The sequence below is a fragment of the Cinclus cinclus genome, chromosome 12 (genome assembly GCF_963662255.1).
Source record: "Cinclus cinclus chromosome 12, bCinCin1.1, whole genome shotgun sequence".
Classification (NCBI taxonomy): domain Eukaryota; kingdom Metazoa; phylum Chordata; class Aves; order Passeriformes; family Cinclidae; genus Cinclus; species Cinclus cinclus.
In genome coordinates this window covers 6,674,242-6,818,420 of record NC_085057.1, presented here as the reverse complement: position 1 = coordinate 6,818,420, position 144,179 = coordinate 6,674,242, and the positions used below count along the sequence as shown (strand labels likewise).

Here is a 144,179-nt window from a genome sequence, read left to right as displayed (position 1 = left end):
GAGGCAGCAGTGATTCCAGGACAGGAGACCCTCTATGATCTTGCAGTGGGAGGGACAGGCAGAGGAAATCCAAGCTGTCCTGTCTGTGACACAGTATTTTCCAAATGCTATGACTGCTCTTTGGGTACACCTACCTGCTAGGGTTCCTTCCAGCACTGAAGTTGCAAGGCATACAGGCTGTAAATGCTCCAAATGCAGTTGCATCAAAAGCTCACAGAACTCACTTATAGCCTTTCTTTGGGAGGAGGATAAAAGCCCCTCAAGGCAGGCCAGCAGGGTAAACAGCTGCTGCTGGAGGCTCTGCCATGAAACCACGTGTCATCAGTATGGCAGCAGCTTAGTGAGACACTCATTCCTCAGCAGCTGTGAAGAAAGGAACTGTAACCCCTGCAGTACCTGATCAGCTCTGACTGCAGTAGTCCTTTCCACAGCTCCCACCATCACTGACATCTGCAAACCTAACTCAGATAATAATTACAAATGTAATGCTTTGCTCAAGTGCTGACTTCCCTTTCAACAGTTTGCAAAAAAGATAGTTTAAATAGAGAGGCTACTTCTGTTACAATTGTTCCCAAAGTTTCAGTCCCACAGTTTCTGTTGTTATATTATTGCTTCACCCCAATCACTTACATCCTTATTCCTTCTCCCTTAAACTGTAATCCCTTCATTGCGAGACTCTGTCCTCTCTGAACAGTGTGCACTCTCCACTAAAATTTTTGGCCACTTTACTATTATGCAACTGTTTTCACCTCTGATTCTAATATGGAAGTCTTAAAACAGCAAGCATAAAATGGCCATGAATTCTCTGTGTTCACAGGTTGTGAGCCTGCTTTGCTGTTCAATATGGAACACTGGATATACAGGAAAGGAAAGGAACAAAGTATTTTACAAGAGATCACCAACAGTATCATACATTTAATAAATGAACTGGGTTCCATACACCAGAACAGAACAGTGTGTACATAATGAAGTGGAAAGTAAAAACACTACCTTTTTTGCTAGTTATTTTTTTCCCTACAGTACACCAAGTTATGCAATATATTTATAGGTTAATTCCAAAATGTTTTACACATCTAAATGTTGCATTCCCTTGCATTAAAAAAAAATTACATATTAATTACTCGGGAAAGTTTCTGAATTCTGTTTAGCAGCAAATCTCCTTTCTTGATGGTTTCTTGGTACTGCCAATTCTTGCTATCAGGCCTAGGAATCACGGGGGGAAAAAAGGGGGTTAGAACTAAGAATATTATTTATAACAAAACATTAAACATTTCTGTAGTAATTGCCATCAAACTACACAAAATTCAAAAACAACCTCTAGGAATTCTTACATACCTGTTAGTTTCTACAATCTCATTTACTTTGTCTATTTTGCAGTGCAATCGTCCAGCTGCAATAAATCTGGAAAGCTCCCTAAATAAAGGAAAAAAGTTGGTTAAATCCTGTTTCACCAGGGACTTTCAGACCTAAGAACACTGAACTGCTGTTACACCACACTGCATTTCTGAAGCAACAGCCTATGGATCTTCATAAGGCATCTTACACATCCTCATCTTATTAAGGCTTGGACATTGCACCCAAAAATATGTATTTTAATGACCTGAACATAAAACCTCTTAGCTCTTTCTTGTCAGGCCAAAGTGTTGTACTTGGGTTAGTGAAACTTATCACTGAACTCTGTAACAACTACTCTTCAAATCCAAAAGCATATCCAAAGGTAATGCAGTGTGGCTATTTGGAATTTATCCTGAGGTAAACATCTTCATGCCAGTCAATTAATTAGGAAAGTATCTCAACAATATAAATTTTTTAAAATACTTTTTAAAATTTCATTATTCTTGTTTCATTAAATTAATGGTGATCTACAGCACTGATGGCACAAGAAAATATTCCTAACTCAACTGTATGATAAGTTGCAACTCATAATAAATTACTTGAAAGCATAAGAATTAGTATGACTTTAAAAAAATTTACTCTTGAATGAAATGGCATTTGGTTTCTCTTGAAGTACTTATTAATTTCTGAATATTTCAAGCAGTTTCATATTTCTGTAAGTTTTCTGTGTTAGAAATCTGAAACAAGAATAACTCTTGTGAAGACATTTGAAATAATGTACTTCCTGTACACAGAGAAAATGTCAGTTTCTTACTTCATTCACCATTTACATTTTACATTTTTTTCATTCACCATTCACAGTTCTTACTGATCTAAATCTGTTGGTTTTATTCTAGAAAAGAATTTCAAATTGGGACTGCAGGGTATGTTAGAGTTAAGTGACAAACATCAGATCCCATCCACGTAACAGAAACCAAGCAAAATGAAAGAGGGAGACTGGCAGAGTACAAAAAATGTGCAGATCCTCAAAGTGGGAACAGCTCAGTTTTTGCATAGCAGTGAACTAAGCTATCTCAAATCTAAAGCTTCACAGCACATGGAGATCGATAAATACAGCAATATAAAGAACAAAGTAATTAATAAACACCAGCTTCTCACACTCTTCCACAGAAACATTAACTTGGCATATTTAGAACACAAGTGAACAAAGACAATTACTCATAACGAGATTACCATCAATATTTAAAAGGTATAAAAGGAGATCTCTCTGAACTGAAAAAGCCAAAGAACTTACTGATCTATGAATTCTACACTGACTCCAAAGGCTTCTGCCATGTACCCTAACGTCAAGGACCGGTAGGACTCGAGGAGCTGGCTGTAGGCGTGGATTCTCATTTCCCGTACGTAGTATCGGTAGTGAGGTGCAAACAGCCAGTCTTTCTTCATCTCTTGCTCTACAATAGCTGCCAAGAAAGAAAAAAAAAAAAAAGAGCAAAATAAAAGTCAGTAATTTCTACGAAATGTCAAGTACCAGTTACAAAAATAAAAGACATGGCGCCAGTTAATAAGTAATAGGCGTGACCATAGCTACATTTTATTCTTGCACTCCTCAAGATTTGAAAGAGAGTCTGCACCAAAGAGAAGTAAATTTATGTAATCTGTATCAGTTCTGGAACCAGGAGCAGTAAGAACATGCAAACAATATTGTGGCAGAGCTAATGGGAGCCTGTAATCAACACAGCATCTTTCTTTCAGTGGGGGAGGGACCACCTCGCTGAAAGCAAGAGCTGCAGGCGCAGCCTGGAGCTGGGCAGCAAGCACAACTTGGTATGTAACTTCTTCAAGAAACATTGTTACCCATACCTGTATAAGGACACGGCATTCATTTGCTGCTACTAGCTCTTAAATTAGTTGCATGGATTTCCAGTAACTGAAGTGATTGTTTTTCCCTGACAGGTTCTTGCTTTGGGATGAGGCTGGCAATAGGAAGATACTGCCCTTTAACTCAGTCTCATCAGGCCTAGTCTTCCACAAAAACAAGGGTTCTTCCTTGCTTTTTCTAAATATCTTATTTTCTCATATTCTAAATCTCACAGAAGAAAAACAAGCAGTCCAAGAACTGGCAAGAATGAGGGTTTTCTGAAAACTCTTCTTTGGTATCACCCTTTGACACAGAAAGCTTTCAAATCTTTCCTGATCTGGCTCTTCATGTAAGATGGTGTTTCATAGCCATTTTCAAAGTGCTTTTTCACCTAATCGGATGTGACCTTTCACAAGGCTCATTGGATGAGAAGTTTGTCTTTCTTTGTTTGAAAAATCAAAGCAGAAAATTTTAGGTCACTGTTAAAAAAATCTCTATAGTTTGCTTTTTCTGCACATAGCTCTAGTTCTAGACTGTAGCTACTTCACAAAAGTAGTGCATGATCTGAAACAAATACCTGGAACACCTGGAACAGTGTTGTGGGACACAACCCAGCCTTACCTAGCGACTGGAAAAAGGCTGCATAACGACATTCGTAAAGAGAGAAGAGATACTGCCGTACAGCTGGCAAGCTGTGCAAGGCTTCCAGGATCTCTGCTCCTTTAATCACCTGAAAGCAAACACACATCTTTAACCACCATCCCTTTCAGCCTCCAGATGAACAGGTTAAGGAAAGACTCTGTCAGTCTGCACCAGTGTTTCCACGTGCTCTCCTTACCTTCTCTCTCAGGTCAGGCCTGTCCAGGGCAATCATGCTGACATAGACAGTGTATGTTACAAAGGTTTTGTAATCCATCAGTTCATAGGATGTAAATGTGGAAACTGTATCAAGGAAGAGCTCTGCTGCTTGTTTAAAGTCTCGAATGGCTACACAGTAAAGGCCCTGGTACACCTTGAGACGGTTTCTTCTGTCCCAGTCTCCTCCTTCTTCTATTAGACTTAAAATAGAAAAAAGAATATTTACTTATGTAAATGTGTCATGTAATAAGTTATCTGAAAGAAGTACAAATCAACTGATACCATGAGATTAGAGAAAGAATAACTTGGTTTATGTACACCTGTTGGTGTAGGAAAGTGGCTTCCTTGAGACAGGAGAGGCCAGAGGCTTTTACACAGCACAAGTTTCAGCTGAACGGAAAAGTTTACAGCCTCTTCAGCTATGACAACAGTCCCTCTGCATGTGCAGGTAAATATTACTGTCAGCCTGGACTGTGGCAACAGATTTCCACTGCCTTTGCTGCTAAAATCAAAGCTGTCCAACCAGCAGCATAGAAAAAAAGATACAAGTTGCCACTTTTTAAGAATCAGCACAAAACTGGCATGGCTGTAAAAAGGGCAGGGATGACACAAAACTGCTGAGAAGGCAACACAAGGAACAAGGGAAGTAGGAACCTCCTCTGCCTAGGCATCTCATGGCAGCAACAGAGAGACTGAACCACAGCTTTCTTTCTACAGGAACTGCTGAGGTTCAAAACACTGGGAGCACAGAGACACTGTAGCTACCAACGGGAACATGGGAAGGACAGTGGCACCAAAACACACCATGCTGCTCTTGCTTCTAGAGGAAAATCTCCCTCTTTACAGAGTCAGAGTCACTGGGAGCAGCTGGACTTAGCTGGCAGAGGCACAGTCCAGTCATACACAAAGTAGGAGTGGGAGCTGGGCTACAAATACAAATTGAGCCAGCAGCTAGAAAACAGCTACCACAAAATCTTAATCTTTCTCTTCCCCCCATAAAAAAATCCAGGAGTTGGAAGTGCTCTAAAATAAAGTAACATCCACCATCACTCTGATTCTCATTCACAAGCAGTCCCAGTCATTTCTGGACAAAAAGGTATTTATCTTCTATTTCTTTTGTTCCAGCTTGTTTCAAAAGTGCTTTAGTGCACTCAGACACCCCAAGCAGTACCTTTTTGCCTTTTCAATGTTCCGTGTGATGAGGTCATTGTCCATATAAAACAAGCCAATCCTTAGCAGATAGAACACGATATCCAGGCGATGTCCCAGGGCCACAGTTTTGTCATAAGTCTTACGGAATGCAGTCAGAGCTCCCTCCTGGCAAAACAGTATTTGCTACTGTAAGAATGTTAAAAGCACCCAGAACATTCACAAAATACCTGTTGTAAGAACGTGTGTTGTGTCCCACTGGTAGTTGTGATTTTCACATTATGCATTCTGAATAATCTTATCTAAATTTAAATCAAGCTAGAAAAGCTGTTCCTCAGTTATTTTTCAAAGCTAAAGACTATGAAAATTTACTCTGTAACTTGAAATTCAGCTGCACAATCTAAATAGTTTGGAAAGGTCTAAAGGTGCAAGGAAAGTGAATAATGGTATCTGTAAACTTTTCCCCTTGTCAAGAAAAAAAGCTGTTTTCTTTCAAGGACTGTTTTTTTCTAGATAATTTATAATTCACTAAGACCCTCCCCTATCTGCCACCCATGTGTGAGCTGTGCCAGAGAGAAAATGTTCTGCAAGTCCCCCAGCGCTCACCGGGACCTGCCCAGCTAACAGGGCTCCCATGCAGTGTTTTCTACGAATCCATAAATCCTCTGCTGTCACCAACCTTGTCCCCAATCCTGCACAGGTACTCAGCCTTGGCCATCATCGCATCCCGGATTTCGCTCTCCCCCAAGATCTTTTCCGCATCCTCTAATTCGTTGTCAAGACGTTTCAGTTCCTCCTCATTGGCTTTCTTCATTTTGTTCAGCAGATCTGTGTCCATCTGCCACTCAAGAGACTTGCACAGGGCTTCATAGTATGGAGCCATGTCTGAAAGAGAAGCAGGAAGGGTTCTGCTGCTCATTGCTGCAACGAGAGTGTTTGTTCCTAAAAGGACAACATGAGTGTCAACACCAGAGATGTCCCTTCTATGACCAGATACCTGCTGCATCCAGACACAGCACAGCCACTGTTTCTGCAGGCCTTGCCCCTCATGCTTCCTTTTTCATCACTGCTCCCATTCGCACTTTCCCTACCTTGCACTGGGTGGCCTCACCTCGAGTTCTGGGGGCACTTTTGGGCACCACAATACCAGAAGGTTATTAAGCTGCTAGAGGGCATCCCAAGGAGGGACATGAAGATAATGAAGGGTCTGGAGAGGATGTATAAGGAGCAGCTGAGCTCACATGATGTATTCAGCCTAGAACAGAGAACACTGAGGGGAGACCTCAAAGCTGTCTAAAATTTCCTCATGAGACAAAGTTGAAGGTCAGGTGCTGATCTCTGCTCCCTGAAAACCAGTGACAGGACCTGAGTAAACAGCACGGAGCAGTGTCAGCGGAGGTTTTGGTTGGATATCAGAAGACTCTTCTTCTGAAGGGTGGTCAGGCACTGAACAGGCTCCCCAGGACAGAACTCATGGAGCACTCGGACAGCGCTCTCAGGCACAGTGGTACTGTTGGAGTGCCCTGTCTTGGACTTTGATGAGCCTTATGGGTCCCTTCCAGCTCAGGCTGTTCTGTGATCCTCTTTATCCCACTGTGAGCACAGTAGCCCGTGGTGCCCAGCTCACAGCTCTTACAGCCCCAGCACGATATAAGTGTGCTCGGAGCTGGGGACAGGGCACGGCACAGGTACGTCCGACCCTCGCCCTGCCCCGCTGCTCTCGGGCTGTCCATGCCCAGGGGAGTCAGTCCCGGGGGCAGAGCGATGCCGAACTGCGGGGGGACGTGTACACAAGCCCCTGCCCGGGGATCGACGACCACAGGAAGTCACACGGCAGCTCCACAGACAGGCGGTCGGAGCGGGGCCGGCGAACAGACAGACAGACTCCCACACACACACACAGAGCCTCCCCCAGGCCCCACTCACTGTGCAGCCGCACCGCCGCCATCAGCTCGTCGCGCGCGGCGGGGTCGGGCGCGCGGGGCCGCAGGCTGAGCAGGAAGCGGAGCTGGGCGATGCGGAGGTCGGGGTTCTTGGGCAGCCCCTCTTCCTCCAGGTTCTCCAGCGGCATGGCAGCGGCGGGACGGGGGCCGCGGGGCCGGGGCTCGGCGGGACGGGCGGCTCGGGGCAGCGGGAGGGCGGCGCGGCGAAGTGACTCAGCCGCGACGGGCGGAAGTGGCCGCGCGTTTCCGCCGCGCGGCGCCCCCTGGCGGAGCGGAGGACCCCGGCGGGCGGCGCGGGCGCGGGGCGGCCCCTGGCGGTGGCGGGGGCGGGCCTGGCCACAGGAGATACAAACACAGAAACGGCAAAAACATCACCGTCACGGCCGCGGGCTGCCCGGGGGAAGTGGCCGCCCCATCCCTGGAAGTGTCCAGGATGGAAGGGGCTCCTGATCGAGTGGATGGTGTTCCTTCCCATGGCAGGGGGTTGGAACTAGGTGATGTTCAGGATCCCCTTCCAACCAAAAGCATTTGATGATTCTGTGATCCCAGAGCGCATGGTACAGGGGTGTGTTCAGACAGTTCTGCAATATTTCAACTGAGTGATTTCTAGTTTCTGCGCAGCCTCTCCGGACAATCTGTTCCTGTGCACAGGAAAGTTTTTCCTCATCTTCAGGTGGAATTTCCTGTTCATCACTTTGTGCCCATTGTTACTTGCCCTATTGCTTGGCACCACCGGGCAGAGCCTGGCTTCTCTGCTTGGCACACACCCACAGACATTGATGAGGTCCCCTCTCAGTTGTCTCTTCTCAAGGCTGAGCAAGGGCTTGTCTGGTGTTTGAGCATAGGGGAAGGACACAGACCTGAAGGGATCTCAGGAAAGAGTGGGTTTGTAGCCTTTGTAGTTTCAGAAAGGGGCTTGAATGTGTTACACCAGAGCTTGTGACTCAAAATAAGTAGAAGGCAAATAAAGGGGGCTCTAAACAGCTCTGGTTGCAGTTGTATTTCATCCAGGATGGTGGGGAAGTCATACCTGACTCTGGCCTGTGTTCATCTACTTCTCATTTTGCTTTTCTTGCTTATTAAATATATTTGATTTTGCCTTTCCTGAGCTCACACAGCAAACTGCCCGTGCTAGAGTGTGCTCCCTCCCTTGGGAATGTCAAGTGGAGAGGGTGGCAGAAGGGCTGGGTGGTCCCCACGTGTCACCCCACCCCACTGGCCCTGGTCCTGCCCCATTCTCCCTCCTTACCACAGATTGTCTGTGCCATTTGTTACAGATGGGACATTGCCTGTGCCTGCATAGCCCTGTGGGTGGAGTCCCTGAGGTTCATCCCCAGCTGATACCTGAAGTCAAACCCTTTTTTTATCTTTACGACTCTCTATCAGCCACTGTATTCTCATGGAAGTTGGCAGTAAGATAAAAGCATAATTGGTGCTTTTGGAGTGGAACACAGCCAGGTGGTTCAGCAGGCACAGGGTGCTTGGCTTCTGTGAAGGGCATTTTTGGGTGCCCAGGGCTGTACTGTGGGATGCAGGATCCCACCCAGACTCCTGGAGCACCCTTGCTGAATAGCTGAGCTCCTCCAGACACATTTGGGTGCCATTTGTTAGAATTGGGGTTTAAGTACAACGCTTTTGGCTGGTGCCTCTATTTTGGAGTTGTGCTTTGGATCTGGGTGATGGGAGAAACAGTTCCCTCAACTGTTTTGGCGCTGTGTATTCCCAAGATTGGCTTCTGTATATTGGGCATGAATTATTTAGGAGATCGCTGGAAGAAACAGTTGCCTGCTGTTTTTTTGATAAGTGTTAGTATTTTTTACGCTGATTCTGACTTCCCCCCCACCTCTTCATTTATCGGCTTGTAGTTATAGTATTTTAGAATGAAATAAAGAAGAAACTGTGTTTTAAGTTGGGCAGTTCCTTTGTTTCTTTAAGAGCAGACATTTTTTCCTTTGTCTTCTGTTTCTCTTTTTGAGCCACAATCACTTTTGTATCGATTGCGCAAGGAGCAATGGCTTTGATGCTTTGTGGGGAACAGCACGCAGATCTTTTGCAGCAGTATTTATGTTATTTGCCTGTTGGCCTTTGCATTTGCTCAGAGGCCTATTAATTAGTTTTATTTATGGCAGACACCTTTAGGTGTCTTGCATGTTCTGGGCTTTTTTTTTTTTTTGCATCTTCTCCCCAGCTCTATTCCTTAGGCAGCATGCTCTGGAGCTAAGGAATGCTGTTTATTCTTTGCATGCCTTGTTTGGGAAGAAAAGAATGGTTGGGGTTTTTTCTGCTAAGTAAGGCTGATGTTCCAAGTGCTCAGGCATTGCACACATGGGTGAATGTTGCTTGTGTGAGTGGCTGAGCTGGGATTAGCTCACAAAAATTGAAGATGAAAAAAATTGAACCAGCTCCAACATACAGTTATTGCAGACAGTCCCTCCAGCAACGGGTGGAAGGTGAAAAGTATGTGCAGCTCCCTTGTAAGCAGATAACCTGGCTGTCACCATAGCTCTTTTCCTAATCCCTAATAAAGATTGGTTTGCAGCCACAGCTGGAGGTCTGCCCTGTTCCAAAATTCACATCATTTGTAACCGTTATAGTCCTGGCCATTCTCACTGTCCACAGAAACACCCACGCCCTGTCAGCCTTGCTGGGTTTGGTATCCTCAGCTCATTGTGGCAGTAAAAGCCACAAATTCATTATGTACTGTGGGAGAAAAATGTCTTCGTTCTCCCATTTCTGGATTTGCCACTTTTTAATTGGCTAAAAAAGAAGCTGCTAGGTGTGAGAAGAGAAAGTGAACTGAGTTTTCATTTTTCTGGATTTAGATATTACTGAAATGTTGTATTTTGGTTTGTAACCATATGAAACTCTAGTTAATTATCCCACACAGCATTTATTGCCTGTAAATATTTGCCCATATTTTCATAGTTATGTTTATTTCACCAGTAACAGGGAGAAAAGGAGCTGGGTACACACATGTGACATTCACTGTTAAATATTTAAAAAAAAAAGCAGGGAGAATAATTATATTTCAAATAGTTATATGATGAAATAAGGCCTTGTGGTGACCATAATTTAATCTGGTCCTACAGCATTCAAAATGATCCAAATATGTTTTTTTCCCCAAAAAGAGATCTCAAATAAGTGTTTCTTTCCTTGCAAGATGCAGCAGGGCAGTGAGGAGCCCTGTGATGGCCCCTAGTATCTCTTTCTTGAATGACAGTATGGATGTGCTGCAGGTCCAGACCCTGCACTGCCCTGGTGATGCTCACACACATCAAAAGGCTTGTTTACTTCTTGCAGTTTCCTGGATTGGACACGTCTTGTGTGGTCAGTGATCATGAGCATCCCAAGTAATGCCACCCTTCTTGTTACCATTTTTGTAGCTGTGGGAGGCCACAAACAGGGCTGGAAGTGCAACTACAAATTTCCAGATCTACTCCTTCCCCAGTAGCAGCTGTTAGTTACTAAATGCTGCACAGAGCAAGGTGGCTTTCTATGTGTCTGTGTGATGTTGCTCCTGCTTGTGTCCCGGCTCTTGGAGCCGTGCCCAGGCCACCCCGATGTCCAACAGGACAATCAGATGCAGCGTGTCTGGCTGGGGCTGAGCTGCCACAAGGTGCCAGTGTTTCAGAGCGGTAACTGCACGGTGTCTCTGCCTTCTGAGTGCTTTGCTGGGCTGGTTTCCCCCCTCCGACTACCAAGTGAAGCTCTGCTACCGCTGAATGTTGACTGAAATCTTTGGGAACTGGCAGCCTTCTGCAGGGGCACAGACCACCCAAAACCTGCTGTGTCCCCTAGCCAGCCATTGCCCGGTTTGCAGACCCCTGTGTCCAGCCAGACACCACTTTGCTGCTGGCAAAAATGTATAATGTGAAAAAATGCAAATGTGCAGGGATGTATAACATACCTGTTATGGCAGTGTCAGGAGCCAAGTGTTTTGCTTTCCAGTGTCATCAAGGGAGCCAAGGACTCTGTCTGTCACCGATCCCTCTGCTTGTCCAGCTCTGCTGAGTGCAGGGGCTTGTCTCTCCCACCCCACAAAGAGAGAAGCTCCAGTCACTCAGGGCATGTGGCATGTTCCAGCAGCAGGTCACAGCGTGCTCCCCTTTCCTCTCCAAGGAGGTCCTGCAGCCCTACCTGGCTCTCCTGGGCTTCAGAGACAGGGACCACACTGGCACTGTGAGCATCTTCTGCCAGCAGATCAGGATCTGCAGCAGGAGCCAAGACTGGACCCAAGTGCTGCTGAGTGACTTTAATTCCCATTGCAGAAGGCAGGCAGGGCCCTGGAAGCTGTTGGACCTGTCCATGCTGTAACAAAAAGCTCTTTGTGCGCAGACACCATGCTGTGAGCTGCAGGCTCACCTCAGCAATACCAATTATGCTTTCATACCTTGCTGTCATCTTCAGGCATCTTCAAGGCCAGTGCATTTGTTTCATTTGCAGGGCTGGTTTAACTGAACTGGGGAAAAGATGGCACTTGAAACACATCTGGCTTCATTCTTCACCCTTCAGTAGTGGAAGTGTTGACAGCAATACTCACAGTGTCACTGTATAGGCATACAAGTGTTAGGCGTTGATTTCTTCTGAATAAGATCCTAGAAGTTGCCTGTTTTCCTAGGTAATTATTGTTGGCATAGGTATGGCTGTTGTCTCAGGAAGTCTGGCTCTCAGAAGCTACAGTCTGTGTCAGCAAGGAGTGAAAAGCTCAGGATCGAGCCCCTGCTAGTGCAGCTCCACGGGCTGGCTGGTGTTAAACAAGCCCTGCCACCAGTATACAAACAGCTAGAAAATGCCCTTGGATTGGGATTTCTGCATCTCTTGACCTCCCTGATATTCTTTTGTCATTCTTTCCGTGTTACTAATTGCATCTGATCAGCCAAATATTTGTTTCACAGCAATCTGGGTCTTTTATTCCCTTGCATATTTTCAAATCAATAAATCCTTGTTTTGAAGGACAACATTTTACATAGTGCCCAAATTAAGTCTTTTGCAGCATTAGCATCAGGGTGTTCCAACAAACAGACATGTTGGGGCAGTTTATTACCCTGGGAAGAGAGGGCTCCTGCATCATTACTTAGAGATCTGAAAAGCTATTAATGTGTAATGGCCATGAGAAATCAAACTGACAGGTAGGGGCAGTGGAGGAGCCTCTTCCTTTTCTCCACACCTCTGGCAGCCCTTAGTGCAGGGAAGTGTGATGGCACAGTTCTGCTGGATATATTTAACACTATTGCCTAAGGAAAACTCAGGGAAGAAACTGTTTCTGAACAGGTGAGAACCCAGTGGATTTGGTACCATGAAGATATGCTGCAAGTGACAGCTCCTGGGTGAAATGGCTAAGTGGGAGAGAGCGCTGCTGGCACAGGGAAGTGAAATCCTGCTCAGTGTCTGTCTCATCATCAAACCAAGAGACACTGAAATGACATTTATGGAGATGCGTAAATATACACACACACAAGTGTTTTATGCTTGAGCCATTTGTTACAGATCCTGTATTCCAGCTTGCCTGTTACAATGCAGAAAGGAGTGTCCATGGGAGATGGTAGCCTGTGAGTCTGAAATCAAAATGAGGTCTGTTTGTTGCGTCTTGTCTCCTAAGTATCATTTAGTTTCAGAAAACAGATACTCTAGGCCAACCCACTGACGTATTTGTTTCATACACAGCACCAGCGCCCAGTGTTCCCCATGATAAGTGGTGTCAATACTATCACAGGCTGGTGCTGGATCTGGCCTGCATAGAGCACAAATATGGGTACCTCCTCACACCTCCAGACTGATGTGACAGTTTTAGGGGGTACCATGTGCAGGGTAAGGTGTGCTGCTGTTTAAGGTATCCTATTGCATGTAGAAATCCACAAATCTGCATTAATTTGGCAGCTCCAGCTAAGTGGCAGTGTCTGCCTTTGTTTCTTAGGTAATTTGTGCTGTACACTTTCACCCCATGATTGCTTTTATTGTATATGGATCCTTCTGTTGGGCACTTCTCTGTTGACTATGATTACTACCACATCAACTGAAAACACTCCTGTACTGTATAATTAACTTTATCTGCTTTGCTACAATGCCTCTCGCTGGTAATTACACACACTTCAGCTCTTTCACTACATTTCTAAGACTTTAAGAAGTGCTGGTTACTCTTGCCTAGCCTCTGTCCAAACTGGAGGGGTTTCGCATGCCTAAAATTATATTTTTTTACTTGCAGCAACTCTGGCACAATCTGGATATTGATTGTAGTACATACAATGTGATCTTTAAATAAATAATGTGTTCAGAATACATTAGGGCTTATATGTGCTGGTGGCAAAAAAAGCTTATTTAAATCCTCAGGTTGTTGGCAGGTTGATGTGATAGTTATCAGTTTACTGAGATAATTTGAAATGAAGAGCAGGGAATTTGAAATCTTTCAGTCTCTTGGGAAGCTACTCCATTTTCTTCCTCCTTAGCTCAGCCCTATCAGCCTTCTCTGTGGTTCCAGAGTGACTTTTGTCCTTTGATGATTTTTTTAAGCCTCTTTTTCTCAAGCAATAGTCTCATGCAATTACACCCTTTGCCATCAGCCTGTGTTTCTGTGCTCTAATGCCTTTGAACATCTTGGTCAGCTTGAACCAAATCTGATAGATGTCATGACCTCTTAGTAATGTTCAATTCCTTAAAGTTTCATGAGATCAGGGAGGGCAGATCCAAACTGGGAGGATTAGCCATTCTGCTAACCCACACCATCCTGCCCTGCAGTGAGTGGATTCCTGTGCCTTTTGCTCAGCTGATGTTTAGGGAATGTGGCCAGCAGTGAAGATTGCTGTAGGACCATTGTAGGGTGCATGGAGGGATGGGAAATATATAGGAGGAGCAGAGGAAAGAAGAGCTGCAAGTCTTGCCATATAGGTATGGGGCAGAGTAGGGAGAAAGTGTGTGAGATCCATGGAAAAGCAGCCTTCATCCCTGACTGCTCACATAACAGCAGCTGCCACTGTAATTGCAAGTATTGATGTATTTTCCACAGCTTCTTTTCAAACACACAGCACAGGGTTTTTTTTGTTTGTTTTTTTTTTTGGGGGGGTGGGTTTCACTCTTTATAACACAAGTGATTTTCACATCATGCAAGGAAAGGCACTTGGCTGAGAAGTGTTGTGTAAATTCTGCTGAGATCTCACAGTAAACCAACACACATTTATTAATTAAGGCAAAGGATGTTTGACACAAACAATAGTGTGATGACTTAATATTGTGTTGTCTTCTAAAATAAACCCAGTGTTGAAATGACCACAGTCTGAACATCCTGGTAAGTTCACAAGACAGGGCATTTCTCTAAAATATGTGGGAATTTAGCTCTGGCTGTTTCTGAAGACTGTTGGAGTACCTGGAGAACACCTGCAAAATGCCCATTGGCTTGGACACCAATTTAACTGAGGAAGGTGCTCTTGTTGCCTACTCCTGAGTGTGCTTTGAGTCCCAGAGTGAGTGGGATTTAAGGGTAGACACAGTCCTGTGCCCTTGTGCCCAGGTACTGATCTCCCTAAATGTTTTGCTTTTACTAATGGGCAAGTTGCTAGTCTGAGAAATTTCAGTTTTGGTGAAAATAGCTGGATTGCTATTTTAGGGGTTTTATGTTGGTTTTAATAAGTGAGCAGAAAATTCAGACCATCTGGAATTGGAGACTATCTCAGTGCAGTGCTAGAGGATCCTTCTCAGCTGATGGAAAAAGCTCTGCCATTCCACAGAGTGACTTTGGGAAGCAGAGAACTCAGGCGCCTTGAAGGATAAATACCTCCAGTATATTTCTTTCTTTTATTTGCAGGACTAAATCTGCTTTCACAGAGTAGGAATATCCTTCGCTGGTTAGAGGTGAAGAAAACTGTCCAGATGATTTACTTCACGTCTCAAGATCAAACCTTCAAAGGTCAGAGAGAAAGGCCTTAAGCGAGGAAAGTGTGATTTAGCCCTCTATAAATGCTACTGTTATTAGTGGCATTACGTCAATGTAGGTGACTTCTGGTTGCATATTTAATCTTCCTGAGCTGCAACTTGACATTACTGAGTAAAAAATCCCATGTAATTATTTCGTTTTGGTATTTTCCTATGTTGTAACCTCTCAGAAGTAAAGAAACCTGTGCTTCGTGGTATTTCATAAATACCTGTTTCGTACCCTGTAAAGCCCTGACTGGCTGCAGCATCCAGCCTCTGCTGCTGTGGCTGTTTTCCTCCTGCCTCTATGGCACACTGCTCTGCAGCTGGGGCTGTGTTGAACTCTATCCTCCTGTAGCTGGTTAGAATTGTTTCTTAGCTAGGATTACTTTAGTCTCCATTTCCATTTTCCTTTCACATCTCCCTTGACCTTCCCTTCCTCATCTTTTGCTCTCTGGAACTTTGTTTTTTCCTGGTTCCTTGCACTTGGGAGTAGCAATCACTTCTGGTGAATGAAATAGTTCTTCTGCTGTTGCCTCCTTTTGGGGTGTCATTTGAGTTACTGATCATTATATTTTACATGGTGTGGATATGACCTTGTATGATATGTCTTGGTTTGAAAGACAGGTGTCTGCGAAGGAAAGCAGAAGCCTCCCTTGGAATGGAAAATATGGCCCCCTTCCATCTGAATTATTATAATTTTGACATTAAGGGGCTTTTAGGCAAAGATACGGGAAAAGGAATGACAGCTCTTTACTAGTACGTAGATGTGTAACGAGGCAAACAAACAGCAGCAGCAGCAGCAGCTCCGAACAGCAGCACAGACCCAGCCGCAGGCGCTGTCCCCTTGGTGCAGTTCCTGGCACAGCCACCAGGGGCGCTGCTGGCTTCCGGCCGGGCAGGGTGCGATGATTCCTCCGTTCCTGTGGGGGCGCTGTGATGAAAAAAAAATGTGCGGCAGCAGGGTCCTTGGCACGGCGGCTGGAAAGGCAGAGGCAAGCACACCCCACAGCGTGGCAAACAAGAGGTAACTGGAAACTCCACAGCCTTAGCTGAAGCCACAAGGGTCAGGTGGTCATGGGGTGCTGGGTTACAGTGTAGTGAAAAAGCCCAAGGCAGTGGCAGAAAGTACCAGGGCTGGGCAGCAGCAGCAGCTGGGCTTCTTCATACAGCTGGGGAGATGCGCCCTCTGGGAAGGGGAGGTGGTTGAGGTCCCAGGTTTTTCTCCTAAGGCACCTGAATAGCTGGTGAGAGTCCTCTCCAGTCAGATCAGGTGTTAATAAGGTCCCAGTGCCACATCTGCTCACTCCTATGAGCAAAGGCTCACCCAGAGTAAGGAAGAAGCAGTACAGGACTGGGCTCTGGCAGTGGCAGTGAATTCTCCCCACATAAATAACAGCTCGACCATCCTCTGATGCTCACAGTGAGAGAGAGCTTGGAGCTGCACCCAGCTCCTTCCCCCAGACCAAAATCTTGCAGTATCTCTGCCCTTCCCAAGATAATGCCCCTCAGCTATAGTGCAGTCAGCTGCACTCCTCCCCCTCCCTCTTGTCTACATCTTTTGTCTTTTTTACCTACTGTTATCTGTTAGCAACACATGGGACAAAATTCCATGAGACAGAAACAATAGGAAAAATCCTAACCCCCAACACCAACCTCTGAAATCCCCCCACAACTCACCTGCTGCAATGCCAGAACACCTCTGGTACTCACCTTGAACTCGTCTTGCCTACTGAGACCTACTGCTTGGCACTTACTAGGGTATATATACAATTTGCTGTCGCAGGATTATTCCTGGTTAATTCACTGTTTATTCCAGCATGACACAAGAACTGGGGTGGGATTATCCTGTCCCCAGCCAGCAGCTGTGCTGCCGAGGGATGTAACATATATTCTGCTGCTTCTCGCATCTTCCAGCTAACACTTTTCTCTGTTACAACACAATTAATTCCTTTCCAAGTGGATAAGCTACCCTTTAACGTTTTCCTTGTGTGGCCTGCATGACAGTACCTCCACATCTCACCTGCTTTCCTCTATGTTCACGCTGAATCCTGCCCTGTCATACCCAGCAACATTACATGGAGGTTGTGCCAACTGCTCCACTTTCTGGACTGGCATCCCTGCTCCTTCCCCTGTGCTTGCAGCTCCTTGTACCAGCAATTTTGGCTGGAATAATATCCTTGGATGCGCCACCATCCATCTGGCACAGGGAGGTGTTCCTTGGAGCAAGGCACTTTGTGAAATGCAGTTTGCTGCGTTTTTTGAGCAGAGATGAAGGTGTCTGGTTTGTGGCTATCTCTGCTTGCTGGGAATTGCTGATTGCCCCCCTGTCGGCTGGAGGCTCTCTGGCACAAATCCATTCTGCTGTCGGGTGCTGGATCTCACCCTCTCTGTCTGTTTTCTGGTCACAGCCATTCTTGGGCCGATGCCATTAGACACTGGTCCAACTCATCAGACAACTTGCTTTCCTGCTCAAGGCCTTGGACTTCAGTCAAGTTAACCTCTGAGCAACCCTCTCATCCATCTTCAGCTGGATGCAGGAAGGATTTCATTTGTGTTGCTTTCGCTTTTCAGTATTTTTTTTTTCCGGTGGTGTGCATGTATTGTGTATACACCTATATAAGTATGCACACTCTATATAAAATATGTGTTAAAAATATGCACTCCGTGCTCTGTGTAATCACAGACACATGCATAAGTTTATCTGTCTGTCTATACATCTGTACATATGTGTATTGTAAATCTTGTAGGAGTCATATTTGCACTCATTTTTCTCTCAGAGATCTTTTTCCTCCTGGCATCTTCCCTGAGCCACAGTTTTGTGGTTTGCCCCAATTTTCCCTTTAAAATCCATTTTCCAAGAACATCTAAAATTACTAAGCTGTTTATTCAGTTGCGTTTTAATGTCTAGAACCTTTGCAAAGAAATATTCCAGAGCAGCTATTTTCAGCTACCTTTTTCATACCTACCTGTGGTTTGTGCTACTTTACTTGTAGTTTCCATGACAATTATCCCCAGAGTTAGAGGCAGCCTTGCCCTCAGTTGCTGTTTTGCAAAGCAGCCATTGCCCTTACCCATCTGAGAATCTGAGTACAGAAGTTCATGTTTAATACAAGTTTTTATTTTCATAGCTTCTCTATATCCCACTAGCACTACTTGATTTCTGCAGGTTGCTGTAATATATATTGCATCCTGCCTATTGGCATGGGAATGGTCTGGAGGGCAGAGACATTCCATCCTGAAAAGGAGAAGCATAATCTGGCCGGTGCAAGAGGACACGTTGTCTACAGAAGGACTCACACAAAGGATTAGCTTCACCTGATGCAAGGTAACCCACTGCCCAACAGGAATTCCTCACAGTGCAGTGGAGCCAGGTTTAGCTCCTGGAGGATGGAAGAGGAGGGTGGGCACAGCAGGTTTGGGCCATGTGTGGTGCTGGTTTGTGCAGAACCTGAGCCCTGGCTGGCTCCTGCTCCCCATCCTCCAACACCAGCTCCCCACTGGGCACAGCCTCTGTTTGTCCACATCCTCCCTCCTGGGAACAGGATGCCACTTTCTTCCTGCGCAGTTGTTCAAACATGAAAATAATATATTTTTAATATTTTGAACTGTATACTGTTCAATATATATTTCAATATCTTTTAATGTTATTATCATCTTGGTGTTTTCCTCTCACTCATTCCCGTTTTCCTGTTTTCTCCATCCCACCTCTAGTGACTCACAGCAATTTTTGAAGTGCCCAGCAGCAATCCTTTGATACGTTATTCTTATACATTTCCTTATCATCCTTATCTATCCAGTCTGGTACATGTAACTGAGTTTTCTGTATGTTCTACTCTCAATCCTTGCTGTACCTCCTCACCCTTTCTGTGCATCTTTTTTTTTTCTTTAGTTGACTGTTTCCTTCCAATTTTCCGTGTGCTGCCTCCTTTCATTCTTACCTACTTGCATCCTTTCCACCCACCACCCCCAGTTTCCTCTCCTGAATCCACTTATGTGTAATCTAAAACATACTGCTTGAAAGTGGAAGCCCAGAGAAATATTTGCTCTGGCTCTCACTAGCACCTCTCAATGCCAGTGAGCTCTGGGACAGTGGATTCTCAGCACTGCAGTAAAATGAGCTTTTCCTGTAAGTTTAAAATTTGATTCTTTCTCACAAGCTACAGTCAAAGTGATTGTCAGCTCAAAAAGTGCCTTTCAACTAAATTCAAAGGAATGCATTCAGAGCAAATTTTTGAATATCCACACGATAAAAATAATTACAATTATCAGCTTGTTACTGAAACAGAAAACCTCCAGAATGCCACAATATTTGAAGTCATATTTTCAGGAGGAAACACAGATCAGAGAAAAAAACTTCAAAGTCTAAACTGATTATCTTCTTAAAGAGTCTTAATTGTTCGTAAGATAAATGGGAATTAAGAACTAGGGGGAAGAGAGCTCTTGCAGAGAGAGTGTGATCTGCCACAGCACATGAGCTGAGTGACTCAGTACTGAATAGCCTCAAATTACCAAACTGCCCACCCAAATGGCACCACCGACCAATGGACTGACTTGGCTTGTAGTGTGGCAAGGGAAGATTGAGAGTTCCCATTTGAGGTGGCTATGGGATAATGAATGCGTCTGCTGGTTACTGAGAGCAGCTCTTCAAAGTTCCTGAAATGTTTGTTCATCCTTGTATTTGCTGTTACTCATCTCATCCTTAGTCAGATGAAAAGCAGGGTTTTGCAGTCACGTGGGCTGAATTGCTGGGTGAGTTCCTTGGCCTGTTCCACTGGCTGCTGGAGGTGATCTGCATGGATGCACTTTGTCAGTCTGATCTTTGCACTGTGTATTGCTCACTGTGTGATCCAGCTCAGCTACAGCAGGGTTTGAGGCACTATTCTTTGTCTGATGTGCCTCACCAGAGGCACCCCCTTGTGGGTACCTTTGGCAGTAAGAGGTTAACCTCCCTTTCCTGAGGATCACTCATGTTTGATGTTCTCCTGTCCCCATGCTCTGCTGTGTATCCAGCCCCAGCTTCTTGGTACAACCGTGGTAAGAGTTCCATTTCCTAAATGCCCTATGCTCAGGGCTGTAGCCAGCAGCACAGCAGCTGGTTGTGCCAGGATGCCCAGCTGGACTCTTCCATGGGCTGGGAGTGGCTGGTTGCCTGTTTTGACAGTGTCTACCCACACCTCCTCCCAGCCCAGCCTGGATCATTGGGTGGGCTATGGGGAAGTACAAGGGGTGGCAGAAGAAATTAGAGGAAGAAAGGCAGTGGAAGACCAACCTGTACATTCACTAGCCCACACCAAAACATTAGCCACAAGTGGGGCTGGGACCCCTAAAAAAAGGGCCAGGGTGAGTAATGGGGAGACAAGGAAGAGAAGGGAAAGGTAGCCAGGCCGGTGAGATAGGCCTGGAAATTTCATCTGGAACTGAAGCTCCCAGACTGTATCTTTCCCTGTGTGGTTGGACGTGCTGCAGTTCCACAGGGATGTGGATTCTGGGGGCAGTCATGGCTTGCTTCTTCTCAAGCTGTGGTGTTTATGGCCTGCTGTGGTTTTGGCACACAGTTCCTGTTTCAGCTTCTCCCCAGATGCATGATTTGGGTGTGAAGGTTCCCTGTGGCACAGGGGTCTGCCCTCAGAGTCTGAGGGCTGTGTGGGCATAGTCACTGGTGACTTTTCCAGAATCTCTTTCCAATGAAGATGGAACCAAGGTGTGTTTGCCCTGCAGACCCTTCTGTTGGTACAAGGCAGCTAATATTTTATTCTAAGTTGGACTAATGATGAAAATGTGCTGGACACTGGAAAGAGATGTCTTGAGCACACAAAGCAGCTTACAAGCCTGAGAAGCAAGGAGGGAATTTTTCATTTGGCAGAATAACACGCATAGTAAGCACTCTTGTTTTTAATAAGTTCACAAAGCTTTCTTGAAAGCTAGGGATTTTTTTTCCATCCTGAACACATGAGGTATTTTCATTTCATAATGAATGTATGTTACGTCCAACTTCCAGAAAGCCTTTCACATGAAAAAAAAATAGCAAAGAATATTTCAGATGCTGAAGCAAACAGGGTGGAAGTAATCACGGAGCAAAATGCTGGAATATTTGCTCTGTGCTCAGAGATTGTGTGGCATCTTGTATTGCCTGAAACAGCACCAGATAATAATCATAAGTGCAAATCTTTCAGACTGGGGCAACAGGGAGAGGAGCCAATCTCTGTGTCTCCATAGAGCTGGAAGAAATTTCAGATATTTCTGTTTGTCTGCAGAACAGCTGGGGACTTCTCAGACATGAATCTAATTAAGCATATTCCTTGCTACAAACACTTCAAGTCCTATTTCTGAGATCCAAATGTCTTTCCGAAATGAAGCCTTAGGAATATTGCTTTCATGCAGCCTGCTTTTTCTAATTTGGTCCGGGCAAAATTAAATTACATTTATAAGCTCAGAGGAAAATTTACTGCAGTCAATAATATTGATTGATATTTGGGTATCAGTGTAATGCCATGCATTAGTGATAGCTGAATTTAATCCACGTGCCACGAGGGCTGCCAGCAGCAATGTGGGTATTGGATTGGTCAGGTGGGTGACATTTGACATGCCCGGTCCCCTCCATCCATCCTCTGCACCGTTTGGTACTGGTGCCTGTCCCTGCCTCCTGCCCTGCCCTGAGTACACAGATGATCAGGGTAGGACCAAAACACAAATAATGATTTTTTTTTTCTCTGCTAGCCACATCCCAAGGTTTAAAATAGAGCATGCATTTTCTCGGTAGAGAGAAGGACTTCCCACAGCAAAGGGCTTAACTGGAGCCGTTTCGTTCTGCTGGGATGTGAAGTGGTACAAGCCCAGCTGCCTGAGCACAGTGTGAGCAGTCAGAGCTCCAGCCTGCAGCACACCCCTGCTCCCTCTGGCACTAGACATACTGAGATCCTTCAGCTGTTTTCATGGCACAAAGCCCTCATGGCACAAACTGTCCTGCATGGCTCTGAGAACTGGCTGCTCATCTGGTAACCATACCCAGAACACAGGGCAGCTGTGCCCAAAGCAGCCCTGGCACCCCCTCACTGAGACCCACCCCAACCCTGGGAGCCCCAGCCCTACCACAGCTCTGCAAACAATTAACTTCCAGTCTGCAGCCGCTTTGTTTTAAACTCTGGGTTTCAAACCAATCCAGAACAGAAAGAACATCCCTGCTTGCTTTCTTTTGCTTGTTTTGTGGCACAAGATTGATACTGACTTCCCTGCTGCTTGTGGAAGCCCTCTCTGGAATTCTTGCAGATTTGAATTCCTGCTGATATTGCAGGGAATACACTAATCTGAGCAAAAATCCCAGTATTGATGCATTCATTACAGTTTTAATCTTTTTCCTGCTGTCTTTATTACACTCTTAATCCAGTTGAAGCCAAACATGAGCCTTGCAGGAAGCTGGTCCTATAGGGGCTTCAGGTCCTGCTCTCTGATGCAGGTCACAACCGTGGCAAGGCTCATTGGCAAAGCCATGTTCCCATCCCCTCAGAGCATCTCATGCAACTGGAAAAAACAGATAAGCTTTCAGTCACATTAGCTTGGGTCTCTTATATGCAAAGTTATTTGTCTGTGCTCCTCAGAGAGTTTGATTTGTGTTCATTTGCATGTACCAAGTATAGTGAAACTCAGTGAATTCTCCTGACATGTTTTCACTCCTGCAAGAAACATGATGGGAAGATATGATCATCTCCCTCCCTAGTGGCATCAGTAAGTATCACACATATCAGATTAAACCCTTGACATTTTTCCAACGGTGTGAAATTTGCTTGAAGACGCTGGAAAATGAGTTATAGATGTGAAAGCAAGGCTTGGAATATGAATGCAAACATGTTAACCCTAAAATCAGTGTAATTTGCTTTCCCTGAAATCCTGGTATGTGGAGCTGGAGGGGCTGGCAGGGAGAGCTCCCACCACAGAGCCTGGGGGTGAGTAAGATGTGGGCCATGAGACAGAAATGGCTTTTGGCTCCTGAATAGTGATGGATAGCTAAATCCTGCCCAGTGATCCTCAGGGATGCACCCCAGCACTGAAGGGGGACATCACTTGGGGGATATTGGGTGGTGCCAGGTATCCTGCCCTAATACTGGGGTGCAAAATCCTGTTTCAGTGTGGCCCTTGGGGAGAGCTGCCCAGCAGCTTTGCTTGAAAAAAAAATACACTTTTTACTTAGCTAAAAAGATAAAATCCCTCAGGGGTTGCTGCAGTATGATCATCCACCTGTGAAAGATTTCAGGAAAGATGCAGGCTGGGGATTTGAGGGGCAGTTGTGGGCAGGACTGAGCCTTTGATATAGAATTTAAGTCAGGACTTTTTATGTCTTACAATGAGACTGATTTTAGTGTTTTTTCTGCAAAAATTCTCCAGCAGATTCTCAGAGACTTCTCTCCCTGACATGCTGAAGCTGAAAGGCACACTAGGGTAACAGTATTGGATTTTCCATGCTTGCATTTGGGATCTGTCGTGTTCTGATGGTGAAACCTCATCATGGTAGAGTAACCCTTTCTAAGCATGGCACATCCCACTCAGTCCCTGTCTTGGGGATGGTTTATTATCCCATACCATTTTTGGGTTTTTGATCTGTTTTGTTTTTGTTCTGTTTGTGCCTGGGGTGGCTGATGTCCCTGCCCCAGTCCCCATCCTGCCTGGCTCCGGGGCTGTTGGGATAAATGGGAGCCGAGCTGCGGTTTCTGGAGGAAGCAGCACTTCCTTTGAGTGCGTTCTGTTCCACTGGACACGCACGGCCGGTACCTCTGACCAGAGATCCTGCTGTGGGTTTGGCTGATTTTTTTTTATCCTTTTTTTCTGTTGTTTTGTTTTGTTTTTTACTTTGGTACTGTGATTGAGCTTGACAGCTGGGCTTCTTTTGCTGCTGTAGGGAGCCCAGAGCCAGTGCATGCCCTATACCTGGGAACATCCTTGTTTTCCCACTGGGAGCTGCCCTCACCCTCCACACAGCCTGGACCCAGGGATCAGCCAGCACCGGTGGGAAACCCCAAGGAGTCTCTCCCTCTGCCACGTCTGGGAGCTGGGCTGCTGCTGCCCATTCCCCGCCGTGCCTCTACTGCTGCTCCGAGTCTCTTTGCTACGCTGGAGCTGTTTCACCCTCTGCCTGCTGGGAGGCCCTGCAGTCTGGGTACAGCTCTAGAGTTTCTACTGCCTCTTGCTTGCTGCTCTGGGGGAACCTGCCCTGCTGATCTGGCTTGGTGCTTCAAAGGTTTCTTGCTAGAGCCCCTTTGGTTATCCAGAGGGGCACCAGGCTGGGCTGCCCTGCGGTTGTAAAGGCAGCCCCTGCTCCATCCCTCTCTGCCCGCCCGCCATCACCGTGTGGGGAAAGGCGGCCGAGCCCGCGCCACAGCGCCCCCTGCAGGAACGGAGGAATCATCGCACCCTGCCCGGCCGGGAGCCAGCAGCGCCCCTGGTGGCTGTGCCCGGAACTGCACCAAGGGGACAGCGCCTGCGGCCCGGAGAGACTGGGGCTGGGTTCGTGGAGGATGGGTAAGGTTCCACAATCTCAATAGCTACCATTTATTCAATTTTTTGTTGTTAATGAACTGTTGGATTTTTTCACTTTCACCACCTGTTCTCTCATTTATCTCTATTCTTTCTCAATCCATTTCTCTCATTGGAAGAAGAAAAGGGTGTTATTGAAGTCCTTTACTCCTTAGAGTAAATGCTTATTCCAGGGCATTTTCTCCTGAAAATTTATCTCGAAACTGAGACAGTCCCCTTCAGCCTCCTCCGTGGATATGCGCAGGGCAGCAGTGAGCAGCAGCAGCAGAAAAAACTGAGAGATACAAGAAATACCGTGCATTTTAAGAAACAGAGTAATTGTAATCCAGAGGAATTGTTGAGGCAATTACACTGTTCAAAGTGGCTTCAATGCCTCTTATTAATTTCTTCTGCATTATCCTCTTGCTCCCTTGGAGATGACCAAGACATAAGTTGATTGCAACTGCTGCTTGTGAGAGTGTGGTGGTTCCTTGGGAGCCATTAGGGATACAGCATCTGCTGGAGTTGCCATGGAGATGCCAAGACTGATTGTAAGCCAGGTGAAGTGCTCCTGCTGCTGCTGGCTCATCCCTCCTGGGGGACATGGCCACACAGCCTGACAATGGGGTGGGAGGAACAGCAGCCTCAGCCTGGGCTATTGTGCTGCAGGCAGGGATCAAAGCCAGGTCCTGGTGGCTGGAGCAGGACCCATGACCAGAGTGCTGAAGCTGTTGGGAGCAATATAGACAAGTCTAACATCTACATTTGCAAAAGGAGATTTGCCACAGGAGGGGTTTGCTACACAGATCTCTGTCCCAAATATCCCGGGTGCAGCCTTTTGCAGGTTCTCTCTGGTTGGTGTCACTGACCTGGCCAGGAGTTGCTCCAATGGAGCTGTGGCTATCACTGGGTGTTTATACCCAGAGAAGGAGGAGGAGAAGGAGGAAGTAACTCCTTCTGGGGTTGTGTTGTAGAAGTGAGAAATCTGGTCTTTCAAAATCTGGCAAGCATAGTGTGACTTGAAGTACAGTCTGAGCATAAATTAGCTGTGTACACATTTGTCTGTGGCACAGGGAAGGTGGCTCTTTGGCAGCAGGTGACTTGGCTTGCTTTTATGCAACAGATATCCTATTTTCACTTAATAAACAGATAAAAGGGTGATGCAGTTGACATCAGGCTCATCTCTTCTGAGATCTGGCATTTGGGAACATGGTTTCAATGCCTGGATTTGCCCAGAAGCATGTGTCATTTCACAGGCAGAAAGGTCCTTCACTGTTAATAAATTTTGACTGAGATTTACTTGTAAGATAAGCAGGTGCCCTCTCTGCCCCAGCTTTTTGCTGCAGCAACTCCCTGAATTTGTGGTTTACCCAAAAAATCAGACTTCTTGCATGCACTGATGCCCTCTCCATTATGGGTCCAATTTCAGGAGAGCCCATCAGACCACTAGGGCACTGACTGGGATGTACCTGCTCTATGGATGCAATTGCTTTGTATACATCCCACTTTTTATATATCTATCTATATATATATACCTATATATATGTATCTGTAGCTATATCTATCTATATATCTGTGTGTATAAATATATATATCTCATACTTAATAGATATCCTACTCTGACACTATGATCACCTCCTTTGAAAGTTAAAACAGTTCTTACATATTTCAGTTATCAGAGTGAAGGTCAAGAATCCTTTTCTTTCTGTCTTCTTTTCAGAATGGTAATGGAAAAAAAAATATTACCTGATATTAAAACAGGGTCAAAAAGCTGCAGATAAATGGGACAGAGCATCAAGTGAAGTGACAGGAGACCTAATTATGGGATTGAAGCTATGGCATGAAATAGGTAAAAATCTCACAGGAATTTGTATGCCTCTTTTTTTTTCCTTTTTTTTTTGTTCCAAAGAACTTTAAATTCTCTTCTCTTTTCTCACCTGAGCCATTTAGAAATCAGTGTATTTTTAGCTCAAAGTTGGAGACAAGGACCAAATGGCCTTGGCATTAAATGTTTCAGTTGTTGTCCAAAAACAGTTGGAAAGGTATTCGCATATCCCTCCTGGTATTCAGGACTGGGTGACTGACCTTGGAAATGTGAGGGAAGTCAAGGAAAGCCATTGGACTTTTTCCCTACCATTTTAAATTGGAGTTTTTAATCACCACCACCACGACACATCCAGTTGTACTTTGTACCATCTACTCACTTCATGTGCTTAATTTAGAAAGGCAAAATTCTTTGGCGCCAAAACATTATACCATGATTGCAGCAGTCAGTTCAGCCTCGCAGTGTGTGGGTGGGATGGGACATGTGGACCTCTAGTAGGAGGTGTTCCATGGCAGGGGAAGTGGAATTGGATGTTCTTGGAGGTCCTTCACAGCCCAAACCATTCTAAGTTTCTGTGTTTGCAGAGTCATGTTAGCATGCCCAGTAACTGTTCACATTCCTGCCCAACTGCTTGCCCATACAGAAGTTCAAACTTGCTGGTACAAATGGTATTGGGCAGGATAGATGGGTCAGCCAGCCACAAACCTCTGAAATTCAGACTTCTGAAATATAGACACACAGTCTGAGGGAGGAAATTAGCAATCATGTTGAGTTGATAGAATTTCCCCCATCCCTTGTGCTATGCTGTGATAAGAATAAGAAGTGTGGGCTCTGCAGGTGGGCAGAGGCCTGGGAAGATGCTGGTGGCCAATCCATTTGCACAGTCCTGTGCTGGGAAAGTGATGGTAATGCATCAGTGAGAGGGAAATATTACTTTGTGGGTATGTAGTGTCCTCCCACTGCTCCTGAGGCTCCTCATTTCCCAAGGTGTTATGAATAAATAACACAGTATAAAAATACAGGCAAGGTGTTTATCGGAGCTGTTAGATAGAAGCACATCTGAAGCTGATTTGGACTGGCTGTTTTGTCTATAGGTTAATGTAGTGGCTTTTGGGAACATCACTTCTCTGGAAACCTGTACATGCTGGTGGGGAGAGGGTATCACACTGGTCCCCATGCTTATCTTTAGGAAAGAGTACTGGGAAATCTTTCTTTACGTTGGTGAAATGATTACTGCCTTATTCAGAGCTTGAGGGATATATCCATGCTGTTAATATAACATTTCTTCACAGTTCCTCATATAAATGATGGAGGCTGTGATGTCTGTGTGTGTATGTGCAGGAGAGAGAGAGAGCTTTGTGCCTCTGTAAATGAAAATCCATCTGTTTTTTCTGAGGTGGATGCTCAGTGCTGGGCAGAGTCTGCTTGCTCTGGTGGTCACAGTGAGCAGTGGTCAATTGAAGGTGTAAAGCTGCAGGTACCAGGAGGGAGAAACTTTCTGTACCTGTTTGAGGACAGAGATGTGGCTCCTCTGGCAACCTCCCAGATCCTAAAGCTGCCCAAAGAGCAGCTAAGGGTACCTTGGAGATGCCTTGTTTCTGCAGCAGAGCTTGTTGCTGGTTCTGTGAGGAGAGAATCCAGGTAGGAAGAAACCAGGGCCATGCTGGGGTGCTCACACTGCTGTTCCAGTCCACAGGACAGGACCCTGGACAGCCTCCTCCCACCGGCTTGTGGAGAAACACTGGCCCCAGGATAGACCCTCAAACCAGTTTCTTTATTCCCAGCAAACCTGGGGATTTGAACTCCACTTCGATGCCAACAGGCAGGGAACCTGCTGATGGTGCTGGAGGAGATCCAAAGCTGTACCAGCACATCCCAGTCCTCCCAGCCTTTATCCAGGTGTGGGGCCGGAGGTGCCTTTTTTTTTTTTTTTTTGGTGGCTGCACTGAAGTCTTTCAGGCTTTAGCAACTTCCTCAATGACAAATGAGTAAGTGGGTGGGGATTTATTGGGAGATGGAACGTTTTCTGCCAAGAGCAGAGTGACAGCCCCTCCCAGAGACCCAGAGGAACACTGTGAGCTCTCCATCTAGCAGGTTGTTAAAAAATAATTTCCATGAGAAAGCAGAAATCCTGCTCTTAGAAACACTGTTTTCCACTTCCAGCCAACCCTTGTCACATGGAGGATGCTCTGATTGTCTTGCCTAAATATAGGTCCAGGGAAAGGGAAAAGTGTTCCTGTAGGTACCAGCCCTTTTTTATTTTTATGATGAACAAAAACTCAGATTTCTAGGGTCCACATGTGCAGGGTCAATGCCACATTTTCCTCTCTGGATAGAGGATTTACCTCCTGGACAGGACCCTATTCCCAAGCACTTGGTGCCTACAGCATCTCTGGAAGTGTTTGACCTTGGAACCCCACTTGCTGCCTTCAAGTCTTGGCATAAGCTCCTACTCAATTTCTATTATTTTTGCCCATTCTTTAGCTTGTTTCATTCCTCATCCCAGTTTTCTCCTGTACGTGTGATTCAATCCAATACTCCTCCCTGCCCGATTATGGAGATCTGGAATATTGCATTGAACTCTGATTTCAAATCTGTCCCCTGTGAAAAAAACCTGCATTATGTGTGGAAATAAAATCAAAATTTAAATGTCATTGAAAGGAAAAATGAGGTTTGAGCAATTTTCATTGCAATCTTAATGTCTTAAGCCCATCTCAATATTCTAGCAATAATTTTGGGTTGTTTTGACCTGAAAGAATCAAAGTCTTTCTTTTCTGACAAGGCTGACAGATGCTTTGACTGATGATAGCAAAAATCAGGTCTTGTAGTCTAAGAAATGTTACAACATGATTTGCATACAAACAGGGACTGAGACAAGCTCTTGAAAATCTCTTGCACTTGAAAATCCTGACATTGGAGATGAATAAAAGGAATTTTATTCCCTGAGCCCAGCGGATGCTCAGCAATAATGACATTGTCATAAACACTGGTTTGAAACTCCAAATTATGAAAGTGAAACTGGGAGATTTTTGCCTTTCCCCCTGTAGACAGGCTCTCCCCACCCGTTCCCAGCTGTTAACAATCCAGGAGCATTAAAGGCAGGGATCTCTGGGGCTGCAGTGAAGCCCCGTGGGGAGCCAGACTTGTTTGCTCTGTGCATCCCAAATCAACTTCTCCTTTTTGTATCTTTTGCCATAAACAATTATGTTCATAAATATGCAAAGATTTGCTTCCTCTGAGCAAAACCCTCTACCTGTCACAACTGGGCCAGGTGGTGAAGCCAGGCACACTTATTCCCAGCACTGTGAATTCCAAGAGGAACTGCTAGAAGACCAAATGTTGGGAGAGGAGGCAGCTCTAGTGAGCCTGCCCAGGGGGCTGCCCACTGCCTTGTGGTGTGCCCAGTGAGGAGAAAGCTTCTCCCCTTCCCCTTGTACTTTCTCTTCTCATTTGCCTTTCTGTTTTTCCCTTTCCTATTTATATTCCCCTTTTCCCCTTTTCCTTTCCGTTTTTCCTTTTCTTTCAGGCTGGCAGACCCCACTAGTGCTGAGCCATCCCCACTGTAGGTTTGGGCCACACCAGCACTTTTGGAGGGTCTCATTGAGGATGCCCACACTAAAACGCTGTTGTGCTGAGGCTTGGCCTTTTTGGCATATAAAAAAATTTCCACTTCACCCACATGTTGCCCAAGGACGAAATTTTAATTTAACTCCTTAGTGGTGGGTGAGCAGAGGGGAGTAGAGCTGCAGGGGGGCCACAGGGCAGCACTGCATCTGCTGGACCAAAATCTTGAACATTTTCATCTAAGCCATGAGGATTTTGCCGTGACTCTCCCTGGCTCCCCGTTCCTCCCCTGTGGCCACATGAACAGTAAACAGTGTGAGATGCAAGTGTTTCGCTCAACATTTTAAAACTGTTTGCTACCAGAGTCCATGAATTTAGTAAAACTTCCTAAATATTCACAAACTGCTCAGCAGGCACATGATGAAAGATGGAGAGGATTGAGGGAGTAGGATTTACTATTTTGAAGAGTCATCACATAAATTATTCAGCAGCCCTAATGTGCCCAGCTGTGTTTACTGTCCTGGGCCAGGAGCTCCAGAGGATGCTGCTCCCAACAATGAGCAATTTTGCTGCTTTGGCTTTTGATGGGGTGTCAAGGTCAGACCTAAGCCAGGCAGATGGGGCAGGAGGATGGGGGGGTGCTCATTGGAAGCATCTGACAGGAAAAATCTCCATTGGGCCAATGCATGAATGGCCTTTCCAACAGGCACTCTGAACATTGTGAACGAGCTGTGATAATTAAGGAATTGCAGCAGCTCCAGATGTTTTGCGTATGTTTCAGTCTCCATTTACTTGTTTTCTGTGCTGAGTTACTTGGGATACTGAAAAATGTAAATAATGAATAGTGATGAGCAGCAAGAATTAATCCCTGCCCTGCCTCCCTCTTCCAATAAAGCTAATTAATCCAAGTACCAAAATAAAAACTGCTTGAGTCTGCTCCAGCATCAGCCATGAAAGAGCTCTCATGAGCAAATAATTGACAATTAAGGCCCAACTTACATAAAAAAAGAACAAAAACCCCAAGTTGTATAGAACTAAAGCCCTGTAGCAGCAAGGATCTAAGGGAGGAAACAACTCTGATAGAAATTGCTGGTATGCAGTGCCAACAAAGCTGGCTCAAACCCTGAGCCACTGGTTTAAATCAGAGCTCTTTTGCCAGCCTCCTTCACCCCAGGTTTTTAAGTTCCTTCTTGTTAAAAGCATCATTGTGGTAGAAGTTTGGAGATGGAGAAACTGAGGCACAGAGCACACACAGGGCTGGCAGCTGAAGGGATCCCTGTGTTTGGGGTGGGAGTGGATTGCCTGACTGGGTTTGTTGAAGAGCAGGGCATGTGCTGATATATTCATAGCCTAATACACAGCCAGCCTGGATCAGGGCTGGCTTTCTCCTGGGTGTTGATATGGGATCCCAGTCCAGAGGGCTGTGCTTTTGACTGCAGGAATTACATGGGATATATATACATATATACTGTGATCTGATGTGTCCTCTTCAGAGTTTAATGCTTTATTTAGACTGAATTAACTTGCTTCACAGGGCTTTGTTTATCTCTTTTAATAAATCATCTCTTTCAGCTAAATCTTGCCTTAAGAGTTGATCATATCCAGAGCCTCTAAGAGCATAGCAGATATAAATATTTGCTTTAACAAGGGGAAAACCCTCCTGAGAATGCTTTAGCAACTGACTAAGTTTGCCTAGAACAGGGAGAGTGGTAATTTGCTGAGTGCTGAATAAGAAGTGAAGAAGCAGGAAGGTGGAGCTGCCTTTGGTCACTGACCTAAGGGCCAGCATCCCATACGTGGGTAACACCTGTGACCTGGCTTCCTCTGCTCCTCCCAGCTGAGGATGAAGCCTGGATGCAGAGGGAGTGATGCTTTAACAGGGAAGGAACACACAGCACAACACTGGAGTCCATTGTTGATGGGCAGAGGCATCAAATTCAAATCATTTGAACTTTTAAATATTTTTCCCTTCTCAGAGATTCAGACAAGCATTCTTGGCATTAGAAATGACTGTAATAGTGTATTCCTCCCTCCCTTCCTTCCTTCCTTCCTTCCTTCCTTCCTTCCTTCCTTCCTTCCTTCCTTCCTTCCTTCCTTCCTTCCTTCCTTCCTTCCTCTCTTCCTTCCTTCCTCTCTTCCTCTCCCCTGCTCTGGTATATCATAACTTGTGGATGCTTTTGGAAAGGGGTCCCAGCTCTCCAGTGACTCCCCTTCATACTCAGACTGGATCTGAATTCCTAAATAGTTTTAAGGATCTAGGTTGCAAGTGTATTGCATAAAAAAAAAAAAAGAAAAAAAAAAGAAAAAGGAGATAATCTATAAAAGAAAATCCTCTGGAACTGCTCTTAGTTAATGAGCTTTTCCAGACATGGAGGATGGTCATCTAATAGGTTGCAGATAATCTTCAGGAGAACGAGGACAGCCTAGATTTCAAGAATAGCATAGTTGTATGTAAATGCAAGGAACTGGGAGCTTTTTTTAGTCTGAAAGAGCAAAGTTCATCAGATAACAGGACAGTTCAAAGCCCAGGAGCCCAGACTAGCTGAGAGGTGGTGAAGGGAAATAGCACTAGTGCCAGGTGGGTGCTGCCAGCCCCATACTGCATAGCATGGATTTTCGGGGTATTAAATTGTGAAGGTAAATGTGTGCCTGTTTCTCCGAGCACTCAGTCTTTGTCAAACTAATGTAATTTATTAAACCCCCCCAAAGCCACTGAGTGCTTTGGACTATGCCAGAGCCACTTGGGCCTTTAGCAAATGTGGGATTATCTGTGGATGATAATTTCCAGATAAGGTTCTGCTGAATATTTCTAACTTTACACTTCTGATCTTTCTCCAGAGGCTTTGCTCATCTCATGATGTATCTGCCAGGTTCAAGGCTGTGTGGCTTTTGGCTTCCTGAAAAACAAGCCTTAGTGTACTGGGAGCTTCCCTGCACAGCTCTAGTGGCTTTTTGGCCAACATATTGTCATGCTGGGGCATTTCAGGTGTTGCAGGAACCTTAGGGAGCCCCCCATGTCTGCTGGGGAACATGGATGTGAGGGATGCTGTGCTCCCACCATCACAGAATTCATGGCCAAGTGTGTGATATGAACCTTGGCTTTGCAATGGAGGTTAACACCAGCCCATGGTAATACTGGGTGCGTTTTGCCAAGAACTTTTGGAGAAAAAAAGGCGGAGGGGAAAAAGTGATTATTTTACAGAAGAAAATTGTGGTAGCAATAATAGACCTGATCAGATTTAATTATTTTTGTGACAGTGATAGTGTACCAGGCTGGCTCTGTCAGCACAGCTGTCTGGAGGAGCCCAGCAAACAACTTCCTGCTTGGCCAAACCAGGGGAACTGCAGGTGACCCCAGGGAAACTGGGAGCCACTGACACCCACCCCAAGCTTTGGGTGATGTCACCTTCACTCAGTTCTGGAGATGCAAAAGCAAACGTCAGCACGTGTGCCCCACTCCTGAGTGCAGTGGGCACAGAGAGGGGAATCAGCAGGGCCAGATGGCAATGGAGCAAGATTTTACAGACTTGTAGCTCCATCCCTCAAGCTCAGTGGGTTTGTCAGAAATGGTTAATCATACTCCAACTGGGCTCAGCAGAAAAAAAAAAAAATCACTTTTTCTTTTTTTTTTTTTTTTTAATCACGTACCTCAAAATGTACTGGACTTCTGGAGCCCATATGAAAAATCAAAAGGGCTTGGAAGCTGCACTTGCATTTATTGCTTAAATTTGTACCAACTCTGACTTTTCTAGAAAATGTGATCTGATACCTGTCTGTTGGGCTGGTGAAGGGTCCATCAGAGGGGAGCATCACCCAAGAGACTCTTTCTTCCCATTTGTTGCCCATCTGTTCCAATTCCAGCACTGCATTAAAACTGGGGTGCATTGCAGGGATGTAGAGATGTTCTGCAGTGAGAACCAAATTTTGAAGAGCTGCTCCCAGCAGCAAAACCATCGTGTGAACAGAGGCACTGTGCCTGGGCTTTTAGCACAGAAATTGCATGTGCAGAGTGCTGCAATTCTGCTGCAATGAGTCTCTAAACTTGTTCTGTTAGCCCCGGGGAGAGGCAGAAAGCAGGGAAAGGGAAAAGGCTGGGGATTAGTTTTTTACCATTTACTGAGCAATCCAAGCTCCTGCTGAACAAGAGCAGCCCAGCTGTACCAGAGCTGACAGTCATTTGTTGTGCTTTTTATCACTGGCAATGAATTAAACTGTACATATTAAATTCCAATTATATAATAACCTGTAGTTACAGTGTCGTATTTGTCGCTGTAAGCATTACCCCTATCCAGCTTAGTAGATCAGTTCTGGAAAACATGGAAAAATCTGTGAAATTCTAGGAAAAGGCTGTTATTTATATATTTCAGGTTGATTGTCTCCTCCAGTATGCCATAGGCCCATCAGGGATTTCAGCTGAGCTTTGCTGGCTGTTACCAGGTGAAGATTTCAAGGCAAGCTGGAAATGTTCAAAAGCTGTGTGGGTATGAGTCTTGGAAATATCCTTTAGTGGTGAACATGGTGGTGTTGGGCTGCTCTTGCTCAATGATTTTAGAGTTTTTTCCAGCCTTACTGAATCTATGATATGGCTTTTTTAACAACAAATAATAGGTCCGGGTGTTACCACACCAGGTCACCAACCCTGGGGAAGGTGTGTGGTGTGCAGGAGATGCTCCTCCACCAGCTTTCCCTGCCCACTAAAATCATGTCAATGATGGAGCTGAGCTGTTTCTTGTGCTTTTATTGTAAGACCAGTTCAGTAAAAATCAAGTTTTCTATTCACAATTAACCAACACTCCTTAAGAGCAAAAAACATACACAAGACTCTTCCCTTTGGATGAATATTTCCATTTATTCCAACTGGAAAAAACATTTTTTTAAATATATTTAAGTATCATTTCTTTTTTTTTTTTTCTTTTTAAAGGAATAATAATTATCACATTGTCCTTTACAAACAACAAAAAAATTCCTAGCAATAGTCTGTGGTATGGAGACATCCATCTTCCAGATTTTTCTGCATCTGCTGCTTTGAGTAGGCATGGGGGTGTCCCTGTGTGTGCCCAGGGCTGCCAGTGCCATCCCTGCAGTGGGATCCACATTCCCAGGGTGCAGGGAGGGGCTGGCCTCAAGGTGTAGGGACACTCTGAGGTGCCAGCAGCACATGAGGCGAGGGCAATGCAGCTGGTTAAGCTCCCAGCCCTCCTGTGGCTCAAAGCCCAGCCTGATCTTAACCCCTACAGGTGCTCTGGGTGCCAAGAGCCCCTTTTGCAAACTTGCTCCTTTCTAGGAAGCACTGGGACAACCTGGCCTTGGCTTGCAGCTGGGACACGCTGGGATGGCAGAACCCCAATGGATTAAAGCACACGGAGAACAAACTCACATCCACCAGAATACAACACAGCTGAGCCCTACGTAGGGGCCCTCTGCCATGGCAAGAAGTTGTCCTGGCCCTGGGGTTGAGCCCCCCAGGGGACAAACCCTGGCCACAAAGAGCCTCAGAGGGGCGAGGGCATCTTGCCAGGTAGGAGGGGCCCATGGGGAGCAGTTTGCAGGTGTTCTCTTACATCTTAGGCAGGAGGCAATACTGAGACTTCCACTTGGTAATGAACAGCAGTTAACATAACCCAGGAGACTAGAGCACCATAAGACAAGTCTATATTCAAAACAACGTCATGCTGACATCACACAATTGCACCATTTACACTTTATTTACTCCAAATAATAGTTCAATGTTTAGTAACTTCAGCGTTCTCTACAGAGGTGTGAAATTCCTTCTCCAGCTTTGGTAATTTACAATGTTGCAGACATTTGGTAGTTCTGGTCTTTCCTATTTAATAATAATAATAATAATAATTAAAAAAAAGGTCCCTTCTGCAGCTGTGAGGGGTTCCTGTATCTGACTGATGGAGGGTACCTGCAAATCACAGGCTTCAAAATGCCACTGAGGCTTGTCAAGATTTAATGAATCAAAAAACATTCTGTTTATTGACCAGGATCAAACAAATGAACAGAAAAAAAGGGTTAAAATAAAAAAAACCCTCGAAACCAATGAAAACTCAGACTCTCACTGATAAACTTAAGGAGTTTGATGATGAAACGGAAAGGGGGATCCAAAGTACTGTTTGGTTAGCTCTGAATGAAAACAATTCTGAACATGCATGCATTTTCCCAGTGACTCCTAAGATATAGAAATTCCTCTGATATTACAAAATACAAAAATATTTTCTCCAAACTCTCATTTACATCGCATTTACAACAATCATGGAAATAACTTAAGCTCCCACACTGTCCAAGAGACAAATCACCTACCAACATGGCTAATGGAAAATAAAAATGCGGTGGAAAGAAAAAGCTACCAGCAAACTTATGCTGAGAGTCAACAGTGGCAACCAAAACAGGCGGACAAACAGAGCTCAAGGGGGTGGCAGTATCTGGGAGAAGGAAGAGAAACTACTGGGTAAATATTACAAGCTAAAGTGAACTTTTAAAATTTTTATCTCCAAAGTAAGATGTGCAAAATATATTCACTGTGCCCAGGATTATGACTATTTATAGAAGCCCGTCTACCAACCTTCTTCCAAATCCCTACTCTTCGGGCCTTTTCTTTGTTACAATAAAAGCACTTACATGATCTAAAACAGTGCAAGATCGTGAGTTAATTTACATTCTCCCAAGGTGCCTGGCAAGGATGCCATTAGGATATGATACAGTTCTTGCTCTTCTGTCTTTTCCGGCTGTGCAACTGTCCCCTGGCCCCCACCGTGGAGGACTTGGGCATGCTGTACGAGCCGTACTTGTGCAGCAGCTCCTCGCTGGTCACGTACCGGAGGCGGGCAGGCTGCGGAATGGGCTCCCCGAGGAAATAGCCCTCATTGTCGGACTCCGAAGAGGAGGAGCAAGTGGAGCACCAGTCGTATTCGGCAAAGTAGGGCCCCCATCTCTCACCCAAGTGGTTCTGCAAGGCAAGATCCGACACCGTCCGGGGACAGTGGCCGTAGACATCCCTGCAGGGTCCCTGCTCCATCGTCTCCCTGCAGCTCCTCTGGTGCACAAACGGGTCGTAGTCGTCCCTGGCTCGCAGCGAGGGTCTCTCCTTCAGGCGGTAGCACTGCTCGCTGGCCAGGTGCAGCGCGTTGTCTGAGCGGGAGCGCCGGGAGCGCCGGGGCCGGTGCGGGCGGTAGTGCCGGTCATCATCCCGCAGCACGGTTCTCCGGCGCGTGCGCTCGCTCATGGGGGTGTGCCTCGGGATCTCCTGCGCCCCCAGCTTGCCCCCGGGCACCCCGCTGCCATAGTCGAAGCTCTGGTGCATCCGCCCGTGCGACGGCCGCTCTTGGTAGCCGAGGGGGCTGGCGAGGTCGTGCAGGGTGGGCTCCATGTCCTGGTACTGCTGCGCCGACAGCAGGCTGCGCACGGACTCGGCGCTGCGGAACTGCATGGAGGAGTTCAGGGTGCCCATGTTGCTCATCTTCTCTGAGATGTTCATGCCCGAGTCTTTGCTCAGGTCAGGCATGGAGAACCTGGAGAGGTGCTCCTGGCGCTTGGCTCCACCATCTGCTGAGAGGCCTTTGCGGGAAAAGGGCGAAGGGAAAAAAAAAAAAAGAAGTTAAGAAAGAGAATTTTCTGTCAGCGGAGATGCAGGGTGGAGGCTGGTTTTGGCTCAAGACTTTTGCTTTAAAAAGTAACTCAGTGGTATTGATCCTGTCCTGAAGAGCCCTTTCTAAGAGGAGGATTTTTATTATTTTAAAGAGCAGGCAGTTCCTCCTTTGGGGAAATCACACCAATTTAAGGTGTTTTGAGTTGGACTCCAAGCTGCTTTTCACGACTTCCTTTCCCATATGTCTACACTGTCTGCAACTTGATAGGAATAACCAACGATGCCAGGGAGAAATCATGTGTCAGAGGTAACCTGAGGCCTCCTACACATTGAGCTAACTAGGGTGCCATAATCCAGCACTACATCTTCTGCAATGACAGCACATTTTGGAGGACTAAACAACGTCAGTGGCAGATAAAAACGGGGCCACTCACTTAATTCAGTGATGCGCCTCACAGGTCCTCTGAATGACACCTGGGGAGAGACCAGTTACAGATGGGTTTCCCAGGAAGCAAGGAAACGCCTAAGCATCAGAGCTCGGCTGGTGCTCCCAGTGAGCAGCACGACAGTGGGAGGGTCAGACTATCCCTGCAGATATCCAGGGAGCTGTGCATGGGCAGGAACCAGAAACATGAACTCCACCTCAACGGGCTGCCCCGCTTGGGAAGGTGACACATTAGATCTCTCCAATGTGCCAATGAGCCCTTATCTCCTGGAAGGTGCTTTCCTTCAGCCCAGGAAGCCTTCACCTGGCAGCAGGGACGAAGTGGGGTGTCTGCTCAGCACCTGCCTGTCAACAAGAAACTCAATGCACCCCATGGTGCCCTAGTCCTTGGCTTGTTTTATGGGTGTTCCTGACTATTTTCTGACTATCTCCCTGTTGGCTTGACAACTGGCAGCAGTCAGTGGTTGCATTGCAAGCTCAGGACAAGATGTTTCGCAAGTTATTTCAAAGGAAATTTGTTCCATCCCAAATCAAACGTGGAATGTTTGCTTTGGCACCCTTCTCCCCATCCCTCTCTGACAACATCCCGGTGCAGACCCAACACACAGAACTGTGTACCGTCAGCAGAATTCACAACATGACACACAGCCTTTATGCAATTGCCAACAATTTATGACTTTGTAAATTAATTATAAAAAATAACAACCCAGCCCTCAATTCAAGAATAAAGCCCTTTCTCCCTTAACAAAAGCTGCTTGCATTTCATCAAGAGCTCAGCTCCTTTGGCATTAGCTGCTGCTGCTAAACCTGAGCAAGAACAAGGGCTGCTGTCACTAACCCTACTCATGAGCTGCTTAAGGGTTTCCTTGGGCTCAGCCTTGAAAAGATCAACTGATCCTGCAAAGCTGTGCAGTTTTCCAAACTCTGCTCTCAATGGCATCAGGGAGAGCTTTAGCTACTATTGGCCCTCACATGGTTTGGTTTTGCTCCCTGAGTCCCAGCTTCTTTGCTTTTCTGCTGTTAATGGAGATCTTTTTGGAGTTTATGATTACAGAGGAAAGTAAAGTGAAGGTGAAGAGGGAGAAGCTGGCTTAAAAAGAAAGAAAAGCCATGGATTTTTTTGAAAAGGACACACTTTTCAAGTCAACTTCACTCTTTGTTTCTTTCTTCCTCCCTAAGTGATGCTGACTTTGAGTGAGCAAGCCCAACCCTGACCACTGGCCCTTTGGAAAAAGCCCTGGATGGGCTTCCTGTCCCCTTTGAAGACCTGCCCACCCACACTCCCATTACATTTCTCTCCTCCCTGGAGCTACGATTTTCTGACTGAACCCAGTGAAGGCATCTGTCACATCAGGCAATGGTCCCCATGTCCCTCCGGTGCCACTGTGGAGGAGCCCAGCAGCCCCTGGGGAGGGAAGAGCAACTTGGTAACATGCACAAAGACTTCCTGAAAAGCCAGAGCAACAGCGGGACTGCTGGCAGAGCTGATCACAGTGAGAATCATGGCTGTTGACAGCCCAATGTGGCCTTAATCACATCTGTCATACAATAGCTGACACCAAGGAAAATGAACCCTCGGTGACATTTATGCAGCACTTCATTAAAGGAGCCGGTGCAGCTCCTCACTAAGAATGAGCAACAGCATTGCTGTGCAGAAATATAGCTCCAACACCACAGGATGCTTCTGTGGCATCAACAGATTGATTTTGGCAGCATCATTAAAAAAGGGCTGACCTTCCTTCACTCACAGGGGTGTGGCGTGAACTGGTGCTATGCTCCCAGCGCCAGCCACATCAGGTGGTACCCGTGGGTCTCAGCTGCCCCCACAGACATGTGGTCCTGCATCCAGCAAGAATAAAACAAGTGTCTAGGCACAGGCTTGGGAGACATGGCAAGAGTGAAACAGTATTTTTGAATTAAACAAGATATTATCTTCATCCTTCACATCACAGATGGGAATGATGTGGCCAAGATCAAGCAGGATGACCAGGAGGGAAACCTGTTTCTTCTTGTGTACAGTAAAGCAAGCTTTGATAAGCGAGGTGCTCCAGCTTGAGAAGGGCAGACCCAAAGCTTCATTGGTTTAGTTTGTGCAGGACAGGGGTCTCCAGCCCCTCACACACCTCCAGCAGAGAACCATGAGTGCTTTAATCTCTTCCCCTTAGAAGGCAGCATGGAGCAGTAAGTTCAGACAAGGATCCTGTGACAACGTGAATGGCTCACACTCAGAGTGCAAGGTTTAATCAGTCATGGGCATGTTTCTGGCTGATCATTCAGACAGCTTGATTATAATTAAGCACATTCTGAGATCTTGATTTGCTGGGAAAATGCAGATTGTAAGAGGAATCCAGCACTGAACATGTCCATCACTGTTGCCAGCACACAGAACTTGGGGTGTGATGGAGCCTGTGCTTAGGAGGCTCTGATGCAATGCCAGTCCAATGAATCCAAAGGCTTCATCTCTCCATATGACAGCGTGGAAAAGTCTCCATACTCAGGACAAAATGTGTCTTCCCAGGTAGACTGGGCAGGCTGCACATGCACAGGCCTTTTTATTGGGAGCCACACTTGGAAGTGACCCAGCAAGCTGTGCAGCTGGGAGAGGGAAACTTTATTTTTTCTGCTCATGGTGACAGCGAAGAATTTATTCCACTTGCTCAGGAGCAAAGCTGTGCTTTTCCAGCTGAAGGCACTAAGGGCTCTGCACGGCTCTTATAGTGCCCACAGCAGGTTCCAGGTCCAGGATGCAATCCACAATCCTTTCAGAACATAAATGTGTCTCCAGGCTGAATTTCACATTTATGACAAGGCATCATGAGCAGGGCTAGGCCCAGATTAGTCTTTCTAAGGTCTTAAAACGTCCCTCTCTATGGCTCTCTGAGGAGCCACAAGACCACAGGAGGCATAGTGGGAACAAGCCAGAAGTGCTCCGGTCTGACTGCAGCAAGATCAGGGGATAGCAATAACCATTTGTCTAAAAAAATTTCATCTAGAAAATATGACCTGGGAACAAAGTTTGAAAGAGCAGAGATTGTTTAGTCTAGAGGAGAGAAAGCTAAAGGGGATATAGTAACAACCTTCAAAGGCATAAAAAAAATGCTTGCAAAGAGGATGGAACACATTATTCTCCAGGTCTGCTGACTCCTGCAACTAAAATTTCAGATTAGAGAAGAAAAAAACTCTTCCTGTGTAATCACAGCAGAAGGTGACTGGGGCAGGCCCTGGTACTGGAGGGTTTCCCTGGCACCCAAAGGCAGGGAGTGCCCAGGCACATGCAGGGTGTCTCCAGATTCCTGGTCCTACACTGCCCTGGGTGGGGCAAAGGTAGCACCAACCTTGTCTCCTGAGGTCATTTACCATTTCAGAACTACACCCATCCACGAGGTGCCATCTTCTTGACTTACCAGTATTTATGTGCAGCTGTTGCAGCTCCCACTTAACGAAGTGTTTCATCTGGGAACACAGCTAATAACCCAAGAGAACCACAGTCTGGAAGAGCACACGAGGTGAGACCCCACCACGCAGCCCTGACTTTATCCTAATGAAGAAAAGTAAGAATCTGTTTCCCAAGGCCATCCAAGGGAGCAGGAACCCTTGGCCCATGGTATGGGATGGTTGGTACCACATCACCAAGACAATTCCAAGGGTGCAAACTCAGGTATAAGATGCTGACCCCACCAAAATTTACTTCTGCACGGTGCTCTGAGACACTGAGCACATCCACTGTTGGCTGCCCCAGAGGGTCATGCACTGGAAGAGATGTCACTGCTGCCTCCAGCATGGTGCTTTGGCCAGTGGCTGTCCCAGAGCCAGCCTGGTGCCAGCACCACAGCACATGTAGACACAGCAGGTTTTTCTGCTGCTGCTCTCCACTGCATGGGGCTGCCATGCTCAATATTTCACCCCGGAGCCATGGAAACACACGCTTTTCCAATGAGCACAAAGGAAAGCTGAAGCTCGGCTGTGGGTGCTTGATATAGAACTGGAGCTAGCTGCAGTGCCAAGAAAACCAAGCAGTTTTCTGGTTAACATTCAGCTCCACTAGGAGCACCCTATACCATCCTCTCTGAAGTCCTTCCCCATGCCTCCTGCTTATCCCATAAACACTGCCGAGGGAAGTAACACCCAAATAAGCAAAGCGACAGCACAAAGACACCCCTGGTGAACATCACCTCTACAACCTTGCCACAACAAAGCCCTTGGAGGTGCTTCAGTCCCACTGTGTGCTTTGCTAAACGGGGGCTGCAAGTTGCATTATGAATTATTAAAGCACTCGGCAAATGACAGCAGAGAGGCCGCAGAGAGTGCATGGGTTGGGTGTGAAGTTGGGAATGGAGCCCCCCATGAGGGGGAGCAGCTCCCAGCCCCCACTAAATCAAAATCCCCATGAGGCTACGCTAACACAGGGTGAGCCAGCATCCCACTGCAGGACAGCACCAGCCAGGGAATGCAAAACATCCTGACACAGGATATTGCAAACAAATACGGTTTTGCTGACGCTTGCTTCTTGCCTTAACATTTATCACAGCAGACACACACATCTGTGCATCACGGCTCTCAACACAGAGCCACACAGAGGTGCCTGCCAGCACCAAAGCCTGACAGCCAGTGTTTAAATGCAGCTATAGATGCACAGGAGGGTACAGCACAGCATCTCTTGTGTCCAGCCCCCTGTGCCAGAGCCTTCTCTCTCACACAGCATCAGGCATCCACACCACCCCTCAGGGTTTATTTCAAGGTCAGTCTGTAGAACTAGAAAGAAATTTAAGAACAAACAGCCTGCACAGAGCTTTGTTTATAGCTCAGCCCTGTCTCACTTCTGAGCGACCTCAGAGCATGAAGAAATAAAGCAGAGCCTTTATGTAACTGGAAATCATGGAAAATAAACAATCTGGGGGGAAGAAGAGCCCCCACCAAGTGGGTCACAGTCCCCCCAGTCTCCCATGATGTGACCCATGGATGTCATTGCATACTTCCCACCCAGTCAGTCCTTTCCAGCTTGGAAGAAGTCCCTATGTGGGTGCTGCTTGGAAAAGGGTTGGATTTTAACCTAGGAACACCCCTATAGCTCCTTCATCAGCACTCTCCTCTCCTGCATCCTCCCCAGCTGATGGCAAACAAGCCATGTTGGGGATGATGCTTCCCCCAACAGCATCTCCCAGAAGTCCATTTTAGTTCTTCCTCTGGTTTGCATTACCCCACCTGCTCTGTGCTGTCCTTGTGTGACACTGAAGGGGTGAAGACATGCAAGAGGTTGGCCCCTGCAGCAGGCACACGAAACCTCCCACTGTTGAGTGGCAAAAGGCAAGTGAGGGGGAGAAGAAATGTTCCTGACAGTTTTACAGGGGGGTTTGGCATTGGGCTTTGGGGTGGAAAACCTTTATCTTCACATCGGTCTTGAAATTATCTGCCTTGGATTAGGATATGATACACCTGTGCCTCAAAAGTGCAAGAATTCCCCCCAGGGATCTGATCTTCCAGCCTGGAAGCAGTTTTGTGCTGGCTGTGTCTGGGAGAAGGAGAATGGTAAGAACATGGTGGAAAGCTGAGAGCCTCCTTTTTTCATAGAAAAACTCAGGATCAGCCTATGTGTCACTTTCTGGATTGCATAACTCAGCTCTTGGGGAGCACTTGGGGCAGCCGCCCTCTCCAGCCCAGGGGAGGGAGGAGCACACGGGGAGGGAGACCAGCATCCAGACCCCTCACTGCCATCCCTGAGGGTGTTCAGGAGCTGCTCCCAAGCCCCCCGTGCAGAAGAGGTGGGGTTAATTAATGTCTCTCCAGAAAACACAACCCTGGCCCTTAATCAGGTCTTGTTCTTACCCTCACCTGCCCTGTATCTTTTAGCTCCTCTGCAGGCAGAGGAAGAAAAGGGACTGGAGACAGATGATGCTGTCAGGTCACTCTGCAGCTCAGACATCCAGGGATCAGCCCTGTTCTTACTACTTTCTGGTTATGCCACATTTGTTGTCTAGTCCTGGAGAAACAAACTATTTGGGGGCTTTGGGAATCACACAACACAGATGACAGGAGCAGTGTGTGCCTTAGAAGGGAAATCACATTCCACCCTGTAACAGCACCAGTTTAACATACTTTTAAACTGGATTTATGCCTGTGACAGATGTTCCTCTCACCAAAACTAATTTTCTCAAGGAATTCTTAAAATCTGTTTCTCCTTTTTCATACAACAGTGCCACCATTCAACGTGACTTCTACCTCCAAAAGGCTCCTGCTCTCTGCAAGCACCACACAAAGGGACTGTTCCCAGAGAACAACATTTAGCCTGCAGGTACTTTCTTAAGTGAGCTATTTGACCAGCTGTCATTTTGTGGAAATAACTGCTTGGAATCAGCAGAGATCAGCTCTTGATTTCTGATTCCACTGCCACCCACATGCAGCAACTGCAAAAGCTTTCTGGAGGGAAACACAAACGTAGGAAGCATGACTGCTGGGCCAAGTATCTTTTGGGAAGTGATTAACCTCTGGTAGGATCAGGCTTCTCATCATGAGCAAACCTTCCTGGACAAATTCCATTTTAGCATTGTCCCAGTTGCTTAATGCAGGGAGCTACAAGGCAAACATTGCTATAGGATCCACTGTTTTTGTTCTTGTTACTGCCATTAAAAAAACCCCAACAATCCAAAACCACCAACAGTAAACAAAGGAAGCACAATATAAAAGATAATGTAAAAGAAAATCAGCAAAAATGAGCTCTCTCTTAGAAAACAGGTTGAGAAATACTGTTTCCTTTTTGCTTCTCCATCTAATGGCAATATAGTGCAGGAGGATACAGTCTCTAAGAAGCCATAGCAAACTGGAGTCTGTTGAAGACTTCAGCTCATGGCACAATGGGGATTTTCAAATAGACTGGAGTGTGTTGTAGCCTTCTGCTGATGGCAGAATAGGGATTTTCAAATAAAAGAAGAAGGGAAGGGAAGGGAAGGGAAGGGAAGGGAAGGGAAGGGAAGGGAAGGGAAGGGAAGGGAAGGGAAGGGAAGGGAAGGGAAGGGAAGGGAAGGGAAGGGAAGGGAAGGGAAGGGAAGGGAAGGGAAGGGAAGGGAAGGGAAGGGAAGGGAAGGGAAGGGAAGGGAAGGGAAGGGAAGGGAAGGGAAGGGAAGGGAAGGGATGCCCTCCACCAGCAAGAGACACTGCCCTTTGCCACTGGATATGCTTAAATCCCATCAGCATTTGTGGCAATTACACAAGCACAAAACAGAGGACAGCAGAGACACTCCTACCTAATTCAAACCCTGACACAGAGCACAAGCAGGGTCACAGCCACCTCTGCCACTCAGATGTCTGATGGTGCACTACTGCCCAGGGTGACAGCAGAGCACAACCCAGCACTGTAAGGGAATAACACAGTGTCTCACCTCTTTACTAACGCATGAGGAATCAGCTTTAAAATGATTAAATAGAGCCTTTTTCTAAGGTAGAAACCTGGGGTCTTGCAGGAGATTGGGGTCATGTAGATCTTGACCCACACAATGGCTGACCCCAAAATATTAGAGGGAACAACATCTGCTCACGGCAGGAAGCCTTCCGGCCGAAGGACAGGGATTATTGCTGCACAGCCCTGAGTCATCTGCATTACTGATTGTCTCCGGCTAATTAGCAGTTAAGTCCTAATTGAAACATCACAACAAAATCCGCTGCCAGGGAGGTACCAGCTTTTAACGTGTGCTCTCGAGGTCAGGGACTGTTTGCCCTTCAGCTCGCTATAAAGAATAGACTGTTTTCAGTGATGCCTTAAAACCTTACATGGATGCAGTGTTAAGTATGTCACTTTATAAGGTGGAGCAACTGTGCAGCATTGGTAGCTCAAAGGGACTTTGTATGTGGATGCCTGGGAGCTTCTAGCAAAGCAGAACTGGAGGATGGAGGGGTGGAGGACATGGGGCGAGCCAGATCCCCGGGCTGTGGCTGGAGGGAGCTCTGTGGAGAGCTTGATCAGCCACAGCAGGGAGTACAGGGATGGGAACAGCCAGGCAGCGGGGTGCTGTGCTCTGACATCACCTGCCCAAAAACCTGCTCTCTCACAGACCTCATCCAGGTCACCAAATCTCCCTGTCCTCAAAACACTGCCAATTAAATGGGATCATAATTGTGTCCTCCATAATTGCAGACATGGCCCTGGGGGAAGCTGCTGTTGCTGCTGCAGTGCCTCCAGCACAGCTGAGCCAGCTCCCAGAGCAATGGAAATTATTAGGACCTTAAGCATTAATAAAAATATTATCACCTCACTCCACAGAGGAACGACGAACACTCACTGCAAGCCCCATCATGCTGAGCATCAACTCCAGAAAGCAGGAAAGCAGCAAGCCATTAAGGCAGTCATTGCCCCTGAGGAAACTCAAGACTCTGGCTCTGTATGGTGGATGGTTGCCTTTGGGAGGTCTCCCTCCCAGCATTTTAAAAAGGGGTTTCTAAAATTAAAGGCAGAATAATTTTCACTTTGATATGAAGGCCTTGCCATATTTTCTGTGTCCTGACCTATATCCCCAATAATATGTTACACTTCAGCTCCAAAGCATGCAACAACCTCTTCACTGCTCAGGGATTGCTCATCCAAGCTTGGTGTTGCTCAAGACTCTTTGTACTGATGGGGTTTACACAACACAAGTTTTCAGGAACACAAGAGGCTTTGGAAATATGGAGCTTTGCTTAGGGAAATCCTGTTTTGGAGAGCAATTCCCAATTCCCTTGCCATTTCACATCTATTTTTCCTCTGTGTGTGTGTGAGACTGTTCAAGCAAAACCCTTCCCAGCTCATTAGCTTCTCCTCTACCCCCCGTTTTTCCACTTGATGGATAGAGAGATCCTGGCTGAAACAGAGATCATTTTACATCTTGGCATGGGGCTGGCAGCTTCCCTAAACAAACACACCAAACCCCGGGTGCGGATGAGGAGGCATGGGCGTAGCAGAGCAAACCTGTCCATCTGGGCAGGGCAGAGCCCAGAATTGGGATTCAAGGGGGCTCAGCTCTCTGTGGGCTTGGCAATCCTCACCACCACTATCCTGTGGGGGATCCTCAGGAACAGGCACAAACACCCCACAGATCATTCCCAGCCAGCAACAAGGCAGAAAGGCTCCATTTTGCAGGGGTTCAGATGCAGGACCTGCCCAAATCCAAGCAATGATTGGCTGGAACAGAGAAAAGTCCAGGGGAGCCGCTAAGAAAAAGCAAGGCAGTTTCTCTGGTGAGCAAACCAGGCTCAGTATTCTCTTTGCCCAGTAGGTTTGTGCTGAGGGACGTGGAAGCTGTGGTGGGTGAGCAAAGCAGAGCAGGCTGCAGGAAGGACAGAGCCTGCCCAGCACCACAGTTGCAGACCAGAGCTGCACACAGACACGTCTGTGCACACACACACACCCATCCCTGCAGCCACGAGTGAAACCCAAACATGTTTGGGGTGAGAGGACTGAGAAATATGACCCTGGGATGTGCTCGTGAGAAACAAGCTCAGCCTGATGGGACAAGCATCTTGCCTGGCTTTTCCCTGCAGTTTCTACCAAGGGGTTGGGGAAGAAGAATTAAAGAGCTCTGCATAGAGGGGGAGGAATTTCTTTTGTGCTTGAGGACTGCATAACATTCAAAAGGGGTTAACTGGGCCTATTTCAAAACATTCAAAAATATTTTTAGCCCGCAAGGGCAGCTGACAGGAGTCCTTCAAGTGATGAAGCCTGGAATCTGCCTCTGTGTTAGCGCTTGGCCTTGATTTTCCCCCTCTCTTCACAAAAGGGAGGATTAAAGAGCTTGTAAACATTTGTTTTGAGCTGCACAGAAAGGCCAGCCCTCTGTAAAGCTGCGCATTTGGTAAACAAGCAAGCAAATAGAAAGGAACTGTCAGGCTTGTTTGGACCAGGCAGACAAGGCTGTGTCACTGAGCAGTGGTCCCCAAACTGCTGGTCACCCTCACACTGGGAAGACACCAGAACACAAGGGACTCAATTGCATGGAGGGCGTGCTGGGGTGGTCTCAGGATGGCAGGAGCAGGGGGGACATACCTGTAGCATTGGAGAGTGCTAGGGACTCCATGGAGCCCCGGGGAGTCTGCTCGGTGGGTGTCAGGTCCTCCGTGAACTTGAGGGCATTGATGGGGTGACGGGTGCGGCACTGTGACGTTGGCATCCCACCCTCCTCTTCCTCTTCATACTTGGGGACTTTTACACTTCCTCTAGTCTCTGGGAAGCTCTGGTTGGACATGTCACTATAGCTGTCCTGTGAGCGGAGCCTCCCTGAGTAGTAGTCTTCTCTGCAGTCCTGGATGAAGCTGCCACCGTGGCTCTTCATGGCCAGTGAGGAGCTCCTCTTTGGGTTGCTGAAGTGTTTTGCCCATAAATCCGACTGCGAGCCCGGGACCTGGGTGGGATTATAGGAGGTTCTTATGTTGCACTGGCTGAGAAGCTGCAAGGGGGTTTGAGACTGGCTTTGTTCCATTTTGCCCCCATAGTGATAGAGCTCATCCCGGCTCCTCCACAAGTGGTCCCTGTTGAGGCTCGGTGTCTGGCTGGCCAGGCTCAGCAGATCCATCTGCAGGGACAGCGGGTCCACGTCCGTGGAGAGGCGGTTGGAGGTGACCTGCAGCTGGTTGCATGGGCTGCGTGCCCCCTCCTCTCCCTTCCCCTTGTTCTTGCCGATTTTGGCGCTGCGGCGGGATTCCTTGGCTCGCGCGCTCTGGAAAGCCGAGTCGGAGGAGTCGGAGCCATTGGGGTCATCGCCGATGCTGCAGGCCCTGGAGCAGAAGATCTGCCCCTGCTTGGGCAGGAAGGGCCGTCCCAGCAGTGATTTCTTGCACTGGGCACAGCAGAAGCAGGTCTCGGTGGCGTGCCAGTGCTGGCCATCGTATGTCATCTGGCCCTGGTCAATACCTTGGGGGAGAAGATGCACAGCATCAGGGTCATATAACACTGCACTTAACACCTGCATCAAGGTCAGGCTGGATGGGCTTTTGAGCAATCTGGTCTAGTGGAAAGTGTCCCTGCTGATGGTGGGTGGTTGGAATGAGAGGGCCTTTAAGGTCCCTTCCAACCCAAGCTATCCTATGACCCTATGATCCCCTATGAGTGATGTACAGTCAGCCTCACGCTTGAAAACCCTTTTTCAGGGTTTCTCTGATGCATGAAGATAATCCCATTTTTAATTCTTCCCAATTCTAATTCCAGGCCTTTGCTTAGGAATTACTCAAGTCTTGGGAAAGGCAGCAGAATCATGCCTCAGGCTATTTTGTATTAAACAGGGATATTTCCGATCATAAAGCAAAGGAATGCAAGAAGTTCCCCATAAAGTCCTTGAAGTAAAAGCAATATGCTGCTTATTAAAAAAAAAGAAAAAAAAAAAAGCCTCCAACTAAACCATAATGAGGAATTTGTGCTGACTTGGTTAAGTATGTAACAGAGCACATGACACTTCTGTCCCTTGCTGGTACTGTGGTCCTAGCCTTACTTTATTTTAGCTTCCTGGGCCTCTTCTCCAAAACAGAATGGAAAGAGCTGGCCCCAGGGGTCGAGCACACACCCTTGCCTGGCACCCAGCCACATTTCCTGGGTTGCTTCACCAGGCCCCTCTTGGGTTCAGTAAAAGAATTGACACAGACAGTCTGTCTCCCTCCTGCCAAACCTCAGGGAGTAACGTCTGCACAGTGCTCACAGTCAGAGCTGTGAGCAAAGCTCCCGAGGTATCAATTATAATGTTTGCACACTTGTTTAAGCTGCTGTACCTGGCCAAAGCCCTTGCTGCCCTCGTTCCATGAGAAACTGCCATGCACAGTGTGGGCTGGCTGGCACGGCGGGTGCTGCACCCACATGTGCACAGCATGTGCCTGCACACCCGCTGTGGGGCCAGGTGCTGCCAGGTAACTCATAAATGAATAGTATGTTAATGGTCTGTTTTATTCCAAGCTAAATTAGGTTTAGTATAATCAGTTTTTTCCTCCCGTTATAGCGAGCAGAATGCTTTTATGCAGATGGGAGTGCTACACTTGTGGGCAAAAGAGAGACAAGACAGTGGGTGGGATTCTTATCAGCTCCTTTTTCACTGCTCAGAGCCATCTTGCAGAGAAAGAAGTGCAGTCTCTTTATTCCATCCTCACCTACCCAGTCCAAGCCTCACAAGACTTCATCACATGCTTACCTCTGATTTATGTAGCTTGTTGGCACAGCGCTCAGTTCACTACTATGAGCAACTTGCAGCAAAATGGTTGCAGCCCCTCTTTTGCTAGGAATGTGCAAATATGCACCAAACCAGACATTTTACCCTGAAAACCTGACAGTCAGCAGGCTTCAGTGGGCCAGCTGGAGTGAAGGGGAGCACATGGGGGAAGCACAAGAGAAGGGACCATGCAAGAAACATTATCAGCTGCTTCCTCACCTTTCTGCAGCTAAGCTTTTGGGAAAGATGTGCTGCAGGTCACAGCAGTCACATCCTCCAAGTGCTTCACTGAAACCCTGTGTTTCCCCTCCCTGTGCTATCTGGCTGCTGCACAGGAGCAAAATGCTTGGTTTTTTTCCTCTGCAGCACGTGAAGTATTTGAACATGAGAGCTCACCTCTATGGACAAAAGAAGGGCTGTCCGCATGCTCACTGTGCTCAGCCAAACTGGCAAAAGGGGTTGGGGAGACCAGCAAGATGCTCCCTAGCCCATCCAGCTTGGGGACATCTAGCCCCCTGACTGAAGTGCATTTTAAATCACTGGAACATAAATTGACCCTGACACATTATTTCTTTCTGTCTGAAAACATCTATCTGCAAGTTGACTGAAAAAGGCTCAGAAACAGTCATGATGCCTAATGAACAAGCATCTTTTCTGACAGTAGCTCATCAAACCATGTGATCCTTTGGCAAGCTCGGATGGGAAAAATCCGAGTCGAAGAGCCAGGCTGTTTACAGGAAAATGAGATTTAAAGGGGGAAAAAAAGTGCCAGAGATATTTTACTATGCTAGAGAAAGCTTTCACTAGCTGCCATTACTCCTGGGGTTGCCCTCTGATAATCCTCCCCTCTCTGACTACAAAAAGGAATAAAAAGTGGTTTAACCAAATAAATCGCATGTTACCACCTTGGTGGGATGGGAGAGAGGCATAAGCACATTTGACTGCCCCAGCCATGCACAGTCCTGCCCACAGCCCCACAGTGCTGTCAAGGACTTAATGCAACAGCCCTTGCCAGAAGCAAGCTGCCCAGCAGGGCTGTGTCCTCCTGCACGTACCGATGTGCTGGGCACAGGTGTCGCAGTACTCAGCGTACAGGGACTCAAAGCAGCTGCAGCAGTAGGGCCTCCCGTCCTTCATGATGTAGCGCTGCCCCCCCAGGACCGTCTCGCACTCGAAGCAGCAGAAATGCTTCATGTGCCAGTGCCGCCCTTCGGCCTCAGTGCACTCGTCGGCAAAAATGATCTGGGGGAAGAAACACAAGCGTGGGGCAGAGATGGTCAGAAAAGGGATCCGGGATGCAGACACCAAGCTCTGTGTCTCCTGCACGGCAGCTGTGCCCTTTGTTCATGCAACCTCCAAATTTTACAGCTAACTCCCCCAGTCCTGCATGGGAAACTCCCATAGTTTGGTTTGTGGCAGGGGCACCCATAATTTCTCAGGAAAATCCATTAAAATGCAAATTCCTCAGAAGTGTGTAAGTGCCCGGACTACAAAGCGTTAAGGCAGAGCTGCAGCAATGTGCTCGTAAGCTCACCCATCAAACAGAGAGGGGTCGATCAGGGTGATAAACACACTTATATACAACCTATCGATCTGGTGGACTTCTGAGGAACACAGCAGCTGCTTACTGGAACACATTTAACCATCTCTGAAACAGGGACCTGACCACAAAGGATGATCAAAACACAAGGAAAAGTGGCAGCTCTCTAGAGTGGAAGCTCTCTAGTTCTCTAGAGGAGGAAAGATGGAGCTACTCTGGCTCCTCATCTTGCTGCTACCCCAGCCTGGGTGCCTATAAAGATTATTACAGCCATTATACCAGTAAGGAAACTGAGGCACAGAGTGCTGTTAAAGTTGAGCTGGTGAAGTAGTCATCTAAAATGTCTTTAGCAGATGCTTTCTTGCTGTATCTTCTTCTCAACCTCACCCCATCTCTGTGAAATACAACACATCTCAACTCCCAAAGCCAAGCCAAGGGAGCCAGCAGCCCCAGATCTGCTCCCTGGCTCTCTATGCTGGCACAGGGTACACCAAAAGCTTTTCCCTTGCAGATCCTCCTACCCCTGAATTACTGTTTTTCACCATAAGTACCTGATGTTTTAGGGGAAGAAAAGCACGCTGAAGAATGAGCTGAATTAAAGGATTAAATGAGAATTTGCAGGGATAAAAAATACACCAAAAAAATTACCCAAAAAAGAAAGCCACAAAAAGAAATCGAGCCAGTTGAATAGACAGGGGTTGTCTTTCACTGGTAACACTACAAATTTAAGCGGACACATACATCAGTGCTCTTCGTATTTGAAATGTATATAGCCTTGGATATTTACTTGGATATTACACACTTACAAGGATGGGATGTGGTATTTTATAGAACATACGGTTTTCCATGCTATGTTTTTCATAACTTTAAAAACCAGAGCAATTTCCTTCACCAGCCTTTTTAAACAGAGATTGACACTTGAGAAAAGCTCAGAGGTGACTCTGTACGGTTTTCTATCTTAGTTTTGTATTCTATTTGTTCAGCTTCCTATAGCCTGTTAATCGCCTCTCTCAAAGCCTATTTCAGCTCGGTGTGTACTCAGACATGACCAACTTGTAAGAAATACAGCACTCATCCCACCAGGGACTTCTGGGGAAATGGAGGAGAAGGGAGGATCACCACACCCAGCTGGGCTAAAATCACACAGCCAGGGGGCTGTGCTTCTACTGGAAACACTCATGGTAACCCTCCAGCTTCCTGTGTGTAGATGAGGTCCTAACTCATAACAGTTCCAGGCAGACTGCAACTAAGAATACCTGAAACCTCAGGAAAAGCTTGCTCCAACCCTTGGCAAAGCCAAGCCATCAGTTTGGTGTGTATACCCCCATGAAAAGTCAGGGATGGAGGGGAAATGGCACCCAACCCTCCTGTGCCACTCCAGCAGGTGACAGTGCTTGTGGCAGATGCTGTCTCTTACCTCATCACAAGCGGCACAGCGGGGCTTGAGGCACTCGGCATGGTGCCTGCCACAGTAGATCTTCCCATCCTGGTAGAAGTAGATCAGGTCGACCAGCAGCTCATTGCACACACTGCAGATGAAGCAGGGAGGATGCCAGCAGACGCCGTGTCCTGCTCGTGAGGCGAACACAGCCATGTCCCCTCCATTGATCTGGCCGCCGCACTGTCAGAAAAGCCAGGGATTAACGGAGGCGTCTGCCACCCATTGCCAAGAGGATGCTCTCACAATCGTTGCCCTGCATAATGCCAGGAACTGAATCGACAACTCCACATCAAATATCCTGAAAGGTGCCCTGACAGACCCCAGCACTCGCACGTGGCAGGGTCACAGGCAGATGCTTGTTCCATGAGTGTCATTATATCATGGAATGGTGTGACTTGGAAGGGACCCAAAGATCATCTGGTTCCGATCACCCTGCCATGGGCAGGGATGCCTTCCACTAGACCAGGTTCCTCAAAGCCTCGTTCAATCTGGCCTGAACACTTCAAGGGATGGAGTATCCACAACTTCCCTAGGCAACTTGTGCCAGTGCCTCAGCACCCTCACAGGGAAGAATTTCTTTCTAATATCTAATCTAAACGTGCCCTCTGTCGGTTTAAAGTTATTATCTCTAACAATATATGCCCTTCTGAAAAGTCCCTGTTCAGCTCCCATGTAGTCCCTTTAGGTACTGGAAAGGTTTTTAAAGCATCCCAGAACCTTCTCTTCTCCAGGGTGAACAGCCCCAACTCTCTCAGCCTGTCTTCACAGGAGATGTGCTTCATTTAACTTGGGTGATGCAGGTACAGTTCATCAGCCACTACCCACCTGCTCACAGATGGCTCCTGTCATGGTCACAGGGAATGGCCGAACATTGCCTCTCCCTAAATTTTCCCTCTTCCTCTGGTTGCTGAAGAGTTTGAGCTCCCTTTTCTCCTCCTCATCCAGTGAGTTGCAATAACGGACCTAAAAAACACAAGTGATGCTCACTGCCTGCGGTGTCCCTGGCTCACTGCCCAGTGAGGCAAAGTTCCATGGGCCCTGCAAACCTCTGCCCTTGGCTGTGGGGAGGCCAGAGAAACAAAGGTATATATGTGGCAGAGGTCTTCATTATATTCCACTGGATTTCCAGAGCACAGACCCTTTTCTCTGCATGAATGACAGAATTCCAGTGACTTGTTAACTATTCTTCCAGCACAGGATCAAGCCTGCTCATTTGTAAAACTTCTGCATTGCAAGGTAATAAGGAAATAAGTAAAATAAAAGGATATAATGAATGATGCAATTTCCCTGAAGCCTATAAAACTCTGAGGTTTTCCTGGCTATTTCCATCCTGCAGGCTTAGCTCTTGGCTGGTTGCATTTCAATGGGGAATACAACTGAAGAGCAAGGGAGGTGAAATGTAGCACCAGTGCCCAATCCACCCTCCATTACTTGGGAGAGCAGGCTCATGGAGCTGAGCAGGGTTGTCCATATGAGCAACCAGCACACCTTGAATGTTCAAAGGAGCAAAACTGAGCACGAAGGGCAACTGGATGCAAACTCTGCCAATTTGCAGAAAATACACACAGCCTTGCATGTCCAACTTGCAGAAAAACAGGCTGCAGTAGCAGCACTTGTGTGTATTTACTCTTACGGTTTTTGGCTGTCAGAGGCTGTGGGTTTCCAGCAGCTGCCAGGGCAGCAGGCAGGCAGGCAGGCAGGGGCCCAAGGGTGTACAGGAAGAAGTCCCTTCTTTGTGCCTGGAGCTCCCTCCATGCTGACAGTGCTGTGCCCGTGGCATCCAGCCACATGCAGGCAAACTTGTTAAAATCTGACTGAGATCAAACAAGTTACCTGCATATATTTCCCAGAGCGGCTTCTTCAGAAAGTAGTGTGAAAATAATTCTTTCTGTTTACAAAGGGAAATTTTGTGGGTTACCAGAAGTCAGTATTCTCACTGGTGAGAACACGATGTCAAAGAGCAGACCCTTTTTGCTGCCTCACATCGTTCTTGCGAGACGTAAGAAGGTTTATTTTACTCTGACTGGTTTTGACTCAACCGGTGGCCTCGCAGGCTCTCCCAGCTCGTGAGGCTCAGCTCAGCTCAGGTGAAGCCCCTCCTTTAGCACAATCACTCCCACTCCAAGGTGAGTCGGAAGCAGCATCTGGGAAAAGGCTTTCGAAACTTTGGATCTCAATCTAGATAAAGTCAACAGCATTCCAAGCCACTTTTAACCGGACCTTGGCCTCCAAAGGCTGAGAAAATGTTCTTATTTCAGACAACTGCAGAAAAGTGATTTCAAACAAATTTAACTTGAGAACTCCCCACCTCCAACAATCAAAGCAGGGAGCAAATAAAGCAACTTAAATACCAACATGACTGAAATTCAAGTATATCCCCTTGAAAAGCAAAAGAAGTTGAGAAAGGAAAGCCACCCTTCCCACAAGCAACCCCAGGAGGAGCGTCCATTCCCCACCTGCAGCCCTGCTGATGTCCAAGGACATTTTCTGGATACTGACCTCATTGTCATGTGGTGGCAACTGGTGAAGAAGTTGCTTTATGCGAGATTTTTCTCCTGGGCTGTTGACATAGGGAACCTTGTCCTCGGGCAGGCAGCTGTAGTACTGGTGCACCTACGGAGCAAGAGAGGGGACTGCAGTGGGGTTCCCTGGCCGAGCCCATGCCCCTGTGCCCGGCCAGCAGCCACCCCCGAGGCAGCAAGCGCTGGAACTTCCCGAAGATTTTGAGCAGGGAAACACAGCCAAGAGCTGCTTCGGGTTTGTTTTCTTTTGTCCTCCAAGGCAGAGGGGTGGAAGCCCCGGCGAGGTGGGCACGTTACCGTTTGCTCTGTCAGCCTCCATAGCGTGAGCATTGTGCTGGCTGCGGGGATGTGTCGGCACCTGCCTCGGCAGGGAGGTTAAAAAGGCTGCGCCCCAGCAGTCTCCGTGTTGCCGGCTATCTCAGCCTCCACCTCCATCAAACCCCTGCGGGCTTTTTTCTGCAGCAATTTGTGGAAATAAACAGCAGATAAAATCTGTTGGAAGGCTTAGTTTTTCTCTTTCGTCTCAGAGCGTGTAATTAAAATCAGCTATTAAAAAGGCTGAGGAACAGCGCACCCGACGCTGGGAGCGCAGTGCAGCCCGGAGAGGAAGCACACCCTGAACCCCAGCATCTCTCCTCCGACTGCCACACCTGGCATGTGCGCTCAAGGGCCGGGCCAGCACCGGGAGGGGACTCTGGCTGAGGATTCGCTCCGAAATGGTCACGGTGACGTTGAACAGCTTGGGAAGAACCAGCACAGCAGAAGGTAAAGGTAAGGGAAAGCTCAGCTGTGGATTGGGATTTGCTGCAGCCCTAGATGTCTCCAGATGCTTGGGCAGAAGTAGAGGGCTGGCTGGCTTCCTTAAATCTGCTCTTGGCTAGAGAGATGCAGGCTGTTCTCCCAGTGTGTACAGCTTTCTGCCTTTGCCATGGTGGGATTAGCCCTGAGATGCTCCCTCAGCTATCAGCAATTCATTTTGGAGTGGCTGAGCTGCCTGCAGCTTTCACAAGGCTTTTCCCAAATAACACTTCCTTTACAGTGGCTTCTGACCAGCTTTCTCCCTGGCTGTATGCTTTGGACTTTGGCCTAGAAAGCACCACCTGGGCCAGTTCTCTCCAGAGATACCCTCTCTGCCTGCACAGCCCCACAGCATCTGCAGATGACAAGCTGCTGTGGGTCACTGGGAGGAATGGGGACAGGCTAGTCAAATAGGGCTGGCTGGCAGGGGAGCTCACCCATGGGCTCACAGGCTGAGGGAGGTGGCTCACATGTTGTTATCTTCTACAGGAAGAAATACTCTTTTATTCCAGAATAACTGTCCAAACCTAGCTTTACTCAGGAATAACTGCTCTGCATTCATCTCACTCCCTGCTCTCATTCAGAACTACCTGTGAGCAAGAGCTGTTCAAGTGGTTTTCTCAATTTACAGTTCCTCCCAAATTGATGTCACCATCCACCTTTCCCCATCATCAGGTTTTCCAGAAAGGGAGATTTTAGCAGATTTCCACATGCAGGTCTGCAGTGTTGATGACAAGGGAACTGCTCATGTCACAAAGCCAAGGAACATGCTGAGCATATGCCACTGCAAAACCCTAAATTTGTTTTGCTAAGGCACAGCAGAAACAGACCCACCAGCTATGGAAACTGTCAAAGAAAGAATGGCTGTGAAGTATTTTGTTATGTTAAAAAGAAAACAAACTACATACATTAGAATACTTACTTTGCATTTATAGAGCATCCTTCATCCAGGGACATCAAAGCACATTAAAAGCACTAAAATTCTTATGCTACACAAGGTAGCAAATATACACATTGCAAATGTCTAACTGCAGCATCACGATGTTAAATAAGCTCCCTACGTTCATGCAGCAAGTCTGTAGCAGAGTTTGCAGTTGAAAACCTCCCAGCAATGCCCCAGCTGCCACACCAGACCCTTTCCTGGGCTGCCAGGCTTCCACACGGCCACGCTGTGCATGCCTGGCCAGCACACACTCCTGCTGCCTTCTGCTGCCAAATTCCCCACGTGCAGAGAGGTTGCTCGCTGTGCCCTATGCTCGCATTGGTTAGCTTGTGTTTTGATTTCTCGCAATGAAGTTTTTTTGCCCACCAAGTCCTTCAAGTTGATGGAGACCATAAATTACGGTGTTTTTTTTTTTAAGAGCTGCCAAATTACTAAAGCAACAAGACCCAAGACGCTCACCCTGGGCAAAAACCAAGGATGGGAGCTCTTCCTTCAGCTGCCAAGGTGCTGCCTTCCTGCAGCACAATCCAGCAGGATGTACGTGCCCAGCTCTGCTCCTGCTTCCGCTGGGAAGTTTTCCATTAAGTCTCAGCAGGACTGCAGGAACTGGTTCCCATCACACCAGCAACATAGCTTGGCAGGGATGGGCAATTTGGTTTGAGAAGCAAAACAAAATAAATACAACAGGCTCCAACCTGTGTCCTGTTGCCTGAAATAACCTGAAAGGGTTTGCTTTGGATCTGCATCAGCCAAGGGGACCTTCTACAGGAGTGCTGCTCATGGAGAGAATGGAGCAGAGGCAGCTACCAATCCTTGTCCAGTGCCTGTGGAACATCTCATGGGGAGAAAATCCTTACGCCTGCCAATGGCTTTCTCCAGCCATCACCCTCTTCTGGGGAAAAACTTGAACCAGAGGGATGCACAGATCCCTTCACCTTCACCTTCATTTCTATCCCAAGAGATCCATCCAGAGGGCAGATGAAGAGCAGAACACCCCTTGTCCAGGCTATAATTAGGCCAGGCCCGTGCATATAACACCCTCTAATCCATCACCCATTCTCATGGCATGAACCCAGCTCCTTGGATGGGAGACCCAAGACTGGGAGCGACAGGGTCCCAAGGCTGCCATTGTCCCTGCCTCTGTGCCCAGCTGGCTGCCGACAGCATTTCTGACCTGGCGTGGGAGCAGCTGGCAGCTGAGCTGGCACAGGCCTGTGTGATGCTCAAAAATAAAGAAGGAAAAGGGGATTCTTAGATCAATCTGGCTTTTTAGTGAAAAAGCCTGCAGAAAGTGTTAACTTGCTGGAAAACTGAAACTGCTCACTCTGCACTTCACTTTTGTACAAAAGGTCACTGTTTTATGCTAAAGTAACTCCTCCTCCATCCAGCTCTGTACTGCAGCACACACAAGCCTTGCAGCTGGTGAGCCTTGCAGGGCCAGGACAAGACCCTCCACGTGCCTGCTGATGGCGCCTCACTGCCCTCACAAGATCTATAACAGGACTTGCACCCAGATAAGGATAACAGTGAGGGCAATGACCCCGGAGAGATGACATTTCCTCTTTAAACTGTGCAGTATCTGTAACTGTTTTATTATTAAATACTTCTACTGTACAACATAGCAACTCCGCATCCTCCCATTTTGCCTTGCAATTGATCTGCTCTGCCCATGATTATCCCAACAAGCACTGTTAACACATAAAAGAGTTAAACCTGTGTGAAAAACAGGTTTTTTAAACCTGGACTGGATTTCATCCTCAGTTTCCCCACTTGTCCCACTTCACTCTGACTTCTGCTCACATCTGGATGACAGAAATCCCAAAGGAGACTGGAAAACATCACGCTGAATTACAATAAGGCTTCAGACAACATAACAAGCTCACAGATGCCATGGGGATGGTCTGGCCAGTGCAGTGGACACAGGGACAGCTGTGGGTGCTAGGTGCCATGGGATACTGGCAGGCTGGGCAAGTTCCATCCTGCCCCAGGGAGATCCCACTTGGACAGGCTCCATGCTACCAGAACACAGCATAGCAGATTCCCAAGGTGTTATTCTCACTTTTAAAAGGAAAATGTCCAAACACCAAGTTTTGCTAACAAAAACTGATATACATTTTGGAAATTAACAGCTGCTTGATGCTAAAAGGAAGGAGGGGAAGAGGGGGAGGAAGAAATTAAAAAAGAAATAAACCAGGAGAAAGGAAAGAACATAATGTAAAAACAGGGTAGGAAAAAGCCTTTAAACTGGAGCCAACTTTATTCAAAGGCACTGAGGAAAGTAATTACATTAGTTTACAAATGCCTTTGTGTTCTGTGGTCTTCTTAGGTTTGGGGTATGTTTCCAGTTTAACTTTGACAGTTTACAAACCTACCCTGGCCCTGCTAAATAAAGGCAGGACTGCAGCTTGTCCTGGCAGTCCCAGGGTGACCAAAGACAAAACCCACATGAGCCTATTTGTGAGCAAAGTCTTACACCTCCTAGAAGGAAAAGTTTGCAAACATCCTGTAAATTTAAGCTATTGATGAAGGATCTCTTTGATCAATGAATTAAAGGAGGTGGAGGGGAAATATCGTATTTCTTACACCACAAATTGCTGTTGGAAAGTAGCATTTGGTTGTACTCACCCTGAGCACAACAGCCCTTCCTAAAGCACCCACCAAACCGGGCTGTTTGGGATGACTGTATGGCTGGGATGGACTACAAAGGAGCACATGGTGTCCTGGCACAGGTGCCGACTTGCTCAACCCTCACAGCTCCAGCACAGCCAGCTGGGCAATCCCGCCTGGCTCTCATGAAACCAAACCAAACCAACTGCAAGGCTTTTGCAAAGAGCTCTGTGAGGGCAGGACGTGCTAGCCTGTGTGCAGTAGGGTGCCTGAACACAGATGTCCCCAAAAAGGGCACCTTGGTGAGTCAGCCACCACTCAGGCACAGTGCAGTAAATCATCACACACAGTGGAGTCTGTTCAAAATACAAGCACACCAGCATTCCCCAGTGTCCAACCCCGTGCCCAGGACAGCATCATTTCCCCCTGGGAACCCGCCAGGGTACCACAGCTCTGGCAGCCCATTCCATGACACCCAGAGATGTCCCGTGGCAGCACAGGGAGCTGGTGGCACACTGATGTGTGTGTGTGCTCAGTTGTGTCCCCTTCTCCTGGCTCACTGCTGCGTGCAAACTCTCATGGGATTTGGCTGCTGAGGGAAGAAGGTGGCCAGTGGCTCTGACAAGCCTGTGCTGGCCCAGGCGAGCAAGGCTGTTCCTGTGGGTTGCCTGCTCCTCCCCAGTGCCAGCTTCTGAACAGCACACGTCAGGGTTTAATGATCCTTTACACTGAGCACTTAAAATTAACAGAAAAACAAACCTAATGCTTTTGTATGTCTCTCATTTCTGCTAGCCTCTCTTGGAAAAACAAGGGAGGAAAAAAATCCCAAACAAACCACATGCAAATAACTTTCCCAATATGTCTGTGAAACATTGCAAATGCTTGTACACGTTGACTCACAGAAAAGCTCCACAGATGACAGCACGTGTGAGCCTGGAAAACGGGTTCAGTGTGCTTTGGCCCGAGTCTGGCATATCCTCCTTTTCCAAGGCCATTAGGATACAAAGCACTGATTTATTTTTTGAAGCAAAACAATCCTTACATCAGGGCCAGATGCTCTGAAATGAAGAGTGGGAACCGCTGGCTGGCTCTGCCAAGCGTGGGGTGCAGGCAGTCACGCACCCTGGAGGGATCCAGAGTGCCCCCCGAGAGCCCAAAGCCCCAGCTGGGAGCAGGCCAGCATCACCCCAGATCTGAGAGCGCCCACGTGCCGGTACCCAGCAGTGGGAGGCAGATGCAATCCCGGCGCCGGGCAGTCCGGCATCCCGCAAAGCTGGGCTTGCTCTTGGAAACCTGCCCCTAAGTCAGAGGGACAAAGGCAGGGAACAAAGGAAAAATCATTTTTCTAAGTGCTATTTGTTCTGGCACGCTCTGCGGCTTTCTGCACGCTCCTCTCCCACGTCTAACGGCAGCTGAGGCGTCTGAGGCTGCTGCTCCCCAGTCGAGAGCGACATCCATCCCTGCCAAGGCTTTGGAGCAGCTCTGGGTCTGTAAGAGATCCCGCGGAAGCGCTGCTTCCTGCTGGCATCAAAGAGCAACTCTTGAATGAAGGCCCTACGTCCACACGCTTTAGACTTGTGAAAGCCTATGACATGATTTTTCTTTCTTTAAGCAGAAATTGAATTTGGCTTAAAAAGAGCCAGATCAGTGCTTTCAACAGCATTGAGAGCCGTCTATGCTGCGAGGTCCACACAGGACTCAAGGTCCCCTGGAGCACCAGGAATGATAATGATCATCTGCTCTATTGATCATCACTGATCATCCCCCTAGGTATCCCACAAAACATGCTCTTGGATTCCTAAGGCGTGGGATAGCACACCAGTACAACACTGCAACACAGAAAAGCTGTCACTGCACACTGGAATAAAACTCTAGGAACAAGCTTCTATTGGGTAGTGCAGGATTTTTCAGTTCCCTTTTCCACTCCCTGCCTTTCACCTCTGCTGACCTCCACATACCTTCTTCAAATTTCAGAACTGAGTAAACCATGTCAGGTGAGTTGTTTGGTTTCTGTGACCCACCAATAGTAGCTGATTCCTTCCCTGATAATAACATTGTTCAAGAATTAAGTAATTTTAACATCTTCCATTTGCTCACTGTGATCAGGACAACACTCCAGGATACAGAAATGGAGCAGAAGTCCAGACACGTGGTTCTGCCACGGGCTCTTTTGCAGCATGGGATGTGCTTACACTTCTCCATCCACTCCGTTTCAGAGCAGGGGAAACAGCTCCAGGACCTCCTAACCACTCCAGCTACCCCCAAGTCACGCAGCACTGGCATCACACGAAAAAAAAGCATCCGTGTGCGGGACTGCTGCTCCATCCAGCAGCTGGGAAGCATTCGGCACAGTCCGATGCCTGGAGGCTGGATTTAGACAGCTCCAGCCTTGAAATAAGAGCCGCTAACTGCCGGGCTATTTAGATACTGAGAGAGTTCACTGGGGAGGTGATGGACTTACCACTGCCTCAAAGTGAAACTGGAGAGCTTTTCAAAATGTGCTGAAAGGCAGCTTTTGGGTAAAATACTCCAGCGTGCACATGTGTAAGGGGGCAAAATGAGAGGCAGCTGCAGCTCCTGGGAGCAGGGTCCACCAGTAACAGCTTCCCTTGGGGCCCTCAGCTTTCCATCCACCCTGCTCTGCTCTCAGGATCTACCAGGAAGGAAGAGCTCTTTTGTCCTTCCTTTACCAGGCTGTAAATTAGCTGGTCTGCTCCCCACTACTACACAGGTTTGTGGCACAGGGTTGCTTTGCTCTGTTTTACTCTTTCCTTGCCGCATGCAAGACTTCAGTCTCTTGTGGAGTGAAACAGTTTGCTGAACTCAGAGGGCTCAAGAAAGAACAAGATGGTACAGTGACCGTGCTGCAGGCACAGGTGAGACACACATCCCCCAGAGATGCCTGGCCCAGATAATGTACTTTCTGCCTCACCAGAATGGTGAGAATCTTCATGCGAGGTGTAAATTCGCACTCAGTGTAGCTTCATCTCCAGTCTCCTTTCCTCACTTAATGACCTGAACAGCAATTGATGAAACTTGGAGGTTTTACAGCTCAAGCCCTTGCAACAGGTCTTGCAAAGTATCCAGAAGAGGGATTAACATGTATGTTAGCCCCTGAACAAATTCCCTGTGACAGCTACAAGTTTCACACCACTGCAAAGCTCTTGAGGTCCAAGCTCTAACAGCTGACTTAAAGAAAAATGGTTCCCTGAACTTTCATGCTGCTAATTTTAGCTCAGATGAGATTTTCATAACTTTTTAAGGGTCTCAACCGGAGCAACTATGTTGACAACAAGAGGGAATTAAGTTCTTAGGGCACATGCAAGGTTCTCAGATGTTGGCATGCCAGAGCCATACCGAAAGCCACACTCAGGCTGAAGTAGAGCCCCATCCTTTGTTTAATTGGAAATTCCTACCCATAACCAGCTGCTCCTAATACTGAGACACAATAAAGACAGAAATCCTAAAAAATCCCTTGTATTCAGAAATTCAAAGTGGCATGTTATAACCCTTTTGGATTTCTCCAAACCACAGGCCCAAGGAATGCAAGGCTGCACATTCACATGTATTTACACATGCCTTGCCTAAAAATGTGAAAAAACATCACAAAAGGACTTATTTTCAAGCATCTGCCTTCAAACTTATGTCAGTGCAAGGAGGATCAGCTGTCAGACTGCCAGCCCCAGCAGACAAACTGGCTCCCAAAGATGTCTTCCTCTGTCTCTGCAGCCAGGCTCAGACTGTAATTTTGCTTTGCTGAGGACATACTTCTTAAGGTGTTTGCCCATTTCAAGACTTTGACAGTTATTTCTTTATCCATCCACTGAACTGCAGGCAGAAAAAAGCATTTCACAAAGACCATGTTCCCTGCTTCTGTACAGCCATCTCTGCTGCCATTTCCATTTGCTTCCCTATCTTCCAGAAGAAAAGTCCATCTTCTGCCATAAAACAACTTCTCATTGAATTCCAATCCAAGTGGGATTAGACCCCACAGAATCCTCCTGGCCATCCTGTGTAGCTGATTGCTACTACAAGAAACTATTTCCTTATCACATTGTGATTTATGACGCTCACTCCTGGATTTGTACCCGTCGCTCTCCTGGCTGGCAGGTTGTCACTGAGCCTTACACCTCTGATGGTTTCAAACCTCTTCCAATTTCCTGCCTGAATGCATTTGGAGATAGGTTATGTCTACGTTCTTGGGCTAAAGTTGGAGCTTGGATAACTGCTCTTCCCTCTCTAAGGAATAGGGGGAAGAACAATTGTAATGAGCAATTGTTCTAATGAACAGTTTGAATAAACAATTTGCTAGGCTGGACAAACTAAGCTCTTAAGTTCTTGTAGGCTCCTCAATGAAATAACATTTCCAATTTATACCCCTCTTTCTTGAGCAGACATGTCGTACAGCAGAAAATTTCTTTTATCATACCTTACACAGGGGTGCTATCAATTTTTAAATTACTATCCTAACCCATGTTATAAATGTATTTAGAAATATATTGCATTTATGGCTTTTTAGTCTTAGACACTGATGTGCCATAATATAAGGGATAACTTCCAGCTCCACCCCTCATTACAGTGTTTGGATCAGTATCTGTGAACACTGGACCAATGCCCTTTTTGTCTTCAGTACTGGGCATTAAGTAACCAGCATGATTTTCACTAGTGACAGATACCACAGACCAGCTGATGCCTGAGTAAGTGTCCAGGAGTACAGTGAGACCTTATAGGTTTGAGTTTATGCCCCTCTAGATGAGAGTAATTTAAGCTTTGGATTGAAGGGACTCTTCAAATACTGAAGTGACCTGTGGACACTGCCAAAAAAACGATGTCATGTTTGCAGGCCAACTCCTCCCCACTGAAATCCTGTAAATTGCTGTGTTGAGTGAGATGTGAGTGCTGTCTCCCAAGAATAGCAAGGTAGGAAGGCTGTCGTCCAAGTAAAATAAGAAAATTGCATTAGTCTTTCAGGGGAACACTTACCTCCCCAGTTCATATACTGCATAGAGATTTTAATAAAGTAGAATATTGCGGAAAAAGTTGTTTCATTTAATCTGTTCCACGTCCAAAAAAATACAACAGCGAAACAGCAGGAGGCAGAGAAAAATTCCCTGCCTGTTAGTCTGTATTTTCAGCCCAGCCTGACAGCAGTACCCTCAGCCAGAGCTGAGCCCACGAGTTGCTCCATGGCAGGCACCAGCCTTGCAGAGCCTCCACATCACATGCACACACCTGACTCATTGACCAAAAAGCCACACATCTGTCTGCAGACTAACGCCTCCCCAGTGAGCTGCTGCAGAAACATCTCCTATCCCCATGGGAGGTAAATGGCTCCTCCTGCACTGTGGGGCATCCCCAGCCATGGGACAACCATTCCGTGATTCCATGAAATTCGGGGTACTGCTCTTCACCCAGGGACAAATGCCAGGCCTGCAGTGTGGCTCCTGCACAGCCCAGGGAAGCCACACCTCTCTTTTGTCATCTTAGTGGCTCATCTAGCATGTGGAAAGTCATGAAAGGGCTGGTGGATGAGCTCTGCTGAACGAACGGATTTCAGAGCTCTGCTTATGGCTGCTCTTCATCTCCATGGTGATTAGAGACAGGTCTGAAGTGGATAATTTGCTGAAGGGCCCAGAGATCAGACTGAGGAGTGTACTGAGAAAACAAGCGTTCAGACTGAGGAGCACCATGACCTCTGCAAGAAACAGATGCTGGAAGAACCTAAAAATACATTAACCTGAGTAATGCATGAGATGTCAGTAGCTACTAGTAGAGCTAATGGACTTCTATTTCCTCCTGAGCATCCCAAATTCCCTGATGCATCTAAAGAGCACCTAAGGGATCAAAGAAGCACATGGGTCTCCTGGAATATCTCACCACCATACTGAAAATGGGCTTCAATCACTGCCCAAGCCATGTACTCATTAGAGACCATGTCTACCTGGTCAGGTGCCACCTGTCACCAAGTACCTGTATTTCCACCCAAAGCTACAGGAACATGGGTCAGCTTGTGCTCCAGAAGCTGCTGACACGCCTGGTCAGAAACCAGCAACGAGGGCAGGCGGCACCAGCTTGGGTATGGTCCTCCAACCAGTAGGGATCCCTCAAAGCCAACCACTTCATGTTGCCACAGCATGAAGGACCAGCAGAGCTATTTCAGAACCATCTGCATTTGTCCACACTCCACCTCTTGTACCTCCTGTGAGGCAAAAAGAGATCCTCTGACATAAGGAAGGTGACAGAAAACAAGGCTGCTGCCTGATTTGCATGGTTGGATGACACCAAATGAAACACATGGTGCTGTGGAGTTTTAAGTGAGCACTGAGCAAGGCTTATAAAGACAAGGGGAAAAAAAAAGAGAAACAAGCCACCAAAGAACTGGATTTTCTCTAATCAGACAGATAATATTTACAGCCTACGGGTGGTGCCAAAATATTTCAGGAAATTCCTAAGCCTGTCTGAATAAAAGCACAGGAAAACACAGTACTTAAGGTTAACAGCAGCTATGGCAGTGAGAATGAAAGTTTTCCAACCCCTTCCAGCCTCCTGATGCTAAAATTATTGCCATATCATATCATATATCATATCATGCTGCAATTATCAAGGCTAAGCTCATTTTGCCATCTCCACTGCAAATGAAGCTCTGAGTTGAACATACAAAAGACGAGCATAAAAATCAAAGGAGTCATGTAAACTGGAAGATCCACACAGGACATTGAGGTCTAATCCAACCCAGTCAATCCTGTACCAAGAGACTTGAGCTTTATTCAAGCTATTCCTTCCAGTTAGGCATAAACATCATGCTTGGAAAACCCAAACCACAAAGCTTTTGGCCCATTTTTCAGAGTTATCTACCAACTTTGCCTGCCTGCACTGGACTTACCACAGAGAGGAGGAGTCCAGGAGGGCAGAACACAAGCACTGAGCCCCTGGGAAACACTGGAGTCCCATCACTTTTTTTCCCAGTGAAACATTAGATACATCTTTTCCCTTGCACAACCACAAGAAATCCCATCCTGGACGTATTTTGTTTCCCCCCCCCTCAATTACCAATTACATCCACAGACACAGAAAACCACAGGTCCTTCAAGGATCATGTGTCTGTTTTGTTCCATTTGAGAACTCAGACCAGACCTGTCCCCACAAGTCTCTCTAGTGCACCCAGAAACAGCTACACAAAAGTGCTCGCACCCCTAGAAGAAAAACCAGATAAACTATTTCCAAAGAAAATGCAAAACCAATTATTTTCTGGGTGGTGTCATCATTACCTGCTCAGGCTTCAGGCCAGGAGGGACCCAGGCATACTCCTCCAAAGCACAGCCCGAGTCATCGTCAGAAGTTGAATTCCTCTGGAAGTCAAACATGAGCTTCGTGACTGTCTTCTCCATCTCCAGAGGCATAACTGTTACAATGTGCTCTTCTTGGGAGCACTTACAGTGAAGGCAAATCTTCCTGTAAGGTGAGGAGAGAGAAAAAGAAATGCCCCAGTGAGAAGTGCTTTAAATGAGAAAGTGATTCCTGCCAGTTGCTGGCCTGCAGAGACTAAACTCAACCCTTTCTTATGCACAGGCATTTTCTAACACAGGATTTTGTCTCTCTTATGAGGAGGAAATAAAAGTCCATATTTGCTGTAACAAGACTTGGCATCCATCTGAGTCAGACTGCCCCATGTTTGGGGATATGCAACTGCTTATCCCTTTACTGCACCATGAAGAATATTTCCAGGGGTCAGCACAGGCACAGGCCATGCCTGGTGGTAGCTGACTTGCCAACCAGAATTGCAGTCATTACCGAATTTAGGACAACTGAGCACTTTGCTAAAATGAGAAATAGTGGATTGACTGGGAAGCTGTGAATGACAAGCCTCTTTAGCATGCTGATAGCATAAATTTGCTTATTAAAGTAGCATAAAAATTGATTATAGTCTGAACATATAAAGCTAAATTAAATTAAGGGAGGCTACAAAACCCACAGGCACACTGCAATGGATTCTTAACCACGTAGCTTGGTGGCAGCTCAGCTGCATGGGGAGAAAAACACAAGAACTGAAAGAACAGCCCACAGGTTGCAATTCAACAGCCATTAGCTTAATTCACTGCTGTTCTTAACACTTCTGTAAAGGGGCTGTTCCTGCAGCCTGTGGCCTGCAACAGGTTTTCTTTCACAGACTTGAACCTGAACTTTTATCTGCAGGGCTGCAAGGACAGTACAGACTCACAGAATGCTTTGGGTTGAAAGGAACAGTAAAGGTCGTTCAGTTCCAACATCCCATGCATGGGCAGGGACACCTTCCACTAGAACAGGCTGCTCAGAGCTCCATCCAGCCTGATGGAGCTGATGTCCCAGTCAAGGGATGGGACATCTCCAAGTTCTCTGGGCAATCTGTGCCAGGGACTCACCCCTTTCACAGTACAGAAGCCTTCCTAATATCCAATCTAAACTTACTCTGTTTCAGTTTAAATCCATTCCCCCCTTGTCCTATCGCTATATGCCCTTGTGAAAAGTCCCTCTCCAGCAATCCTGCAGGCTCCTTCGGGTACTGAAAGGCTGATAAGGTGACTACAGAGCCTTCTCTTCTCCAGGCTGAACAATCCCAATGGTCTCAACCTTTTCTCACAGGACAGGTGTTTCCTCCCTCTAATCATCACACGCCTTCACCACAGTAACAGTGAAGGACAAACCAGGCTGAAAACATCCCCTGACAAAGAAAAAGAGGTTAAAGGGAATGCTGATAAATTGGCTTCTATTTCTGAAAACTCAATGCTTTTTTCACAGGCTGGGTCAATGGTATCTATTTTAGAGCAACCACACAGGATTCTGAATTAATTTGCACTAATGAAGCACCACTGACTTCTGAAGAGTGAGATAAGGTTTCACTTGGATAGCAGAAGGGAGACATCTCAGAAATAATAAGGTACTACACAGAATCAAGGGAAAAATTACAGTTGCAGGTTTCTCTGCTCTCTGGTAAAGAGAAGAAATCCAGAGGAAAGCAATAGTTAAACCCGGCAGCTGGAATTTTTAAACACCTTTCCCTCTTTCTTACTGCTGTGTACAAGCCAGCTAAGCATAGCAGTGCTCAGATCCAGCTTCAAGTCTAAGTTTCCATTTGGCCATTACAGCACAAAAAATGCACTCTAGCAAAAGTCAAGAGGCTCCGTTAAGTCAAGCCAGGGAGATTTGCCAGATTTTCCCATTTCCTGCCTTTCATCAGATCTAAACCACACAGCAACCCCCACACACTCCAGCGTCTGGTTTGCGTCCAGTCAGGGAGTCTCAGCATCACCTCTGGCTGTTTCCTTAAAAAATAATCAAGGTACCGTTTCATTTGAATATTTTAATTAATCAGCTACTGTGGAAGGGTGTGGAAGGGGTACTCTGCCTTAGCAAAGTCACTGGTATCACTGCTGCTTTCATCTCATTTCATGACATGATTAAAAGCAGCTTAATATGAAACAAGATTTTAAGAATAATTCATAGATCCCAGATTGGGCACTAGAGTTAGTTATTCTAAGGGAGTTCAGGACTTAACCAAATTTTGACTTTTGGGGTATCGATCATGTACTTCAAAGGGGGACAAACCCAAGAGTCTACTGGGAGCATGAGCATTCCAATGGGGAAAAAGCCAGCCCACAGGCTTCTTCCTCCTTCCTACTCTAGATACATCCCCTCCCCATCTATCCCATCCATCTCCCCATGGGAGATGGCAGGAGAGCATCAGACGTCTTGACTTTTAATAAATTAGAAAAATCAGGACTTGTAATAACAGTGTCAAAGAGTGAACAGGTGACATGTATGATCAGTTAGACCCCAGAGATCACTCCCACCCCCATCCCCCCCAGCTCACACCATGTACAGCCAGGAACTTGAGGGCTGGTCAGGAAGCTGGTTTACCCCATCCTCCCTCCTGCCCCATCCCAGGCAAGCAAGTACTGCCCCAGTGAGTGGCTTCCCTGGTAAGAAAGGCAAAGGATGAAAACAACACAGCTAGCCTGTCTACTCAGGAGTGATGTCCCCAAGCCAGGACAACTTTGCACCATTAAAACTTGACTGTCTCCAGGCATGGGGTTTCTGCCACCTCCCTTGGCAAACTGTACAAAATTCAAGATCTTCCCTCTGAGACATTCAACTTTTTCCACCTCATTAAAAGCAAATGATTAACAGCTTTAATTACAATTTTCTTTACATTAGGATATGTTGTTTCATGGGAACAATACCCAGCGTCCTAGGAGTGTCTTTCCACTTCTATGATCAGGTTTCCATGACTTCTTCACATAGGTCTCACTTACTCAACTTTATTTTATCATCTTCCAGCTCACTATAATTAAAAATAATTCCCCATAGCAAAAATTTAATATCAGAATGTACATTTCAAGTGTGAGATGAAATTGAAAAAGTCATTTTCTCCTGCCACACTCAGAGCACAGCAGCACAAAGTGAGACAGCACATGTGTCAGCGCTCGCCTGTGCCTGCAGTGACCACAGTGACAATGTGGGTGCCACTGCCACAGCAGAGAGCTGGTGGGTGTTGGAGAGGAGCAGGGCCATGGCTGGCAGCCTGCCTGGCTGCTCCTGCCAGCAGCAGCTCCTTAGTCAGTATGGCAGGAAGGGCAGCACAGCCTGCAGATGCTCAGCACGTCAGTGTGTCACACACCTTACCCTGGACAAGGAGCAGCCCACCTGGGGTGGCACCACCTCCAAAGGGAAACCCATTAGCTTGGCTCTGGCCAAGCCTCACCACCACCAAAGCCTCAGCAACAACAACCTCTGCTGCCCATGCAGCCTTGCACAACTTGAGAAGAGTGCAGGCAGCTGGCTTTTTTTTTGTTTTTTGGTTTTTTTTTTTAGCAAGAATAAATTAACACCAATCACTGTCTGGAAAACCTGTCTTCATTCACGAGCTTTTCCATCTTGCTCTCATCCCAGGTCTGCAAGCTTGTCTCAGGGAAGAACCTACCCTGGTGACTCAGAGATATCATCAGCATTGAGGAGGAAACAACCAAGCAAGGATAGATGACAGCACGCCTGGCTTTGAGCATGGAGGGTGAATAAAGGAGCTTTTAAGCAGCTGTAGCTTGTGGACAGGGAGGAAAGGCAAGCAGGAGGCAGCCAGCAGCCAGGCTGCTGCAGGAGGCACGGGCTGGGGAGCATCGGCAGGGCTGCTCAGCACGGAGCAGCACACAGAGCTGTCCTGTGGAGGGGCCAGGACGGCGGGGAGCAAATGGGGAGAAAAAGAACATTTCCTGGTGTCAGATTTAGCTGGAAAGGAGCCTGCCTTGAATTGACTTCACATGGTACAAAGCAGCAACGTCTCAGAAACAGCCTGAAAAATTTCTTCTCCTCAAGGCCAGTGAAGTTACAAGATGGATGTGTTTTATTTTGCATTGGCTGCTTTTACGTGGTGCTCCTGGCACAGTGGGCAAATCCTCTCCTCAGAGGAGACTTTAAGCCCATTCCCAGGCACATCTCTACCCCCACACCGGTGTAGGAGGAAGATGCAAACAGATCCACCACCCCATGCCAGCCCTTTTCACTCTACAGATGGAAAGAGGCACACAAGGGGAATCTGAAGCAAACAGGACCCAATAAACCAAGCAGAGAACCCAGCTTCGAAGTACCTCTTGGGATGCAGAAGTACACTCCCAGCTTCAGTCCACTTAACACACATTTTGACACAAAGCCAATTGACCCACGAGGGCTCTGGGACAAGGCAGTCCCTTTCTGTACAGCCCTGCTAGCAAAGCACAGCCTCTGCCATCTCTAGAGCCTCCCACGGCCTTTTCATCTCAGCAATGGCACCAACAAAAAGCTAAACCATGCTGAAAACACTAGTGCCGTGCAACAGGCTCTGGAGAGAGCTGTGAGTGTGACCCCAGCTTTCTGAAGAGAGATGAGGTCTCCCTGCTGTGAAAAGCTGGCAGACTCCAATTGGGGAAAGCACAAGCAGAACTGGAAAGTCAGGGAAGAGAGGTGGAAGGCAGCCTGTCACCAAGGCAAAGGGGGTCCTTGCCAATAGAGTGGAGCTCCAGCAAAGGAGCCAGGTGAGCTCCCTGTCCCTGCGTGTCAGGCTTTGGGGTGCACAGGCAGGATGGGTCTCCCTAAGATGTTGAGGGCAGCACATCGATGCCTGCCTGCAGGAGAAGCTCCAGGCCACAGGACTCTTCTCTTCCTGTTTAGTGGATGGGCATGCAGAACATAACACAGCAAACAGCACCAAGGCGAAGCCTGCCCAGGCTGGGATCCACAGATATTCTGAGAAAGGGCAGGACCCAACACCCAGCAACAGCAGGAATGAAGGCAGAGTTTAAAATTGTGGCAGAGATGTTAAAATTCCTCTCGACAAAGAAGGAACTCAGTAAACAGCCCTTATCACCCACCAGCGGGTGCTTATCTCTGCTTCTCACTTGTTTCTTCTGGGATGGAAATAAATGGGCTGTATCAGGGAGCAGCTCCCTCTCCAGACAAAGCCAGAAGCAGGAATGCCATGGCCGTGCACGGCCATGCCACGCCTCTGCTGTGCTCCCTAATACAGGATTTGCATGCATTTGTGCACACATTAACATGCAAGATTCGGAATCCCTCAAAAAGCAATTGTCTGCTCCGCTCAGATGGGGTGTGTAAGTGCAGATGGACAATTCCCTTCTCACTTGGCTTAAGACATCCATGGCAGCCTGATCTCTTTCCAGCATCGTGCCATCATTCTGACTGCAATAAGGCTTTTGGGTCAGCTGTCAGTCAGTAAATCAAAAAATCCCAAGACCTCTTGGAAAAGGGAGAGGAGACTTAGGATTTGGGGCAGCTCATATGACCCCTGACTCTCTTAACAAGGGTGTCTTAATACTCCTGCCTGTTATCTCCTCCCCTCAACTGAGAGCTAATGAGGCATCTTCCCATCCCAAGTGAGCTCCAGCTATACATACCCCTGTCTCCAGACCCCACAGGCAGGGCAAACATTTACCTAAAGGGAAAAATTAACAGTCCTTCAGTGCCATAGGCAGAGCCCCGCAGTTCTTCTGCAGCACAGGGAAACTGAGGCATGGAGCAACCACAAGCAGCTGTGGCTTTCCCATGGACTTGCTAAACATCAAAGGAGCCCCAAGCTTTTGTGCTCAAAACAGACAGTTCTGGTTGAAGTTCTGCCCCTTTCTCCAACTTCTCTAACACTGTATTTTGAACCAAAACGGTCCCAGCAGCCCCCATCCAGCTGCTGCCCATGGCCTCAGGGCTCATGCATTTCAGTAACAAAGAGGCACCTCTCCAGAAGAAAACATTTCTGCAACTTCCCAGCTCTTTCAGTCACCGCAGCTGAAATAAAAACCCCAACCTATCAGTGGGAATGAACTGCAAAGACTCTGTTACCTGGATTGAAAAGGGAGCTTAGCAAAAGCTTTTACCTGCCCACTGTGGTGCTGAAGGAGAAGGAGGTGAATTACACCCAGGTACCTATAATAGTAGGAATTAAAAGTCAGAGGACAAGGTGCCCTTGGTGGCCTGCAAGGACAGTCAAGGGATGCCAACACTCTCTTGACACAACATGTTGTGGGAACAGCTGGCTTAATAGATCAACATCAGGTGGTAGCAACAGAGCTGGCAGAACAGTAATACCAGGGAACCAAGGAAAAGAGAAATAATCCAGCAACCAAACCAGTTGCATCCTACATATACAAGTCCCCCAGATCCCAAAGGCCATAGGAAAAGCACGTGTAGCCACCCATCTCCATAAGGTCCACATTAGGTGGGGAAACACTGAGAGGATGAAAGAGCTGTAAATCAGACTCTTCTCCATCTTCCCCATCCACCTTCTCTTGTCTGCCCCCTCGATTTGCTCAAGGCAAGTCAACTTTACAGCACTGTTTTATTTGTAGCTACCCCTTGACCCCTGCAGTGCCCACTGCAGCAGCTGTAAAGGTATCCAGGATAGCACTGATGCTTTTATGACAAAGCCCATTTCCACTCCTGGAAAAACTCTCCTCTCCAGCTGATTTGTCCATGGTTGGCCTTAGGCTGGAGACTAATTTTATTCTTAAAACTCATCCTTTACCAACGCAAAAGCTATTCTTGCTTAATTAAGAAACAGAAGAATAAAAAAAGAATTATCCCCAGTACTGCCAGCCGCAGCCAAATATGAGCAAAAGCAGCCTTTGAGGATTTTCCATTTGCTCCATTTCCATCATGAATCAGGACCATCCCTTTCACAAGCAGGCAGAATACCTGCCCTGTCCCCAAACCACTGCTTCCCTGAGGCACAGCCTGGAACAGCTTCCAGGCTGCTCCCAGTCCTGCTGTCTGTGGTCTGAGGCACCTCATGACAGAGAACAGCTGCCAGCACACCAGAGGCAGATCAAGAAATTAGGACAAAACACAACACAATGCACAACCTCCCTGAATTCCTCATCTGATCTGTCTGGTGCCCTCTTAGGCAAACAAGGAATCACAGAACCACAGACCAAAGCTGTGGCCAGACCTTGCAGCAACAGCCCAGGATGAGAATGAAAACATGACCAACCCTTTCAGAATGTGGCTAAACCACAGTGGGGGATCTGGGGTGCATCACAGGCCATTTTGGAGAGCCCAGGTGCACCCCAACGCTCTGCAGTGAACACAGGTCCCTGCTTGGGTTCCAATTTCTCCTTGTGAGCTGGGTAAGAGCAGCAGGGTGTGGAAACACCCTCCTGAACCATGCTGCCAGGCTGCTCCCATGAGCCACAATCCCCGACACAAACTGAAAATTCTGACGCATAAAGATGAGATGGTTAAATTAAAGGATATTAATAACTCAGCAGCTCTCAGAAGAACTCTCAACTCGGATCTCTCAGGATATTTTGCAGAAGATTCAATAATTTTTTTTCATCATAGAGGTTAGACAGAAGTGGGCAAAGTGCTACACCCATGTGAGCAGCAGATCGAGCAAAGGCAAGAGGGAGAAGAGGCAAAAGAAGCTGCAGTGAGCCCCAGCCTGTTGCCCAGCCATGCTACCAGGAGAAAAGGCATCCAACAGGCTGCTCCCTCACATCCAAGACGATGGAGGCAGTCTGCCAGCTCACAGGCTTACCGCTACTCTCAGCATATTTATATTAGGGTTGTTTTTTTTTTTCCCCTTAAAGGTCCAGCTCTTAGCATGCGAAACAGTAATAGCCACATATTTTTCCCCAGTCATGGAGAAGAAATGCAAGCCACCAGTTTACAAGTTGAAGAAAAGAACAGGCTCAGCAACAGCAGTAATAACCCTGAAGCTGGTGGGCAGACAATGCTGAAGCCAAGCTCATGAATACAGAAGGCAGAAGAAGGTACAGGATGGGCAGATGCAGGGGCTGTGGACACCCAAGAGGGTTTGGTGTCCCCCCCTGGCAGGACAACCCTAACTCCAAGGATCTCAGAGGCCAGTGGGGCCTCTGGCTGATGGGGATGGGACAGAGGAGGTAGTGGAGGAGCAGGAACAGCAGGGCCCTGAGGAACTCTCCCTTTGGGCTCCCCATCCAAGAGCCAATGTGGGTCTGTGTGACAAAACCCTGCCCTACCCTGAGGATTACCTTGGGGTGGCTTTTCAGCCTAACAAGATGCAGAGCTGTATCACAGGAGGTCCTTTCTGCTTTGTTCTTAACTGAAGATGAAATTCCAAGCTGGGGTTCCAGCACCCTGGATCCAAACCCAGCTGTCCCCTGAGAAACCTGTGTCTTTGCAGCACGCGAACCTTCACTGTTTCTTCAAGGCTGAATAACTCTGGGCTCTCCACAGGCAGTATTTATCTTCCTGCCCCTCTCTTTCCCCCATCCCATTCCAAGCTCAAAGCCCATCAATCCAGACTAGCTACGCTGAGCTCCCAGCGACCTGCCCCAGGGCTGTACATGCTATTTTAAGGGCCTTCACTTGTATTTGCAACATGACAAGCAGAAACCACGGGAACCAGTATGCATGCTGCAATCCAAGCATCTCCCAGGCCATATATCCTAAAGGAAAAAAGCCTTGGCTGATAGGCAAAGCGCTCAGAAGCAGGATGAGCTAGACTGAAAATTGTCATTATTTCAAAAGTTAAGGCTCAGACGGTGTCCCCTGAGGCAGGCAATACTGACCCACAGTGAAAGCAAACACTGCCAGCCTGATCCGTGCCTGTGCTGGCTGAGCCAGAGCCAGGCTGCCAACAGCAAATGCACAAGGCTGGGTCATTCTGTTGAGCTGAGTCTGGCTGGCAGAAAACACACAACGGGAGAAGATTAAAATACGAAGCAAAATATAATCCTGTTAGCCGCAGACAGTTTTACTTTACAAATCTTTATCACAGGCTCAAGCTGGCACCCTTATAAATACAATGCAGTGATGCGAAACATGTAAGTGCTCCCACAGCAGGCAAAATAATCGCCGAACGAAAATAAATCAGATAAGTTACAAGATAAGAGAGCTAAAACTGAAAGGATGACACTGCATCTGGTGCAAATAATTATTTTGGCATTATTCTGTCCAGCACTAATCTTCAACTGCTCAAAAAGATTCAATCACTGTTTAGCACCGCCAAGGAATCATGACTAGAAAACAAAGAATAACTGGATTAAAATCTTTCCACGGTCACAGGTCACGTCTGTGTCACATCTGCTTAAAATGTTCCTTCGAGGGACAAGAAGAAAGGAAATTGGACTTGAAAAGATTGCACTGAAAAACATAACCCCCAGGTTGCAGTTCTAGGTTGGTTTATAGTCTGGCATTCTGGCATGAACAACAAGGGCTTAGAAAGATTATTACTTTAAAACTTCCTATTCTCAGGAAGGCAAAACCACCAAAATAAACATCTGAACGGCAACGTCCTCATTCACAACCCCAGTCTGCATGCAGTCTGCTCAGAAAATGTGCAGAAAACCCAGGTTTCTAGGGGCTACATTTACCAGAGCAATACAATTAATACTGAGAGACGAAGATTTTTTTAACTCCTATTAGAGCCAGCTGAGCCTTCCTGATTATTTTTCAAACCAAAACTCCATTACAACAGCATCAGCATTTCTCCCTGACGTCCCGCAGCTGCAGAAATACAATTTAACAATTAACCTTTTACATCCATAAACACAGAGAACAGCAAAGGCTGGAGAAACAGCGCAGCCCCTCGCAACACACTGAGCAAAGTTAGCTGCGTGCATCCATGGAACGCTCCTCATTCCTCCTCCTCCCTTCTACTTTCTATCCCTTCTAAAAATCCGCCACAAATCGGAAGCCGCTGGCCAAAGGCGGCTCCTTACCTGTTCCCACTGGCGATGACAGCGCGGGAGGGAGGAATCTCCGGTGCTGCCCAGCTGTCCTAGCTGTGCCCGGTGCCCGTGGGCTGCGGGGCTGCTCGCAGGACCAGCCGGAGCACCGCAGTGCCATAAAGCATCCCTCGCTCCCGGCTCTGCCCGGCTTTGTCGAAGCCTTTCAGAGCAGGCACGCGGCGATCGCGGAGCGTTCCCGAAGGAAAGCTGCCCTGGAAAAACGTGCCATTCCTGCCCCGCGTCTGAAGCTTGCGCGTCAATTGCCTCGCTTTGAAATCCGGCTCCGGAGGGTCCCTCCCTCTGTGCTCCCAGTCCGAATGAATCCAGCAGCTCCCCCCTCCAGCCTGCCTTTCACTAAGTGACCCTTGGAGGTGGCGAGAGGATGTCCAATTTGCTCGCCGAGCGCACGGCATTAACGAGGAGCGATGCAGCCCGTGGAGAATAATTGGCGGCGCGGGAGCGGCGCGGGGCTCTGCTGTTGCATTGCTCTCCTCTCCTGCATGTTAATGAGCAATGATGTCAGCAAGCCAAAGTCACCGCATCCCACCCGGACCGGCGCCGCGGCCCGGCCACCCGCCCCTTTATTTACATGGAAATCAGCCCGCTCTCCGGAATCAATAAATCCTGTTTTGGTAATGGGAGGGGGGGGAAGTCCTCCTCGCTCGCTTGCGTGTTTCAGAGAGTTGGCTTCGCACCAGCAGCCCAAATTGAATGGTGTGAAGACACTAATTATCTTTCCCTTCTTATTTGATGCTGACCGAACCTCAACTCGCTGTCAAACTTCAGGCACCGCTTCTCAGGTACGCGGGCTATTAACGCAATGATCCTCTGGCTCCGAGCAATGTATCGCTTTCCTCCTGGCTTTCAATGCCCTCCCTCAATTATCTTCTACAGTACTATGTTATGATTCCCTACTGGTTTTTAGACGCAGCATGTTTGCGACCACCAGGGCTAAATATTCAGGGGAATACAAGTTATTAGCGTGGCGTTTTGGTCACTGCATATTTTAATGCATTTTCTCTCACACGACCACGACAGATGAACGATTCACACCTTTTTATGTGTGTCTCAGGTGAGTACTGCGAGCCCCAGGAATACACCACCTCAACGGGGATGCTAAGCTTCTTCCCCCTGTGTTTCCTTCCCCTTGGAAAAGAAAGCGCAGAGAAGGAGCTATGCTGCCAAATCTCTTCTGTTGTTTGGGAATTCGGTGGTCACAAATGAATAATTCGAGTCATCTGGAGGACAGCATACTTTTCGGTTTTTACCATTTGCAAAAAGGGAGTGAAATTCAAAAAACTAGTTTCTGTGGACTCAAAAAACCTTAACAAGAAAGCAAATAAAACTTTCCCAACACATAGTGCCTCTTGTTAAGGAGTACACCTGGTCCAGGCAGCTGGGCTTACAAACTGCAGATTGAGATGAAGACTGAAACACACTTTAAACTCGGTGGTTTAAACCCCGAGAGAAGAGGCTGCGAACTGCCAACCTTGGGGATAAAAAAACGACGTGAAGATGGGGGACGCCAGCCAGGTGGACATCGAAAGACACTGCAGGGGCTGGGAAATGCCGACCCTTTGGATAACAAAGGAATTCAAGACCAGTGATGCTAGCGAGGTGGGTGGACAGGAAAAGGAGAGCAGGAGCTGAAGATGACTCGGAGGGCAAGAGCGAGACTTGCACCTGGGTAGACCGTGAGAGGATAAAACCCAGGAGTTCCTTTCTTGGAGGCACCAGCCCAGGCTATGTCTGTATGGCTGCTCCAGGAATAAATGGTTTTATGGAACAGGACATCTGAGACTGCTATGGGAAACCTGGGACTGAACCGGTGAGAAAACCTGGTCTGGCTGTGAGCGGGGTGTGTGGGGATCCAAGTGTGGCTCTCGTTGGCTCACTGGAACTGCCACTGTGAAGGGACTTCAGTCCCAGAAGTCAGAGTCTCTGGCCTTGGGAGTGTGAGTGCCAGACAGTCTCGTGAATGGTCAGACTGGGAAGTTTCCCCAACATTCTGTTGCACCCTCCTGACTTTTGATGCCTGACTCCAGATTTCAGAGTCCTTGATTTTGGCAATATTAGTTATGTTTACAGAACACAGATGCAGAAACTACAGCTGTGAGTCTTTTTGCAACCTCAAATGTTTTAAATTGTTATTATTAAGGCTCATAAATTAGGTTTAATTACATGGAATTACACTCAAAATCCCAAGGATGAGATCTTCAGCTGGGACAAACCAGCCCAGCTCTCACTAGGAGCCTCCCCAGCTTACTTGGCCAAGTGGGACAAACCAAGAATGTGCAGAGATCTGAACTCTTCCCCCCCCCACCCCATGTATATTAAATCTGAGCAGCAAGTTCAAGAGCTGAGCACTGACTCTTAGTGCATTCAGCCAGATAAGACCTTCCTTTCACGGAGCAGGGGCTTCTGCTGGAGATGGCTGAAGTGCCGAGGATGGTCTCCTTCAACTCCTCCAGCTACAAAGAGCAACAGAACTTATAGGAAAAATCCCCCATTATCCTTCAACTTCCTAAACTGGCCCACTTTGTTCCTTCCAGCCTGAACCAATGCTGAAGGCAGGCTGTCAATCTTGCCTCTCTGTGGTTAACATGCCATGGCTCCAAGATGATTTACTCTTCCTCTTAAACTCAGAACATGTTAATTAATACACAAAGGGAATGCAATAAAACCGAATTGGGCAAAAGCAAACAAAGATGCCTGTTCATAAAATGATAATGTTGATCAGAAAAGCTGTAGAGCAGAAATTACACATGTTCCCTGGAAACATATCCCTAAAAGTGTGCAGCAGTGTTTTGGGGCTACAAGTGGCACAAGGAACATGTCCTGCTCCATAGGGCACATTCTGTAGACACTAATTTCACCCAACACAAGTAAAAATGTCTGACTTTATCATCATTAACTTTCAAGGAGGAAAGGCCCTTTAGCTCCAAACACTTTGGAGCAAAGGCTCTATTCGTGTTCCAAGAGTCTCCTCAGCCAGCCTCACCCTCAGGGGAAATATTTGACAAGGCATGAGTGTCCAACCCCACACTTCTTGTATAACACCCTTTGTGCCACCATCTACAGCAGCTTCAATCACCCTGCACCAGCCTGACATGATCCTACCCCAGGACACGTGGCAGTGTCATCCCCACACAACCAACCATCCTAAAGGTGAGTTCTGTTTGGCTTTCTTGGCCAACTGATCATCAGCACAAAGGGATCCTACCAGGAACTGCAAACTTTTCAGTCTAAGCTCATCCACAAAGATAAAATAGATGTGAGAATCATGAACTGAAGTAAAATATTAGTAAAAGACCAATGTCTGCAACACTTCAGCTGCAGGGCTAGCTGTGAGCAGAAGAGCTTTGTGTCTCCAAACAGTCTCTGATTGTCATTGCTCCTGACAGACTTCTTGTTCCAATACTTGCAAATCTAAATATCCACAAAATCCAAGGAACAGCCTCTTCTGAGACAAGAAATCAGATTAGAAGCTGTGTAACGTTTAGACACACAACTGTCTCAGGGAAATGGAAATGAGCCTTCCTGCTTTGAAAGCTGTCGGTTTGCTGGCAATTGCTCCATATTACCATTACCTACTGTGAGGCTTGTGAAAAGGTCATGTGTTGGAATAACTCCAGAAGGCACACAAGATTTCTTAACGGATTCTGCACATTATGCAGGTGAAATGAGTGTTTCATTAGGCAGCAAGAAGAATACTGAGCTGGTGGAGCACATTATCAAAGGTTAGGTGAAGGACTCGCACCATTATAAGGATGGATGCTGACAACTGCCAGCAATGAAGCAAAGGATCAGAAGTAAAAAGCTACTAAAATGAGGAAAGATCAAGAGTAGGAAGCCTCTGCTTCAATACACAGGTGTGAGACAGACAGCTCTGTTTGTAAATGTAGCACCATCTTTCCTCCCTTTGTTGCTAGTTTTAATGACAAAGAGCCAAACTCAGTCAACTCTAAACTTTCTGCCATTTGCACAAACTCAGACCCATGGCTAATTTAACAAATCATTGCAAGAGCCCATGTTTCATAAAAGCTGTGTTTCATCTTCTTGATGTATTGATTGTCTGTCAATCAATAGAGTTCCACGTGACAATGTTAACTCTCCTGATGACAATGGGCTGCAGAGCAGAGCCACACGCAGCAACAGCAGACTGTTGTCCTCAAGGTCACTGGGTGACTAACCTGATGAATGTCAGATCAAGTTGCCTCCCTGAATTATTTAGTGAGCATCCTCTGCAGCAGCACACCAGGGCACTGCACAGCACTGCTACCTTGGGATGTCACAAAAGGCTTCAGACTCTGCCACCCCAAAATGCTGCCCACAGCGACACAGACTGTCCCTCGTATGTCTCACACCACCAGCCTGTCCTGGACCAGCAGGGTTGCAGGTCCCCACCACCACCGAGCCCATCCTGGCTCACAGCCACAGACATAGTAATAAATTACTTTCCCATAGCTCTTTCTGACCACAGAAATGCAGAATTGGACACTACAGTCTTTTTTTTTCCCAGTCTGTTCTCACACTCGCCCTGTAATTTGTGGAGCAACCCTCGCTGGCAGAGCCAGTGCACCCAGCCCAGTGCCAGCACAGAATGAGCCCAGTGTAGTCTCTGGGCACAAGGCAGTGATAAGCAGCAGAACAGCAGGCTGGAGAGGGCACAGCTTTGCAAACACTGAATGGGAAAGGCAAGATAACTGCAAAAAGCTGTTAGTGACAAGGAAGGGAAATAAATGACCCTACGTGGCAGGGTAGAGCTCCACTCTGCCCAGCCAAATACCTGGCTCTTCAGGAGACACATAAGGATGTGCCCACAGTATGGGGAAAGCTCCTTGGAGAATGAGTCATGAAATACAGGTCAGGACTTTAAATGAGGATGAGCTTTGTTTATTCTTTATTCTTTTTGAGCAAGGTGGCAAATGCTTCCTCACAGCTCTCAATGTTAAAAGCAGGGATGCCTTATATCAATGAAAAATGGGCTAGACAGAGAGGCAGAGAGACCAACATCAGATGCAGATCATTAATCCCCAAACTTGGCCTTCTCCACTTTTCCTCAGGGCTGCCATTTGTACCTTCCTGTGGCTGCTGCCTGAGACCAGCCACCACAGACCCTCCAGCTGTCACCACTGCTGCCTTCCACTCATTTTTGGCAGAGCCATAGGTAAGGATCTGTGCTGTCAAGTCTGCAAGGAGGAATTTAGTTTTTAAAACACCATCGAGCCCAGCAGTAGCTGACGCAGAAGGGGAGGTACAGCCCATACGCACTGCGGCTGATTTTAGAGACAATTTTCTGTGTTTCCTACCAACCTACCCAGCGAGACAGGCCTGAGCTGGCTGGCACCACAGCCAGAGCTGGACAGTGAGGTGTGGCCATGAGCTCATGCTGAGCTGCCCATGTCCTCAGGCACAAATGCACACAAATGCAGGGGTGATCAGCACACTGTGCTGATGCTCCTGAGCATCACTGCCTGGTACCCCAAATCCCCTCCATGGCAAGGCACCCAAAAGGACCCTCACCCACCAACCGTCCCCATCCCAGCACTGCAAGCCCTGCTATGACTCAGAGCACACCAACAACAGGGTTTCATCAATCACTATCCCTCCCCTCTCTGTCTCTCTCTCTTTTCTTTAATCACCTTAATGTAAGAAGCTTTAGAGAGCTTAACACAATAAGGCTTTCATAGCCTCCAGCTTCCACCCGGCACTAATACGTTTTTTACTTTTATATGTTGAAATCAAATTTGTAACTGAATGTGAACAATCCAGATTGCTCCTGTGGTTTTCTCCCCTTTGCTAGCCTGATAGGCTTCTCATCTGAAGACTTTTTAATAGTGTCCTTTAATGATGTCTGCAAAAGCCTCATTAAAGCACTCTATAGTAATTTAAGCTAAGTAAGCTGAACACAGTTATTTTTGTAATCACATAATTTTCTTGAGGCCTTTCCACAAACAATAAAGTGTTCACTGGAAATATATTACAAAGGAAATGCATAAATCTTCAGCTTATCTGGTGGTGTGTGGTCCAAAGATCTAAATCTCTGATCAGCAACAAATTAATTTTCCATTTACACAAAATAGAAGATGTATTTTCAGGATAACCAACTAACCCTGCAAGTCTGCATTGACATGTGTTTTGGCAGCAGCTCAGGACTCCCTCACTGCTGCCCTTCTCACTGCCTGACACTGTCAGGGTCGCTGTCACATCAGATGATTTTTATTTTATGTTTTGGCTTCAAACCTGTCTAACAGGGTGTTTCGGGTCAGTGGTTATGTACTGAGGAATTCTTGTCTTAAGTCACTGAGCTCTCTTCTGCACTAGTCATGCACTGCCTGGCCCCACCACCAAAGCTGTGCATCCCCCAGGACCAGGGGAATTGACCATCTCCATGCTCACAGGTGAGTCTCGAGCCAGCTCAGTGCTGGACAAGTGACACAAGCCTGGTTTTGATCTCCTTAAACCAGACTGTGCACATCTTCCCTGGCTGCCAGCAGGATTTTGGTGCTTCCCTCACTGTGGCTAGCACCACATGAGCCCCTGTTCCCAGTCATGTGCTACAGAGCTGCAAAACCTCTGGCCAAACTCCCCTGCCACCAGCAAAGGTCTGAGATGACCATGCTTCTACTCCCACCCAGGAGACACACTTGCCTGCTTTCTGCCAACTAAGAGAAAAGATTTGTTCGCTGCTTGCACTCAAACAGTGTTAAATGCACAGGGAGGTGGTAAATTCGGTACATTTTTTGGATCCAGTCAATTCCCTCATATGATGTCGGGGAGGGAATCATGCACTCTGGGTCATGAACAAGAAGGGGCTTTTGCAATGTCTTCAAGTCTTAAATTTCCACGTGTATCTGCAGACTCAGGGAGATCAGATGTGGTCAGGAATGCACCTTGCTCATCACCTCCCAACAGAGCAGTGGGAAGAAGGGTGCTCAAATGGGTTTTTATTTTACCCCTGAGAACAAGAAGTGGCCCTGGATGACACAAAACCAGCTAGTGCCAGCAGAGGGACTAGCATGTGCTGTTTTAGTACACCCCAAACTCCACAGGACTTCTACAATCAAGCCAACCTTGATTAAAAAAAAAAAACCCTCCAAAACACAGAAAACAATAAAATTCTGAAAAGTGACATCTTGATTTAATCTCGGGTGGTTTCCCAGCCTCAGCCCTCTTAGGATCACGGCCCAGTGCCCTTCCTGGAACGCACAGGCAGGGTCATCCTGTCTTAGGCAATGGCAAAGTTCCCAGGTTGTCCCACTGGTTGAAGCTGGATGGAGCTCCAGTGTCCTCCAGAGAGCCTGGCAACTGCACACACATGACAGGAGATGTTTGCTATTCTTCCTTTTGTTTTAATTAGTAATAACAACTCGTTATCGTGGCTTGACATTTGTTCGTACTTAGGAATAAACTGCTTCCTTGAACGATATGCTGAGATTACAACAGGCTTTCTATGTTTCTGTTGGTTTTAGTAGCTCATAACAAACCATGAAATTCATTATTCTTGCCACAAGCACCCACGAGATGTGCCAACCAGGGTGTGATTTATACACAGCTCAACTCATGGAAATTAAAAGGTTTTAATGTTGCTGCAAGAAGTCCAGGGTTTAAAATTTTATACAGCTGAATTACAGAAAAAAAGAGAATCTCAGATGCAAGCCACTGCATTGTCTCATCTGCCTAAGGACTCAACATTAAAGTCAGAGTAAAAATAATTCACTTAATATTAATTAAGTGTATAATTTAGACCGCCTTTTTAGCGATAAGCCTTCTGGCCTGCAAGTTACTTCATTCTCATCTGTTTTTAACTGCTTGGAAGCTATTAAAGGGATGGTATTTAACAGCAAAACTTCTCTGCTACAATGCAATTCGTCAAAGCAATCTCACTGAAAGGAATCACTAGAGAACAGCCTGTGCCTCACCATCCTTAATGGGAATGGGCTGTCAGTCATACTCGAGTCCCATCTCTCCATGCCGTGTCAAGCCTTGTACATCAAACCCAATACACAAATCGCCAGCTCCATCAAGATCATTAGAGCCGCTCAGCCCGTCAGGGAAAGGTCAGCGCGTCACTGCCTGTTCCAAACACAGCATCAATCACAGCCCTCATCAAAGGCAGCCTCGGTGGCAGCTGCAAACCAGCATCCCTTCCTCCTGCAGCAGCCTGTCATCCCCTAAACCTTCTTCTCTTCTTGTAGAACATGGCCAGGCTTTTATCTTATCATCATCTAAAGGGAAATGCAGCTATATAGTCTTCTCTGGGAACAGGGGGATCAGCACCTGTGGGAGGGATTAAGATTGTATCAGGAGAGGGCTGGCCAGAAACATGGCCACTGATTCCTACGCTGGCTCCCTCTTCCACAGGGTCCCACAGTGTGCCCACTCCCCTGGACGGGTCCAATGCAGACAGCGTCACGAGAGCAGCCCTCCTCACAGTGCCAGACCCAGACACACACACCTGGGAACAGTGCTCGGGAGGGCTCAAAGCCATCCTGTAAGATGCTGGCTGTTTCCATCACAGCCGCACCAAGGCATGGCTTGCAGAGACACCACTTTACCCTGCCAGGCTGCTGCTGGCCTTCCACCAGCCTGAGCCTCAGCTGTGGGGCTCCCAGCTTATGCCAGCCCAAAGGGCATCCTGCCCACAGCTCAAGCACCAGGAGGGGTGGAGAAACCCAACTGCTGGCAATTAACAGGGGACACCAGCATTATTGAATGCTATGGCTCCCACCAGCCACTGCTCATTAAACACCATGAAACTACATGCCATTTCTACCCCCTTTTTTCTCCTACCAAGCTGTGTGGAACGCAACATTATCTTCAAAGGGTAAACCAAAGATGTTTGCTAAACACAAGCAGACTAAATACATCAGCCTTTTAGAAGCAATTATTGCTGCTGGAGACGTAGTGAGTCCCTTGTTTTGTGGCTCAGCCAGTTTCTTTGGAGTGGGCTGTTCTGCAAAGCCAGCACCCTGTGACAAGGCGTAACCCCTCCCCGGGGAAATAAAAAACAGGTGGGCATCCCAAGGAGTGGGACTTTCTTTCTGCTGAGTGTTTAACTTACAGTGTCTCCTTGCAACAAAAGAACAGCAGTTTGGGGGCCAGCTCAGCTGCTGAGCGAAGGCAGGGTTAGCCAGGCTCCTGCAGCAGAGGGTTGAGGCTTTTTCTGGAAAACCATGGATGGGTTAAAGCTGGGAGCCTTCCTGTGGCATGCCCTGACTGGAGGGGATTGTTCTGACCAGCAGTTAGCCTCGTTGCAGTGGTACAGGGCAAAAAGAAAAAAAAAAAAAGGAGGAAAAAAGTCCTCTTCCCTCCGTCCCAAACAAGCTGGCATGTTCCAGACCAGGGTGGCTCACCTGGCTGAGATTTTTAGAAATGTGGACTTGCAGAGTAAGGGCAACACCTCCCTCTTCCATGCCTTAATTCAAGGCAAACAGCTCAAGCCCCAAAATCCCTTCTCTGTACAAACTGCAATCATTCCCTTGTGTCAGTATGGAGAAGCGGAGCGGGAGCACTCTGGGCTCTCTGGGGTAAGAAATACTTCAAACATCTCTCAAAGAGATGAGCAACCATGGATGGCCAACCTGACAGATGGGGGCAAGAGAAGGGAAGCTCCTGATACCAGCGAGGCGATTGTAATTAGTGTAATAAGCAGCAATCGCAGCCCAACAGCTGCCTTTCCCTCCCCAGCGTCTGCTGCATGCACCAGCACAAACCATGGCCAAGGATTTTGATACTTGCTGCACTCTGAACATCTCTGCTGTGAAAAAAAATCTGACTTTGATAGTTCTCATTCCACACAAGACACAGAGCAGAGCACTTACGTGCTTTTCCAGCCTCTCCACCTCCACCTGAGTGAGCAGCACTGTGTGCTTACAGAGGGACACGAAACTGGGTTTAGTTTTGATGTCAACTATGATTTTGCCTGTGAATTTGAACAAAATGTTGTTTCCTCTGCGTAGAGGCAAGCCTGCCATACTCAACTTTCTGAAGTGCCTGAAGCCTCAGAGACAAGCTACACAAAATAGCAAAACATGACAAACACAATTTTTGGTGGGCATATACGACCCTCCTCCACTGATGGATATTCGTTTGTCCTTCCCTGATGCATCTTTAAGCTAAATTCCCTTGAAGAGCAACAAAATCGGCAGTGGACATACAGCACAGAAAAACCTATGTTCTTCCACCAGTTTTAGGGGTTGGCTCAGCATCCACAGTCAGCACAAGGGTTGCAAATCTGCTGATGTGACAAGCTCCAGGACCTAAATTGCAAAAATATGCTGTGGCTTAGACCCAGACTAATTCTGAGTAATTTCTGGCACTCAAGCTCCAGGAGGAAATGCTCTTCTCACTTCCTTTCTGCTATCCCTTGGTCTAATGGAGGTGGTGAGGGTAAGCAGTCAGATCCTCAGGGTATTTGCAAATTTTGGCAGTAGTTAAGGATTCAGTTCCCAATGATTTTCAGTGGGTGTTAAGACACTCAGAAAGTATCTGCTGTGAAGATGTTTGGAGGTGTGAGCTCCAAGCTCTTCAGGCAAGGGACTGTTTCCTGCAGTGCTTATGAAAATGAGAGTATGAAGACAACAAATAAGGACAAGCTCAGAGAGAAGAAAATGTTCATGTTGAGGAAATTTAACCCCTCATGAAAGGAAGAAGCCCAGGCTGGGTGGAAGAGTTCAGGAATAACTGCAGCCAGGTTTGCTGAATGTTTCCTGAATGACCAGTTAGGCAGTGAAAAGTCAGAGGCAAATTAATCAAAGCCATCTACGTGGCGTGCCACAAGGCACCACTTCATGCACAGTGAAAACCAGGACAAACCAGAGGCTGGGACCCAGTGAGAAGCTCTCTGTGCTGCACACCTGGCACAAACCACACCACTGTCCTGACTGCCACCAGGATCTGCTTTCTCATCCAAAGGACAGGAGTAAGATATCAGGAAGCCAAGAGCATGGCTACAGTCAGACCTTTCACTTGCTGCTCTGCTGAATGGTGTCAGTGGAAATCAATGAGGCTTTCAAGTACATAAATGGATCACAGAGACATCCACATTGAACCTATTTGCTAATTAGACAAGATTAACATTTATTTTACCCAGTAGGCATTCAGGTAAAGGAGGTAATTCTCTCTATATATGTCCCTTTTACATTTGTTAAAAAGTAGGACAAAGCTGTCTCCTGATGACAGTAATCCTAAAAGGAACTTCTGTCTCCCCCAATGGAGGTGCCTGTGGGCGTAGCCTGATCTGGGCATGCCACTTGCTGTGGCATGGGATCATGAACCTTCAGCCCCAAATCCCAAATCTAGCAGACCTGTGCAACCACTACAACTTTTGACATGAGCCTGAGACCAGTCTTGGACTCACAGTACTGGTCTAGAACAAGGCATCCTAAAATCTAACACGAGACCCCATGTCATCTCAAAGGAAAATTTAAACTATCAGGCTGCTACTGCTTCAGACCTTCCATTAACACTGTGGGAAATCTAATACACTTCACTGTGGTCCTGTACCTGAGGATGCAATGGTCAGCAAGTAAGAGTATTTTAACCATTTAAATACCTTCACTTAACAAATGTAAGAAACACTTCTAATTTACAGCACAAGAATAATTTGATACCTTCTATACTGTTAATGAAGCAAGCATCAATTCCATTTTATCATCAGTTCTAATCTTCCTGGCATCATTTCATGCCCACAGAAAACTCATTCCGTAACTCAGTAACTACAGCTCATGTTGGATGAGGCCCCTGGCCACAGCTGGTTTCCAACACTCTGAGAACTCAATCTCTGCTAATCCCAGCCCTTTGCATCAACTCAGAGCAATCTAAAAGGAGACATATGAAGTCACTTAGGCTTATCTCTCTAATTGCCTGCCTGTGAACCAGGGGCTCGGTGTCAGCCACTTGCACTCTCATAAGACAGAAAAATCAGACCTAAAATATTTACCACAAGCATTTTGAGAATGGTAAGTGAAACTACTGAAATCCTGCTTACTGCTGCAACTCCAAATGCAATGCCAGCTACGAGGGACACGTCTGGTAACAAAGCCAGTGTTCCATTTCCTTTCCAGGTTTGTGGCTGTGCAACACAGACTCCAATTCTCTCGGCAGCTTTCTTGAACTGCCCAGCGCCAATAGAGTGAAAATGTTAATGAATACTGTCCCATAAATACTTAATGCACATTTTCCTGTGAGTCCTGCTGTGATTAAATAGCCACCTCATTACTCAGTACCACCCCTCTTTCTTTTTTATCTTTGCACAAAATACCAAGAGTTGGAACTATACCCATACAATCTGCTGGAAACATCACTGCAATAAACCAATGCCAACAGGGCAAAATCCAAACACAAATTTCCAAGGAATGCAAAGAGTAATTGAACCCTGTTAAGAGCAAATATTTCCTCTCAGATACCTCCTCCCAGGATCAGCAGAGGAAGAAAAGCAGAGGGAACAAGCCTGCAATATATTTTCTTTTTGAGTCTAGCTTATTTTGTTTTACTGTCTTTTTCCACTGCATTTGGAGGTCCTTGTTACAACAGGGGTCCACTGCAGGTACCCACCAGATACATGAATCCCTGGGTACCATTCTGGGGCTGACTCTGCTCTGACACCAACTCCTGAACAGCTGCAATAGGAACTCTGCTGTTCTCCCCCATCTGCAGCTTGGAGGGTGTCCATGATATGTCCAAGGTTACATAAGCAATCCAGGACAGATGTAAGGGAACATGGATCACCCAGAGGCATTGCTGTATTGGTGACCATGGTGTCCAAAGCACAGCTGACCACAAGATCCACCACGCCCTGCTTACACAACATCATGACAACCATTTAGTAATCATGACATAGAAATATTAGGATATTGTTTTCTAGACCATTAGAATTCCTGTATTTGAGTCCTTCCCACTAACCCTCAACTATTTCACAAACCAGCCCAAAAGCTGCAATCCCCCTGGGATACCCAAGACCACAAGAGTACTACTGAAAGCCCAGAGCCAGCCAGGGTTGGCAGCACTGGGGTTGGGGATTGTGTGTGCTGCCAAACGTGACACGTGGGGTTTCCAGCACTGCCATCCAAGCAGGTCTCAGCTGGAGTGAGTGCTGGTGCTGGAGACACGTTTGTGCTGCTCCCTGTGGTTCTGCTTTGCAGGGTGATGCTCTGCCTTTCACACGGGCCACAGGAAACGTTTTCTCTGACAGAGGAAAAGTCATACAGTCCAAATTCATGCCAAACGGCTAAAAATGTAGAAGACTCAAAGGACTGTGTACATCAGAACTTTTGGTAATTCCTCCCAAATACATAATTTTTTGGCACAGATGCTTCAATGTAACTGAAGGACAAGCATTTAGTTCCATTTCAGCTGGGAGAGTCCCAGGTCCTGTCTCTCTGATTCAAATATGGAAGCAGGCTCATTACGCAATATGTGTTTCAGCGAGTTCTGCGCCAGGCAGAGTGTGAAGCTAAGGCTAATGAAGGGAATAGCATTAAAGTAATAAACAGTACTAAAGCAGGAACAGTACTAAAGGCAGAACAGGCTGGGCTGAAGCAAGGGTTGCTGGCCACATTTATCACAAGGAGTCTCCAAAGAGAAACACCGGAGACTCTCTGAGATTCAGGAAAAAGCCCAGCAAAGGATGGTGTGTGGGGAATACTGGTGAGGAACCGGTGCCAGCTGGAGAGGTTGCTTTTGAAGTGCTGTGTGGAGACACTGGGGGATCAACACAGTGCCATGTGCTCATGCATGGGAAATACAAAGACCACTGGTGATTAAAAGATCTTTTATCCCCTTCAGAACTGGTCCTGAGACACAACCCCAACCTCAGTCAAGTTAATACACACGAACAGGGCTTTCAAAAGACCACTTCAATAAATTTTGTTTGTGTGCATAATACAGATGCCAGAAATAAATGTACATCTACATCTCATTTCAAATTTGTGCTTCCAGGAGAGTCAGCCCACGAGAAGCACCAACATCTCCTAGAGTCAGAACTGCACATGCCAGCACATTTCCACTGCCACCCTAGGAAAGAGGAAAAAAACAAAAAGAACTTCTTTCCCCTGCTCTGGGTGAACAAACAGACTCATTTAAGGTGTAAGTAGATGAAGTAGCTAATTAAGGAAATAACCAATAACTTAAATCAAGATCATTAGAGGAAGCAGCATGTTGCTGCCATTACTGAAATGGCAGCTGAGAAAAAACATGCTCACTCAACCTGAGACTTCAAAATCTACAGTCAGCCTGATCCACACAGGGAGAGCTTCCCATGCCACCCCACCACTGGGGCCAAAGCCACTGAGGAAAACACTGAAATCTCCTGGTAATTTCCTACAGACTGAACATTTAATCATCCCCAGCCACTACCATAAAAATCCCAAGTGAATGATTCACATTTGAGAGAAATTTGACATAAGCAGCAGCACCACGGTATTCTACCCTAAGATGCAGCCCCTGCCTGGTTTTGGCAGCAGGGAGAACAAACCCTCTGCAGAAATAAAATCAAATATGATGTGAATTTTGCTTCTGGCATCTTGTGCTGACTGTGCTCCTCAGCCAGCTGGTCTCAGGATGGACTCTGGGATTTCTCTACCCGCCCCCAAGGGGTGTTTGCACACCAGTGCCACATCTCTCACTAATTATTCCACCAGTTGCACAGACAAAACATCTGCTCAAGGAGAGAAGGAATCCTAAAGCACACAAATAATTTGCACTGCCTAAACAAAGGCAAATAGAGGATGCTGTTAAACCCTCACCCCCCCCGCCTAGCAAACAGACCCAGCAGCTCTGCCCATGGGCTGCAGCTTCCTCTGCCTTCTCCAGCAGGAATGAATCCCTGTTTCCAACCAAAACCACAGTTTGTCACTAACACAGCCTCCTTCTGTTTAATTCCTAAATTATCCTAAAGCGACTGAATTCAGCAAGTCGATTAAGTACTTAAAACACTTTGTTTCCTTCAAAAGAAGCTTTTGTTTTGCCTGAAAGAAAATTGGAGTTTTTCTCCTGAATTCATACTAACAAAGGCATAAGAAATCCAACATCCCAAAGTTAAAATACCCCTTTATCCTGCATTAAACACAGCTGCCAAAGACCCAAAATCCGCATTCTGTCATTCCACACATATCCTTGCAACAGCTGAGAAGACACACAGCACGTCTGGAAACTCAGAGCTGGAGATAAGCTGCAGCCTCCCGCGGGGTTTTACTCTGCATGGGTTTTAAAGAGAGTGAAAAAGCAGAAGCAGCTCAGGGACTGGCGACAGACGTCACGTCTGCATCAAGGCAAAGTTTTACAGTCTCCAGATATTAAGTCAAATGTCACAGAGGACACAGCACAACCCTGCTCCTGTGCCTGACCCCCGACAGCCCCTGGACTCTGCCTGCAAAGGGAACCGATGCTCGCAAAGGCAGGCAGGAATCAGAGCTGGAAAAGAAAAGCATTTCCTAACTCAAACATTTGTAAAGCGTTAAAGACACTTACGCTTTCAGATGCTGCAAGAGGGGCGCGATGAGTTACCCCGGCTAAGCAGGCATCCAGCTGCTGGAAAAGCCCCATGGGACGGTGAGGACAGAGGGAAGGAGCGGCAGGACAGCCCCTGGAGCATCCTGGGCGATGGCAGAACCCGGAGCTGGGGCTGCCTGTGCCCTGCCAGGGGCTGTGGTCATCTGGGGGGGCAGGTCCCTGCCCCGGCTGCCCGAGCGACGCCCACCACAGCTTTAGCTTATTGGTGAAAACCCTAAACCCCGATCCAATCCTGTCCTTCTACCCAAATGTAGCTCTCTGCAGAGGCAACATCCTTTCCAGTTTTGACTAATGGTATGAAAGCAAAGTTACCTTGCCAATGTATAAATCACACAAAGAGAAGCAATAAAAATACACCCCCACACTCAGTTTTATTTTGCCTCTCTCTCACCAAAAAAAAAAAAAAAAAGTTTCTTATTTACTTACTTGAAGCAACCGCCATGTGAGAGCATTGAAGAAAGCTGGCAACTCTCAGCCTGTATCACCAGATCAAAAATCAGTACCGTAAATATCAGTATGCCAATAAAAGCATTATTTGTAAGAAAGCATACCAGTGCTCCTGTCACATCTGGGGCAAGGCTGCAACACATACAGAAAAGGTTTGCAGAAACCATCAGCACATGGCTCCTGAAGTTATACTGAATTTCACAAAGGTAACTACTGAATCATAAAGTGCTGCTGGCAAACAGCCTGGCTGGCCAAAACATACAGTTTGCCCTTTTTTTTTTTCCTGCTGCAGACACTGACTGTAGCAATACATCTTTCTCTGCTATACACAGACCTAGATGCTTGACCCTGACTGACACTCGACTACACAAAGCAAAGGGCTACACCGTGGGCAGGCAGCGACCTGGAAACCTGCATTCATTTGCAAACAACCGACTGGCAGGGATAAAAGCCTCTCATGCAACCGCACATGGCTGCACTCAGTTACAGATGTGCAACCCTGGAGCAGCTCCAGAGCGTGGGCTGGCATCTGGGTGACCTCTCAATGTGCTCACACAGCTCCTCCAAGCGAGGGGGGAGCCAGTGGTCTGCACTCCAGGTGTCCCGGCGGACAGGCAGCACAATCCAGATGTGGGCAAGCTGCCCCAGCCCTGGCAGAGGTTGGGGATTCAATGAGATCTATTCGTGGAGGAGGGAGCTTCCAGGAACGCAGAGGAAGCATTTCAGAAGGATATTCCCGTTGCAAGTCCAATAAGCCTCTTTGCATTCTAACACCACCACCACTGCAAGCTTTAAATATAGAAGTAATCAAAATGTACATTGAAAGAAGAACTTAGAACTTGGCAGTGTTAATCTAAGAAACATTCCACAGGGGAGCGGGGCTGGAAGAGCACTGGCAGCCTCGGGGAGGGCTGAGCCTGGCTCTCCAGGAACAAAAGCAGCTTACAAACCAGGTTTGCCACGTGAGAGCCTAATTAGAGACCGAAGCCCACACAGCAAACAGACAGACTACAGAGGAAATTGGAGTCTAATTTACATGGAGAACGATTACTTACTGCAACCAATTAGTGTCAAACTGACTGACAGACTACCCAAAATATATTATCCCCACCCGCCCCTGCAAGTCTGAGTTTTCCACGTTGTGTTATTTAACCTGGGCTGTTCGGTAGGTGAGCAGTAGCACCTCACCACTAGACATGGAACAGCAAACAGGGATCTTCTGAGCAACCCCATGACAAACACAGAGTTGAAGCCACCCTTGTGCCACCTGGTGCCAGCCTCAGCCGAGCCAGACACAGCATCATCAGAGATCAGTGCAATGTACTTTTCCCCCAGTCTTAAATCCTTGAAGATCCCAAAATCAACAGTTTAGGAAAGGTGCTCACCCTTTCCTAAACATGCATTCTGCATGGGGACTTTCAGACCCTCATTTGCAACCACACGGCAGAACTTCAGGTAAAGGCTGAGTCCATGCAGCCTTTGCAATGTGCTCAGGCTGTGGGTTGTGTGTCCCAACCCACACTGCTGGTCTCTGTCACAGGAAGCACCATCCCAAAGCATCACTGCTGCTACTAAGGACACTCAGCTCCATGTACCTGCTCATGAACCAACCCTTTCTTTCCAAACCAGCCTTTCCTCTCTGTCTGTGCTGTTCCCAAGCACTGGCGGGACCACTGCTGCTCCCAGGGGAAATAGGGAATCCCACTGCTGCTGGAGGGAGCCACATGCACAGAGAAACTCCTCCTTGGCTGGCACAGCACAGGGGTGCCCATAGTCCCATCAGTGCCTGTGTTGGGCAAAAACATCACCTTCATTCAGGGCATCTCTCTTCAGCTGTCCTGAAAGAGAACTACTTCATCATGCTTCCCAAAGTACAAGCCTGCTGCTAGTTCTGCATAAAACCTGCCCCTCCTCCCTATCAATTAGTCCCCAAACTGATAAACAGACTTTAAAAACTCCTGAAGTGCACACATGGAACTGACCAAATGCCATTTACCTCCCTTTTACTGTTACAAAACATCATTTTTCATCATTACATCATTTTTCCCTTCCCAGCAGCATACTCATTATTAATAGCACTGACTACTTGCTGTCCTCCCTTTCACGCCCTGGCACGTGCATTTGGAATGCACAATGACAACAGCATTTCAATGCAATTTGCTGTGTTATTCTTCACAAATTCCTAAGTAAGGTCTGTCTGAGCAGCCTCTCTAGCTACTCATCAGAGAGCTCTTGTGTACACATGCCCAGGCACACAGTGACCACATTCTGGATATTTGAGACCAGATAATCAACCCTTCCTTTGAGAAACACCAATATAAAGCATATTTAAAGACTTTATGCCTCTTCTGCATGGATGAGATCAAGATTTTGTTAAACTCTGCAGGCTGCATGGATATATGGCATTTTAAGCGCAAGTTATCCTAAAAAGAAGACCTGGAGGAAATGTTTGGTGAAGTTTATCTAGTTGCTGTTTGGTAATATCTGCAGATAGTCAGGACTGGGGTAAAAGACGGGGTAAAATCATCAGCAGGAATCCTTTGTATTTCACTTCACATCAGTGGCGCTAAATCAACTTACACCACAGGAGCCCCATCAAGAAAGGTAATGTAGGATCATCCCACCGGGGTCTCCTTTGGATACAGACACCAGAAAGGCTGCAAATCCTGGCAACTCTGGCCTCCCTCTTGGTTAAATTAAAAGTCTCCGTAATTACCGAGTGGATGCAATGAAAATGCATGTGTGCTTATGCTCCTCAGAATTAGGCTGTTAATCTGGTGTTTGTGCTCCTGGAGTTTATCTCCTTCACACCTCCTTTCTCCCTAGGGACCTGCCTTGCTGCCACTTTATCTGCAGCTCTAAAGACAACACACACTGCCTTGTTTTTAAATTCCCCTCCAGTGCTAGCCCTGAACCAAACTCTTCAGAGAGGGGGGCTCCACCAGCTGTAATTCCCATTAATTCCTCTTATAATTAACAGGTCAGCTCACTTCGCCCTGATGACAGTGGGCTTTGGAAGTCCAACTCTATCAAAATTATCTGTGCATAAAAGACAATCATTACAGGAACAAATGCCTCGCTGAGACTTTTATCAGCTGTGTGCTTGCTGCTCGCTGTTCTGCCACTAATTTAGAGAGGCACAGGCTTTAGAGAGAGTGGGGAAGGCTTCAGCCTCACTGCTCTGCAGTGGCTCCAGGCACAGAAGCCTCTCTTCTGCACTGGGCGAGATGTTGATTATAAAGCTGTGGAGGCAATCACTCCTGGAGAGGGACAAGGGCAGGTGGGAGTGCAGGGAAATTATAGAAACATTCCTCTGAGTGCATCCCATTAGGGCTGGTGGCAATTACACATGCTGATCAAGGAGGCAGACTTCCCAGAACCCGCTCTGAAATTACCAGGAGGGAAGGAAGGTGAGAGAAAGAAGGAAAAAAAAAGGGGGGGGGGGGAAGAGGAGCAGCAAAATAACTCTCAACAACAGCTGCAGACATCCCCTGGCTCCTGGGAGCAAGGACAGGAGAGCCACCTCCTCCCTGCAGGCAACCTGTGCTGGTGGTCACTTAGGGGAGACACACAGAGATAAAAGGCAATAAGGCCAGCTGAAAAGTGCTTGTAAAAACGCTAATGGTCTCAGGTCCTGCTAAGCCACCTCAAGCACTGCTAAATCACTTTTACTTGCTTTCTGGTGGGTTTTGCTCAGGTTTATACTGATATACTGCACATCCCTGTGTGCAGGTCAAAACCTGTGTGGATCCACTGGCTAACCCACAATGCAGGCATCACTGCCAGGCTCTGCAAGTTGTTCTTCCTCTCATCATTCCACTTTTTTCACTAGTTCCACAGGAATAAATGAAGAAACCAAGTTAACAACATCTTCATTTTCAATATGCACTATTGGGAGTTATTGTAGTAATAAAAACCAGAAGGAAAGGCAAGAATTTTCATTGCAACCACTGTGCAGCCTTGCAGTCCTGACCCTGGAACTCCTGACAATATGTCACCACACATTATTAAGAAATATTCACATTAATCCCAACTGTAAAGCTCTACTTTCAGCCAATTAAACTGCCTGAACAGCTGAGCTCTCCTGGAGACCTTTGTACTCTCCTTTTTATTTTTTTAAAAATGCTCTCTTAGGGAAAGGAATGGTTTCTGCAGAGATGAGCCACCCAGCTCCTTCCAGCCCTGCTGTGTGTGTATAAAATGTTCTTGGCTGCTTTCAAACACTGCACATTAATCTGTGCAATAGAGCCTGTCTTCTTCAGTGTTCCATCATTTCTCTTTGAGGCAGGTGAGACAGAGCTGTTCCACTTGGCATCACATACCCTCCCTGCCCCCTTCCCAGGTTGCTTTTTTCTTGTTTTGTTAGTTTTGTTTGGGGTTTCTTGTTTGTTTTATTTGGTTTCTTTTTAAATTTGGTATTGCCAGAATAGCTTACAAGCCATCACCCCTGGCACGTCTGGACCTGAAGAAGAATATATTGCTGTAGCAGCCTGCAGATATATGATACAGCCAGGATGCTCATAAACAGAACTGGAAGATTATGGTTTTAGTACTTCAAATTATGAAAAATACCAGTGCTCCCTTCCTGTAGCTTAGGACATAAAACTTCTTTCTCTCCCAGCCAGTTCCTTGCCAGTGCCTTAACCTGGAGGGACAGAAACTGTTTCTTGAGTTAAGGGCTGCTGGAAACAAACCCCAGACAAGTGTTTGAGTAGTGACAACTGGGATTTGTTCGTGAGCAAGGTGAGCCCCACTGTCCCACCTTGACAAGCTCTTGCACTAATAAATCAGAGCATCTCCCACACACAAAGGGCTATCTGATACAAAGCAAAGTATTTTAACTGACCCCACTCCTGGGACATGGATTTTCATGCCTGCCTGTTCAAAATTTGCACGTGTGAGGATGCCTGTTGCTCAGGCTATGTCAGCCAGGAACCTCACTGGCTGCTCACACGTGCACGTGTGACCACTACCACAGCCAAAGCACCTTCTGCACTACCCGTGTGCCACCAAAGCCCAGACTGGCAAATCATGACATTTCTTCAAGTCTTTATTAAATACGAAAATGTTCTGCAGTTGCAGCCAATAGAGTTTCCCCCAGAGGAAGCTTCAGCTGCAGCCTTGTCTGCTGGGAGGTGTAAACTTGGCTGTGCCCCACACAGAAGAGATGCTGGCCTGAGTGGTTCCTTGCCAATAGTTAGGAAGGACAATTTCCTTCTTCACCCTACTCTCATCACCTCGGGTATTGCCCATGGAAACACCCAGAGCCTCAGGAATGGAGCAGGAACTGAGTGGAGAAGGATCACAGACCTCCTTCATGCCCAGTGCCAACTGCTTGACCTCACCTAGGTTCACCATGAAAGGGATGATCTTCCATAGATGGGGCTTCCCAGGGGGATAAATGGATGTGAAGGATAAAAGCTGCCTAAGGATGCATAAGCACCCCAAACCCTGCCAGCTGCTGGTGATCCAGCAGCCACAGGCATCTGTAGCACATCTCATGTTTTGGAAGCTGCAATGGGAACACCATACACTTTCCCTTTTTTCCAAGCATCCCTAAATCCTTGGCTTCTGGCATTTCTACAGTGATTAAACTCACAGCTCCCAACACTGAAACCCAATAAAAACAAAAATCCATATGGGGAGGGTCCCCATAAACCAGCAAATACCTGCCAGCAGCTGTAATCTTGGTGCCATCAGATCTGCACAATAAATGAGTTCATTTTACTGGGGCAGGGTTTTTCTACAAAATAGAAATCAAAATTGGCTTGTGAAGATGAATGATGCCTGTGAAACTTTTTTTCTGCACGTGATTAAATACACACAACAAACCCATTTTTTCCTACTTGAACGGTAAATTCAATAGTCTAAAATTAAGCCCAGCAGGGTAAGTAAGATCCTGTATAGATTTCAACAGATACTATTTTTTTTTTTTTTTTAAAACCTGACTGCAATGTATACACTTTGAAAAATCACTTGAGTACCTCTGGCACCAAATATAAACACAGGGAAAACTAAAAATCACGTTGTGTTTTTATCTTGATACATCCTGCACCGCAAAGTACAGCCCTGGTTTGCCATTTCATGATAAACCAACTCTTTGCTTTTGATCACTTTAATGTGTAACCATGGATGTGAATGTACATTAGTATCATGAAAAGAAAACGGGAAGAAAAAGCCCAATCACAGAAGCACACCAACCTGAACCACATGCTTCCCAAGCAAAGGGTATTTGTAGACACCAGAATTACCATTTCTCTTCAAGACAACTGATCCTTTTAATGAAAATATAAGAAGCCCTAGAGAAATTCTGGTTGATCGTTATTACATGCACAGGCCTCATGCATTTTTTTTTTCCAGGAAAATGACTGAAGCTTGGCTTTAGCATAATCCTGAAGATTATTTACATCTTCTGTATTTTTTTTCCACTGCTGCTGAATAATCAAGGCTCCTTAGAAAATCACTGCCAAAGAAACAAAAGGGCTTTTTTTCCCTTACTTTCCTCTCCCTTTTACCTGCTTTTATACATTCATTCTTGCACGGGAGCAGTGAAGAGGTGTTGGAGGTTAGGATTTTTCCTTTTTTCTTCTTTCTCTCAGGGAATTTTGTCCCATTTGTTGCCTAAGAGATGACAACGACAAAAGATGTGGTTGGGAGAGGAAAAGGGGGAAGGGTGCAGCAGGCTGCTCTCTTTGCTGGGGGGTTCTCTGGGGAAGGGCAGAGACACCTCGAGATTTTGGCAAGCAGACATGACAGAAAACCCTGGGGAGCAGCTAGGAAGGAGCAGTGTGCACACTGTCTCTGTCTCTCCTCCTCAATCCTCAGCTTCCAGACATTTGATGAAGGGGATCTTAGGTTGCCTTTCAAACATTATTTTTTTCGCAGCAGAAAAACTTATTAGAGGAAAGAATTGTAGCTGTTTAGAAGGCAATGGAAGGAGCTGTCTCTCCTCTTTGGAGGAAAGGGCTCCAAAACACTGCAGGTTCCCTGAATATTGGGATGCTTTGGGGAGGGGATCTTATAGGGATGCTTCAAGACAAGCACTTTGCTTTCTGCCTCAGCATTCTTTATAATTTCCCATCACGCAAACTCCCTTCGTCTCCTGCTTCTGCTCTATCCACTTACACGGCTGTGCACAGGGAATGAAAACAATTAAATACTCTTAAACAGGCAGGGCTGCAACTGGCACGGTAATGAGGTCATTATGCACCTAAACATGCTTTCTAAAAATAAATTACATCCAGGTATAGAGATCTCTTAGCTGCACTGTGCCCAGGGAATTATCTTTATGCAAAATCTCTAACAGCCTGGTTTGGTTTGGTTGTTTCAAAGCAAACCTGGCCTTGTCAGGACAGTAACAAGGGCTTGGCTGATTCACAAATTTTGGCTGCTCTCAGGCCAGAGGGAGACCAGGTGCTCTGTGTTAGAGCCAAGGGTCACCTCTGAACCCACCCGGGCACAGCCAGGCTAAGGGAGCTCTGCTCCACAACCAGGTGCCATCCCAGGTCAGGACCAACACCTCCTCCCACTGTGTGACATGCTTCCTGTCACCAGCGTGGGGACAGACACTGCCACGGTCTTGCCTAGAAAGGATCCCATCTGGTGAACAGACTTGGTTAGAATTACACAGCAATCTTGGCTGCAGGAGGCTCATTTGTAGTAATTAGAACCATGATATGGGCACATGGGAGGACATCAAAGGACACTGGTGGCTTCGATGGCACAAGTCTATTTTTCAGTGGTCAAGAGGCAAAAACTCCCCTGTGCCCTTGAACTTCTTGTAATAAACCAAAATTATACAGAATTCTTTTTCTGGCAGGGTAACCAGACAAGTCACAACAAAACCCACTCCAGGGGAAAATTAAGGGTCAAAATTTTTATGTTAACACGTGCAATTCATGGAATCATTTAGGTTGGAAAAGACATCTAAAGATCATCTAGTCCACCCATTAACCAGCTCTACCACATCCACTGCTGAACCCTGTTTTGAGTGCCACAAGAGACCTGTGCATGTGTATGCACAGACACACACATTCCCTGCTCCAGTGCACAGCCATATGGGCTGCTCTGCTTCCCCAGACTCCCAAACTGAAAAAAACAAGACTTCATGTATATTGGAATCTGTCGGAAGCTTAACATTTACTTGGCTTTTATGTAAACACTCACGTGAATTACACAAGTTTCAGCCAAGAGTCTCAGCACCCCACTGTGCTGAGCCAGATAATTCATTACAATTAAAAGCAGAGAGGGAAGCAATCAGGCTCACCTGACACTGGGTGTTTAAGGATTTGCTCTCCCAAATGCTCTCTCCCAATTTATCTTCTGGAGGAAACCCCACTGGCATGTGCAGGGGAATGCTGCTCCTGCACCCCAGGGCCAGGCTGTGTGAGCAGGGACTGGGGACATGGAGGTGTCCCAGCCACCAAGGGAGGATGTTTTGGGCTGTGCCTGCATATCTGCACCATCAGAGTGAGGCAGCACCTGCTGCAATTCACCTTGCAGGCAGGGGAGCACTGCCCTGGGCACACATACAGAGCATCACACCCTGAAAAAAGAACTTCAGTAATAACAATACTGATAATAATAATCAACAAAAAGGCATGTGGATGTTGTTTGGCATATGGTTTAGTGCTGAGTTAACTGTTTTGCTCGTGATCTTAGAGGTCTTTTCCAGCCTTAAGGATTTTAAAATATAAGAACCCCCCCACCATAAGCACATGCATCACCCCAAACTGTGAGGCAGCATCTATTCCCCAGATTTCTTCCTTTCTCACTCAGTATCCATAATATGCTAAGCTATTAAAACTATCCTATGGAAAGTGAGGTGGCTTACAGTGCTGAAGACAAGTGGTGTTATCATTTGGTATTTCTTCTTTTGTTATTACAGTGAATCTTCCTACATCTCTGAAAATAATCCAATTATTGCTTACTGCTGGTAAGGTCACTGTTGCTTTGAACAGAGATTTGGGTAATACTCTGATTACTCTTAAGCAAATAGTGCTGAGACTTGAGCAGAAATTTCAGAGAGATTGAAAATCCATTTAACTGGAAACGACAGATGGGAAAATATTCTCACTCTAGTGGACATAAACAACAAAAAGAAGGTATCATTTCTCTGTCTTATTAAAAAATACTGGTTTATCTGAAATCAACAGCACAGATATATTCAGTTATTAAAACAATATACGATTTCTCGTATCACATACCCTTCAAAATACAGGAATCATTGAGTCTTTATGAAATGTTCTCATATGGGCTTCCAACGGTATTGAACTACTTAAGTGCAATATATGGACAAGAGAAAAAGGTTTGTATCACTTGTGGGAATAAAAGAGCTCCTGAAGAAAAGCAGGTATCAAAGATCAATCTATAATAAGGAAAGGAATTTTACATCCCTTACAGCAGTCTTGGAGATAATTTTTCTGCATGGAGCAAATGAGATAACAGCAAAACCATACAAAATACAGATGGTGCCAAGAAAAGGTGTCTATTATAATTCCTTTGGTGCAATTAATCATAGGTTCTTTACTGTCAGACCATCTCCAGGTAATGGCAAAAAAAAGGGGGGAAAATACCCAACTCTTTTTGTTATTTTTCCTTAAGAAGGAATTAATCATATTGTCACTGGAAGATGCTTTTTCTGACATTGCTTTACTTGAACTGCCCAACTGATTAAAAACAAAACAAAGCAAGGACTCGCTGTCCTTCTGCTGAAAGAGTGGAGAAATGCTCAGATTAACCCCCGAATGTCCCATCTCAGTGATACCACCAGAAAACCCAAACAGCCATCCTTGGACAGGGGAAGGATAAAAAATTCCAAAAGCTTTGGGGGTGCCCAGGGCTGCCTGACTCATGGATGGCTTCTCCTCCTCTCCTTGTTGCAACCACATCGTTTGCTGCAGAATTTCCTACCAACACTCCCACAACACATCTTCATCCCTCAGCAGGGATCTGTTCAGGGTCCAGGCTGAATTCCTGCTCAGCCCTGCTGAGTTTGGCACAGTGACACCCCTATGCCCATTTTAATGCTGTATCTTTTTTTTTCCTCCACCCTCTTCCAGCCTCACAAGGTTTCCAGCACTGCAGGCAGGTAATGCCAGGGTGGGATGTCACAGCCCTGTGCCAGGAGTGAGACAGCCAGTGACATGTCCCTGGGAACACTGAGGGTGAGCAGCACAGTTCTGCATGTCTCTCTCCTAGGAAACCCGCCCTGCCTGCCTCACACACGCCAAAATCCCAAGGGGATAGTGAACAGTGGAAATCGCATCAAGAAAACCTATTTAAAGTGATACCCTACTGTCATGCAGCAAAGGAAAAATGTGTGTCTCAGCCTTCCAGATGACTCTATTCCCTCCAGAGAGCTGCCTGTGAGCAAGCTGCCTGCCCAGCACCAATGAATGATACGGCAGCACTATCACAAAGCCTAACCCTGTCTTTGTCCTGCCAGTCTTGCCTCCTGCCTTCCTATCTTGGACCAAGAATGGGACAAAGAAGGCCTGGAGAAGAGAGAAGCACTGCCAGGCAGCCACTGCCTAGTAAAGACACCAGGGGAACAGGATGCTCAGGGGATGAGGATGCCCAGGGGATGAGAGAGATCCCAGACACACTAACTCCTCACTGATGGCTCATGAGTGCTGTGGGTTCCTTCCCACTCATCTCCCAGCTCCGGCTTCTCCCCTCTCTCCCCGCTGGGGCTGCACAGGGATTCAGGCACGTTTTGCTGCAGCAGGCAATGCTCTCATCCACACACTTAACATGTTTTCTATTTTGAACCTTAGTCCCGATGCCTTTCTCCCAGTTGCTTCTTGATGCTTTCCTCATCAATGCCCACACCCACTCTGCGGCACAGACACCTGCAGGCTTTTAATTGCTCCTGGATTGCCTTGATTAGATGCTTTCGGGGACCTTTGACTTTTCTCTCAAGAGATATGCAAGAGACAGGCATAAACTCACAGTGTCAGTCTGGCGTGCTGGGCTCTGTTTTCTCCTGTACACACACAGCAGCCAGGGCTTGGGTCTGCTTACACGATCCCTGGGCATCTACAGTGCTATGAAATCGGCATGCAAAGGGTCTAGAATACTGTCTAGCAGCAACTAGGCTTCCACGGGGCTAAGGGCTCACACCTCACTGGCTTATTTCTACAAAAACCTAAGTATGTTGCCAACTAATCCCTTCTTTCCTACATAGTAACTATATCTCGATTTTTTTTTTTTTTTGGTAGCTCTTTCTCTGAAAACCTGTTTCTTCAGAGGAAAAGCAGCAGCCTGAAAAACTGAAAACTGACTATTTAAGAGATAAATTGTACTGGTGACTTAGGAAGAACATGGGCTATTTTAAGCACATTAGACTGTTACGTTAAGTATTAGCAAACAGAGGAAGAAAAGAACAGTTTTGTATTTCTTGTTAATGGCACTAAACCCCAGCACACCGGAAAGCCCATGGGATAGGATTTTTAAAACCATTCTGTGAGCTGCAGAATAACCTCCAGGTTAAAAGTGCATTAAGACAATTACAATCAAAACATGTCTGTCAAGGGTGGATCTCAAATCTCCGTTCAGGGAGAGGTTTAGCTTCTCAGCAAGTGAACACAAACAAACCACACCATTGTTTTAGTGCTAGTGGCAGGAGTAAGTTATCCTGTGCCACCTCGGGTGGCACAGAGACCCAGGATCTGCTGCTCAGGATGCAGCACTGTGGGGAAGCCTGGCATGCCAAAAGAGCAGTGTCAAAATGCTCAGGCTCCTCACAGCTTCACCCTTCCAAAAAGTAGTCTGGGTGAGACAAGCTGAGACCTTGGAAATGATGGATAACTCTGAGATAAACGAACAGATGCAGTGTCCGTGGACAGGCAGGGCAAAATGCAGGGCCAGGTAGCAAGCGTTGCCTGAGAATATGCTGGCACAGTCCAGCCTCGATGCTGCCAGGGTTTTCAAGGAAGGAATAAAAAAATAATAATTATAACCCCCCCCCAAACTCAGCTGGCAGACCACTTTTACAGACATTTGCTCAGACACTGGAGGAATATCCAAAGTATAATTGTGTCTAATACTGTACGTTTACAAACAGCATCTGATAATGCTGACTGGGTAGAGCACTTCCCAAATAAACTCTAGAGTCAGGAGGACCAAGAGAGGATACACTCTAACCTACTTTTAGCCAGGGCTGTCTAAATGTGAGGAGCCTGGGGAGGCTGCAAGCAGGAAAACAAAACAGTAAGGGGGGATTTAATGCAGAAACCGGAGCTGGCTCATTAGTGTGGAAGCAGCTGTCAAAGAGCTCAGGTCTGCACCAAAGCACCCACCTGGCCATCTGAGCCCAGCTATTTAACCCAGGGTGAATGAGACTTCACTGGTGGTACCATGCCACCATACAGACCAAGGCAGCTGAACAGCCAGCAAACACCATGTATAGTGGGATTTCATAAATCTAGTCCAATAACCAGTTGTGCAGAGCAAATGCACATTGAAATAATGTCACTCACAATATCAAAGTTCTCGTCAGGGATGAGCATGTCATGAATCACTGCTGAAGCCAAATTTAAAAGGATATTGATGCCCAAGCATCCCATTTGGCACTCATATGGCACATGTGAATTTTATAGCTTTTGTATTAATCTGCCCAGAATGCCACCACTTTGTGAGATTTAATGAAATATTAAAATTAATGAGGATAATTTATTTTACAGCTCTCGGCAAAGGCCCTGGGAATGATGAGAACCTCCCCATTAAATTCACTCAGGTTTGTGACACGCAGCCCTAGTATCTGGCATCTGTTTGCCAAGTGAGAAAAAAACATGATGTTTTTCAAGCTGGTTATTTGATGAATTAGCCTGAATTTATTTATTAAGGTTTCTACAATCCATTATCACTGCAGGAAGCAGAGAGGGAAGGATGATAGACTAAGCATGTTTATCAAACCACGTGAAATCTACAGAGACATTCTAAACTATTCTCTAGCCACTGTAGGAAATGTCAAGCATCTTTATTGATAGCCAAACCTTGTGCATTGCACAGTTGGCTTTCAAAAACCCAACAGAAGACTATGATGTACAAGGACAATATAGGAAAGGGCTGAATTTTCATGTCCTGTGATGAATACAACAGTGCTACAGTCATTTCTAAAGGACTCTGCCCACCTGTGTGCAGAACAGTATTTGAGATATCAGCAGGTGGCAAAATGCACGTGCACCAAGGCACAAACCAGGCAGTGACAGACTGTACTGGAAAGCAGTTGGTGCCAAGATATTCCCTGCCAGAATGATTACTGTGGAAGAGAGTGGTTTCTGCAATGTGTATCCTGAAGATTCAAAGCCAACAGCTGCTGGCAACTTCAAACAACCACAGAATTCAACAGTAAATCTCTGATGAATGCTTAACACCTTGCAAATGTTTTCAAGAGCGGGGAATGGTATCAAACTGGTTTCCTGCTGCAAAACTGTGTGCGCACAAGGTACGAAGTCAATGTTTCAACCAACTAATCATGAGAAAAGAAGGGTTCATGCAAGGTCCCTTAGTCCAGCCACCTGTCCCAAGGGGTAGGGAGATTGATTGTGTGAGTAATGGTGTGTGCCTTGGACCTTGGCTACGTCTGTGCATGCAGGAAGAGTCAGCGGAAGAAATCAGGTGCAGCAGGATATTGTGTGTAACAGCCTCAGCTGTGCTCACATCTGAAAAAACAGTTAGCAATCCCTGTACCTGAATCAGATCACGCACCAGCTTCTGCAAAGTTTATTATTCTCTTATTTCCTATTTCAAATTGGTTGACTGAAATCCTCCAAGCTTTGCAACCAAACAAATCATCCTAATAAACACAAACTGAAGGGAATGGGTGGAGACACATCTGTTTAAATGAGCACACGACTGGTAGTTACTGAACAGACAGCTATGAAAACTTGAGTCTGTGTCTATGGAGATGTTTCCCATTAAAAAAATCTTGTTAATACCAAATACTCTTGGACTACTTCTCCACAATGTAAAAAATCATGTGCAAAATTACATTCTACTTCCAAGATGCCATATACATGAACAGCAGAAAAACAATATTAAGAAAAAGGAATTTCACAGTTCATGTTATTGTGCCAAAATAGCTGCACTGCAACCAAACACACCAACCACACCATCCAGGGAAGAGCCAATATCTGTCCAACAGCAGCCCACAGACAGAATCACAACTGATAAGGACAATGATGATGATAAATGAAGTTGGACCGACAACAACTGGCTCTGAATTACACTTTGATTCTATTATTTCCATCTCCCAAGACACACATGCTCACTATATTGAGAACATATGGTGACATGGTGACACATGGACTTGAATCTATTTCAAAGGTATGTGGAGTCACATAAGCAGAGCAGGAGTGTGTGCTTGCTCCAGCCAAGATACTAATTTATTCTTCATATGCATTTATGTGTGGGAATGGGCTCGTCATCATCGCTGCTTGGTTCATCCATAATTAACATCTGGATGCCAAAGAGAATAAAAGCTGACACAAGATCCAAGCGCTCCAAAACTCTGCAAACTCTCTGGATAGTTGAAAACTAAAGAAACTAAAGGAGAGTTTCCATTCCTAGATTAAGCACGTGCTAAACTGTACAGACGTGTAGGTCCAGGGTGTTGACCCCATGTGTCAGCTGATGAGGGATGATCTTGCAAGATGGAGTGATCACACAGTAATGCAGAAATGAGAAGATATTTTGCTTTAATGACTGCCTTCTGGGAAATGATCGAGTGGAATCAGCCATCACCTCTGCAAATCCATGCAATGCACCAGCAAGGTGGGATTATCTGTGGTATAACTGACCTAGCAGCAGATACAATCCCTGCTCACACCTTGGTGAGGTGAGAGGCTGAGGCTGGTGCACAGCAGCTTGTTTTCAAGCAGCTGTCAGAGATGGAGGTGAAGTCATCATGAAGTAGAGGCACTGTGGTAACTGTGAGGTGAGAAGGAGGATGTACAACCCCCTACAAAACCTCAGCCTCAGTTTTATGCCAAGCAATTAGGGGTAGACTCCTTTCAGCATAAACATGCTTCTTGTTTGCAAACAAAACTAATGCCACATCAGAATCTGCTTTCAGAATGTCAACATGAGTCTGAGATATATTATCTCCCCCTACAAAGAGAAGATTAACCATCGTACTTACGGCAACTCACATTTCAATTAATAAGGGCACTATCTTATGAATAAACCCAATTATCAACTATCAAAATCCAAAGTTTCCTGCAGGAGGGGTTTCATCAAATGAGGAAAACAAAGCCCCATTTGCTGTTAGCAGAAGGATGGTCCATCTTTACCTTCCCAGATGCTCTGGGCATTTAGCATCACAACCACAGCACACTGAGTCAAGATCATACAGATCATATATATTACATATGTTATGTATCAGTACTTTGGGTCTCCAAAGGCATAGAACTACAGACCACTTATCGACAGCAAAGCTTATGTGTGCCATTATCCATGCAGTTCATGCTTCCAATCTGCCTAGTGTAACTGACTTGGGTGATTTAAATAATAATTGAAAATCTTCCCACAAGACCGAAGCAGCACCATAGAATTTGTAAATATCTTGGGCTCCACAGAAGGATGTTAATGCTAATACAGGGAATCTGATGCAAACGAAAAATGAAAAAAAACCCTCATTACAGAGTTTCTTGTAATGACAGTGCTCAAATACAACCACAACAGTCTGCTTTTGATTAGAGCAAGCCATTTAGTGCCGCTGTTATTATTTGTTGTTTCTATAGTTCCTTGGGTGCCTATCACTCTTCCCAGACAAACACAGAGAGAGGCTCAAAAGCTTCTTCACTGAGATAACAAATCCTGCTGGATTTCAGCAAGGTTGAGCCCATGCATACCTCTACCCTCCTCCTGGTTCCAACAGGGCTTTCCATACGGACTTCTCTTTTCTCCTTTTTGGAGGAGTGCAGTTCCTTTACACATTGAGCTGCACTGGGAACTTTCCACATTCTCCTATCCATCAGCAGAAAAAGTTCTGACTTTTATTACATCTGGAAAAAAGTAATTAAGGAGTATTGCTTGCGGTTCATTTATGTGTAGTGCCATGGATGCCAAAGAAAGGGCCACAGGTGAGCACCTCAAATTAAAGCCCCATGCAATTGCCTCCAAGGAACGTCTACATGGCCAGCACCCAGTGACCCTTCAGCCAGCACAGAAATACCCTTCCTTCACACTTCTCATCTGAGGCTTATTTTAATTTATTTTTTTTTTTAAGAACAAACCCAGCAAAACAAAAAGACCTCTAGCAATCTGTTGGGTCAGAGGGTTAGAAAATGAAGAGTCCAATTTTAATTAGGCTGTGGTGGTTAACAGCCCTGTAAATCCGTATTTTTACATTGCATGCCCAGATTTGTAAGCTGACATGTGCCTTCGTTTGGCTGCAGGAAGTGACACCAGGCACACAAAAGCAGCTGCACAGCTACAGGGTCAGTTTGTGCAGCATTAATGAGGCAATATAGATGATAAGAAATACATCCAGTGCCTGGATATACTGAATGCTCAGGGGAGCTGGGCTCATATTAAACAACAAAATAGTGATCTGTTGTGTAGGGATGCAGGTCTGAAAGAATGCTTTCCAGATGGAACCACGCCACTGGTAAAGAGAGATTGAAAAAAACTCTCTCTTTTTAAATAAAACAGAATTTAAAAAATAATATCTACGCTTACATTATATCTGCAGCACACATATATCTTGCTTACATTTTTCCAAGGAGCCTTTGTGACAGCTCTCCTATAATTTGTGCCTCTTTCATACCAAGATTTCTCTTTTAAGCATAAAGTATTTTATTTACACAAAATGGGGCCTTCTACTTTAGAAAAGAATTTGAATGAGAATGGCCACACCTTGCTTTTGACCCCTGCACCCCCAAATTCTCCCAGCTCTGGATGGCTGGAATGGACTGTGAGGCTGGAGCTCAGACAGCAAGAAAAACAAAGGTAAAGTTGTTTTAATTTTTATAGTACTTCCATGTGCAGTACATAAACCCCTATTCAGAGCAAAGAAACCCATTGTGGAGCTGGAGTGAGTGATAACCAGATCTCAATAAATACATCAAACTATCAAACTGACAGATTTGGCTCTTTTCTATTGCAAAGGCACCAAGCAAACACTTGGAATTAATAAAATATCATTTAGAAAGGCCCTATAATAACGAGCCTAGTAATAAATCATGTTAGCAAAGCATCCCAGTACAAACTTGTGTATTAGAGCAACAGATCCTGGGAGTATAACACTGTTCTCCACTCCTCATTATTAAAAACTTGTTTTGTTGCCACCAACGTGCTGTTCTCAAAGCTGTTGTAAAATTTCCTGCTTGTCAGTGATTTTAAAGAGATGTTCACTATGGGTTGAAATTCCCACCCAAAGCTGCTTGGGTTGCTGTGGGGCAGGTCACCACGTGTCTGATCCTCCTGTCTGCCTGGATGCTACACCAGAGAAGGAAGGGAACTAGGACACTGAATCCTGATAATATTTTACCTATTGTTACAATTCCACAGTTTGATTTCTACTTCACTTCTCACATCTGCTTGCCAAATCCAGCTATTTGCTTATCCATTTCATTTAAACATTATTTTCCTCCTCGAGATAAACAGTTTATCAGTGGAGAGCTACTCTACACCAAACGAGGGCTCTGAGCAGTATTCCACCCTCTTACTTATGTAAATCCTGTTTATTAATGACAGACACAGAGTGCGACACCTGAACCAAGGCCTGTGAAACTTTGCACCCATGCTTTGGCAGAAAATCTGAGAAATGTGGGAAGGTTTGATGGGGAAGAAATCAGAGGGAACCCCAGCTTGCTACCAGGGAGCTGCTGGAGCTCCGAGCACCTTGTCATGCCAGACAAGGCTCTTAATGCACCATGAGCCAGACCAAAACGCAAACCCATTTTCTGCAAGTCCCAAGAGGTTCTAAAAAGACACATTTTTCTGAGTGGAAATGTCCGACTGTGGCTAGGTCAGGACAGCTTTTTTGCTTTGTTGTTACCATTTTACCCCACAGTTGGAGGGAACCCTGCCACAGAAATCAAATGATATGGCACTTACAATATTATGGCAAAAGATTTGCACCACAGATCAGCAGCTGATGTGATGAAAACCAATATTCCCCAGTAAAATGGTATTCCCTGAATGACTGACCAGGCAACTCAAACGAGTTTAGTACAAAAAATGAAAAAAGTCTATCGGTCAAATTATTTAAAATCCTGTATAATCCTTGTTTACTTCACTAATGACAACAAACTCGCTCTTCATCTGAATTACTTCAGCTGCTTATCAGAATTTTGATAAAGAGCTTCCTTCTTTTTCTTATTCCTGTTTACTTCCATTTTCCACTTAAGAGATTTCATTCTTCAGCTTTGAACACTGGCTCCACTCTGCTGCCTTTCATCTTGCACCAGCAGACTTGCAGGGACTGAAATAAGGTAACCTCTCCACTGCTTGCCCCTGGGCAGAGCCCAGGGCAAGGTGCAACTCCCTGGATAAACCCCACTGTGAGCCACTTCGTTGCTGAGGCTGGGTGCCAGCTAATTAATTGACCTTATCTGTTCCTCTGTATTGTATTTATTCAAGGCAGCCCCCCCCCACCCCCCAGAAAGGCTGGCTGCCTCGAAGTTACAGCATTCAGATGTTATAAGTTCATGAGCCAGAATCAGTAAACGTGATGCAATTATAAGAGTAAGTTAGTGTGGAGTATCAATTTAAAGGGTCCTCAAGAGAAAAGGCACTTCTAGATAAAATGCCTCATAAAAATGCACATAATAGCACCCTGGCTGCAGCACAACCAACAGTCCAGGACTGCATTTTATTTCCTACTGGGTGAGTTACACCACAAGACAGATACCTGATTCTGCTTTTCCCATCCAGCCATGTATCCAAGGTCCACAGCCCTGGATCTGTTCCCACTTCCCAAGCTGCTTTGACTGGACCACACCAAGCATTCAGCCATTTGGAAGACTGACAGGATGGGTCTTCTCCTGTTGTACTTCTTCCTGTTTCCCAGGGTTTCTTCTGATTTTACTGTCAAGTTAATTCTGAAATCCTGTGATAATCACCCTTAATCCAGCTGTCAGCATCCCAGCATTTGTTACCTTGCATTTACTCCAAGGAAGGTGTGAAGATGTTTTATACAACCGAGTCAGACCGATGAGCTTCTAATTGCAGAACTGTTTCTACTTGCAAACCAATTTCTATAGGGGAGATGAGAAAGCCTTTGCACCACCCTGCACTTTCACATATAGTCAGCACATTCTATTGGCTCTCTTGGCAGCTCACAAAACCACTGTCCATCAGTTTCACTGCCTGCCTGCAGGACTGGACTAGAGAGGATAAGTCTATCCACCAGTGGCTTCTTCCTTCTTCAGAGGTCTCAAGAAATTCAAGAGGTTAAATCTCTAATCTCATCAGAGGGCTCTGGTGAATGATGGCCTCTCATGGTCTGAGGTCATCAACATTGCTCTTAGTTGCAAGGCCATCTCTTCAGGACACTCTGCCCTACATCTCCAACAGCTGGTGCATGGGCTGAAGGAAGGGCACCCACACACCTTGGGAAAAAAGCCCAGCTGCAAAGCAGACACCATATAAATGTGCCCACAGTGCTTGTAATCATCTCGAGAACAAGTTTATAGAATCACAGAATTGTTAAGGTCAGGAAATACTTTCAAGATCATCAAGTCCAACCATTAACCCAGCACTGCCAAGCCCACCACTAAACCATGTCCCCGAGTGCCTCTTCTACTTTGCTTTTAAATACCTTCAGAGATGATGACTCAACCACTTCCCTGGGCCTGTTCAACACTTGACAACCCTTTCAGTGAACAATTATTTCCCAATATCCAATCTAAACCTCTCCTGGTGCAGCTTGAGGCCATTTCCTCTTGCTTGTTGTCTGGGAGAAGAGGCTGACCCTCACTTTGCTACATCCTTTCAGGGAGTTGTAGAGAGTGAGCCATCTTTTCTCCAGACTGAGCCCCTCCAGCTCTCACACCACTCCTCATAAGCCCTTAGGAGTGCTCCTCCCTTTAACTTCTACCAGCATCCTCTGAGAGACTCCTGTGAGCACTGTGAGGAGCTTCACCTGCTGGAGCCAGGATTACACCTTCCTTGTCCTCAGCTCCACAACAGCAGGAAGAGCTGTCAGGGTGTGCAGAGAGACCCTGATACAGTGACTGTCTGAGCACCACTACAGCCACACAGCTTGGGCTGCTGTGTGATGTCCTGAAGGGTCCTGGGGCAGGTGATGCAGAGGAACACAAGTTTTGGGATCTCCTGGTAGAGAATCATGCCCCTTCCTGAGCTCCAAGCAATGAGACAAACTGTCTGAGCATTTGGGCAGAGTGCTATCCCAGCCCTCATGCCAACATGTGCCAGATGCCATGGCAACTGGTGCACTGAGCTAATGCTGCCTGGCCACAGTTACCTCATCAGAAAGTAAGGCATTACTTTCTTTGCCTGGCATTGCCCTCGCTCCCTGTTCTGCCTACAAGGGGAAGAGACCACTTCAGCATCACACTGCAGGGCCCTTCCAGCCCCTCCTTCAAAACTCTCCCCTGCTCTTCTATGAAAAACTCCATTCCATGGGGAAAACAGAGGTGGGTGAGCTGGAGAGGCGATGCTATCCCTTGTATCCAGCATGGCCCCTTCCCTTTGCCCCTCTCCAGAAGGTGTTTAAGGCCACTCAGCAAAGCATCCCGGACTTGGGGCTGGCTCCCACCCACCGTATCCACACAGGACCGTGCTTGGCTGGACTGGCCAGCACCATTTCTATGGTCTCTGTGTGTGGTCCCCGATCAAGCACCATCTGTCTTGAGTTTAGCTCAACAACGCTGCAGCCCCACCAATTAAAACACCCTGCAGAGTAAAATCCTGAATAAATGTGAAGTAAATGATCAGCAGGAAGATAAATAGTATAGGGATGGGTCTGGCATTGAGGTGGGAGCCAGAGGGGCCAGAACACCCCAGAAGGTGATGTCACAGACCCTAAACTGACCCCAGGTAGAGCCAGTCCCCTTCCCAAAACCCTCAGACTGGTGACAGTGACACCAGAAGACTGCTCACTTTCTTCAGTGCAGACTTAACTGTTCATCTTCTGCTGCATGGCATCTCACTACTAAAATGTCAGGTGAAAATACAATTATTATCCAGCCTGCCTGGCATCCTCTCCATTCCACCTCATACTGGAGAACAGGGTGGGATGCTCCCAGTGGCTGCATCCAGCCCCTGCATGTGACAGCCTCTTCGAGGCACCGAGCTCTGCAGCTCCTGCCTGCTGTCCCCATACTGTATCTACCAAGGATTTTAGTAGATGCAGGAGCTCTAAGGTGCTCTCAGAGGACCATGCTCCTGGTGCACAGGCTGCTCAGCTCCATCCACCCCACGGCCATGACAGGACACACAGCCTTGCAAGAGCAAATCCTACCAATACCACTGGAGAGGTCCTGCTGGCTCCAGTGGGAATGGGACCATTTCTTAACCTAGAGGATGCAGGTGGAAGCTGCTCAGTGGGGATAGTTTAGATAAGCATCATATAAAATAGCTGAATCCCAGTTCCTGTGCAGAAATGTATCTGCTTGTATTTACCACCCACATACTCTTTTATTAAGACATAATCTCAAACAAGAATTGTTGCAGTTGCTGAAGTTTATTTTAACATATGGCCAACTGAGCCTAAGAAAAACATGTAAAATACATTTTAATGTGCTATTCTTGCCTAATAGTTTTTATAATTTTTAAAATGTGCAATATATATTTATACATTCCAAACATTTGGGGAGGTGTACATTAAAAAATTATATCAGTCACAAGCTGACTGTAAAATGAAAAAAGTACTGTGGCTCCTTTGTGTTAGTCCAAAACCACTAGCATTGCATTAATTTTCAAGAGGTAAAAGGTAATTTGTGGCTTCATAAATTCTCTTCAAGACATGGTAATTCTTACCTGGTCACAGCTGTCAGACATTGATAGGCTATACCATGGTGATGGGTTTTTAAAACCAGAGATGGATGTCTTGTGAAAATCCTGATGTATTTAAAAGGCTGAAAATTTCTTTCAGTCCAGGAAAGCCCAGCTGAAGTTGTGGCTGGGGTTAGCTGCTTTCTCTACAATTCAACGAGGCACTGAAACACACACCTAATATGGAGCACAGGAGTCAGTTCTGCTACCTTTGATAAACCGTTCATGCATGCAACTTTAACCACAAAATTTGTCACATAATCACAGATATCAGGACCCAATTAACTGAAAACCATTTGCAGAATGAGCATCCTTGGGGTTTCCAGCTCCCTCATCCCATTTGCACACAGGTATGGTGCAGGCACCTATCCCACTCCTACAAACAGGGAATGATGCTTGCCTCTCCACTCCCAAATTATTCCCCCAGGCCTTAAAAAGAGTGTCTGGTAGTGCTGATCATCCTGAGAAAACTGAAGTGCAGTTGCACATCAAACCACCCTTGGGCTGGCCTGGATAGAAAGTATTGCCTCTTTCCAAGTTGTTCAGAGTTGCTTGCTCTCATGGGACAGCATCCTGATGAGACAGCAGGATGTGCCACCCAGCCAGAGGGATTCTGGAGCCTCAGAGGCTGCAGCCCATGAAGACAGACCACAGGACAGCCCAGGCTTCCCCAGCAAAGCCCCTGAGCTGCTGTGACCCACCAACCCATTCCCACGCTGGATTCTCATCCATATGATGCAGACCCAGTGGCAATCACAGAATTACAGAATCATTTAGGTTGGAGAAGACCCTTAAGATCATCAACTCAGAGCATAAATGAAACACAATGAGTCTTGCTCCTTCCATGATGCCATATAACCAGAACATACCAGCCATTCCCTGGTGGAAAACAGACTCCCAACTCTGATATCAGCAACCACACCCAGGGCTGGAAAAAGTCCTTGTCAAAACCACGGGTGAAATTACAGCTAAACACCTCTTCATCAGTCCCTGCTTCTCATGCTTGAAGGGACATGGCTCTAAACATATTTATCCTCCCATGAGAGCCCATTCTGCAGAATTTAATTGGATACATTCTAAAATATCAGCTTTGTTTCTTCACCAATAAACCAGAAAGCTGCTCTCTCACATGTTTATTTGAAATAGGGATTTAGCAAGTATTAAATGCTCTCCTCTTAGCTACAGTTTCAAGCCAGGATTGAAATATCTGTGTTGCAAGACAAATTCTAGCTTCAAACTGCACTAAGCACATTCTAAAAATGGAAAAAAAGAATCAATTCCATGTACAAATCTCTGTCCTCCTGGTAACCTTCCTGACCCAAATACAGCCAATGCTCTGACCAGCATAGGATGGTCCCCTTGCTGTATGCTTCAAGTAAAGGAAGCCAGAAAGCCAAGGCAGAAAACACTCCCTAATTTCTGGAGCTTTCAGCTATTACTCTCAAAGGACAGAGCACTGGGGAGGATGAACTCTGAGACCACTTGCAAAGGCCACTCTGCACACACGCAACATTCTTTATTCAGCATTTACATATTGACTTGCATCCTGTTTTGCTGTAAACCATAATATTACTTCACTTCTGTCTGAAAAATACAAATTCCAGCAGATCTGACAAAACACTTTAGCCACTGCTTAGCTTCCAGGCCAGCAGTTGCTCAATGGGGCTATTCATAAGCCCTGCACAGACTTTAATCCTTTCTGCACCAAGCAGTGCTGAGCTTTTTGCCTGGCTGCAATCTGGAGTTCCCGGCAGGAGATATTTTCACTCCTGCCCTCTGGCTTTATCTCCTCTCTTCATGTTGCACATGATGCAACAGCCAAAAAACCCAAACCAAACAAACAAAACCAACCAACCAACCAACCAAAAAGAACCCCACCCAAAAGCAAACCAAACCCAACTCCCCACTCCCCCAAAGAAAAATCGTAGAGAATGCAATGATTTTGATTTGTTTTCAGTGTTGGCCTGAAGACAGCCACGGTTCAGCACAAGCAGTGGGCAGCAAAGGATAGTATTGCTGACCCCAGCCTGGCTCACCATTACAGACACAGCAGAACTGTCATTTTCTGTATTTCTAGGACACCACTCACACAGAAAACACACAAGATTACCCTTACATTAGGGTATAGAGTTATCATTTCATGAAATGCATTTTTAATTCCTATTTTTTTTTAGAGAGAAAAAGGAGAATCATATAGCTTTTTACATTCAGTGAATCAAACTCCTTATAATTAGGACTGCTGGTTTCCTAGGTAACAAGGATCCAACTCTCTTTTACGTGAAGTAAAAATAAAGAATAGCTCCATCCAGCTACCAGAGTGGTGTGGGCACTTTAAGCCAGAGATGGGATGGTGCTGCCAGCGTGTGGAGCTCAGAGCACCCAGGGCAGTTCTGCTCTGCTGCCAGTGCCACCACACTGGAGGAGGGACACACAGCAGAACACTGTCTCCAATCTAGCCAAAATCATGGACAAGGTGTAGACAGAGATTTCTCCAGCCTTCCCACTGGTGCCTGTGTCCCCTTGGCCCAGGACTCCACTGCTGCCACCACCCCTCTTTTCTGCAAGAGCAGCATCGCCCACACCCCTCCCCGAGGGCTACAGCCTCCTCTGTGATGACTTCACCTCTAATAATAACTTCCAGAGCCCCATGGACTCCAGAGGAAAATAAACTCCAGTTACTTTTCCCTTTTACACTCCTCTTATTTTAGGAATTTTATGTGGGTGTAAAAGAAAGAAGACACACCTATCATAGCTGGAAAAAAGCGCTGTGGGTATGATGTGCCTCTGGCAAGCACAAAAGTGAATCACAGGAGGATCTGCACCGACTTTCCAAAGCAGTAATTTGCCTGGACCAGGCTTCTGTAGCAGATGTTGCCATTTATATATGTAATTTAGTATTGCTTTTAAAAATACATAAGGGGAGTGTGTGTGAGTGTGTCTACGTGTTTGTCTGTGTGTATCTGAGTGTGTGAGAGTGTGGCACAGTCATTACACAAAGTCACCACTTTTACACCAAGACCTGGGCACCTGGAAAACTCAGATGTCCCAAAGCCCACCAGTCACTTGTATAAAATGTGAACCTGGATATTTTCTGGATGGTTTCTCCCTCTTCCCCTGCATCTGGAAAGCCAGAGCCAGAGTCTGTCTCAAGGGCAGCTGAAGGGACATGGCAAAGGGACAGCCCCTCTCACAGACAGCCTGACTTTGTAGAGCCCATATGATGTGTAGGAAGTTCCTGGCCTCCCTCTGTCACCAAAGTCTGGGAGATCACTTCCAATCAAAGCACCATGGACTTCTGCAGCCTTCAATATATTGTACTGCACTGCAGATGTCAGGTCAGAGTCATTCATGCAGTCAAACAACCTGGTTACATCCACAAACCATCTAAGCATCTGAGCTACCAGGATGTCTTTTGAACAAAACAAACCCAATTATTTGCACAACGTTGGACAGGGGGCTGTTCATTTCTGCAGAAGAATGCCTGTGATGTTTAAATGCTTTCCAAGAAAAACCTTTTCCTTTTTTTTTGCTCTACATCCAACCACAAAGCTTCTTCCTTATCTATCAGGAATCTTTATTACAGATACACTGATGAGAGAATTAAATAGGCTGAGTAAATTTGCAACTGCTGTTATACCATAAGCCAATAGGGAAAGAGATACAACTTGCTCGATCTTCCAAGTACTACTTTGAGAAGAAACGTGGCCATCAGTGCAGCTCTGGGGCTGGCAAGAACCTGTGGGCAGCCTGGGAAGATCTTTCCCTGTCCCTCCTCTGCTTCCCCCCCTGGATGGTGCGACCTTGCTGAAGGAAGTTCCCTGGGCTCAGAGTAACCTCAGCAAGATGGTCCCATGCAGGGCACCAAGCCATGGCCAGTGATGCTGTGGATGCCAGAAGTCCATGTGGGCTCAAAGGAAGAGGATAACTTACAGGACAGAGAGGCATGCAGGGACACCTAATACCTGGAAATCACCATGGCTTAGAAAGTCCCCAGACTGGAAATACTTCGAGTGTGGGAATACATGTGAGAGACTGTCACACTGCTCTCTCCCCAGCATTGTCACAGACACTCCCAATAACCTGACTCACCCGCTCCTCTCCACTCTCAGGTTGTGTTCACCTCTGCATTCCAAGAACCAGAGCATCTTGTTAACCACCAAATTGATGTTTGCTTGTCTGTTTTTTTAGTTGAAAACATAGAAATGCTACATTTGACAAGTCACTCCTTTTGCTTCCAGACACTTTTCAGACCTGTTTCCCCACTTCTCCCCTAAGTGCTTTAGCTGGTTATGAACACACCAAGGAAGTTTTATCAAGGAAGTTTTTCAACCCAAGCCTAGCACTAAATAAAGCTCAGATTCATGGGACACTCTACGTAAACCCAGCAGAGACATAATGTGGCATGAGGCATTTGCAGAATCACTTTGGAAATTCACAGAGGTCCTTAAAAAGACATCTACCCTGATCAAAGTGATTTATATTTTTCATGAGTGAGCAATTCGCTTACTAGGAAAGAGACAAATTTAATTTTTAATTTGATCCCCATCAAAACATTATTTTCTTGTTGCTATGACAGCTGAAAGGAAAACGTCTTCCCTTGGCACGAGCCAGCTAACAGCACTGCTGCACATCCCCCAGCATCAGCCCAGGGAGAGAACACAGCCATGTGCATCACTTTTGGCTCTTGGTGGCTTTGATTTGATGGGATTTTAAAAAGAGACATTCTGAAGCCAGGAAGAAGAAAGTGTCTTCGGAGAGAGTGAGGGGAAAGAGCTACAAAACACAGGAGCCTCGTAATGCCTGTGGGACCATGGGCTCTCCAAAGCCCTGTGGATCTTTCCAGGAAACCTCTGGGTTTCACACCAGGCTCCTGGGACCAGCTGCCCTGCACCATAACCCAAACTGCACCTCCAACCCAAGATGCACAGTGTTGGGAGGGGAGAAAAAAGACATCTGCTGACCATCAGTAGATATGGCAAGAGTCCAACAATAATAACAGAAAGGCTTAAATACATAGCAGTTCTTTTCCTTCCACGCCTCCTCTATGGCTACCATCCTTGCAGTACTGAAGAAGTGCTCTGATGAATAAATATCTTCTTTCCCTTAGCAACAGTTAGCAACAGAGTCATGGTTTTTTTGCCTTGCTCACAAGAAACACATCTCAAACTAACACAGATGATTTAAACGACAATAAATATAGGACGTGGGTGTAATCAAAAATCGCTGAAATGCAGATTGCACTTTTTAGCCTGGGTTATTTTAAAGCCCAAGCAAAACTGCCAATGATCTGTAGGAAGAGCAAGGAGAGGGCTAAAGGGGAAAGGAAAATCACAGCAAGATTTGAGGACAGAGACAAGCTGTCCATTTCTCCTGAGCAAAGCTGAGGCCACGAACAGCGATGAAACCTGAGGTTTGCCTTCAGCCTTGAGCACAATTTGATTTTGTGCAGCAGATTTCACTTTTTACAAACTGCAAAGGTCGCATATAGTAAAAAATCTGTTAAATCCATAACCCCAGTGCACAGCAAACGTATTCTTTTCATGGCTCTATTCCTTTAACAGTTCATTTAAGATGTCTGCCTTGCATTTTTCCATTTGGTGTTGGGAAAATGTTTTCTTTCACCTGGCATAGAGCCCAATTCAACAGAAAAAGAAAGCCCTCTCCGTTTCCATGGGGCCCTGCAGTATAAGACATGGGACTGCTTTTACCTTTACCCAGGCTGCTTCCAGCTCTGCCACCAGTATTTTGGCCCCTTTCCTTTTTCCTCCTTGTCATTTAGAGGATAAGTTAATCCTTTACTGGTTCCTTGATGCCGCCATCAACTCCCAACCACTGCCTCTGCTCCTTGAAGGCTTCATCACCACCTCCACCATAATCCATGAGAGCAAACTCCCTGCAGCCCTTTCCATCTCACATCCTCAAGCCTTGGTCCCAAAGAATGCAAAGCTCTACTGCTATCAGCAAAGTGTCCCAAGACATGGGTTTAGCTGGGGTTTTGGTCACACCTCTCTGCTCTTTCTCCACCAAGAGAAATATTCCTGATTTCCATACAAATCACAAGAATCACAGCTGGACCACAGAGCAAAGCCTGGTTTCTACCCAAACCATGGGAAATATCACTAACTGCAAAACAAAACCATGGCATGGTCCTGCTGATATGGCTCTGCTGAAGAACAGCCCAAGGGTCCAGCAGGAAAAATCAGATCTCTGGGATGCCTGGCTCCCACAGATACAGGGGAATGGCAACTGGAGCCAGACAGTTCCAACGTGTCCTGATTTTATTTCTCTAGAGAGAAATAAAATAATGTCACAGGTTAAAAAAAATCTCAGTGAGATAATGGCGTTTGGTTCCTGCTGAGTTTTTCGGGAATAAAAATTGGTTGAAATTTTATTTTTTTTTAAATTCAGACTGAAGCTGGAGATGGCAGAAAGCATCTCTGCAGCCAAGGAAGCCCAACTCCCCAGCTGACACTATGCCACATCCCCTTCATTCAGTTCTGTTCCAACAATGAAAACCTGTTAGGTGTTTTTATCCAATTACCTATTGACTTCAGAGAAGCAGCCCCCTGCTCAGTGATGAACTGAGGAATGATTCCCACGTCACACTCCGTCCAGACACGCACGTCACAGGCTGTGCCGTATGGATTTGTAGCTGAAATGACTCAGTAGAATGATCCCAGCTGTGCTGACTGAGAATTGGGCTGCTACGTGGCTTCCTATTGCACATAGATGTCTTAAATCCCTAAGCCTGAAGTAAAATAATTTATAAGCTTCAGGTAGAAAAGATCTGCTCCCAAATCCTCATCGCTTTTCAATCCTGGTTTCCAACACGCTATACTCCTTCTGCACTTAACGTGCCCTTAAGGTGGGGATTAGGCAGACTTTGATTACATCTTTTATGTTTATGGCAATTCATTTCCAAACCTTTACAAACTTTAATTAAACGCTACATTTTTACCGCCTCATCCTGAATTGAGAGAGAACAGCAGAGGAAAATCTGTCCTCAAACAGAATTTACATTTCTGATGCACCTTCTTCTGTGTAAGCACCTTAGGGCTACTGCATAAAATCATCCTGAGCTGCCTTAAGATATATCAGTGCAGACATCAAAGCAGTTCTAATACCCAGCCTCATGCAGACCTACACACAGCTGAGATCACTGTGTTTCCAAGCACAAAATAAAACAGTTCTGCCAAAACCAACCATCGATCCCCTCAAGAGGTGGCCATGGGGAAAGTGAGAGCAGCAGCCAAGCTCCAGCAGTAAAACCCAACCCTTGCCTTTGAGAAGGCTCACAGGAAGGGGCCTGGTAGCCAAAAGCATGGCAACTTCATTCAGTCCCACAGCCCCTTTCTCTGAGCATCTCTGCTCAAGAAGATGGATATACACAAGAGGAGATACCATGATATTCCCATGAATCTGAAGGGGAGCTGAGCACTCCCAGTGAGGAGTTCTCAGCAAAGACAGTTCTCCAGAACTGGGAATGACCAAATCATCTCCAAAGGTTATCCTCCCTCGACTGTAAAGACTTCCAGTGACTGTGAAGTGTAATGCCATTTCCTTAAAATCTGGACTCTTTTCTTAAGTTGCAGCTGGGGTCACCCCATCCCTGGCTCAGTGAAAAGCCACACATCAGCAAGTATCATCTCTGTGGTCATTTTGCAGAGGGACACAACCCAAAATTTCTCTCTGCTCAGCATTTAGGACTAAAGCCATTGATTTTGAAGCCAAATTTTAATTACAGGTTGGAAATTTGGAATTTGTCCTAATTTGAAGTCTGGGTAGAGCAGAAACCATTCTCAGAAGATGTCAGAACAAAAAGACAGGGAATCTTGTAAGATTAGCTAAGCTCTGCAGCTTTGCTTATTGGGGCCAAGACAGAAGAATCATATCAAATTTTTATCAGTTAAGAAGCTCAAGCCTGGCTTGAACACCAATGCATCACTGCAGTCCATTGGAATAAATTCAAACTACATAAGGAGAATACTAAAAAAGGCTTAGCTGAAAATCTCACAGGTCGGCTAGCATCAAGGTCAAAGCTGCAGGCACTCCTGTGCAGACACAGAAAACAATGAATCAGATCTTTGTTTTCTGCTTTCTTGCAGCTCTCTGCCCATCCTTTCAATGACACATCCAGTGATGCTGTGCCTCACTTGCTGCCACCCCATCCTACAGCATTCAGGGTGGCACGGCGAGACGAGATCTCTGCAGCTGTGGATGGTGCCATGTGAGCTGGCAGGGCACTCCAGATCCCTGTGCCACAGCCAGCTTCAAACCCTTTAAACAGCTTGGTGGAGGTGGGATTTAAATCACTGATCACCCTTGGTGTGCCCTCTGTACTGGGCTGAAATTTCACTCCTTGGGTTACCACTGTTGGAAGCACCGCCGTGCATGGAACGTCTCACTCTGCAAACTCACTCATCGCTCACATCCAAACAGCTTCATTTTTCCTGGATCACACTAAGCCATTTCCCAGCAATATCCATGGTCAGGCCAAATTTTGGCCTTCCAGCTGCTGTTGTTGCCATCAAAGAGTGTTAAGAAGATGTAAAGCTGTGTTTCACCTTGCCTAAAAAAATCCCACAAAGGCCAGACAAATTTCATTCAAAGACTTTTATCACAGGTCTCACACTGATGATCGCATTCTTGGTCCCTGGGAAATTCATGACATGACTTCCCTGAGGTCAGGATTTCACTCCAGGACTGGAAGAGTTCAGGTCAAAAGGAAAGTTTCAGCAGTTGCTGCATGCACTCAAATGAGCGGCTGGAGCAGGAAGCCAGTGTTTAACAGCACTTGCAGCTCTGCAAAATTTTACAAGACACAACCCTCACATTAGAGGATCCATTTCTTTCTTCATAAAATATACCGGGCCTTTCCACAAATTCCTTTTATTGGTCCATTTGGCTACTCACTCCTTTTATGAACTACTCAAGCTCCCGGATCATCTGGAAAAGAACCACAACGATGTGCTAGGCATTGCTAACGACCCTCTGCTACCAGGGCTGGGGCACTGTGTGCCAGCACACAGGGCAGCTGGATTTCATCCTCTGAAAGGAAGCATGCAGCATCTTTTTAACCTAGTTCTTCTCACTGCCTACAAGATTTTGGAGTCCTTAAGTGGAGATAAATCCCCCAAACCCAGGTGCCTCTACGCCTGTCACTTCAGACCAAAATCCATTTGGCAGCAAACATGCAGCTAAGACTGAGATTTTATTTTTTTTTAAACAACCTTCCACATCTCTTCCATGGGGGTCCTTTAATTGATCTAGTTAAAGAGCAAGCTTACATGGAGGTCCACATGCTAACATAACAACATATTTTAACTGTGTATTTAAATAGTTTCATTTCTATTGACACTGGCAAAGGTGAGGCCTAAGGCTTGCTGGTCTCCAGCACAGGGCTGGACAATTCACAAGTGCAGCTTTTCAAAATCTGCATTGCCACATCGCCTTTAACAACAACAAAACATTTCACAACCACTGCTTCCCAAGGACATGGGTGCCTGAGGCACTTCGTGTGCTAAGTCCAAGGCACTGTGACATGGTCAGCACTGAAAAATGACTAGCAAAGCCTTACAAGAAGGGAAAAGCCAAGCAGCGTGAGCAGATATGTTCTACATGTGAGCTCCTACCCAAAAACCTGTAGCCAGCTGGGCAAAACCAGGGTCCTGTGCTCCAGACTCTTGTGTTGCAATTTGCTTTTGATCCCAATCCCAGAGCTGGAAGAGTTCATTCCCCAGCAGCATTCTCCAGTACCTCCCAACCCAGCAGAAGAGGCAGGAGCATCCAACTGGTGGTGGCAGCACCATATTGCTCTCACAGCCCCAAAACCACACAATCCAGGAATCACCACAATGGGACAAAACACCACATATCCCAGAGCCCAGCTCCAGTGACACCTCCAGAAAACTAATTACCCAGGCACAATGATACAACAGCATCTTTATCCTAGTGAGAAGGTGCTTTGCAGCACGTGGGCCAGCTTGTATCCTTAAATTTCTCACGTATGTCATGTCTGAGCTACAGCAAGCCCTTGTGAAATAACCAGCCAAGGGCAAACAATCCCACGGAGAGGCTGTTTTAAGCCGTGTAACAAGGAGCTCTGCTGCCCTCCCATATAGCAGGAGCTACTTTAAAAAAAAACCTTACTCTTGTAATCTTGGATTACTCCCTTCCACCCAAATCCATGTCATCATAATTAGTACCCATTATTATAAAGCCCCTCCAGCATTTCCATATTTTTCTGATCATTACACTCCACAGATACTCTGTAGCAAAATCCACCCAGCTGTGTATTTTGCATAAACTGGTTATCTTGAACCACATGCCCTCTCATTCTTGTTACCAGGCCCACATTTTATATAACGGCGTTGACACTTCCAGCCTCTTGCAGGAGCCCTGCTTTGAGAGATTTAGATTAAGCCCAAGCAGCTCACTAGGGGAGACAGGAGTAAATGTGAATTCCTCTTGAATTAATTACTAAAATCTGAAAATTCACTATGGCACCAGATGGTTTTACCATTAAACACGTCACCCAAAGCATGGCACAAAATCCAGCTGCCCAGAATACTTGAACAGCACTATAATGCAGCCAAAAGCTGATCAAGGACTTGGCTTTTGAGTTCTTTATTCCCTCTTCAAAGAAAACCACAAGGTGCACTAAGAGTTAAACTAGAAACACACTTTGGCAGTACCTTGGCAGTGTCTGAGCAATTAGCTAAATGGAACAAAAATGAAAAAAAGTCCATTTTTATTGGAAAAAAACTCATTACAGAAGATGAGATGGCTCCAGTCTCTGTGATCAGCTCTGGACCATGAAGCTCACACATCTGCACCTCCAGGATGGGGTCCCTCCCCTAGCAAGGTGTCTCATCTTCAAACTAACAATGCTCCAGCCAGCATCCAGCCCTTCCACATCATCCTTGGAGATACAGCCACTTCCTGCTCCAGGTACAAACCTCAGTATTTTAAATTTCCTTACACAGATAACTTCTATGGCAAGGATAAGAACAATCTCAGGGATTTTCATGAGAGCCTTGCAACTCCACAAGCTTTAGTGCTGCTGGGAATGAGACCTCAGAATAGCAAACTCCAGCACAGAATCCCCAAACCCCCAGATCTGCTGCTTCTATTGACAGAAGGACTCTTAATTCCGCACCCTCCAACATTACCCATCTTTCAAGATCTTTCCTTTGCTCGGGTAGCTCCCAGCATCCTAGGCTGTCAGCAGACTGTGCCTTCAAGAAGATGAAGACTGCAACCCTTCACTAGCCAGGGCCTCTTCATTTTCTCCCCTCAGCACACTTCAGTCCCCTCTGAAGCTCAGTGTAACAGCAGGCAGAGCATTAATCAACACAACGTGTGCTTCACCTAACTTCAGCAACCACTACGAATATTTAAGTTTTACATTATGCACTGGGATTATTTTTATATGTACGCCACCCTGTGTCTTTTTATATACACACTCACACCCCTATATAAGCAAACACACACACAGAGTATTTCATTTCTGCAAACTCTAATTTAAGAACAGGGATTTTTTTCCCCTTTGGGCAGCTGGAGCAGCAGCAGAGTAGTACAGCAGCGATGCCGAGTGCCCTCTGCTGTACATGAGACAAATGCTTCTTTGTTTAAAAATATTCTTTAAATACTTACAACTTTTCTTAGGAAAATATTTATTAACGCAACATGCAATAATGATGCCACCAGATTTCTCCTGTCAGACTGAAAGATTCATGTCTCTTCCAAGTTACATCATCAGAAAGTAAATAAGTCTGGGCTGGAACTGCATGGGGTACAATCTGAAAATGTTTTATTTATATACTAGAAAATGACAAAAGAAGATCAGAACAAACAATACAGCTTTATTATCCAGGCATTTATCAGATAGCCTTCACACTTCAGCAAACCACACATCTATTGGAGGTACAACCTGAAACTGTCACGTGGTGGCAATATGAAATAATTTTTCTATTGTAAAGTAGCATTGTTCCTGCTACTGGAAGGAAAGATAATATTAAAACATATTCAAATACATGTATTTCAAACTGCTACACCTTGTAATAAATTATGCACTTGATATTAAAAATCCAAGCTATGCTGCACAAACCTGACTTTGGAATATTAGCTCTTATTGTCTTCTCATGTCACAGCTCTTCTCACATCTGACATTTAAAGGGGCTGCACTTTAGACACGTGGCCTTTATGGCACTGAACACAGATAATATGGCCCAGCCACAGCACTGTAATGAGTGCTCCCACTGTTTGACAGGTGAGAAGAGAAAGGGAATCAGCCTTCTCCCCATCCTGCTGCTACTCTTCAAACGTGTAATTTGAAGCAAAAGTCTGACTTTGGTAGAGCTGGGGTTTTGCAAAAACAGGGATTATTTAATCTGCTAAATCAGGGCAAGATAGGGGACACTTTGCCCAGCAGCATCTCTGCACAGGGCTCCAGCTCCACCCAAGGCAAAAAACAGCCAGGTCCTTCTCCACAGAGCAAACCCTGCACAACAAACACCCAACAGCTTGGAGAAGTCAGAGCAGCACTGTCTGCTCCACAAGCATCAAAACCCCAGTTACTGGTACCACGATGTATTTTCTCCCTCTCTGTGTCACGCTCCCACAGAAGGAGACGTCTTTTTTTAACCTGTCTCTGTGCAATACCTCGGCTCTGCAAGCAGGGCCCATCTGCTTCACAGAGCTCTGTGAGGACACCTCCACACTGCCCTCGGAGGGTGGGAGGGGGACAGGGGGCTCCAAGCACCCTTGTGTGTGGCTTGAGATGCCCAAGCTCCCAGGTGCTTCCATGCAGCCACCCTGTCCCTGTCCCCTCGATCAGCACAGTCACACCAGAACAACTGGTTCCTCATCCCTTCCAGTGACTCACTGCAAAACCTCTCCATTTCCAGCATTTGTATTCACTTCACAGCTTGGATTTCCTAGAGGAGGCACTACCCAGGAAAACAAGCCTCCTCTTACACCCTCCTGTAAATGTGTCCACATAAATCTGATCAAAAATATTCCAGATTATTTTTTTAAACAAAGTCTTTTACCAGCGTTTTTTTTTTTTTTCCTGCCAACAAAATGCTGTGGTTTTTTATAACTTCTCATCTTGCTCTTCTCACAGATTCTTGTCCTAGATTCCCTGTCTTGGTTGAAGGCCAAGCATCACTAGCTGAGCCAGAGGGAATATAAAAGCATCTTTCTAAGACACTATAGAAAAGAAGAAGAATTGGACCCTGGGAGACAATTTGCTTTTATGCCTTGGGTATTTAAGGATCAAATGCACATTCGTGAGCTGACACCAGGTAAAGAGACTTCTGGGACTTTATGGCATCTAAAGAAGCCTCTCAAAGCATCTTTTTACCAACTAGAGCAAAAGAGAAAGCAAGGAGCAGTGACACAACCCCTAGTGTGGCTGCCAAGCCCCTGGGGACAGCAGGGCTCACGGGCCACTCCTGGTGACACTGGGGGCACTTGCAACCAGTCCTCCACTTGCAAAGCAAACAGATGAAGGCAGAGAAACAGGAACCACCCAAGACATGCTGGGGAGGTTTCCTATGGTTACTGCTGCCATGGAAATATTTTTTTGTTAGCTTGATCTAAATAATCTCTGGTTCCTTGGCTGCAGTATGCTTCCTGCAAGGTTGGGTTGGTTCCTTAGACCTTCACCCTGCCACTGGAATACGAAGTGGCCACCTTCATGCTGGTCCAGGAGCATCTCAAACCTGAACTGCTTGAGCTTTTCTCTGGACTCCCTGGAGCCTGTGACTTGGTTTCAAAGAGAAGGGGAGGAAAGAAAGTGGAGGGAGGGAAAAAGACATCCTTTACTAATTGCTCACAGCTGTATCTGAGCAGCTCCCACTTCAGCTGCCAGGAGCTGTAGGCTCCTGCTCTCCCCAACAGGCTCCAGAGCAACAGAAACCCCTCACAGGGAGAGGGACTCTCCATCCATCCATCCATCCATCCACACAGCTCTGCATAGGGATTTCAATAATTATACTTATATATTCCCCTTATCAGCAAGAGCAGCCATTATGTTTTTTTATCACTGCAGCGGCAGCATCCACACAAGGGCAATGGGTAGGGGATGAAATATTTGCTGCAATGGCTGAGTACAAAGTGCCTCCCTCCACAGTGAGAATAACAATTGTCACGCTGAGCTCTCCAATTGATAAGGTCTGGTATCAGGGTCCTGTGAAGAGCAGAGCCACACGTGGGAATAAACAGCCTCTCCAGCAGCACAGAGGAGCACCCCGAGTTTTCTGTATACCTCTTGGCCCAGGCACCGGGGTACTGAGAACCGTTCTGGCCATTGGGGCTGCACTGATGCGTGTCTGGGGTCTGCAAGCATGACAAAAATGTTCTTTACAGCCATGCTCATGAGGTTTACCCTGAAATTAGTTTTCCTCACATCAGACAATTCTGCTAATGTTACAAATTCCTCCAACATTAGATAGTGACCGCAGAGATGCTACGAGCAGGAAGAGTCCTCGGCTTTCCACCCCTCGGCCGGGAGATTATTCACTGGAGAAAAAAACAAATACCCAAACGAGCACCACAAATTGCAAAGCCAGCTGCCAAAGGTCTCAGCTGATACTATCGGCCATCCTTAAAGTCGGTGATAGACTTACGAGCCAGACAATGAAAACGCAATGCATTATTTGAAGAGTGACTCACTGGTGCAATAGGGATGGATTACTGGGTGGGGGGAGAGGGGGAGAGTGTGTTTGAAAAAGTCTAAAAGACTGCAGATTGACTTTTTAAAGGCAAACAGAAAAAGAACAAAACCCAATAAACTCTTGAAAAACACTGAACAGACCCTCTACAGCCCAGAGCAACAAAGAGGAGGGCAGCGCTCAGCGGGCGTCAGCCCTCTCCAGGGGATCCCGGCTTCCAGCCCTTATCCCACCAAAGCGGCAGCTTTTCCTTTTACGCCACGCCGGTGACAAAGGCCTGTTGCAAACCCTCTAAATAAAGCAGTAGGAGCGTTGGTGCCCGCCCGGCACACGGCACACGGCACCGCCGAAGAGCGGGACACATCCCGGGGGAGCGCGGGTCTGAGCGCAGGGCAGGCAGGAACGCGCAGCACCGGGACAAGGATGCCCGGCAGGGATGACAGCTCAGCTTTGCATGTCATAGCACCAGGGCAACTCTTCATCTCCCACCTCCCTCTCAGCAGCTCAGCAGAGGTTTCAACAAGCTATTTAACCCATTTCCCTGGGCTTGGGTGGATGCACGGGAAGCTCAGGACCTTAGACATCCAGTAGCACTGAGCTGTTACATCAGTTCACCACGTCCCACTAAATCACAGCTCCCAAATCCATGACCACAGCCTCCAGCACTAATGGGTGGCTGCTTCTAGGAGATCCCAATGCAAGCCAATCCATCCTGCTTCCAAGTTTTGTGGGTCTCTCTCGGGTAAATCCATCTGGAAAGGCTCCATGAGGGAACCGTGCTTTGCCAGCGTCGGGCAGTGTGGCCCAGGAAAGGACTCAGCAGCCAAATTCTGCCTTTGGGATAGCAAACCCCACTCAGACATACCAGGCAGGTCACATTCTACTCTTTGCATACCAAGAAGCAGCTGTAGTCATTTAAAAAAAAAAAAAAAAAAAAAGCAACCGGACCAAATATTAAAATTATTTGTTTCAAAGTAAAATATCACACAAACTCAGAATTCAGTGTGTCTGCTCTGCAGATAGCTATCCATCATGAGTGTCACAATTCACAATCACACCAGAAACAGAATAAACCCCACAAAATCAGCCCAAATCCCGCAACAGCTTATAAGCATTTTTTTCACACCGTTCATAAAAATAGAATTGCACAAGGCCACTTCAAAACAGACAGAAAATCTACCCACACTGCCTGTTCCCTAGGAGAAATTCTGCTTTTCTGGCTTTTGCTGGCAGCTCAGTGGCAATGGAGCTGGGCAGAACAGCTTCAGTTAGAGCAGCTGCAGAGCAGGGCTCTGTGCTCAGCTGAAATTCAATCAACAAGTGTCCAAACTCCTTTGAGTTCTTGCAATACAATCCTGAGTGGCTTGTAAAGGACTTCAAACAGGCTCCTTGGGCTTGCCCGGAAACAAGCACATACCTCACCTGCTCTTTTGTACATCTCATACAAAAAATTAAAGAATTTATTTTAGGCTTTTTGCCAGGGACAACACTGCCTCTGACATTGTAATGCTCTGGTAATATGAATACTGTGTCTCCCAGCCAACACAAACAGGATACCTTATCAGTCTTGGCTGTTTTAAGTGCTGTTTCAAGTGCTGTTTCAGCAGCAGGGCACAAAGAAATTGAACCCACAAGTCAGGAAAAATGGTTAGGAGTTCCTTAAAAGCAACTGTGCACTCATGTAGGAAAAAAATTGTCCCAGGGCAGGATAAAGCTGATACCTACACCACAATCCATCCAAACCCCCATCCCAACAGCCTGGCTGCCCCTTGGTAGAGCTGCTCTTGGAACAGGGGGAGCAGCAAGAGCCATCACTCATTCCCCCTGCTCTCCCTATTACCATGGGGGTAGAAAGCCCCAAACGACCACAGAACCTGATTTTCCAAACACACAAGTGTTTAACCTTGCAGGTGTAAGAAAACAGGACCGCTGAAGTCATTGATGCCAAGTGCACACTGCAGCATCCTCCTGAGCTGAGCCCCAGTGCATTCAGCAGCCACCCACACCACACCACCCTGGGCACAGGGGCTGAGGGCAACCTGGCAGGGAATGGCTTCTCCTTTCTGAACCCGTTGCCAAATAAGCCCACAAAAATAAATTAAAAACAAGCTAATGATACCAACTGCTTTGTGAAAGGCTTTAAAATCAGCAAACAAAACCAACTTTGGTTTTTTGGTTTTTTTTTTGCATCCCTTCTGCCAGGTCACAGTATACTTGGGAAGCAGGTGACTCCTGCTCACCCCTAGGGTCTGGTACAGGTTCCCTAAGGATAGCAGCACCCTTAGCCCTCTGGAGTCCCTTAGGGACTCGCCTCAGGAGCTGTGATGGATCTGCACTGGGCTAGACCTACACTGGCCAAATTTTGCCCATTTCAGCAAAATTATGATTTTCTAAAACCTTCCAGGCCAGCACAGTTCACTGTGGCAGTGATAGGAACATCAGCCTATTCAAGATAAATATATTCTCCCATCAGCCTATTCTCACATCTCCAAATCCTTTCAAATAAATATGCGAGGAAGCACAGAATATCTGAATCCTAAAGAAGAGAGGCACAAAGCTTGTTATTCATGCCAGGGAAAAGCTGGGAGTGTGTGTGTGCAAGAGACATAACCTATGAAAAATGTTGAAAACATATGGAAGCAATAATCTGTACTTTTTTTTTTATTTGGAAGTAGAAACAAATGCTTCAGAATTCAGTGTTACTCGTTCATGTGCTGTGTTACAAATATTTTTGTTTCTGCTCTCTGGATGAGGAGCTAGGCATCAAACTGGAGACCCAAAGGCACCCAGGGATGCATACAGGAGCCTGCTGTGGTGTACCTCCCATGGGCAGGATCAGAGCTGTAGGAATACAGACAAAGGCTGCAAACACACACAGGCTCTCACTGCTCATGCACAGCAATCTCCAGAGCACTGGACACTGAACAAACACACAAACAAAACAAACATCCACTGACACAGAAACTCCCTGCCTACAGTCAACAAGGCAGAGAAAGGAGCTGCAAAGTGACTTGTGCACCATCACCAACAATATCAAACATCACAAGGCTTCTGGTCCACCACCTCATTTTGGGTCACTGTCTTTTAACATGGGTCTCTTTTCCTTGTCCATAGGTTTTTGTGATCCAGTGGTCAATCACAACCCTTTGGGCTGATCACCTGGCATCTCCAGGCAGATCTCTCCTGAGAAAACAAAAAGTTTGTCCTTGCAGATGTTCCCTGATCCAACAAGGCCAGATGAGATCAGACTTCAGCGGGACTGACTGCAGTAGATTATAGCAAGATGCCGAGTTATGAAAATAAATAAATGCTCGAAACAACTGTATGCAGCAAAATTTGTTAATATGGAATATTACTGAATACTACATTAGGTCACATAAATTTGCCCTGGAAGGCAAGGGCCAGGCACTGTGTGCTGTATAAACACACACCACTGATATTAAGAGCACGACGTGAGACAGCAATGCATGAAGAGAAGCAGATCTCTCCCCTGGCAAAATGTGATTTCAAGGGACAAAGACTGCATGATGTATGCAAGGAAGAAGATGCTCCAAGAAAAGATGCAACACATAATCTCACACTGAAACTAAAACCCTGGCAAACCAGTCTTTGTCTTTATGTCATGTTTATTACTGCTTTTCAAATCCTTCTGCAAACCAGAAGAATAACTATGGCAACAAAGACTTCTCCAAAGGTTTTCAGACTCTATTTTTAAAATTGTCTTCTCTGTCTCAGCATCCAAATTCCTTCCCTCAGAAACCAGCCGTATGCCACTGTCTCTGCAGGCTTTGCAAACCAGGTGGTACATCCCTCCTTCCTCAGGCCAAAGCTCAAATACCATCCTGAAACCTGGGTCTATGATTTCAGCTGGCAGGTTTGGAGAAGGCAGAGAGCAGGGAACAGCAGGGTCTGTTGAACTGCAAGAGTAATTTACAAGGCGTTCTCCAGGAGCAAGCAAACCATGGCTCCGTGTGCTAAACACACGCCAATCTCCCCACACCAAGGATTCACTATTTCAACTGCACTAAGACTGTAATTTTACTTCACCCAGAATAAATCTGAAATTAGTTCTTCCCAGTAAGTTTAACAGCAGCAAAAGCCAACCATTTGTCACCTTTAAGGTTTGCATATTCACACTAATTGCACCGGGACTAGGTTATAAATTCCCTTCCCCACTCCTGGACCACCTCCCTCGAAGGCTTTTCTCTGTAAGACATTATGCAAAAGACTCTCCTAATGGCTATTCATTCACCAAACTCACTGACAGCTTTATTTAATGCCAAAGCTTGTTAACAAGCTGAATGGCACACAGTTTAATGTAATGCAGATCTGATTAGAAAACAGCAACCGGGCTCCTGAGGAGTTCAATTTTTATTGAATTTGATTTCCCTTTTTCCACACAAAGCCACCTTTATTAATGAGGATTTGGTTACGTGCACGCCCTTTCTATCTTCCAGACTGGAGCCCACACAGATGAACTCAGTCCTTCTGCACTTTGCTGACAACCCACCACAGCAGAAAGCAATGAGACAAGAGGAAGGAGTCGTTTTTCTGCTCAGGCCATGAGAAATTCAGGGTTTTACTGGTTTTACTTTGACAGCTGTGTCTTCATGGACTTTGTGTCCAAGGAGGGTGGAATTCAATCTTCAGCCTTCTCAGACAAACCACTTACTTTTTCCTCTTCTGCGCTAAATGATTTAAAACTAAAAATTGAATTTCTGCCTTATAACAAGAGGCAGGGATCTGTGGTGTGCAGAAGAGAGCTTTGAGGGAGTAGAGGCGTAGGATCTAGTTGGGCTCCAGTTGAACCGAGGTGTTTTCAATTCCTTGCTTCCACCACATTATCTTTAAATATACTGACACTGCAACAGGATAATTCACCCACTACATAGAACGTGGGATTATAATTTCAGAGCAAAATTATGAAGATTCATAAACAAACTTCAAAAACCAGAGACGTTATTTAATTATCAAACAATCCCCTTAATCTTCATTTTGCACATCACCTGCAGTACAGAGACCAGGTTTATTCTGAAAACTGTTCTGCAGAATATAATTTATTTTCAAGAGGTTTCCCTGTCTCAGGAAGCATGCCTGTGCTTCCAGGAATGATAAATTCAACAAATGCTCAGAGCCATCTCTGAGAAAAGTGGCTTTTAAGGCAACATAGGAGCACAGGAATCTTCATTTAACAAAGCAGTCTGCCTGACTGAGGGAGTGCCTGCCCAAATCACAGGTAAATAGAAAATACACAGTCCAGCACAATTAGGTATAGACAATGCCTGTCTCAGTAATGGCTTCAGTGTCTGCAAGTTCGTAAATTGTCTCCCAAAAGCGTTATCACCACTCTGCATCTTTGAAGTAAAAACATCCCATTTACGTTCATCAGCAAAACTCCGCTGTCAAAGGATTATAAAATGCCTTACAAGTCTCTACTGGTCAATTGATCTGGATTTATACCCTTAATCTGAGGATCTCCTTGTTTTCTTTCAGTTTGCTTCTGCACGTTCAGGTGAGCAGCCCCACCAATCAGTGACTGCAACATCTCCAGCACAGAGGGCACAGGCTCCTCAGCACATTTTCAACCTACAAACTACTGAGAATAATTTGCCTGCTTACCTATTCCTGGCATTAATGGACCACTGGCTAGTAAAAAATGAACGCATTTCCTCTCTATTGTGTTCTGGCAAATAGACTGCCTTTATTTGGTTTAACTGCGTAATTACTCTTACATCAAGGCAATTAAATGGGAATGTCTGCAGGAGGGCTCTCAGCTCATCGAGTCCTGGTGTAAGGTCTAACCTGCTCAGTGGGATGCATACCCGGAGCACACGGGCTGCAATGCCTCTGGGGGCTGACCCTACCCATGCCTAAAGGGGCCCCATCCTTCTCCTGCCCCCGGGGGACATAACCACTTCATTCCTGAGAGAAAGCTGCCGGAAAAATCCAGACTGTTTCAGCAAAAATCCTCTCCCATGTCTGGGGTTCCTCAGCCAAGGAGATAGTTATGGGTAGTCCTGGAGGCTCCTGCACATGGGGTTTGGCAGGATGTGGCCCAGAGGCACAGTGTGCCAGTGCAGGGGGCACAGCCTGAAAAGAGCTGCAACATCCCTCTCATCTGACACTCTCCAGGTAGCTGTTGCCCCTCCTGCTGGGCCACTTGGTCTCTGGTAGGATGCTACCAAAATTAACTTAATTTTTCAAAAGCTACTGCACAGTTGTACCTTCTGACATAACAAAAAACGAAGCACAGCACCTCACAAGTCCTTGGAGCAGGAGAGAAACACTGCTGGTGACCACAGCTTTTCTTCTTATCCTGCATTCGAAAGTTCTCCTTGACACTTTTAAGTATTACAAAGCGGCTCTGCGGGGACACGAGGAAACCCGGGACAGCCTGAGGACCACGGCAAGCCCCACCTGCTGCTGTGCATCCCTCAGGGCAGAGCTCAGCCTATGGAACACGTCCCACCACACCCTGGAGCAAATGCCAAAGGGAACAATGATTTGCAAGGCTAAACATTAAGATGCAACTCACAGGAATATACCAATCCCCCCCTTGCTCTGAATCCAAGCCTTAATCTGGTGAGACACAGCTCCCAGAAGTAGGGCAGAGGCTGGGAGGAACGCCAGGCACAGCAGATGCTAGAGAAAAGGGTATACCCTGAAAAATAAGGTTAAAAGGTCGCCAAGGGCTCCCTGGCCTAATAAGACTGTGTAGAGCTCCCAGAACCCATAGCCCGGATTTAATATCACCAAGTCCCAGATCGCCCATCAGCAGGAACTCATTTTGAGGCAGCAGAACGTGTGGGGAGGGGAGAAGGGGGTGACCCAGGAGAAGGTCAGGGCTTGCTGTGCTTAGCAGGCACCGGCACTGTCAGCTTCGCAAAGAGACACAACAGAAATAGCCAAAAGTACTTGTTCATTCCTACACACCCCTATCCATTCCAACAGCTGAATCTCTGCTTGACATCACTGACAGGGGAGGCAGGAGTTTCACACAGCGGTTTGGTGCAGACCGCCAGAACCCCTTCAGCCCCATTTTTCCCTTCCCACCCCACCCCGGCTGTCCCTGACAGGTGAGGGCGGCTTCAGCCCCCGGCACGACCCGGAGCAGCAGGACGGGCTCCTGACCGCAGCGGGGATTGGTAATTACCAAACCAGTTACCCCAGTCCCGCATCTGGATCCTGCTGCGCTCCGCACCGGCGGCAGCCACGGACACACCTGTATGGGACTGGCACACAGGTGTGGGGCTGGCACACCCGAGTCCTCAGAACCCCCTCCACGGGGGTGGGCAACGCGCCTCAGACTAACACACGCACTCCCAAAACAGCCACACCTGCACCCCGGATGCGCACAGAACTGGGAGGGGAGAGCCACGATGGGACCCAGCGTAGGGGGGACGGGAGCGATGATGAGCGGGGGTCTCGCCGGGCCTTACCTCCACTTGTGCAGGGCGAACCCGGGGCACTGGTCCCCGCAGGTGTTGCAGGGCTGGCCCCGCTCCGGCTCCCCCGACGCCGTCAGCTGCAAGGAACAGCAGAGTCAGCGCCGGCTGCGGGACGAGGGCGACGGGAACAGACACCCGAGGGATAAGGAAAGGGGCACGCCCGAGGGAAAAGCACCCGCACGGCTGGGAGAGGGCAGGGGAAGGGCTGGAGCGGGGACGAACGCCGAGCAAGCGGCACACGGGGGCGGCGGGGACCCGCTGGGCTCCGGGACAGAGCCACAGGTTGGAGCCGAGCACGGAGCGGGGGGCGAGGGGAAAGAGACGCGCAGCACTCACCGAGCGGCTGGAGAGCCGCTTGCGGGAGCCGCGGCCGAACATGGCAGCGCTCCCGGCGCGGAGCCCGGCGCAGCCCAGCCCAGCCCGAGTGCTGAACGGAGCCCGGCCCAGCCCAGCAGCGGCCGCCCCGTCCGGGCCCGTCCCGCCCCCCCGGCGGCCGCCCCTCGGCCGCAGCCCGCCCCTCACCCGCCCTCGGCCGGGCGGGCACCGCCCCGGCACGGACCGGACCGGCTCTCACCCCCCGCCCGGACCGGCCCGGTTCTGCCCCGCCCCGCTGTCATCGCTCCGCTCCGGGGCTCTCCGCGCTCCCTCGGGAGCACCGCGCTCGGCCGGGGCTGGAGCGGGCAGCGCAGTGTCCTCGTTACTCTCCGGAGCTTGGCTGGTGATAAAGAAGCTGAGCAGAGGTGCGGCTCACAGGGCTGCGGGGCGCACGCTGAGGTTACCTGTGCTGTGCAGGAGGATTTACTGGCACAGGCAGGGACAATCATCAGGGGTCCTGCCGGGCGTCTGATCTCCTCTTCAAGGAGAACAGATTTAGTCCACAAACACGAGCAAGAGTCCAGGAAAAACTCTCACAGGAAATATATTTGCGACCTGAGATGCTGGACTGGGACAAAAAGCACCTGTCACAGCTCTGGAGCTAACTGTCCTCCCAGAGCTACTTGTGGGCCAGCAGGGCTGTGAACAAGGGATCCATGGGGCTGTGAGCCTGGGATCCATGGGGCTGTGAGCCTGGGATCCATGGGGCTGTGAGCTGGGATCCGTGGGGATGTGAACAAGAGATCTGTGGGGATGTGAACAAGGGATCCGTGAGGCTGTGGGCTGGGATCCGTGGGGATGTGAGCTGGGATCCGTGGGGATGTGAACAAGGGATCCGTGAGGCTGTGGGCTGGGATCCGTGGGGATGTGGGCTGGGATCCGTGGGGCTGTGAGCTGTGGGGCTGCCGATGCATCAACCCACTCTTGTCATATACGCAGTGCACTGAAAGCAATGCCCACAGCCAAAACCACCCCGTGCCCCTGGGGTTTGCAATCAAACAGCACATCTGGCACAAGGCAGAGCAAAATGAACCATGAGGAGAGGAGGAGCAGCAAACGCTTCACAGAGCACAGGGCTCCTCGGAAATTCTTCCCCAGTGGGGCTGGGGCAGCTTCGCCATTAGCATTTCACAGCTTCACTCGGGGTTGTGGTTGTTTGCAGATCCTGTCAGCTCCTTCTCCTCCTCCCTGCCTCTTTGTTCCCTTGCCTTGCTGCCTCACAGCTGGTTAAAATGGTAACAGTTTGATTTTTTTTGTTGTTTTCATTTAATCAGTTCTCATTTTTGTCAATTCTTCTCTTGTATTCTACTCTTCTCCCTGGGTGGCTGAAGTGAGGCTGGGGGCTGTGTAGCTGAGGCGCCCTTTTGAAGAGTCTCAGGCAAAAAGTTTTGGGGAGATTTTCATTCTTTCCTGCCATAAATACAGTGCTTCCTTAAAAAACAAACAAACAAACAAAAACCCAAAACAAATAAACCAAACAAACCCAACCTAAGAAAAAAACCCTCCAGATAGAGATGTTTATCATGGAGAAAATTTCCTTTTTCACAGGCTTCCTTCATGGCACTGGGAAAATATTGAATGCTCCCCACTCTGTTTTTCTGTGGTTGCTATTTTTACCTTTCCAAAACCCTCCAAGCTTCCCTCTATTGCTCCCTTCTGCTAAATTTCCTCATCATTTTCCTTCTTGGTTTCTCTCCCAGTTTCCAACTCATACAGTGGTGCATGAATATATTATAAATTTTCAAGGGAAGAGGCAATCTCTCCAAGTATACATTTCATCACACAGTGGGCAACTGGTTGCGGAATGGGGTTTGACGTGGTGTTGAAACATCTCTACCTACAGCCTGTATCCAGTGTCAAATACATTATCAAGGTGCTGAGTTACTGTTATCTCTACAGAAGGACAATGGGATTTCAGTGAAAGGCTGTTATGCAAGAGAGGGCCTGAAAATCTCCAGCATTTTGGGTGTCTTGCATAAGATTCAGAATATTTAAAACTCCAATTAAAACTGCTGAAATAAAAGCAGTATTGGGTACAGGATTTATAACAAGATTCAACGTGCTGTGGGAAATGCTTTAAAGGTGACCTGCAAATCCTCTTTAATTGCTCTGCTGTTGCAAGAGATGCTGAGTGCCCTCAATAACAGGGCTGGTGAGGACATCTGCTATGAGTTTAAAACAGCAAATGTAAGTCAAAGTTGGAGGATAAATTCCTTGGAGGTGTGGCTGTACTGAATCACAGCTCCAGTCTTCTCATGAAGCTGCAGGTCCTAAATTGCTACCTAAAACAAGGCTGGCTGGTCCCCTCCCTCCATCCCAAGCTGTCCATGAAGCTACCAAACTTCCCTGTCACCCTGCATGCTTGCATCCTCCAGGGTCATGCCAGCAGAAACTGCAGGCACAGGGGGTGACACAAGCAAAAGGTAGGGGAGGCTCTGAGCTTGCATCAGCGTGTTCAGAAGAGGGAAGGTGAGGGCTCAGCCTGGGAGTGCAGAAGATGCAGATAAGAGGGGTGCTCTCTGCTTCTGCTCTGTTGTGCCTGCGGAAGGATCTGGGGAAATCAGGTCCATGCAGAGCCATGAAAATGTTCAGGTAGCAAGACCCCAGTGAAGTCAGGCCCTTAGGGACTCCTGGTCACCTAAATATCTCATGGGAACAGCAATTTTTCTCTGGTCTGAGACATCCAGGGTAAAATGAAGGGCTATTCGGGAGGACTCTACCCACCTTTAGGGATGCTCAGATGCTCCATTTCCATAAGGAAACAGCCAGGCCAAAACATCATCTTTGGGATGCATTTGGGAAAGGGAGGAGATAGATTATCTCATTGGCCTGAATGCTCCTCTTCTCTTTCCTCCCCCAGAAAAGCTGCCAAGAGTAAAGATCTCTCAGGAAATAAACTCCCACTCCCTGTTCTCACCATGTGCAAAGGGGATGATGCACCATCCTGGCATGGCTGGGTGGGCAGGGGACAGCAACACAGCTCCAGTCCTACCTGTGCTACCATGAGAGATACTTTCAAAAGGGGATTTAGCATTATTATTTTTACAGACATGGAGATCTTTCTCTTGAGTGGAGGCAGACTCAGCTTGGAGGTGGGGGGGTGTCAGATACTGCTGTCAAATAGGCTCAGAAACAGACACACATGTATAATACATGCTAGACAGTTTGTCTGACAAATTATTGTTTCTGCTGTCACTTAAATTGTTCCATACGTCATCTTCCCCTCCCATTTCTGTTTCAATCAAACCTGCCTAGAGATGACTCTCCTTCCAGCCCTTCTCATGACTAAACCAGTTTAAAACTCAGTTTGCTCCATTCATGCACTGTGAGTTGGACCAATCTCCCTTTTGAAGTTGTGGGTGGCCAAGAGGAGGGAAATGACAGGGATGCTCTTTGCTTCCTGCTCCCTGTTGCACCTGATACTAGAGAAATAATTATAATGGAACTCAAAGAGCTCAGAGAAAGGTAAAATGCAGCTCCTGTGTTAGCTTTTGGTCACAAGGTAGGAGGAACAGGGACTGGCACAGGATAGAAGAGCCGCCTGGGATGCAGGTCAGAGCTGTCATTAGAGCTCTGTTCTCCTGGTGACCTCCATCCCATGCAGGACACCAGTATGTGCAATAGCAGCAGTGACTGTGTCCAAGCCCAGGGGGCAGCCCTTGCCTCCCAGGAAGAGGAGCTGAAGGTCCACAGCAGTAGCTGCAGCCAGGGGATGGGAAGTAAGGGACAACTTGTGCCACCAAAGACCGTGGAAAGTTTGTCTCCAGCTCTAGTCCAGCAATTCTGGGTGGGAGTTAGCTGGCAGACAAAACAGTTCTGTGTGTGAAGCCAGGAAAATTTGCTAGTCTTTCCAGGGAAGTGCCCCTGGCTCTTCTGTCCTGCAAACCATGCCTCATGTCAGGAAATCACCTCCAAAATACTCACATGCAGGAAGCTCTCAGCACCCCTCCATCGGCTCTGACACCTCTGTGCCTCTTACAGTCCAGCCCTGACCATCAGTGCCGAGGCAGGCACCAACAGAAAATACTGGAGTAAGATAGAAAGCAGCTTTCAGTTTGATGCTGGACCCATCCATTTCTCCCCCCTGTGATGTCAAGGTGAATTTGGCTGTTACACACCAAGTCAGTCCCCTTGTGGTTCCTCCTGCCAGCAGCCTGTGCAGGTGAATTACAGCTCAACATGAATCCTGTCTCCATCTAGTACCCTGAAGGTAATACATGTCTGACTGTTATTAGGAAGTTATTGTCTGAAGCCTTTCAAACAGCAAAAAAAGGGCTTAAAAATACCTCTAAGTGCCACAGCTGTTGAAGGAGTGTGCTGGGGACCATGCATCTAATTTGCTGCATCGTTCCTCCACCAAGCCTCCTTCTTCCTGGGTAAATGTGCCCCCATGAGGGTCTTTTAGGAGTTCTCAGTGTTTCCACTCATTCCAGCTCCAAGATTTGCAATTACTGCAGGCAGAAAAGGCTGTGCATAAACCCCAGTTTGAGGTGGGGATATGGAATTTCAATCTGTGCTGTGCATAACAGGAACCCAGGCTGGGATGAATCATGCTATGTTACTTCAGTTTTAATTTTTTTTTGCACTGCGTAGGATTTTCTGGGGCATATTCCATCAGGCACGTAATGGTCAGATTCACTCTGAACGTTTATTACACGGGTACTTTGCAGTACACACACTTCAGATGTCACAAATGGCAACGAAATGGGCTTAGCAACTTAAACCCTTCCACAAGTTCTGTAGATCACCTTACATTTTCTGAGTGCTCTTTATCACAGTCATTTGACTACTACTTTTTTTGTTAGATATCTCTGTTCTGAGGTATTTTGATTAAAACGGTACTGAGTAATTCCACCTTTTTTCTTTCATCAATACACTCATTTGTAAATATCCCAGGAATTTTTTTTGTGTCCTCCCACCCAGGAATGCAAATGGCCATTATGTACTCCCCAAGGTATCTCCAAATAACCCTTCTCCTTTTAACCTTAGGGTTTTATTGTGTTAGTTGCTAGGTAACTGAGTAAGATTTATAGCCATCTATTGTTAATTTTGAAGGCGGTCTTCAATTTCCCTGTAAATAGCATTTGGGAGTTGGAGTCCACACCAATAAAAACTTGGAGCCCAGTCCCACTCTGTGGAGAGGAGCACCTGCCACGAAATGCAGAGCCAAGTAGATACATAAAACTTATCCTCTCAAAGAGGGACCTGCCCCTCTCAGCTGGGCATTGCTGAGGGGCTGGAGGGTCCCTGGCCTCTGATGCCAGCGTGTCACAGCCTCCTTCCCTCCCTCCTGCTCCATTCCAACCCCTCTCCTTGTCCTTCAGGCCCCCCAAAATGAAATGACAGTGCTTCAGCTTTTCCCAGAGCTGTATTTCTCTGCTGTCAAGCTCAGGAACCCCTGAGCACAGCTCTCCCAGCCTCTCTGACAAAGTGGGATGGGAGACGGCTGGCCCGGTTCACATGGTTGCTTAATGCCTTTCAATTTGAGGCTAAACAAAGCAATCAGGTGGGACTCTGCCAATTTGCACATAACATCCTTGTGCTATAGCAACAAGTAATTTTCTATGATCCCCCCTCACACCCTGGAGCTCTCTTTGGTGGAGCAGAATTATTTGCTTTATGCTGCAAATTCACACTTCTGCCATGCTACTTTGACTTTTCAGGACCATTTATGAAGATAATGAAAAACAAACCAGTTTAGGGTAACTGGCAGACGCAGGTGTCAGCAGGCATGGCAGGAGGTGAGCTGGCACTGGAAGTGTCACAGACATCTAGCAATCCCTCACATTAATCATTCATTTGCCACCCTGCAGGTGGAAAGGTCCTTTTACTCATGTTTTTAAAGCTTTTTATTGTCTCTTTTGATTGGGAAAAAAGGACAAGAGTATTTCACTTATGTTTTACAGGGTTGAAACCTGCTTATAAAGAGAGGAGAGAAATGCCTACCCAAACCAGGGTGCTGGTGGTAGCTCAGATCATGAGAAATTAGGTAGCTGGTTAAAGGGAAAAAATGAGAAAACTTTGTCTGTGGCACTGAAATGCCAAAAATGGTTTCTTTTCTGTACACCAGTGTTACCAGGTTTTATATTGGTGCTATTTTTGCTTGCTGGAGCTACCAGTTCTTTAGCCAAGGCAAACAGCCCAGTACATACCTGCTGTCAAAAGCTTCTAATTCTCCCAAGTTAAATGATGCCATACATTTAAGTTCTTGAAAGGCCCAAGCCATTGGGAATGATCAGATGGGAAAATGCCATTAGTGAAATCTGGATGCCAATCGTACCTGGAAAGCTTCACATACCACTTGCACAAAGTGGAGGAAAGCTGAAGAAGAAGATACACTCAGGTTATCTTGGGCAACAGCCTCTCCAGGGCAGACAGGCAGCTCTCAGGGGTTATTCCAGGTGAGCTCTGCACCAGCACAAGGCACACCTACTGCATTTTTCCACACAAAGCAGGATGAAGCTGTCGGTGTTGACAAGAGCTGTTGAAATGTCTTGAGGACACCCCACTTTATGCAATTCAGTCAGCAGAATTT

At 46.7% G+C, this 144,179-nt stretch overlaps 2 protein-coding genes across 4 annotated transcripts; both read right to left on the bottom strand.

Annotated features, from left to right (window-relative positions):
- Positions 1 to 895: 895 nt before the first annotated feature.
- Positions 896 to 7,329, bottom strand: PSMD6 (proteasome 26S subunit, non-ATPase 6). 2 transcript variants are annotated; one of them, XM_062500806.1, is made up of 8 exons: positions 7,130 to 7,329; positions 5,883 to 6,088; positions 5,226 to 5,371; positions 4,035 to 4,254; positions 3,818 to 3,926; positions 2,630 to 2,798; positions 1,336 to 1,413; positions 896 to 1,203 (listed from the first exon to the last, which is right to left on the bottom strand). In XM_062500806.1, the coding sequence occupies exons 1-8, from the start codon at positions 7,272 to 7,274 to the stop codon at positions 1,107 to 1,109; spliced, it is 1,170 nt and encodes a 389-aa protein (XP_062356790.1). In that variant the 5' UTR covers positions 7,275 to 7,329; the 3' UTR covers positions 896 to 1,106. The 2 variants fall into 2 exon arrangements, with proteins under 2 accessions (XP_062356790.1, XP_062356791.1); XM_062500807.1 differs by having other exon boundaries at positions 5,883 to 6,090; positions 7,249 to 7,312.
- Positions 7,330 to 35,199: 27,870 nt separating this feature from the next.
- Positions 35,200 to 137,647, bottom strand: PRICKLE2 (prickle planar cell polarity protein 2). 2 transcript variants are annotated; one of them, XM_062500836.1, is made up of 9 exons: positions 137,606 to 137,647; positions 137,261 to 137,346; positions 67,249 to 67,432; positions 55,610 to 55,723; positions 53,936 to 54,073; positions 53,087 to 53,290; positions 51,185 to 51,371; positions 47,987 to 48,850; positions 35,200 to 37,504 (listed from the first exon to the last, which is right to left on the bottom strand). In XM_062500836.1, the coding sequence occupies exons 1-9, from the start codon at positions 137,645 to 137,647 to the stop codon at positions 36,636 to 36,638; spliced, it is 2,688 nt and encodes an 895-aa protein (XP_062356820.1). In that variant the 3' UTR covers positions 35,200 to 36,635. The 2 variants fall into 2 exon arrangements, with proteins under 2 accessions (XP_062356820.1, XP_062356821.1); XM_062500837.1 differs by lacking the exons at positions 137,261 to 137,346; positions 137,606 to 137,647 and adding an exon at positions 77,203 to 77,328.
- Between the last annotated feature and the right edge of the window lie 6,532 nt (positions 137,648 to 144,179).

Coding starts and splice junctions, on each gene's coding strand:
- PSMD6 (XM_062500806.1), bottom strand. CDS start 7,274: ATGCCGCTGGAGAACCTGGAGGAAGAGGGGCTGCCCAAGAACCCCGAC. Junction 3,927..4,034: donor GGCCTGACCTGAGAGAGAAG/GTAAGGAGAGCA, acceptor GTTTGCTTTCAG/GTGATTAAAGGAGCAGAGAT. Junction 1,204..1,335: donor GAGATTGTAGAAACTAACAG/GTATGTAAGAAT, acceptor CGTGATTCCTAG/GCCTGATAGCAAGAATTGGC.
- PRICKLE2 (XM_062500836.1), bottom strand. CDS start 137,647: ATGTTCGGCCGCGGCTCCCGCAAGCGGCTCTCCAGCCGCTCG. Junction 137,347..137,605: donor AGCGGCTCTCCAGCCGCTCG/GTGAGTGCTGCG, acceptor TGTTCCTTGCAG/CTGACGGCGTCGGGGGAGCC. Junction 53,291..53,935: donor CAGGAGCCATCTGTGAGCAG/GTGGGTAGTGGC, acceptor CTTTTCTGACAG/TGCGGCGGCCAGATCAATGG.